The sequence below is a fragment of the Plectropomus leopardus genome, chromosome 19 (assembly GCF_026936395.1).
Source record: "Plectropomus leopardus strain MGB_pleo_1.0 chromosome 19, ASM2693639v1, whole genome shotgun sequence".
Classification (NCBI taxonomy): Eukaryota; Metazoa; Chordata; class Actinopteri; order Perciformes; family Serranidae; genus Plectropomus; species Plectropomus leopardus.
In genome coordinates, this window is record NC_142194.1 from 4,333,066 (window position 1) to 4,477,244 (window position 144,179).

Here is a 144,179-nt window from a genome sequence, read left to right on the forward strand (position 1 = left end):
TCCATATGCCAAATAAGGTAAAAATTGATGTCATAAGGTGGAAAATAGTAAAAATTACACATTCCAAGATAAAAGCCCAGAATAACACTCAGGAATAATACAGTGCATGTTTTATACTTTGATGGCTGTGGGATTGAAAATTGCAGTTTGAATGGTGCATTTTTTGCACTCAACAGTATGAATGTAACAATTTAGTTTTCACAGTGTATTTTAGACTTATTGTAGGAGCTGAGCTGGAAATTCCAAGATTAAACAAAAATACACCATCTTGTCAAAATGTATACCATATGCATGAACACAGCCAAAGTTGTCAAAAAATAAAGAATGAAAAGCACATAAAATGTGCCAAACAGTCCCTCATATTTATTATTTTCATAAAATCATAAGAATAAGAATTCATGACGATAAATATGAGGGGAAAGGAGGGGGAGTGTGAGCAGCCATCTCGTGTTACAAAGTTACATTTCACTTCAGTGACTATATTACTCTTTTTTAATTCTCACCTTGGTTATGATGTATTAGGCTGTTTTTCACGGGGTTTTCCCTCATTTAGCCTTTTTAACGTGCATGAAACAACGTGGTGAATATGCATGGGGCGAAGTAGGTGTGATTAAGATAATAATGATAACTATAATAATATTACTAAGAATTATTATAATTATTATAGTAATGATCATAATATTAATACTCAGAATTCATGACACTTTCTGAGATCCACATTATAAAGGGCTTTCAGAAGGCAGCAAATTAAGTTTTTTTTAAAGAAAACATAAATTATAGAATAACAATTAAAAACGATTTTCTTGCATAAAAGCCAGTACAGTGAGGACGTGCTTTTTGTAGTCCATTATGTGAACATTGTAGTTTCATCACAGCTGAGTCACGTCAATAACATCCGCCGTCGCATCGTTACAGAGCCCAGCAGAGGTGCACTGCGGCGTCTTTCCCTAAGTCCTAATGGATCCTCCTTCACTTCTTTCCTTGGAAAAGTGGTTAGGAAAGGAAATTATTTTAACTTTTCGATAGCCACACCCTTCGTCGGAAGGCGGGATATTTAAGGTGGAAATGCCCTGCCTACTCTGCTCCTCTGCTAACTGTGCGTGAACACCTGGAATAAGTACTCGTGCACGATGGACGGCTCGACATACTGACCATTTATTGGCTCTGCGGAGGAAATAATGAAGTTTGAGCTGCACTCCTTGTTACTACCTGGATTTAGGAGCCCTGCTGGGTCACTGTTGGACCTGTTAGCTCGAAGGCCTCAAACACTCACCTGAAGCCCGAAGCTGGAGTTTCCGGTCCTGCTGTCGGATGTTTGGGACCACAGAGACTCTTCCAGACATCACTCTTCGTAAAGCTAAGTGTTTGCTGCTTTTTTGATTTTGTGCTTTCGTGCTTTTCGTGATTTATTGTGTGTTTGTGTGCTTGGAAATGTTAGAAAGCTATGGGATGAGTTAAAGTGACTGCTGGTTGATCATTTCTGCTCTCATGCTGCAGCTGCTGCTGCTGCAATGTTAAACTTTTGCATTGGTGTTGGTTATTGATTTCCTGTTGTGGCTGAGATTTGTTTTCATTGGGTTGTTTGGCATGTGCACTGTGATGCTTTAATACTGTTATGCGGTGCTGAAATATGAATTTTAATGCTTGTGTTGCTCATTTAAGTTGTTGCCATTGTTTCATTGAAGCTTACTGGAGATGAATTACTCCTGAGATTGGTTTAAGGTCTGCCTTCTTTAAATATTTACATCATTATTTTAGTGTAACATTGGCTTTGTGGGTACACATATATTTAAACGCAAAATTATTGCATCTACAGTGATGTCCTGAGCATGAGTTACACTCATACACACAAATTTAGGTCCACATGTATATCCTTACAGTCTTATGCTGCTTATCCACACTACATTCAAGCTGTGATTTTTCTGAATTTAATGTGTTGGCAACTAATTACCTGCCGCTGTGTGGTTTTGAGGTATCTTATTTTGCTGCTGCGTATCAGGTGGGTTGTTGGGATTGTATGCATGGCAAATTGATTGAAAAGGAAGGAAGTACTTTAACTGATGCCTCCTGCAGACTTCGATTTTTGCAATCTTAAAAGTTTAGTGCAGCCACACTCTAAGACATGGATTTCATTAAACCTGGGTACAACATCAAGCTTGATGTATGCAGACTGTGCAATGACATCACCTCCTTAACTGCAGGCTGTGCCCTAAATCCATAGACGTCATCCATCTACGCTGCTGTAGTTGTAAGAGAAATATTTATCTTGAGTCAATACTCTTGCTAAATGAGTTTAACTCAATAAGTGAAACAGTAGTGTTTGGAATGTGATGCATGTACATTTGTATCTGCAGGGCTTCAGACTGGGACAATTTATTTGCATTTTGTGGCAATAAAACACCTTTGCAACTTGCAATTGGCTACTATAACTGGAGAGCTGTTAGGTTGTGTCAGGTCACATTTAATAAATCTGTACGTTTTAACGGTGCCGGGGTAACACTCCCACTTTCTGCTAATGCTAACATCTAACTGTTGACTGTAAGCTTCAAGTTCATGTGAAAAAACAAAAAACTCCAACTTCGGCCTGAGACAAGCCAGGTGCTTCAAAATAAAAGCCCCAGCGGTTCCACTTTGATTTCTTTAACTTTACCACAACAGTACTTTGTTTAACTTATTATCACCATATTTTATTTAACTTTGTTATAACATTGCTTTTTGAAATTTCATTATAACTGTCATTTAATCAAATTTACCATAACAGTACTTGTGATTATGTGATTTAAACAGTCATTTATTTAACTTTATCATCGCTGTACTTTATTAACCTTTATTATAAAAACAGCTACTTTATCTAACTTTATTGTAACTGTAGTTCATGTGATAAGTATTTTAGTCACCTGCAGTAGTTCAGAGGAGATGTTAAAATACTAAGATATATATTGTGTATTGCAATTTAGCTGAAAATTACTGCAGTATTATTTTTAAGACATACTACCCAGTCCTACTTTATCTGGTTATAGCCACAGCAGCTGCTTTGAGCCCACATGTAGCAGATTTCTTAGCTCTGTATCTGATATAGTTTTTCACAATCTGCTGATCTTGGTGTTTGTAGGGGGCCACATTATTACAACCATCATACCAAACATTCATTAGTGTATTTACCTAAATTAACTGACTCTATTTGAACTGTTTGTGAATAGTTTGACGTAAAAACAGGACCTGCTGCTCAGGCAGGACTACTAATGTGGTGGAAATCCCACCAATTTCGGCGTCAAATTTCAGTTTCAGACTTGAATTTTTTCATGTGGAACATCGATGCATAGTAATCACTCAGATGGTGAGATCTGAAGTGACATTTTGAAGTGACATTTTAGGGTACATTATGCACCATGCGCCTGGTGTTACATCTTGGTCTTCCGCTGCCTGCAAGTGCCCTTGAGCAAAGCACTGAATCTGTCAGCTGTGGGGCATGTAGGGGAATATGATCTTTGTGCCTTTAGCAAAAATTGTAAAAAGACCAAAAAAAGGGTTTCCCTGCTGTCATGAACAAAACTTTATCTTAAAAAGAAAATGAAAAAACCTAAATTAACTGCCAAATAAATTAACTTTTAATTTGGATTTTTTTCACATGTGCAGTTATCTTCATGTGCAATTCGTGCACATATTTCTTATATTTATTTATTTTTTTTTTCTACACTGTTTTTGTTGGCACATTGTAATTTTGTTTTTTTATTTTACAGTTTTTGCACTTTGTTTTTTTTAATCATACTTGGCATCTTGTTTTTATTATCTAACATTTTAATATCTTAATATTTTTATATTTGTAATTTTTTTTATATTGTATTGTTCCTTTGCTGCTTATACTTCTTCGTACCTCATAGCTGCTGTAATATAATGAATTTCCCTACTGCGGGACTAATAAAGGATTATCTTATAATTTGCAGATGAGAAACTGTCCTTTTGAAGAGTCACTGTAAAAAGTCTTAAATTGAAAATACAGTTCGCTTCACTATATTTGACGTTAATCAGTTTCCACTTTCTAACCACAACATGAAGCTCCTATGAGCATGCTGGGTGTGAAAACCACCATACCCCTTAAGACCTTTGCTCGTATTTTTTGTATGAATGTGTGAGTGTATTTTGCTGGTGATGTCAACAACAAGATGAAAGATGGCAGCAGATATTGCAGTCTTGGACATATTTGTGTTATCTTAACTTTTTAAAACTTAAGTTAGATCCGTGTTAGCTGTGTGGCTTCATAGCAATGTCAGTCTGCTCACCACACCTGAAATATCTCAACGACTGTTGGGTGGATTTCTTCCCACGAGAGAGAAGAGGATGAAGCCTACAGACTCTGGTGACTTTTCCCCTACTGCTACTGTGAGGTTGACATTTGTGGTTTTGAGTGAAATGTCTCGACAGGTGTAGGATGGATTCAGTGAAATTTGGGCAAGATATTTATGTCTCCCTGTAGATAAATTGCAATAATGAAGTTGATCCCCTGACTTTTCATTTAGCAACATCATCAGGTTAAAAATGAAACCTTGGTTTATGAAAAACCACCCCTCAGTCAACTGAGATTTTCAAGTCGAAAAAGATGTTTTTATTTTTTATGTTTGGTCAGTCAATGTGCAGTGACAACATTTCGAGATGATGTCATCTTCTGGCATAATGTACAGCTCACAGCAACTTAATTCTGGCTTTTGTTTAATATCTTATGTAGGGTTGCAAATTGTAAGCACTTAATCGATTATTGGTAAAATTAATGATCGATTAAGTTTTATTTTAAAAAAACAACTATAAACTTTGCTTATTTTAAAATACTAAATTCGTCAAAGCTCACAGATACATATTGCATATACTTTGACGACTTTATGTAGCCTATCGACGAAGTTTCACGTCCAAATACCACATAACGTAACTCTCTTCAGGCTGCTGTACTTTGTTTGTTTTTTTGTCTTAATTTATTCATTTTAGTATTTAGTAGTATTAAGTACATATAAATGTATAATAAAGATGATATCAGACTGCTGATATGTAGGCAAGGCAGCTTTATATAGGCAGAAACCTATAAGGCAGCTTTGTATAGCAAATGTCGTACGAGTAATAAAATATAAGATATGATAAAGGAAGATTTATAATAAAATAGTAATAGTAACGAGATGATATATAAAAGGTAAAATGAATTACTAATTTTACTTATTTTTTCAAAATTTTCAAATATAAATTACTGTTCAAAATGGCCTAAGTGCAGAGAAGAGTTGCAAAGATGTAGATGTGCTTTGGTCTTTATAATAATCCTACTGTATACTGTGTGTGTGTGTGTGTGTGTGTGACTGTGTGCTTTTGTGTGTTTAAAGAAGGAGGTTTTGTGTGGCCATGGGTATTTTTATGAATTTGTGTGTGTGTATTTTTATGAATCAGTGCACGTGTGAGTGCGTGCACGCCCGTGTGAGAGCCGAGCGCTGGACGGTCTGTCAGCTCAGGTTAAGCTGACGCTGAGTGGCCACACCTCGGGGCCGCGCGGGCCTGCAGGGCGGGCTCTCTCTCATCAGCAGCATTAGGCCACCGCGTGTGATGGCTGCTGACCCCCGGCGGAGCGATGGCCGTGACGGTTTGGCCGGTGTTGGGCACCAATAGTGCCAGGTTCTGGGCTCACTTCCTGCCAGGAGCAGCCCTCACTCTCCTGCTGTCAAATAGTAAGTGGCGATAGCAAAGATGGCACTTTGGGTGATTTGTGCTGGGCCTCATCAAGGACACCCTGTTAAAATGCCCCGTGTGTCTGAGTCATAGACCACGGAGGGAAAATAGTTAGAACAAACATTTCTGCACTTTTAAGAGCGTATTGGACTGTGATTTATGAAAACTTGGATCTAATTTTTGTAGATTTAGCCACTGATTCTTGAATACCATTCTACAAACCGAGTAAAGTCCTAAGATCTGGACACAGCGACATAATTTAAAAATAAAAAAAACCCAACACAATCACACAGCTTTTGAACAAAGACAAATTATTTGGTTGAAAAAATGAAGGCAAACATTCAAATTATTACCCGTTGTAAACAAAATTCACATCTTCACATTCTGTTCTGGACTTTCGGGCTTCAACAGTTCGAGTTCGAGTTCAACACGAGAGCAGTGAGACAGCACAACCAGAAATCACGAGACTTGTAAACCTGCAGTCGTGTTGAGTTTTAAATTACGATGTCTGGCTTAGTGGTCGATGTCTGACAGATGGATGGCCCAGTTTTCATTCCAACTTTTGTTCAGTTTTGAAATTATATTCATTCCACAGACTGCCAAAAACACACAGCAAAGAAACAGTGACATTACTTTATGTCGCCGTCTTAATATAGATCTAAAACAATATGGTCAAAAGTGGCCAGCTAAATGTCGCCACACCATGAAAACAACTTCAGACCAAAAGTACACAAAGTACCATGACTGTACATGTCCATATACTTTTGGCCATAAAGCGTGGTAAACTGTTAGTTTTTTTACATTGTGTACTTTCTTGCCCCTTTGAATTGCTTTTAGACTGAGAATGAGATCTCAGTAATACTTTCGTGAGTTCAATATTATCGTAACCAATGAAAAACTGATTGGCCAAAGCAGGAAAAATAAGCTTCAGGTGGTTATAAACAAGTAAATATCTGTAAAAGTAGGCTTTTTTTGGATTTGAAAGCTTTGAAATTGCACTCATTTCACAGTACTTTCTTTTTTACGACACAGGAATTTCTCATATTTTTTTATTTAAAGATAGTTTTTGGGCTTTTATTGCCTTTATTAGATAGGACAAATATAGTGTGAAAGGGGGAGAGAGAGAGGGGAGGACATGCAGCAAAGGACCGAGGCCGGACTCGAACCCGCGGCCGCTGCGGCGAGGATACAGCCTCTGTACATGGGGAATTTCTCATGTTTTTAATATTTAAAAAAAATCTAAGCAAGTACATCAAGTTATTATTCATCATTTATCTTTATTTAGACTTGAAAATCATTGAAGGCGAGCGCTCATTTACATGATGACGAGCAGATAAAAATAATGAACAAATAATTAAAAAAATTAAAAAGTCTAAAAAATATTTGAAATATAAGAGAAAATGTGATCAATTAAAATAAGCATACAAGCAATCAGTAAATTTAGCCTCAAAATCAGTTAAAACAGGTGCAATCAGAGGTAAAGACGTTAACAGTTAAAGATCTGAAAATGACCATAAGAAACCAGTTTATGGAGTTTTGAAGTGCTTTGTAGTGACTTCCAAGCAGATGTTGCAAAGAAGTGAAAAAGCAGATCTTTTAAGATCTTTTAGCAGATCTGAAGAAGGCGGATCAAGTTCAGATGTATAGTCTGTGAATGGGGACGTTTGGCTCCCTGATGTGTGACGGTCAACAGCGGCAGCAGGTGCACCACGGGGAAGAACAACAGGGAGGCAGGGCCACCACCAGGAAATGACCCCTGCCAGGAACAACAATGGAAAAGCCAGGCTTTTGGAGCCTTGAAAATATGAAGTGACAAAGGGTGCCCTTTGTGTGGGAATTGACATGGTACAAGGCTGACACCGTGCACCCTCTAGGGGTTGATCTTCCAGTCAGGATCAAATGCCAAAACTAGGTCAGTGGGAAGGGAGAAAGAGGCAGAGACAGGCAGGGGGATTCTGCATATTTAGGAAAATTGTAGCAGTTTATTTTAGCGTTAAACACCGTAAGAAGAATAAACTGCACAGTCAGTGGATTGCGCCATTATCATGTACTCATCTACCACTTTGAAACGTTTCTAGACAAGTTTTATCAGATAGACGACATCAGTGGCGAGCAGACGATGACAGACTTGTGGTTTCGTTTCAACCTTGATTTCTCTTGTATTTGTTCACTTTACTGATTTAGAAAAAACAAAATATAGCTGTCCATAATTGTCATTTTATTGAAAATAAGCCAGGGAGATTGTATCGAGGCAAAGCAGTCTGTTCTCAGATATTTCACCCTCAGATTCAGGATATGCACGTTATAATTTCAACTAACAAGGTGGAATGCCAACTTCTTTCTTCCCCCTCCAATCACCTCCTGCCTACCAGCCATGACTTGCCTGTAAAGTTCTCATCTGGGAACGCCGGTTTCACAGAGTGAGAGGAACAACAGCAGCGATAACAACAACTGGGCTGATCTCCGCCTCCAGAGGAACGGGGGTCTGGCTGGTCCGAGCACACCGGCGACCGACCCTCCCTCTGGCCCTCGTTTGTCACGAGCTGACCCTTCCATTTAATTAATTAAAATTAGCATCTGTCCCCTTGGCATTGACTTGTTACGTCAGATAGAATCAGCTTTTGTATCAGCGGGCCCCCGGGGCCGCCGGCCCTAACAAGGCCCAAGATCCTAATTAGACGATGTAAGAGGGAGGCGAATGGGTGGGGGGGTAAGAGGGAGCTGGACAAGGAGGAGAGAGGAGGGGGCGAGGTGGTCTGAGCAGGGGGGCAGAGAGGGTCCTGCTGGGCTGAGATGGCCCCGGGGGGAAGTGGGGTATTTATACACCTAAACATGATGGAGGGGGGAGGCGGAGGACAGGAGCAGCCCTGAATCTTCCTCTCTGTCTGTTGTACGTCCTCTCTCTCTGTTTACCTCCCTCTGTCTTTGTCCAGTTTGTCTCTCTATCTGTGTCCCTCTCATTGGCTCTCACCCTCATTGTCACGTTAAGAAAATACAGAATCAGACGAGGACGTACGATCACAGACTGGAGAACAGTCAACTTAATTCTTGTTTGCCGTTTTGTTCCAAATATATCCTTTATTTGGTTTCAGATACAAATCCTCACACACACACACACACACACACACACACACACACACACACACACACACACACACACACAGTCCAAAGTCCAAATCTAGTAGTCTGCAAACTGACATGCATTCAGTGCCAACTTTTGGCATGTGGCAGTTTTTGATACTCGGTGCTGCAGACACATTTCTGCACCCAGCCCCAGTTAATAAATAGAATTGCTAAATTTAAGAGTATGAAATCTCCCTCTGCCTCACGTCCTCACACACGCACACACACACTTTGACGGAAGTGTGACCCTCTGTCTCTATCTGCTGCTTGGACTGCTGCCCATCTCCGTTATGTTAAACCACAACTGTATCGCAGTTGCACTGCAGCGTTTGTCAGGCCGGGTGGATCTCTCTGCCTGGTTTCCAGGCTGGTGTCATACCCTGCATCCCCTCACTCTCCGAGGTCGGTGGAGACAGATGCTGGTGTTTGGGTGGCTGCTGGTGACGAGGGGCCAGCCAACGTGAGCAGACAGGATGTGGGCAGCGACTTGTCCCAGATAGACGCGTGTCAGTGAAACAGCGGGTGACATGGAGGGACGCCCGTGTGGTGGGAGATGTTAAAGCTTTCTGAAAGTTTTAGAAGGAGACAGTGAGATGTAGAGAAAGTGAAAGCAAGACAGAGAGTGAGACTGAAATGTATCCGTTCTAATCCACAGCGCACACACACATTAATGATTTATATATAGATGCTCACACACAGTCAAGCAGGATGACTCTTATCGAGCTCTCTATCTTTGCATTTATTCTCACTTTATTGATCTTCCTTTTCCTCTGCTCTGGTCTCTGTCTTTGCACCAATTAAACTCTGGTTATAACTAAATGTTGTTTATTATGATAAAACCAATCATAAGCCATGATAGCCAAAAATGCGGGGGATAAAGCATGTGCTGTGCATGTGCTGTGCATGTGCTGTGCTGTTGTCATGTGTAGTTAGATATGATAGAATCAAATAGGTGGCCAATTTAATTAAAAATTCTTATTATTTATGAAGCAGTCTGTCCTTGATCTTTAAACAGAAAGAGACTAACACACACACTGATCTTTTAGCAGACACTTGCAGATTTTCCATCTGAAATGACTTCAGCTATAAGTCTCCAGCTCACTTTTTAACGTTTCTAGCTGACTCATATCGACAGTATTGCTTTGTAATATGGGTATTAGTGATGCACTTGATGTCTTCATACATGACATGACTGAAGGCTAAAGCTCAAGTTACAAGTCTTGAGGAAAAAGCTTGGATCCTCACCATCTGAAATACAAAACAGCATTGTTTTTGAACTGCAGTGTAAAGCTATTTAGTCCTACATGATATAGACTGAATCACAGTGTTTATTAACAATAACTTTGCCTGCATCACGTTCAATTCAGTTGTGCACATGTGAGTGTTTATCCTTCATATGTGCAAATTCTGCACATTTTGCACAATGCTTTTTTGTGTGCATCTGTGTGTTCACACGTACTGAAGGTGACTGTTCGTGTGTGTGTGTGTGTGTGTGTGTGTGTGTGTGTGTGTGTGTGTGTGTGTGTGTGTGTGTGTGTGTGTGTGTGTGTGTGTGTGTGTGTGTAAAGCAGTTGAAGTGATGATGGGGTGGGGTGTGATGGAGGGGGTCAGTCAGTCATCACCCAGTTTGTGAGTGAGAGGACTGGGACCACATGCCCCTCTTTTAACTGTGTCAGATCGAGGTGGCCTCTCCAAATCATGTCCCTGTCACACACAAGCCGTACTGCACCGTACACACCCCCAGGATTTTTTCCTCCAAAATATATATATTTTTACAAGGACATTCTGTACTTTAAGCAATGCATAATTTAATTTTGGTATTTTTTTTTTCTGCAGCAGTTGCTGAATTGAAATAATTTGTTTATTATTTCCAAAAGAGACTAAAGTTGAAATGTTCTTGCAAAATTCAAAAGGGACAGATGTGTGTTTTCCTAATTTATGTTGAATTTAGTGCAGCTTTGCAGTATTCATGAATGAGAGTGCTCTGCAATTTGTCTTGGGACAGCAGCTATAATCGTCTAGTTATATTACAAGTTGTTAATATAAATGTAAAAACACTCATTAGAAAAAGGAGACGGCAGTCAGCTAGACTGTGGATAAACGACAGTGCAGGAAAGTGTTGATTGTGTGTGTGTGTGTGTGTGTGTGTGTGTGTGTGTGTGTGTGTGTGTAGCCCTTTGAGATCATGTGTGTGTGTCCAGCGTAGCTGTGAGGAACTCCTTCAGCGACTCCCCATGTTTGTCAGCTGGCGAGCATTCTCAATATAAGCACTCTAATTGCTCAGAAAATTATAGCTAACGATGATTGCACTTGACACGGGCTGACATTACGATGACACCACAACGCCTCATGCGGCCCAGCCCCCCACACACCCCCCACCATCCTCCCTCCCTGCCCCACACCCTCCTCAGGATGTTGTGCCAGCCCCCATTGACCGGAGCCTTGCCCCCAGTGACCGCCGCGTGCCCTCTGCTTGTTGAAGCTGTCCAAAGCAGAGATGTCCCCAAGTTCAATCTGCTCTGGCATCGCTTTCTGCCACCTCTCATCTGTCAGCCGAACTGTTTGTGAGCCATAATCTGTACTTCATGTGTGGTCTGTGCTTCATGGATGCACATGAGGGTGTTTTTAGTTTTTGGGCTTTGTGTTTGCATATTTCTGTTTGACTTTTAATGTGCGTTTAAAAAATTACACTTGATTTCTGAATCAGGACAGCAGCAATTCCGCTGCGAAGGAGAAATAAAGATTAGTGAGATGAAGAGGGAGGCGTCGGACTTCACACAGAAGACAGACAGATTGTCTATAATTCAGTTTTGAAGTGGCAGTATCACACATTTCAGTCCTGGTTGATTTGGTGACACTTGTATGTAATGTTGGTGACAGCAGATGCAGTTTAAGGGGCCGTTTACACGGCAACAGTTCTTGCATGATGAAACGTTAAACTTTTTTTTTTAAGATTTAATATTTTTTCTGTTCTGGCGCAACATAATGAGCTATTGTTGTTGTAATGTGAAAGTCAGGCAATAATTGGGGTTTTTCCAGCCCTTCCTTATTCTGAAGTTGTCTAATACTGCTGATTTTGCAGTGCTTATGGTGTAAGAGCCTGACGCCAGTTTGCGTCTAAATGACGCCTCTGGACATCGTCAGCTGAGAGCACGGCCGGACAGAACTGTTCAGTGTCGTTTTATGGCCCGATGGTAGCTGCTGTGGCAGCATGATACGCTGCTGAAGGGCATCACGAAGCTCTGCTGGTAATGATGTAATATAAGAAGCATGAGGGTCTCTGTAGGATGGGCAGGAGTGGCGGTGTGCCGGTGGATGGATTGAACAAACCTTGAACTTTCATGCAACAGTTGTTTTCGCTGCTCGTGTGAATGGGACATTTTTTTCTACGTTTAATCATGTGTCCTTTTGCCTAATCCGAATCGTTCGTGCCAGCGTGTGTTTGTTGACGTCCTGGCGATGGTTGCCACATGCTTTTTGTTTGTTTTGCAAACGTTGCCCCTGACACCCAGACCATAAAATCAAATATATAAATAAGGCACTACTGTAATTTACAGACAGATAGTAACTTAACAGACATTTTAATAAATGGAAATGTTTGAGATTATTTTCCTTTAATTTTTTTATTAGAATTTTATTTACAGGCGAATAATAGCGGACGTAACACAGATGGCAACATAATGACATAAATAAAATCTCACAAACAAAAAAAAGAAGACCAAAAAATAATTATACCAATACAGAACAAAACAGATACAGTGAAAAAGACAATAATAAATAGGATAACTTCAGTTATTAAACAACAACCCTGAAATAGCTATGACAGATAGATTATAGTTGTAGTTCTGTGTAATCCCACTTCACTCAAGCAATTTTTGTCTCATTTCATGTTGTGTGTACTGTTTTAAAATGAATTTTAGCAGTCATTTTTTTCATAATAAATTAACTTTGTGCTGTATTTTTCGGGAAACTTAGATTTGAATTTGTTTGAGATTATTTTTATAAAAAGGGCTTTTAAGTGTGCAGTATTCCTGACTCTGCCACTGCACACTGACATGTACTGTAAGTGTGTGTGCACATGTGAATGTGAGTAAATGTCTGCATGTGCATGTTCATGAACGTGTCCATAGACCCGTGCCCCTGCAGGCCAGGATGTGTCACCTCTTTGTCTTGTCAGTGTTAATGTGAGCATGGCCAGCCAGGCGTGGAGCTGTGACAGATCAGCAGACGAACCCCTGCCACCCCACCCGCCTCCATCTCCTCTCACCCTGTTTCCTCCCCTCGCCTCCACGCCTTCAGCGCATGGATTAAATATCCTTTACTGTCCAGGCGTCACCTCTGGCATATGGAATTTTTATTTAATTTCGGGTCAGAACCTGTCCGTCTCTGGTGCTCGGGCTACGATGCATCACAGTGCCAGGAGATGCCCGCTGGGTGCCGGCGGGGTGGCAGAGAGGATCAGCGGTGATAGCAGGCCCCTCACAGGCGTCGCACTCATGGCTGAGAGCCAAAGTGTCACAGCAGCACTGTGCAGCTTTTAATCTGCGGCGTAAACTCTTACAACAGCACATATTCGGTGGACGCAGATGCAGCGTGCGTACGTTTGGTTGTGACAGGCAGGTACAGTGTGCCGACGCTGTCACGCTGTGCAGCGAGCCCCTCCAATGAGCTGACCTTTTCACACAGCTATGTGCAGAGCACCACGTACACAGTAAACACCGTGGCTTTGTGGCTGAGATGGAGTCGTGATGCTGAAAGGTGAAAATGTTTTTAAGCCAGAGCAGATGCAGACCTCAGATTTTGCAATGATATTGCATTTCATAGATAGAGTTTCTGCTAATTTAATCATGGCACCATGAACGTCAGCAGTCTTGAGTGCAGTGTTCAAAGCTTCCACCTCTTGTCAGACCTCAGACCAATCAGAGTTATGACATCATATCAAATAAGTTTGTTTGTGCTGTAGTTTGAGATGATCAGTGAGGAAAATCTGATGATTGCAGAGGGATGGTCAACGAGTAAAATGTGCAATCTCACATAATGGTTAGTGTTCATTTTTTTCATAGTCAGATCATTGGTGCCCCCAAAAATAGCAATTCTGTTATGCTGTTAAAGTGTATAAAACAGAAATAAAATAAAAAGCAAAATGCGATGATTTGCAAATCTTTTTTTTTTGTTCACCTACAGTGTTTTTTCCAGTGTTTCTGGGCACACGTAGTAATATCCTTTATTTAATAATATCAGTTTTATAATGCAGTGCTGCCTTAAGGGTCAAAGGTCATGGGCATTCAGCACTGGTTATCAGCTTTGCCCCTCGTGCAGAGATTTTTGTGGATTCTCTGAATCTTTTGAAGATGGGGAAATCCTAAACTCTTTGCATTTGTGCATCGAGAAACGTTCTTAATCGGCGTCCTTGCTTGTGAACGGCTGAGCCTTTTTTGGGATTCCCCTTTCAAACCTTTAAATGATACTTTAACCAGTTAGCAATAAACTTGTTCACCTGTGGAAGGTTTTATTCGAGTATTCTGCAACTTTCCCAGTCTTTTGTTTCCCATTTTCCAACTTTTTTAGAAGGCATCAAATTCAAACTGAGTGTATATTTTCAAAACAATACAGGTGATCAGTTTAAATGTCAAATATCTTGTCTTTGCTCTAAATTCAATTGAATATAGATCAAAATTGATTCGATAATCATTATGTTTTTATCTAATATTAATAATAACTTTATTTATACATCACCTTTAAAAAGGACAAAGTGACAAACAAAGCAAAGCAGAAACCCCAGAGACAAAAACAATAACAGCCAGACAAAAATGTTGAACAAAGTCCAGACAAGAATGCAGGTCGAGATTAGAGGCAGAAACGTACAAAAAAAAAAAGAAATTAAAAAAAAAAAAAGATAATACTGATAATAAGCGGGATTAAGACAGAATAAAAAGATAAGTTAAAATAAAAGTTGAAAAGATAAATTAAGAGACAAATTAAAAAGATACAACATCACATAAAAGATTAAAATGTACATTTTACACAGTATCCTAACTTTTTTTTTAGGTATTGGGGTTGTAAAAACTTGAGTAAACCTCATAAATTACAAGCTACCTGAGCTCAAACTTAAGATTAGGTTCATTTCCTCTTACTGTAAACTATCTGCTCACCACAGAAACACAGACAATGTGGGCGGATCCCACACACACGCATGGCTGATTAGTGCGCTCGTGGTCTGCGATAAGTTAGTCAGTGGCAGCCTCATGACTCACGGCGGCGACACTATCTGCACCAACTGAGAGGCAGAGACCACTCATCATCAGATCCACATCCAGGCAGCACACTCATCAACCTGGCCGCGGTCTTCTGTGTAACGGCGTATTACCGTGACTAAACAACGGAAAATATTAGATGTTTACGTCATTAATAGCCTGCTGAGTGTTTCCTATGGTTCCTGTATGGCCATCAGTCTGTTCAGTTGCAGTTTCTGTTGATAATTCTCCTAATATATTGTTTTTCCATCATCCCACTAACAAGCGTCTCGGTTTGCTGTAGGTGTCCTCCTCTGCAGAGTTTGGTTATGAGTGATTCAGTCATGTGAGGAGGTGTGTGGTTCCATATGTCTTTTTTTTGCTGACGGTTAATTTGTCTGATAATCACATAGAACTGGCTTTTAATGTTACTGCATTTATTTATTGGAATCACTCGAGTAATAATTACATATGGTATTGGTGATTACATATGGTATTGGTGATTCAGACGTGTGGAACCAGCATGATATTTGTTGATGTGGAGTAAAAGATTTCAGTCAAAGTGGAAATTTATGACCTAAATGATTCATGCCATGAGTCCTATTTTAGTGTTAATGTTGTATATTAGTCACATTAGTGCCGGTCATCATGCCCAACACATATATAACTAACCTTTTACAGATCTGATCCTTAACAAACCTGAGAAGTGATGACTTTGGTCTGTTGCAAACTTCTATTAGCAGAGCTCACGCGAAACGTAGATAAAGCGTTCCCTGTTTGACGTGACCTCTATTGTACATTAGACATCATGTGTGGATTATTACACACCTGTGTAATGTTTCTCAAATGTAGTGATAGAATGAAGTTGAATTCGATAAATTTGCATGAAGTTTGAAGAAGCAGGAAATGCAAATACTCAAGTCTGTGTATATATATAAGAAATCAGATAAAAGAAAAGAAGAGAAAAGGAAGAAAGCTAGAAAAACAAAAACATAGTAATGACATGGTAAAAATGCTTAAAAAATTATAATAATTCATGAACACAATTTTAAATATGTAATGCTGATCATTTTTTTCTTTTTTTTCCTAGAGTTTTTCCCTTGATTTTTTTAAATGATAATTTTCTAAATCTGTCAGTCGTAAAACACTTGCTCATTGCCTTTTTTGCCATGTTTTTGAAAGAAATCGCACCAATTTCAGAAAAGTGATGTCACTCCAGGTTTTAAAGGGTTAAGTAGGAAGTAAATGGAGGCGTTGATGCACATTTTCACAAACATATCTGGTGATCTGAGCTGCAGTCCCTCATCTAAGTTCTGATCAAACATGCAATTACTAATTGAAAAAGCGCTCCACGTGAGTAAAAGTTTTTGTTTTGATTCCACCCAGCGGACCCGGGCTCTGACTGTATGGCGCCGCTGTCACTCATCCAGCCTCAGTGATGGAGGTGTGGTGGAAGAGGAGGTGGTGGCGGTTGGTTGTTGGGGATGTGTGATGTGTTGTGACAGCGGGAGCCAGGGCTGGCGGGCGGTCACCATGCGGCACCATATTGCCGGGCTCCCCGGGGATGAGGGATCAGCATGCCAGCCTTGCCAAGAAGTGCTAATAGGCGCAACACGTCTTGCTTTCACACATTAAGGCAAGCGAGGGGTGACAGATCAGAGCTGTGATACTGCCGCCTGTAAGGGAAAAAAAAGGGGGCCACGCCGCCCGTTTGCCATGCAGTGCAGGCTAATGATGAAAACTCCCCGAGTCGAGCAATATGCCCTCCAATCACTGAGCTGATATGTGTGCAGACGGACGCATCTCCATCTCTCGTCACAGAGTGGAGACCAGTGCGGCCTCACTCTTCACCGCAGTGATGCTCCACTCCATATTGTAACTGACAATAAAGCTACAAGTGTTGAAACAGGATCAACACTTTTTCGAAGAAGACATTCTCACCCAAGGCAGCCGAGGTCAAGCGGGCTGCTTCGGGCCACAACACCTTTTGTCACATCTGTTACCAGAAACCGGCAGTCTGGCTGGAGTCTGCTGAGCTCAATGTTTCTCTGTGGAGAGGAAATGAGAGCTCCTGTGCACTCACTCTTGTTACTTCCACCTCAGGGGCCATATGGTTGATTTGGCAGATTCTCAAGCACCTGCCTCCGTTTGTTTGCCTCAAAGATTATTTGAAAGTGTTTGTTTGAGTTGCAGAACGAGTGATCTGAGTCCAGATTACTGCTCCGGAGAAAAATGTTCATATGGCTCTCTGAGTTTCTGTAATTAATGGCAGTACAGAGAACACTTCTGCCAGGGATGATGGATCAATACTTCTAGATTAAGAAGCTTGGCAAGTGTCGCTAAAAACATACTTGGAACAAAATAAAATGGCTTACATACTGTATAATTTCAAGCCGTTAAAATAACCTTATTAAGCTCAGTCTAGAGCTTTAAACTCAATATGGCTGGCCAAAACTATGTGTACATGACTGTGATCGTTTTGTGTGCTTTTGGTCTTGATTGTTTTTCTTGGACTGATACCATAGATGATGAGCCAAATCTGTGACAATAGTGTGATGAAGGCCCTTCAATCGTCCCATGTGACAGTGCTCCCTTGCAGCTTCAAAAAAAAAGGTTTTCCCAGTATTTATGTGAAATAATTTGACTGGCCTGTTCAGAATCCTGACCTAAAAGCCATCCAACACCTTTGGTGTTAAAGCTGGGGTACGCAGTTTTCTGGAAGAGGCAAACAAATGAACACAAAAAAAAACAGCCGGATTTTCTCTTGCAGCCCTCCCCTCTCTGTCCGAGGCCCCTCCAGACAAGCACATGCATATGCACACACTTTATACGGTGGTACACAGCGTAGGCTGCATTCGCACAGAAACATTAGAATAGGTAATGCAAAAATGAACGTGTGTTTCCCATTCATGGATTTCTTAAGGCAGACCAACAAACAATAAACAACGGTTGTTTATAGTGTTTTTGTTTTTTTCTTCACTGTTTTAAAGAGGCTTTTAGCCAAAACTTTGGTGTTGGTTTTTTTTTTAATTGTATGGCCCCTCACTGCATTTCCACAGGGGTTAGTGTAACAAAAAACGTTTCCTGCTGGTATAAAATCGGCTGTTTTTTTTAACCCACACATTGCTGTGTTTCCTGCAGGGACAGTGCCATGAAAATCGGTTCTTTTTTACTGACTTTGCTGCCTTTCCTGTTGTAATAGTACCACCCAAAATGGTGTATTTTTTTACCAAGACATTGCTGCTTTTTGCCAGGGCAGTGCCACGAAAAACGTTTGTTTTTTTTCTACCAAAATGTTGCTGCATTTCCAGCAGGGATAGCACCGAGAGAGTGGTTGTTTTTTCTGAGACAGTGACTTGTTTATACTGAGACATTGCTGTGTTTCCTGCCCGAATAGCACCACAAAAAGCATTTATCTTTTACTGAGTCATTGCTGCACTTTGTGCCACGGTAGTGCCATTGAGAATATGAAGACATGACTGCGTTTCTGCCAGCGTTGCACCACCAAATTTTTTTTTCAAGCCCGAACATGATCCTTTTGTAATATTAATCAAGCAATTTTTGTGCCTAAATCTTACCACACAGTAACCTTAGTGTTAAGAAACAGGAGAAATCTACATTTTATTGAATCCACTTCATAATAATGTTCTAATGTAAAGTTTGCAGGTATGATAGTAACCCAAACTGCCTTCAGGGGCATTTCTTCTAGTCAGTGGGACAAAGATGAACTCGCTTTCTGTGTGTCCGGTGTCTGAGAGACATTTCATTCAGGTGGATTCTCTGCTGAAAGCCTTGTAATACGTCAGTGGCTGCCCGTTCTCGATCAAATATTAAAGTAGGAGGCTGTGCTGACAGTAGAAACTGGCACCTCCAGCCTAATGCTGACTGTAGTAACCTTCTAACATCCATAATGGATCATGTGTTATGGATTAGAACATATGAATGTTTGCACTGCATTGAGACGCCGCATGAAGCTGAATATTTCATACGGGATGCTTTAGCTTGTAGCTTTACGGTGCTAATGCAAAATTAGACAATTATACATGAGAATGATATTAATGATTAATGGAGATAGTGGCTCACCTCTCTGTCACCCCTGCTGGGAGAGGGGGACCAATCTGTGGGGTCTTGCAGAGGTCACATGACTGGGATTTTTTTCTTTTCACATGCACCGTTTGTATGTGCACCTACAAAAAGTAGTGCACCATAATTCGTATAAAACCCTTGGAAGGCTACGATCATGTCTCCATCTGCTGATGGTAGTAAAGAATTAAGTGGTGTAAACACAAAAAGTATGTAAGGAGGCAGGTTGGGTTGGTGAAGGAGTCAGGAAAATGTCCTTAAATCTTAGAAATCCAAGAAATGCCATAAAATCCTAGAAATGACCTAAAATCCTAGAAACCCCCTAAAATATGAGAAATCTTACAAAAGTGATCAAATTCTACAAATTTAGTGAAATCGTAGAAATGTCCTAAAATCTGAGAAACGTAGAATCTTAGAAATGTTTTAAAAGCTGAGAAACTTCCTTAAATCCTAGAAATGACATAAAATTCTAAAAAAACCCCCTTAAATATGAGTAGTGTCCTAAAAAGTTCAAATGTCCTAAAATCTTAGACAAGCCTTAAATCCAAGAAATGTCCTTTAAATTTGAGAAACGTCTCAAAATCTTCGAAACGTCCTCTGATCCTAGAAATAACTTAAGATCAAAGAGATGTCATTAAATCCTAGAAATTTCCTAAAATCCTACAAATGTGCTAAAATCCGGGAAACATTTTTTAAAAGCAAGTTGAGTATCTTTGCCTTAACGCGCTCATAGTCCAACATAAGAAAGAAGCAACCACCAGTTAATCCCAACGGACACAAAACTGTCCATTCAGTCCAAATGAAGCACGAACGCGCCTTCTCTTCACAAACCTCCCTCTGTCTCCTTGTTTTTCCACCATAACACCTTGACATATAAACTTGACTGGCAATATTTTTAACTTGGCTGTCAGCCTCTCCATCCCTCCATCCATGCATCCACCCACCCGCCCCTCCCCCTCCCTCCATTGACGCCTACAGTCCCCGGGGCCACGCTGTGCCTGCTGAAGCGCTGTGTTGTGAGTGAGTGCACTGCTCGCCATCAATATGGGTGAGTTACAGAGGTCGCTGGTTCAAACGCAGTTCACCGCTTCACGCCAACACCCGTGCAGACGGTGTGCTGGAGTGTCAGAGTGTGTGTGTGTCATCGTACTGTATGTATTTTTTTTTGGCTTGCGTGTTTACTCACTCAGCCACAGCAGCGAGGGGTTCGATCACTGGCCCGGGCCCTCTGCCAGCCGACATAATGAACATGTTGTCAGTGGGACATGTGGGACAACCAGCGCTGATTCTCTCTAAACCAGCAGGTGGTGAATCGGTGTGTGGGATCAGCTGTATCACTGTGTGCAGCTCAGTCACTGAAGGGAAAATGTCACGCAACAATCAATACTGCGGCATTAGTCATCCCGCTTGATCTTTCACTGAGTATCTTTGTGCACATCCATGTGACACGTCGTGCACTGCAAGACTACATCCAATAACCTGGCTAAATCTGAAAATGACATTTACGCATGGGCGGATTATGAGACGATGGGCCCCTGGGCACAGATATGCAGAAGGCCCCACCACCTCCATTACACAGAGCAAAAAACACAGACCTTGTGATGGTTTTGACTCTTTTACTGTCGTTTTAAGTGGCTTTGAGGTCATTTTGTGTCTCTTTGGGATCATTTTGCGTCTCTTTGAGGTCACTTTGTGACTCTTTGCGATCATTTTGTGTGTGTTTTTGAGGTCATTTTGTGACTCTAAAGTCATGCTGTTAGTTTGCAGTCCTTCTATTCATTTGTGGTCACTTTGTGGTCAATTTGTGACTCTTTGATGTCATTTTGTGACTCTTTGCGATCATTTTGTTTGTTTTTGAGGTCATTTTGTGTTTGTTTTTGAGGTCATTTTGTGTGTGTTTTTGAGGTCATTTTGTGTTTTTGAGGTCATTTTGTGCCTCAATGTTTTTCTGTCTACTTGGGGTCATTTCTTGTCTCTTGGAGGTCATTTTATTTTCTCCTCGAGGTCATTTTGCATCCCCTTGTTGTTTCCCCCTTTGCCCAGCTATTTTGTGTCTCTATGAGGTCATATTGTGTCTCTTTGTGGTTGTTTTGTATATTTTTGTTGTTTTGTGTCTGCTCTCTCAATTTCTTTGCATCACTTTGTGGTTATTTTGAGTCTCTTTGTGGTTGAAAATGAAATTGAATAAAAACTTGTGACACTTTTGCAAAGTGAAAACAATTTTAGACAGTACAGATCTTTTTAGAGTGTGTTTTGGTGAGAGAGAACATCTTTTTGAAAGTGGACATCTTTTAAAAGTTAGGGAGCTGTGGGTAATGAAGATGATTTTATACAGTGAGGACATTTTGGGAAGGAGAGAACATTGTTTAGACAGTGAGGTAATCTTTTCGAAAATAAAGTCACTTTTCATTTTCTGAGGACATTTTTGCAAAGTTAAAGTGGTACAGTAATGTATGCATGATTTTACAAATTGTCTTTATTGTATTAACCCTGTAGTAATATTCCTCTTCCACGCAGCCTCTGACTTTCTTTTTCATATGTGATTTCAATAGACTTTTGCTCTTGTCTTTGAGCACCCCAGAGGACGTTGAAATCTAATTTAAACAGATATTTTGCAACAAATATCAAGGCAAACATGTAAATATGACTTGGTCTGAGTCTGCTGTGGTGTGAAGTGAAGTGGGTTAAACTTCTGTGGTTTATGTGGTTTATGTGGCCATCTAGTGGGCTGCTGAAACACTTCCCACATGGAAACTAAACATGGGATGGAAAACTTTTTTTTTTTCAACTGCAAATGAGGACAACTACAAGTGTTTTTGTATTGATGATATGAAATTAATTTATATATTTTGAGAAATCAATACAAGAATGCAGTTTTCCCAACAACTACATACATTAAATAACTGCATAATTTAAACTACATTTGACTTGAGTTAGACTTACAGCTGAGTGTGGACCATGTTGTAGGCAGGTTGGGTCTGAGATCTGAGATGCAATGAAGCAGAGCAAACTTCCTCAATGGCTGTCAGCATAGTTGAGTCTTTTACGTGACTCAGGCTTTGTTTTTGTAATGCAGCTGTTATGAATGAACCCACAGCCCCGAAAATTAGAACCGTTTTAGTTGCTTTAAACTCTTTTCTTTGCTCAGTGTGTTTTATTTGCATACTGCTGTTGTAATATGAGAAATTCCCCTAATGCATTAAGAAAGTATGTAACTGTTGACCCTTGAGTGATGCCACTGCTTTCTGTTAGAATTAAATTAGTCAGTGAGAAACCTTTTTTTCCCGTTTGTGTTGCTGACGTTAGAATATGCAAAGAACGAGTCCTCAATTTTCACTTTCTTTGCCATAATTTTTTTTTTTTGCACCCCTCCTTGTCCCTCCTTGCTCTTGTGCTTGAACCTTTTCTGTTTTAGCCCACGTTTCCATCAGTTTTTCGTGGAACCGTTGTAATCAAGGATGTGCAATCGATGCAAGACGATGCACAATGCACAGTGGAACAATTTTAGGAAAATCGCAGGTTATGTTTTTCAACGGACACTTTTTTTTCCTGTTATTACAGCTATTTGTTTTTACCCAAAAAGCAACTGTGGACCCCAGTACACACTCTTTTTAACAATGATTTCTCACGTGACTTGCAGGAACTACAGCAGAACTGGTTCCATGTTGGTGGAAAAGGTTTTTCAGTGGTTTAAAATCCAAACTCTCATCCACATCACCCCTATTCACTGTCACACAGTGTCAGGGAGCTGAAAACTATGTGATTAAACCAGTAGTTAGCTGGTCGTTGCTCATATTTTCATAGTAATTCAAGCACTGAAATTAAAATACTTTTTTTGTTGCCATTTTTGTGCAGTGAACTACTGACACTACAAACTATTTGGGACCATAAACAGAAGGGAAGAAGAAGAAAAAAAACATATATATTACCATTGCCTCTCTACTGCAATTGAACCCATTTGACCACAATTAGTCAAAAGTATTGATTATTGCTATTTTTTAATTTTCTTTTTATAAACGCTCACAGAAGTTGTTGCATGTTCTTTTAAAAGTTACCTGGTAAACAGTAATCCTGCTGAGTGTAATAATACTCCTACTTGGACTCCAGTTTATGCAAAACCAAAGCTGACATTTCTTGCAGTTTACCATAAATTGTGAGATTTTTTTTTAATTAAAAGAAAATAAAAATGACCTGAACAAGTGGGAACTGTAGCAATCAACTCAACTAAGTGCTATTTTTGGTGCCATGTGAATTTTATTGTATGATATTTTGTTATATTTCCATATAACATTTACTTTTTAAGTTTTTATAAAATCTTTTTTTCTTTTTTTATTTTGCAAAGTAGTTTGAACCACTATTTCTAAGTCGTTTCACTATAGTTCAACTGTGTGGAGTAATTGTTTTCAACAATATTTTTATTGACTTTACATATTTAACTAACAGACACTGAATAAAACAATAACAATACTCGAGTTAGACATAAATTAAATAATACATAGACATACTGTACTAGACATACATAACAAAAAACAAAACGGACATATCAAAAAACATATTAATAGACATAACTAAATATAGACGGGCTCAGCAACACATTAATTTCAAAATCACTGTGCACCCTGACGGCTAAGAAATTCCATTAGAGGTTTCCACACTGTTTCGAATTCTTCTGCCTTTCCCCTTGTTATATAAGTCAGTTTCTCCATTACAATACAAGATGCCATCTCTTTCACCCATACATGTACTGAAGGTATATCCGGTTTCCTCCAATATAAGGCAATCATCCTCCTGGCCTGCAGGAGTCCAAAATCAATTAAAGTCGCCTGTTTTGAATTAATGATAAAATTTTGGGGATATATACCTAATATACACATTTTTGCTTCATAAGGGACTTTCACATTAACAATGTCAGATATGGTTCTAAGAATTATTTTCCAGTATTGTTTTAATTTGGGACAATCCCATACACAGTGAAACAAAGTGCCTCTTTCCTTTAACACTTGATGCAAGTGTCAGGGATGCCAGGGGACCACTGGTTGAGTCTGACTGGAGTAATGTAAGTTCTCATCAGCCATTTGTATTGCAATAGCTTCATTCTCGTATTTATTGATTGTTTTTGAGCTCTTAAGCATGCCTTTTCCCATTCAGTCTCTTCTATGTTCTCTTGAATATCTTGTTTCCATGCCTCTAACCTATCAGTGGTAGACTCATTATCATGTGATAATAGAGCTGTATAAAATAGAGAAATCTGTTTCCTCCCATTTTGATTGAGAACTACAAGATTTTCAATATGTGATAGCGGTGGTTCAGATGTTATCTGTGTGGAGTAATTGTTATCTTTCAAAATAACCTCCGAAACACTGCCGTCACATGTAAAACAGAACCCATGTTTCAGCTGGAAAATGTCTGCTGCGTTTAAATCAAAAATAGTTTATAAAAAAGCTGTTCGCCAACATGACACATCACCATTTAAAAAAAAAAAAAAGTTGATAACCGTGTCAGCGGTCCTGTAGTAAGCTTGCTATTAGTGTCAGCTGCGTGTTAACACTGATGGATCACAACATGGAAAGAAAATTCACGGATGTTAACCTCATGTGTGGTTTTTGTCCCATATGCAAACACAGTGTGACATTTTTGAATTACAAGCTGAGTCATTCCTGCAAACAAATACAAAAGAAAAAACACTGCAAAAGAAACACAACTGAAAACAGTTTATTACGAAATGTCTTTGATACAGATACATTTATGCTGACGACTTGTGGAAAGTTAGGTGAACAATATGTGAAAGCATGTTTCCTTTTGCATGGAAATTATGGTAATATCATACAGTCATTTAAATGTAATCTTGAATATGCACATTTTCTATAACATGAAAGAACTTCAGTTAATCACAATGTATTAACGCTCTTAAACCTAAGAAAGATTGGCTTTTTTTCAAAAACTCTGAAAGAAGGTAAGTTAAAAAAAAAAAGGAAAAAAAAATAAAAGAATGAATAAATATATAAATAAAATAGTTAACAATGATAAAAATGTAATAATAACTATCAACTATTTTTTGGACATTTTCCCCCATTTTTAAAAAATTATTATCTTGTAAATGTTAACTTCTTGCAATTTTGTGGGACATCTCTCATCAAGTTGCTTATTAGCTTTCCAGCCATTTTTTCAAAAGAAGTCAAACCAATTCAGGCACCTGAGCACAGCACCAGAAAATTGATGCTGTTCCAGGTTTCAAAGGGTTAAACAGTATTGCCAAAAGCAGCAGGTAAGAGTGTTGAAATACTGAAATGACAAAGAAATGGTGCCTTCTAAGAAGTGTGTACCGTACCTGTGCGTGTGATGCATGCATGTTGGTGTATATGTACAGTGTCTTAGCAGCATGTTGTTGTTTTTGATCAGCGCTGCTTTTCATGACTTATTGACTGACTTCGTGTGGTTTTTCTCTGTTAGTACTCACTGCGTAGCTCATGCTGCCTGTGTAGCTTCGCAGATAGAAGTTTTACCGGGGTTTGTGGTTTTGTGGCCCGGATGGGTGGGTGCATTTTTCTTTTTCCTTTGGTAGGTTCTGCATTGAGGTTAGCGGCACACAGAGAGCTGAAGATGTAGGAAACTAACTTGGTGGCTGAAGGAGGCAGGCCATGATTTGAGGTAAACAAGATGATTTTGACTTCACACAAAAGTGGGTCGGGGGATTTAGGCTTTTTTTGGTTTGCTCTTTGAAAGTTAAATATTTTAAAAAATCTTGTTATTTTCTCCGTGTTTGTGACGGGAGCTTTTGTGAAATTTTGTACAGATAATAAACAAAACATTCAATCAAACATTTGATGCAAACAGCTGTCAAATACTGTTAGAACAAAGTGTTTATGCCCATTTATAAAGACACAAGTTATTACATTTTGGGGGTTTTCAGCTCATTTAAACACATTTGAACCACATAAATTTAATTTGTCTATATTTATTTATTTGATGCCTCTATGTTGTAGAAGGTGGTGAGTGCTAGGGATGGATATACTGCCGACAATTTTTTATTTTCATTTTCTTACTATCATGTTCTGTCTTGTCATGTTCGAGACGTTTTCTTCTGTGTCATATATGTACAGTATAATAACTATATTCTTAAAATAAAGTTTAAAAGACCACATTTGAAAAAAAGGAGTGTAAAAAGTTTCGTTTATCAAAGTTTGAGTCAAGTTTCGGTTATTAATTACAGTAAGTCATTGATATAGTCGTGGGGCTTTTTGTGTTAAGCCTGCTGATATAAACATAGTGATTCATTCGAAGGAAATGAGGTGAAGCAGGTTATGAGATGGTATCTTTCATGATCAAAGCTGCAGTGTGGCTGTTCTTTTTATATCAATGTGTATGAGTGAAACACAAAAATAATATTTTGTACAATAAATGCACCACAACATCAAACAGCAAGTTACTAAGACACACCAAGGTTTTCACATCAACAGACTCGCCTAACTTTTATGTGAGCTCATGATGACAAGCTTTTATTTCACTGATGCAACTTCTATCATATCTATAAAACATGAATATTAGCTGTTAAAAATATTGATTTGTGAGCGGCAGCTGAGTATCTACGGGTGGTGTGTTCACAAACATCTCGGCTCTTTCAGCAGCAGCAGCGTTGAGCCCGGCTGACTGAAGCTAACAGCATGATTACTGCTCCTGAGGACTCTGCAACCACCACACACACACACACACACACACACACACACACACACACACACACACACACACACACACACACACACACACACATCCATCACAGTTTCTGTGTGTGTAAGTGGGGGGGTTTCTGTGCACCAAACCCAATTCAAATGCTTACCTCTTTCTATCATCTGTCAAGTGGTGAATGATGTTTGTAAAAACTGAGATGTGTGAAGAAGTCAGGCTTCAGTTTCCCTTTAGGTTGTTTTACATTAAAAAAAAAAATCCCATTAAAAATAGAGCAAGATTGCATTCTGGACCAAGTGGGTGACATGCGTAAGACCCGTACGGGCAGATTTCGAGGAGGTATAAGATACATTTCTCTGTTATGTTTTTTTTATTCCAGCAAACTTCTTTGGCTTCTATATTATTCTTTCTCCGTCTGACATATTTTTTGTTGTTCTTTTGTGCACACGTTATCTTTTCCAAAATGTAATGTAATGTAAGTTTTTAAATTTTGCAAAAAACTGAACTGCTGTCCAAAAATTTTGCATTTCAGAGAAAAATATCAAATTTGAAGCTCTTAATAGTTAAAAAAAATAAAAATGATATATTGGGAACTCATCCCCAAATGTTTATATGCTTACAATGTCCCCCGCTAATGTATTAATAAAAAATTTGGAAATAAATAATATTTTGCTATAAAAGTGTCAGTGGATGATTGAACAAACATTTTGGTGAAACTGGTTGGATTTGGGAGTGCTAATTAATCAACCAATTTGTCTCTGTTGAGCGTGTTTGAGTATTGTGAAAAGCACTCTATAAATAAATTTCATTATTATTATTATTGTTGTTGTTGTTGTTGTTGTTGTTAACCATCGCTAATATTAACTATCTTATCTCATAGCTAAGTTACCTGCAGTTAATAGCCAAACATTCACATGGTGGTAACCAACAACAGTGCTGATGTTAATGCCTTTTTTTATTGTCATTTTGAATAATATAACAGGAAATTAGTTCATAAATTAGGCTTTTTTTCTTAGCGGGGACCCTCCGGCAGGTTTGGTCATTGTTAGGTGAAGTTGTGAGATACATTAAGATATATGTCACGTCTGACAGCAACCAAGCAAAAAGTTCCTTTACCCTTTCTGTAGTAACTTTAAGGATGCAGTAAACAGACTGGATGCACTTAAATATGTAAGTATCAGCAGGATTTTTTTGTAGTTAAGGTATTCTAAGCTGCTTTTATGCTGCTGAAAGTTTCCATTCGTAGATTAAATATTTTTGCCAAAGTTTGACCCAGTTGTTTTTTTTCTTAGATTCTGTTAGAACTGTTTAAATTCATGTTATGTACAACACAACGCATAAAGTTCACATGAATAAAGAAAGAGGAAGTGAAATGCAGCCGAGAGGAAAGGACATCATCAGAAAGAAGCCACCTCGTACACTGTTTTCAGTGCATGTTCCAGTTTATTTATTAGAATATTTACAGACGGAGAGAAAGAAAAGGTGACTCCTTATAAACCTAAGTTTGCTGCTCTCTTTTTCTTCACCATGCTCATAAAAGTCCTTGAATGCCAGCAGTGTTGTTCCACCACACAAAATGTCATGGAGGTGACATTACTTCTCATTAGTGTTGTTGAGAGTTCATTAGTGCTGAGGTCTTTGTGTGCGCTTAGTGTTACCCAGGAGAAAAACCTGACTCACATAGGAGAGAGAAGCTATACAAGAATAATTTTTTTTACTGTTACTCTTTGTTGGACCTAGCTGTTTCCCTCCTGAGTAAATCCGAGGAAAATTTTGAGTGAGATTTCATGATAAAGAAACTTTAATATAATATTGTCAGATCTTTCCTTTGATGGATTTGCCTTTCTGTTGAGTTAACCAAGGAGACAGGTTTCTGTTCGGACACAACGATGAAAAAAACAAACAAACAAGTGAGATCAAAAAGAAAAGAAAAATCTTAGACCTTAACTAGTTATCATAGTTTTTATGTGGATAACCTCAGCATTGTCACTGTACGAATTAAGTGAGCACAAACTTCACTGTACATCACATAGTGAGCTTGTTCATATCAGGAGAGCAGTTTGACTCACGTAGGAGAGAGGAGCTGTAAACCAATGAAGTGTTTTTTTTTGTTTATTCAAAACTGTTACACTTTCTTGAACCTTTAAATGCTGAAAGATCTGATCGTTCCTTGTGCCTCTCTGTTTATCTCCTGAGTTAACCAAGGAGACAGATTGCTGTTAGGTCACAACAATACGAAAAACGGATGAAAAACAAAAAAAAAGGTTCAACCTGAACTCGCGATCTAAGCTTTGTGGGACAGACCTAAGCACAGCTTATGTACATGTGAATGTGTCGAGTTAAAAGTCACTGTGCATCACATCGTGAGCTCGTACGTAGTGCTACCCAAGAGAACAACCTGATTCACATAGGAGAGAACAGCTATAAACTAATGATTTTCTTTTTTTTTTTAAATTGTTTTACTTTCTTGGACCTGGCCATTTTAATGCTAAAAGATATGATTTTTCCTTGTGCCTCTCTGTTTATCTCCTGAGTTAACCTAGGAGACAGGTTGCTTTTAGGACACAACAATGCAACAAAAAAAATCTTAGACCTGAACTAGTTAACCTAATCTTGATGTGGGTAACCTCAGCATAGCCTCTGCATGAATTAATCGAGCATAAACTTCACTGTGCATCACATTGTGAGGTTGTTCATAGTGTTACCCAGGACAAATACGTGACTCACATAGGAGAGAGGAGTTATTCAAGATTGAAAAAAAAAAATCTCATAATCTTTGTGGGACCTAGCTGTTTCCTTGTGAGCAAGTCTAAGGAAAATTTTAGTTAAATTTCATGAAAAAGAAATTTTAGTTCAGTGCTAACAGACCTGATCTTTTTGCTGGATTTGCCACACTGTTTATCTCCTGAGGTAACCTAGGAGACAGTTTGCTTTTAGTATGCAACAATGAAGAAAACTGATGAGAAAGAAAAATCTTCAACTTCAACTAGCAATTCAAATCTTTATGTGACAGACCTCAGCAAAGCTTCTGTGCGTGCAAACATGTTGAGCATAAACATCAGTGTGTGCCACACTGAGCTCCTGCGAGGTGTGATCACTCTGCATCACTGCCGCTGGCCAACAAGTTTTGGTTTGCACACATGGCAGCAACACTGACCACAATGTAGCACTTTGCTACACACTGAAGTAAACAAGAAACACTAACGGTGTCCTCTGTTTTTCAAAATACAGGAAATAATTAGTTGTCTTTGGTTGTGAGCTGACATAGGTTCGTTTGATTTGGGGACGGGGAGTAGATATTGTTTTTGAAATCTTTGACCGCTGCACTTTCTTCCATGAAACAAAAGCTGCAGTCTGACTTCAAACTCAAACACTGTCATAACTTAAAGTTTCCAGATTCAGTTTAGCTACTTGTGGTTTATGATGCAACATTACATCATCATCAGCGAAGACACATTTTGATCGTTGTGCTTCCTTCTTTCTTTGCTCCGTGATAAATCAGACGAGAAAAATAGGCATTTTCTTAAAATGACTGATACCTTCAGACAAACATTCTTTTTTGATTTTTCTTTAAACCTAGTGTACTCGTAGTCAAAATCATTTTGTGTAATTTGTGACAAAGCCTGAAAGTGCACAGTCTCACATCCCACCGCTTAAAACAAACTGATTTTTATCTGCAGGCTGTAGTTGGATATTAGTTGACTAGAGGACATACCACTACGTAGTGAGTAAAAGAGGAAAGGTGTAGGGTAGTACTTGTATATAACTCGGATATAATTCATACGTAGTGTGGTGGTGGCTAGGATTATATATACTGATTTACAGACACTCCAATTTGAAGTTGTTGAATAATAGAGTACACGTTGCATTAGCCTTACACACTTGCAAAATAACCTGTCTGTACACAACTTTAAATATTTTTTTACACAGAGTGATATAGGAACATACATACAGTATAGAATAATTGGGAGTCATTAAAGCCTTCTTCGTTTAATGGTCAAGTATCTTCGTACTGCCTTGAAGTTTTTATTGTACAGGATGAAGTTCTTTAAAGGATCAGTCAAGTTTTTTTCAGCTTGGTTCTATTAGTTACAATAATCACCAAGTTAATTGCTTAAATTTCTGAGCTAAAACCGACTTTGATGGGATGAAAAACAAAGCAGTCACAGATTATAAATGAGCCTAACTGCTTATTCAGATCAAGATCCCCATAAGGGGTCATGAAACCGATTAATGAGGCAGGAAATTAAAAAATTCTGCTACATAAAATTGGGTTTGTTTTTCTGACTACTTTGAACTTCAGCTTATTTCTTGTGAATTTCTGAGCAGTTTTTAGGGTTTCCCCCAGGACGTGGTTAGTGGAGGTGGTAGGTGCATTTCCCATTTGTATCAACTCAAAGGTTTTTTTTCATCCCAACATTGCAACATGCTTTTCTGATAATTGCTGCAACGAGAAAGTGCAATGGGATCAATCAATGTCACTTGCTGAGCCGAATTAAACAACTTCTGATGCATCTCATCTTGGGTGTACTCAGTTACTAGGCTTACCTTTTAAACACGTGGCCTGTGCATGTTTGATATCTCACAAAGGTGTGATAATTTCTTGTGATGTAGGGCAAGACGCCTCTTCTGTAATACACTGCAGGAAACCCTGGTTTCACTCTTTAGGGCCTCTAAGGTGACTTAGATGAAACAGGCTAAAGGCCTCGGGCATATTCAGTCTAAAAATGGTGCGTACCGTTTTTGCTGCGGTTTCCAGGTTGGATGACATGTTTCTTTGAAACCGTGTGCAACAGGCTTTGAGGAACATTTTGTCTTGTTTGGTGGGTGTGTCAGAGGTGTTACATCATCAGCATGTCATCATACGCTGTTTTTTTGGTGTTTTTTCCAGAAGGGTTTTAGCAATATGAATGCTTTATCTGATCTCAGCAATCAACAGGGTGAGCACAGAGTTATTGTAACTAATAGAACCAGTGTCTGAACCCCCTTAAAGAAGGTCCATTTGTTAATTAACCAGTTATCCTTTACACTGATGTTCATTGACCCCCACTGGAACATTCATTTTTCGTTAAACCTTTGTAGGAAAGTCGTTGTCCGGAGCAAAGCCTCCAGAGCTTGTAGGGATTCAGCGTGTTGCTAAACTTCAATGGGGTAGGACTTAAAAACAACTGTCCTACATCATCCTGCTGCCACAATCACTGCCCTATGTGCTCTGATCTATCGCATTTCATATCTTCAGTAACTTCAAACCAGTTTAAATGCATGGCTGGGTGTGTAGGGACATCCCCTTCATTAGAAACTGCACATGGAACTGAAAGCCTCAGATTAGCTGACATCAGTGTAACTTTGTTGTATTTTTTTCCTTTTTTTTTCCAAAAAAAGTCCACACAAGCAGATCTCGAGTTAGGAGTCCACTCGTGTTAAAAATTAAACCCATGTATCAAAAGAAGAGTATTGTCATTGCTGAAACCCTGCAGAGATAACTTTGCTGATTGGAGATGAAGTTTCTGGTGTCAGATCTCCAAGATAGAAATACAGTATAAAGTCTGCCTCTTTTTCCTCTGAGCAGGTCAGAAGTCTTGATCTCATGCTGTGTGTTCTTCTTTATTTTCTGTTTTTTTGTTGGGTGGTCTGGGCCATTGTGACATCAAACTGTTTTGAAGGTCAGATCTTTAGGAAGACCGAGGAGAATCCCAGTTGAAAACGTCAAAGTCTGTACAGAAAACTTTCCCATGCGACGGGATTTTGACCTTCGACTCCTCTATATACAACAGTGGGCAAGCATGTGGGAGAAACACCAACATTAGACATGTGGTGCATTTACTTCTGCAAAAATATATCTCCAGATTTTTTGCCTTACAATATAAATAGTAAATTATACATGGAAAATATATATGGGGACTGAAAACAGATACATTGTATAGGCTATGCCAACTTAAAGTGCTAAGATACTTAGATTTCTGAACAAGCTGCAAGCATTAAGGTAAATTCTGACAAAAACTTTCCCTCCACTTGTAGAGAAGACAACACCAGTGCCCCGCCCTGCAGGGCATCATCATTACTCTGTTAAAACAGCCTTCAAACACACTTTCACATTCATATTCTCCAGCTTGATTTGTAAGCAAATGAAATGCGAAACTGGAATGTTTTACACGTTCTTAACTGCCATGGTTTCAGAGAAATGAAAGTGAACTGGCATCCTGATCAACGGACAGAATTCCTTCACAGTGTCGCCTTACTTAATCAAAAAATTAAAATCTTCACACATAATCACATATCTGTCCGATCATTTCAATAAGCCAGTGCCTATCAGGTCACCGTCCTCAGCACTTACTGCACAGAATCCAGACATTCAAGGCGGCCAGCCATGATTAAAACAATTTCTGGCCACAAATAGATTTTCTATTTTTGGAGCTGGACTGTTCATTGGGAGTGCGATTGGATTATATATACTGCTCGGTTTTTCATTGCACAACACTCTCGGAGCACAGAGCATACTCTGGGCACAGATGGAGCAGCAGAACGTCATGCACATTGAGAATAAAACAGTTTGTTCTTCTGGGTCTAAAAATTTACAGTCACTCAGAGCAGCTGGCCCTCTAATCCATTGATCTGATCAAAACATCCTCATTACAGCCTCTACATTCGGAGATTAATAGAAATTTGTATTTTTGCAGGTATGGAAAATCATACTGTCAGGATTACTAAATTCCCTGAAATGATATAATACCATAATACCACCCAAGCCCTATTAGAAGTGCTAATGGAATATGTTTACCATTCAATTATTAATTGCACCACACTCTCTGAGTGCAGAGCGCACTCTGGGCACAGATGGAGCAGTGGAACGTAAGGCCCATAGAAAATAAAACTGTTCATCCTGCTGGATCTAAAAGTTTGTATTCACTCGCAGCTGCTCCCCTCTTTTATCGATTTAATCAGCTCTGAATGGATTGACGGATCAATTATACACCCTGCGGTTCACAAACAGCTGAAAAAAAAGAACTCATGGAGAGCTTCACCTGCGCTGCGCTATGGATACTAAAAGCCTGTGGGAAACACTGGAAACCCCTGCAAAATAAACTGTAGTTTGTGTCTGCGGGATAGAAAATTTCCAAGCAGGTGTATAGAAGTTTGTGTGTGTGATGTAGAAAATTCTCAAGCATGTGTACAGTATTTAAAGCTAAGTGGTGAGAATAGACTGTCAAAAAGAAGAACAATAAAAGAAAATACGCCTCCCTGATCATTTACTGATGAACAGTGACACTTGACTTTTTGAAATGCAGAGCCCTCTGAACCTGCCAGTGTGCCTCTCATACCTCGTCTTTGGCTTACTTTGCTAAATCAAAATACACTGTGAAGCGAAAAACAACACAATACCTGAAACTGTCTGAAACCGCACAACAAGACTCATAACAAAACAGCAGCAACCGGAGCCAGTGATTATACAGGCAGCAGTCTTCAGGCCAATCAGTGAAGAGCTCTGCATGAAGCCCGAAACAGACCCATTTCTAAGTACCTCCAAAATATAACAGGACTCTCTGCGCCCATTTTGCATCCCTACATATAGATTATCACACATAGCTAACTGGTGATCCTACGTTCTGACTTTCCATCCTGGCCAGGTCTGCTGATCCTCTTGCATAATCTATAAGAGGAGATCGCAGATGTGTGCGGGCTGGTTGCCATGGCAATCAGATCTTGCTGTTCTCCAGGTGGGAGTCGATGTGCTTGATGAGGGCATCGTCAGGGTAACCGACGGGGAATATCAGCTGGCAGAGAGGGCAGCTCCGCATGTCGCTTTCCTCGGTCTCCATCCAGAGCTGCAGGGCAACACACACACACACACACACACACACACACACAATCGGACACACACAGGTACACACATAATTAGACAACAGGATAAATCACAGTCGGTCTCCGACTTCACTGGATTGCATTAGTCATTCTGTGGGCGGCAACAAAATTGCATTACTACTCAGTGAGTGATCACTTCACAGTGTTTTGCCATGAAATAGACTGACTCGTAGTAAACGCAGGTGGAAACTCTCATCCGAGCACTGATTCATTGTGTAATCCAGTTCAGTTTTGAGAAGGGACTAATTAAAGGACATCTTGGGAGATAATTTGCTTTCTTTCCAAGAATGACATGAGAAGATTGAGGTGGAATGGCTCCCAACAACACACGAGCATTTTCTAATCCATCTACAGGGCGGCAACATTAACCAATGCCTTGCAAAACAAGTTAAAACTGCTATTACGAAAAAAAATATCTTGCATTTTCTAGCACCTCTGCAACTAAAACTATTTTATTTATGAATCTTGTTTAAGACATAGTTGGTATTAGGGTTCTTCTTGTATTCCTACATCCAATACATCCCATTTTTCTGTGCGCCACCTCTGGCATAATAATAATAATAATAATAATAATAATAATAATAATAATAATAGATTTATTTTTAATGCACTTTACATTTATCAAAATCTTAAAGCACATGGGTTGCCAGAGTTGGTTGTTGAGTACAGCTTTTGGTTTTAGTCTCTGTGAAAGCACAATAGTGCTCAACCTTGTAGTCGTACTTGGAAGAAGCTGCACATTTGCAAAGAAATAGTCCCAACACTCACCTACTCATTCTTAAACCACAATAGTTGTTTTTCTGTTCATGTCCTGTACAGATTAAACAAATGTGATACCATGTCTTACTTAGTCATCTTTAGAGTTGTTAGTACTATATGTTCTCTTTGGACAGAACTATTTCCCTTTTCTGTTAAGATAAGCTAAACTCATCATGACTCTAACTCTGTACTTAACACACAGATATTAGGCAAATATCAAACTTCTCATCTCTAAGAAAGAAAGAAAGCAAATAACAGTTTTTCTGTTGCACAATTAAAGGAACTACAGAGAGACATGATAAAAACAGGGGCCTCTAGATGATTGTGACACTCAGTGTGATAAAGCTTATTTTCTGTGAACCACCTCAGTACTCCCACAGTTGTGAAAAAGTGACACTTTTTAAAAATGTTTCACAAACAACTTTGTTTCAAAATCACTCAAACGTGTATTCATACTAACTCTTTAGATGTTATCGACTTTTACACTCTATGTGAACTCACGTTGATGGAAGGCCAGGACTGAGCGTGCTCTGCTGACATGTAGCCCGGCTGCGGGTGGCAGCTGAGGGTGTTGGAGCGCTGAGGGATGGGGAAGACTGAGCAGGACGCCGGGCCTCTCATGACGCCGCTGGGCACTGCGGAGGAGAGCACGCCGAGCGTCCGCGGGGGGCTGATGGGATGCGGACAGGTCCACTCCTCCTCATCCTCAGAAGACTGTGGAGGCTGGGGTGCCGGCGTGGAAGGAGGAGGGGGCTCAAAATGCAGGTGTGCCACCTCAGAGAGCGGGAATGGCATCTCTCTTGAGTGGCGCATAGAGCTCTCCCCGTGGCCCCCGTCTCCTCCTGCACCTCCTTGATGAGGAGATGGGGAGCTTCTGTGCTGCAGTCCAGCGTGAGGAGAGCCCACATGTTGGGGCTGCTGTTTTGCGTAGCCCTCAATGTAGGGCCGAGGTTTAGGCAGGGTGGAGACAGGGTCCAGGGAGAAGCGAGGAGGGCACTGGTAAGCAGAGGGGTCAGCAACCTCGGAGTAACTGCGCCGGCCCTGGAAGCTGGCCCTCAGGTGCTGGCTGGGCGGCCGGCAGGAGTAAGAGGCCGGTCCGTCGTTGACGTCCAGCAGGGGGGAGCGGCGGTGCATGTCTGGGGAGAGGCGCTGCAGCACCGGAGAGCGTCTCTGTTGGATTGGAGAGTGGTGTTGTGGAGGCGGGACTGGGGAATGGCGCTGTGAGATGGGCGAGTGGCGCTGAGATACTGGAGAGTGGCGCTGGTGGTGGATGGGAGAGTGACGCTGGACTGAGAGAGAAAAGCAAATAAAAATATATTTTAAAACCTGTTATATAAACCACATGGACAATAATATGTGGACACACTTCTTCATATTCTTTAATAGGCATTAATTTGGGAGGGTTGCAGGAGACATGTCCCCAACAATATTAAGAATGTGCATTAATTTACATGAAATTAAGACATGTTCTCCAAAAAATGATGCAGAAATTGGTGCAGGATAATTGACTTACATTTTTCATTCAAGGCAGGAAATTGAGTCCCTGACAAAGTGTTGGACCTCCAAACTTCCCTTTTATATGTGCTTTAATGTTGAAACCAAACGTCCACCCTCGTATACATTTGTGTATGTTTGGTCTGGGGCTGCAAGCCTTACTTTCAATAAAGGTAAATCTTTCATTTGAGATGACCCAGGCCGGCACAGAGTCTGTCGCCGGTGGTGCTGCACAGTGCACACGGGTCAGAGTTGTGTCCGACTAGCTCTGATGTCATGCACACGTGGGCAATGACAACCTCACAAGATCGCGTCGCCTGCAGTTTTTAGAGCCAGGGGCTGCAGCTGCTCTTCAGCAACTGCAAGATCTAGGACGTGATGGGAAACGCGTCACTCATCAAAGAGCTGATTAGCTTTTAATTTTGACCCCAGACAACCACATTTTCATTGAAATTTCTCATTTTCTGGGTAATTGTAACATTTAACGTTAGATTGTAGGCTTTTATGCTGAAAACACACCAAACAGTGGTGCAGTGCGGGGGTGAGCTGGGGTGAGAAACCATGGAATGACGATGGAAAGCTGCCACTCTGAGCTGTGGTTGTTTGATTCTGTGGTGAAGTGCGGCCAAACCAAAAGTTGGGGATAGTTTTAACTTTTAGCAGCAAATTGCTGCCAGAGAATATCTGCAGCCAATCAGTACATAACCCTGTGACTCCTGTGACATGTTGACCTCAGGCCCTGGGAGCCGCACTGGGCTTTGAAGCCAATGTTAGGATACATTTTTTCCAGCATCACAACCCATAAAATGACCCATTTTACTATCAGGATTCAATCCAGTCAGTCCAGTAACATTTAGAAGAGAAGAGATGCAAAATTATTATCATTTGAGACTCGTTCAAGTTAACTACACTAAACCGGAAGTAGCCGACACCTGCTCTATGGTCAGCAGCAGCGCCGATTATCCAGATAATTTCCTATTGCGGAAATTTAGCTTTTTTGGCTTCATGCATCACTGAGCACGTCTCGTAGGAGTTAATAGGGTCCTGCCTCCAATGCTGTATCCAGGTGTTTAAATTCATCTATGTTTGACCTATGAGACAAAGAAATTCTTCCTGCCTGAAACACCAGAAAGCAGCAAGCCACACTTTGACTGTTCTGCACCTTTTGGGGTGAACTGGAACGGCAGTTGTAAGCCAAGGTTAGGTGCTTTTGTGGTTGAACAGGAGCAAATCCCTGCAGCTAACTCCAAAATCTTATGCAAACTGTTCCCAGAAGAGTGGAGGCTGCTACTGCTTCAGATTGTTGCCCATAGTTTTGGATTGAGATGTAGTTTTCAGGTGTCCACATACTTATGGCCATGGTGTGTAATACAAAGGGAGACCTCTACAACACTTTGGTGCCAAAACAACCAGTTACATAAATCAACTTTCTCAATACAAGCAGCAGAAAATGTCACTTTTATTCTGCTTTAATATGATATTCGCAGCACTTTGTCATACATAAAGTTTTGTACAGAGGTTGCATCAGGATGTTCAGTAATAGAAAATGTACATTATGTTCCTCTTAGCATTCATAAAAAGATTAAGATCTGTACAGTTGTACAGTTTCGTGTAATTACAAGATTCGTTGATGAGTCAGTCACCCCTGCAGTCACCACTTCAGCTTCACTTCCCATATCAAAGAGGAAACATCATTTATGGCCGGTTGGTTGAGGTGTTAAGAGGGAGGCGGTGTTTGTGCTCTGAAGCACTCTGCGAGCCTCTGAACGAGGTGGAAACAGTCAAACGGGACTCTTCAGTTCATGCTCACTCTTACAGCATGACACCCCTGAGAATTTTTTATGGCTCCACACAAATTCCCACTTCTGTGATTATTTCAACAGCTCATGAAAAATATTTGTTTTGTTGTTAAAGATAGCCAAGAGGCAATCACATCACCCGCACGACGCCGTGACTAATTAAGCAGAGGTGCCATTCAAGTCACATTTTCTACATTAACGTGACAAAATACGACATTAGGGAAGAGTCCAATGCAGTTTGGGGTTTTCTGTGTTTTCCCCACTGTTAGCTGTGTTAAAAACTACAGCTATTCATTCATTTATGCAACAAAATGTTCTAGTTTGTACTGTCGACAGCTCAGTTAAGGCGATGCATGTGGTGACTTTTGGTTTGTGACAGGTCGTAGATGCACGGCTGTGAGACATGAGCTATGCGTGTGATTCTGTGTGCAGGAAGAGAAAGGTGCTGCTACTGTTTAACACTTGTAAGTTGTACTCTACAAGGTGTCTGTTAGTTTCTATTTGCTTTTGAGTGAGAAAAACTGAAGCAACAAATCACAACCTGAAGTTTTTTTTTTTGTTTTTTTTTACGTGACGTTAGAACGTCACAGGAGAACATATTGAGACATTTAATGCATTGATAGTATTAAATGACCTTTAATTTGAAAAGAACCAGCATCTATTTTAAAAGAAATGTGTTTTGTAACATTTACAAAGCAGTATGTATAAATTTGGTTGTCAGATGAGGTTTCTCAGTGTTGGATTGTAACTTAGCAGTACTTATTTACAGACTCACAGTACTTGTACTCTACTTGCGTGCTTACGTTTGGTGCTTCTTTGTAGTATTTCCACTCCACTCATTTTGAAAGGCAAATATTGTATTTTTACTACACAACATCTATTATACCTTACTTAAAAGTAAGATTTTATAATGATCATCTTAAATATGTTGCTGCGTAGTATCTAAAGTGGTTAAAATTTCACCTACTACTGCAGTATAATTGTACTTTGACTAATAATAATTCAATCATATTATAGTACAGCATTCACTGGGACTATTTTTCTGTGTTGTGTACTTTTACTTGAAATAGGCTGTATACTTTCACTTAAGTAGGATTTTGAATGCAGCACTTCAATTCAGACAGTAGTCAGAAAAACATGTTGGCATCGTACATTTCTGTAAACAACGGATACATTTCATTTGCACGTTATCATGTAGTGGATACACTGAAACTTCAACAATGCTGTGGTCAACCACTTTTTTATCACTAATCTGGCATGAAAATGCAAAGATGTCTCAGTGAAAATGCAGAACTTTTTCCAGCTGCTGTCCTGGCAGGAAAAGCAGAAATGTCTTGGTAGAAGTAAAGACTTTTTGTGTAACTTTGCTGGCAGGAAAAGCAGCAATGTCTCGGAAAAAACAATCGCTTTTCCTGCCTCTTACCTGGCAGGAAAAGTGCAGATTCCTTGTTAAAAGACAACTTTTTTTGTGATAATACTCTGCCAGGAAATGCAGCAATGTTTTGGCAAAAGATTGCTGCATTTTGTTGCCTTTTGTGGCAGGAAAAGCAGAAATGTTTTGGTAAAAATAATCACTCTTTGTTGCACTATCTTTGCAAGAAAAACAGCAATGTTTAGTAAAAACCACTCTTTGTGTACCTATTCTGGGAGGAAAAGCAGCAATGCTTCGGTAAAAAGAGGAACTTTTTGTGTTTCTTTGTTGACAGGAAAAGCAGAACTGTCTCGGAAAAACCAACCACTTTTCATTCCACTTACCGGGCAGGAAAAGCATTGATGCGTTATTGAAAAACAACTGCTTTTTGTGATAATGTAGCGGTAGGAAATGCAGAGATGTCTGTAAAAAAAATAATAATAAAAAATTTGTGGCCTTTTGTGGCAGTAAAAAAAAGCAGTGTTTTGCTAAAAAGATTTATTCTTCATGGCACTATCTTGGCAAGAAAAGCATAGGTGTCTCTTTAAGAAACGACCACTTTTCATGCCACTATCCTAGCATGACAGAGCAGCTGTGTCGACAACAGACCTTTTCTGGCACAAAAAGCAGCAATTTTTTGGGGGTAAAAACCACCACTCTTTGTGCTACTATCAGGAAAAGCCTGATGTCTTTGGTTAAGAACAGCCACCTTTCATGCATATAAAGCCGCTGGAAACACAGAGACCGGCCGCTACAAAATATCAGCGTCTGTGTCTAAAAATCCACCGAAAAAACAGCAACAACTACATCACATCCGGTTTTGTTGTTGTTTTCTTGCAGCCCAGGTTCACGCCTTCCACCATCATGAAATGTACAAATGTAACATATTTGTGGTTTGCATGAATGTGTTATGTCAACATGTTCTTCTGGTGCCCAGGTACGACTTAAGTGTTTTTACATTGTGGTGTGTACAACTAAAGGAAACCAATACTTCCTCCTCCGCTGAGGGACGGTGAGGATAGTGACACATTTTTTAAATACAATATTTTACATGCTAACCTGGACTGGCCTGCTCCTGTGACGCTTTCCTCAGGATCTCCGTCTGCTTGGAGCTCAGCGCTTGGAGGCGTCCCAGCTCCTCTGTCAGCTCCGTGTAGGCCAGAGCCAAATTCACCCTGCAGAAAGGGAGGCAATTATGTCATTATCATAATCACGGTCATTACAGAATATCACAATGTCTGCGGAATATTAATGTATTACAACTGCAATCTCTGTTTAATCATCAAATATGTATGGAAGTTAATCAGAGTTTTAATACTGTTAATATGCATGGAACCGCATCACAGATCAGATCTCCATCTCTTTAAAGTGAACGAGCTCCGCAGCGCCGACACAGCCTCACAAATCAGGCCGGCTAATTGAGAGGCTTATAGGCTTATATTTTTAGATTGCATGTCATAGCGTATAATTTGAAGTGCATGAAATCACAACATTTCATGCGAGATGTGTCATGGCTCTGTCTCTCTCAGGGGCCTCACTGACAGAGCAACTCTATTTAGAGAACCGTAAACAACGGCGGGTGGCTTACATGCCTCTGTGTCTTTTATCCATGGCAACAGGCTGACTTTGAGTCAACTCGTTAGCTCGAAACTGATCCGAGTCCCCACAATATGCATTGCTGTGAGAGGGAAGAATCATCTCTGTACGGCTTTAAACATCTATGTAGCTTAGATGGGATAAAGAGTGACATTTACTGCATGTGGTTAAAAGCAGAGTCTTAGATCTGTAGGTTGGCTGAGGAAAAAAAGCAGCTATAGTAGTTAGTCACTGCCGGTGCTAGCTGCCCTCAAATCAGATATCGCACATCTTATCTCAAATGTCTAACCAGTTTTTTATAAACAGCCCAGTTCTGACCTGAAATTCACTCATCCCGGCACTGACAGCAGTAGATTAGAATGGTAATTGCAAGATTGGCGAGATGTGAAACCCTGAAATCTAACTTGAGATCTGTTAAGATAATCTGTTTATCCTGCCAGCATGAGTCACTTTCTTGTATCAGGAGCAGCATTTCAAAGATTTGATTGGTTTCATCACTGAGATAACAAATGTGAAGAGAACTACGGCAAACTTCAACAGGATATTAGATGTGCACCAACTTTGACATACAGAATAACGTTAGTTTTGCACTCAACCTTAAACACTTATCATGAAATCATTTTCCCTTCCTGCCCTGAAATGGCTGTGTTTTAATGTTCTCATTTTCTTTAAAAAGTTTCCATCTTTTTGAATTTGAATGTTTTTATGATTTTTATTTCGCTTTTTATATATTTTATATTTTTATATCTAATTATTATATATTATAAATATATAATATTTTATTTATATATACATTTCTAAAGGTTTTGTAATATATTATATATATTATATTAAATTTACAAAAAAATCCTGAATAATTTTTAAATTTTGTATCTGTTTATTTATTTTTTCAGTAAAATAACTAGTTCTTCATGATTCTCTTCTGCAAATTGATTGGATGCTGTCGGATTGGTTCAGACAAAGTGGATCATCTGGTCAGATTTCTGGGGATAAAGTCAGCTGATTGAGGAAAATATGGGTAAATAAACTGATTCATGGCACATTTTTTTAAATAACAGTTTTTAATCTTTGAGTTTGGAGGGTGATTAAGTATGTCCTAGTCAAACGCCCCAAGTTTAAATGAAATCACGAGTCTTTGGTGTTAAAGGCCAACTGGATTCACACGTCTTTTTTGATTCTTTTCATAACATTTGTGACTGCGGTCTTCTGGTTTGTCCTATGCAAATAAACCTGCCTCGCTATTGCATCACTTTTATCCCTTCTTATTTTTAACTATATGTCAAAGATTTAAAGAAAAAACAGAGGCTCAAATGTTGAGTCAGCTCGAACACGTCATAATGAAAGGAAACAAACACATGAAACCAGAATGTCTTGTTGCACCTGAGTGCCAGGTTGTTACAAGGCTCAGATCTGATAAAACGTCTCCAATAAACAAATTTTAACCTCTGTGCTGATGAGAATTTGAGTCATTCCTCTGCAGCGATTGTGTCAGATAGTTGTTTTTTTTTTTCATTACAAAGAAACACTTCTGCGTATCCTGGGGATTTCTTCTGCATAAATAGGAATAGATATAAACTTCCACTGCAGCACCAAAAAAAGAAAATATGAATCCTGCCTACACAGCAAATAAACACCCTGTCAAATTAAAAGTATACTCCCCGGCACACCCGCGCACTAACTTAATCGAGTCTTCCCACTTGTGTGTGTATTAGAGGAACACTACATATTTTTGTATCAGCAGATTCTTTTTTACCTCTGAGCTACAGTCTAATTCTGCACAGCTTTACTCTGAAAAACATGCTCACTGTGCTGCTTCTTCACACCGTTTTTCAACCCATGATGCACTGCTGCAAGTTCATCACCCCGAAATCATTTAAAATAAAGTCAGGGACCCTTGTTTATAGGAAGCTCACAAATAAAAGCTGAAAATAAGTCAGAACTTCCACTGGTTAGCTGGCTCCGGGTAGCCCACCTAGTTTTCCACTATCTCTGCTATGACTCAGACAGAGTGGGGTATAAAAGCCCCCTTCATGCCCCATCGCAGACCAAACAACATCCTTCTTTGTGGTAAAAGTTGGTTGCATGCTCTTAACCCTATAAAGCCCACTATTAACAACTTACATATATTACTTATCCCGATACTGGTATTTCCTTTCCAGATATCACAGATGAAGTCATTTCCCTCCACTCACCACTGGAGTTTTTCCCCAAGTGTAACGTTTATCTTCAGTTTTAAGAGAAAAAGAACCATCTTAGGGACAATCGTTGCAAATGAACATGGTTCAACACAGATAAAGAGGAAACTCAGAGTTGTAAATACAACTTTTTTTTGTTTTAATAACCCTTTGAAACCTGGATTGACGTCACTTTTGTTGTGCTGCATTCAGATGCCTGTCACGAGTATTTAAACTTTAGAGTTGGTTTGATTAAAAAAAAACCCCAAAAACAATAAAAAACGACAAAACAAAACAAAAAAATGAACGACCTGACAAGAAATATACAAATTTCAAGATATTAGTAGATTTAGAAAATGAATTTTATAAGAGCTTGGGAAAAATGTCAAGAGAACTATATTTCTAATAATCATACTTTTATTTTTAATTATTGTTTTTCTTTTTTTAATTTTATACCTGTGTCTTTTTTGCTTCATAAAAATAGAACTATGTGGTTATTGCTATTATTATTATTAGTATTATATAAACAATCAACCCTGCAAATGAACCTTTATTTTTTCTGACAATTTGCGTACAAAATCAGAATTTCTGCCCCCATCCAATGTTGCAATATAACCTTTTTTCTAAAACATATTAAAATGTAAAAAAAAACAAAACAAAAAGGGAAAACCCTTTAATTTTTGAATCAGAGACCTACATCAACATCTGAAATGTGAAAAAATGCTATTTTTTTTCTACATTTGGGCTTTACGGGGTTAAGACAGGTATGATTCTGAAAACTCCTGCAAACATACAAACACTTGTCCTGCATCAGTAGGAAATCATCAATCATTACTTACTGGCATGGTGGGTGGAGCATGTAGGAAAACCACCAAAGCACCTATAAAATGTAAATGTCTCCACTCCCTTTGCTCACGACTCTCAGGTGACTCTGAGCTCCAGCTCTGCTTCGACTTCTCTCTTTAAAAGTGTTTACTGATTTCTCTACACTTTGACATTCACGCTCCTCTTCCTTTTCACACTTTGGGTTGATATTAGAGTCTGCTGTCTCACGTTTCAGTTTGTGTTTGGATTATCTGTGTGACACCTCTCACTCATGGTCGCATGCAGTAAAGCAGAGGTGAGAACGTCATTTAACCCCTTAATACTGGGGTGGACCTTAGTTGTGCTGCATTCAGACACCTTTTACTTGCATAGAAACATCTGAAACCTGAGAAAATTAGTTTGATTAATTTCAAAGGAGGAAAAACATGATAAGCAACTCTGCAAGAAATGTCACAAACAAAAAATAAAAATCTGGAAATGAACTGGGGTTGATTGGTAGGTAGATATTGTCAAAAAACAAAGGAAATTGTCCAGAAAACTATATTTGTGATCCTCTCAATTATATATTTAAAATTATGTTACAGAAAACAGAAATTCAGCAAGTTTTTGAGGTAATTTTCTTTTATCTTATCTTGCTCACTTTTAGATAGTTTTCTTCCAGCTTTTCACTAGTTTCTTGTGGATTTTTGTTGATTTCATGTAGGGGGTTGACCAATATTGGTTTTTCAGGGCCAATACTGATTATTAGTACTTACTGAGACAGATAACTGATATTTGGAACCAATATCCATAACAATAAAAATGTAAAATGTTTCTGTCAAAACTTTGTTTAATGCCTTTAGCAAATTTTCAATCAAAACTGAAACTTTGAACACCAAATACAGCAAGTTCCCTGCAACTTTTTAGTAGAGCTTAGTGTTTAGTATAAAGTTAAGCTGCTTGTTGCCCTCTTCCTGTGTATTTTAAAGAAATTAGACCAATTTGCTTTTGGTTTCAAAGGGTTAAGAAAATCTTTCAAAGCAGGTCTCGTGTTTGTTTTTGTCTCTGTGTGTCTAAAAATACTTGTGTCTGCTCTTTTGCATTTGTTTCCTTTTGCTTGTGTGTGTAACTGTGCGTGCATACTGTAAAATGTACAGTGTGTAGGAGGGGTGTGATGATGCCGATTGATGCATTGATGAGATTCGCACCGCTGAATTGATCAGATACAGGAGTGTGTGTGTGTGTGTGTGTGTGTGTGTGTGTGTGTGTGTGTGTGTGGGTGTGTGTGTGTGTGTGTGTGTGTGTGTGTGTGTGTGTGTGTGTGTGTGTGTGTGTGTGGAGATGAAGTGAAGTGAAGAGAGTGTGGGCAGGAGTCTGACCTCTGATCCGATCAGACGTTTCAAAGAGCGAGCCGTCACTGCAGCTGCCTGCGAGGTCTGAGCTCCTCTTTTTCGACGATAAGCGTTCTCTGTCAGAGCTGCTGGAGCTCAGTCACCCTCATTAAAGACGCAGCCTCGGGGGAACAGTTGAGTGTGTGCGCTGGTCAGCGTGACGTACTGATAACACATTCTTAGAAACTTGTAACTGTGTAGTTGTGATTTTAGGAATGAGTAAGAGATTCATGGTAGTTGGAACAAAGTGAATTTTGGTCTTCGCTGCGTGTCGTGAAGGGACAGGTGTTAAACGTTGGGGGCTTTTCACACTCACACAGAGAGCTGTCAAACCGTCCTCACACCGAGTGCACCAAGCGCTCAGTGTGTTGAGCTACCTGGTAACTTTAAAGAGGACCTGTTATGCATTTTCGTAGTTTCTGTCATTTAAATAATGTAAAAAATATCAGATGTTCATGTTAACCCTTTGAAACTAGCGCAAATTGGCTTGATTTCCATCCAAACCGTGGCAACAAGACAATGAGAAAATTAAAGGAAATGTCCCAAAAATGAGCAAAAAACCAAAACAATTATAAAAAAGTAAGGAGTACAAAAAAATACCTAAAAGAAAAAGGAAAATGTGCTAAAAATAATAATTATGTAAAATAACAATAAATATTATTTTTAAACATTTTTCCCTATCTTTTTAAAAAACACTTCTCCAAAGCTACAGTTTTTTTGCAATCAGAATATCTGACCTTTTTTCACAGAAATTTGTGAGGGTTTTTTTTTTCTTTTTACCCAAATGTTTTGAACATCTGTCTCCATGCGTCTTGGAGTGTTATTGCGAGAGGAGAAGTCGCAGAGCATCACTCAGTGGAAACACAGTCGTCTCGCCATTATGTTTTATCCACATTTTGAAAATATTAAGCGCAAATCTGTAATGGAAACCTGCCTACAGTTGATGTTTAAAGGGAGAAAATGCCCCCACATAAAGTCACTCCACAGCGAGGCTACATGTCGATACACGCTCATATCAGGGAATCCAGTAATCTCGGTTGCTGATTTGTTGAATTCTCTTCTTTATTTGGGATTTTTCATGGTAGAAAGTTCTGCTAGTCTCAGTAACAGAGACGCCGATATGTGGATCTCTATAAGAACATTGAGTATATGTCTTCTTGAAGTGAGTTTTTTGGAAGGGGGGCTAATTTTGAATTAAAATGTAAAACAGTGATTTCCAAAGGTTACACTTTGTTGTTTTAAAAGCCAGACTCAGTTTCAGTCAGAATAAAACTTTTTAAACATGTCACCTTTGTTGTTTTTGTGAATTTCCAACAAGAAATAGGAGTTCAGCTCAAAATCATCACGTCGTGATTTATTGGAAACAGCTCTCACTTTCTGAAAGCTGAAGAGGGATTAGTCAGTCTCTCTGTGTACTGATAAAGAGGAGGGGGGTTGTACTGCCAGGTGGCTGCCAGCGTCTTCAGCAGTGTGGGTTGTGGTCTGTGAGGGCAGCTCATTCACGTACTACTAGTTCTGAGTGAGGCACACGAAAATCCACAAATACAGTCACGAAAGCTGTGACTGGTTGTAGAATCGGCCACAAACTGCACAGACTCTCTCAGAAAAGAGAGAAACATGACAAAAACAAGAATATTTTATGACTCATGGACAATAAAATTGTTTTTTTTTGCTTTGTAGGTGAAGTTTCAATTAAATAATCATTGAAATGCTGGTATCAGCACACTGGAGAGGCTTTAAAAGTTCACTGAAACTCATTCACTGACAAAAGTTTTGTTTTTAAATAACACTAGTTCCTCCCCAAAGACTGTCTCTGCATTTTAAAGTGCTGATGAAGGTGTTGTGTTAATATGCTCCATATCAATCTGTGCAGTTTACACTAAATGAGCCCAATTACAAGAAAAAGCACCAGGAAACAGCGTTCGTGCTTCGTAGGTTTTCAGTGGGAGTAAATGATATTGTTGAGTAAAACCAAAAGGTGACCAAGGTCTGGAAAAAAGCAGTAGGCTTCCACCACACACTTGGTACATCCTCTCTTCACTGTCATGTCGTTTACTTTCAGTTTGCTCCCCATCGAAACACTTCTGGGGTTTCACTGTGTGGGAGTCATCTGCCCAACCTGCTGTGGTTTTTGCTCCTTTTTTTTTAACCTGTAACCCCTTTATAAACAGTCGTGCATGCCTGGGGCAATTTGACGAAGACATGAGGACTTTCTGTCTTCTTATTGCAAGTTTCTCTTTTTGGCTGTAAGTGACAGAGATGAGTGGAAAAAACAGCAGCTTTGACTCTCACTGCTGCTCTTTTTGTGCGGTTTCAGGTAGAAAAAAGAGCACAGATAGACTGGACTTGCCTCACTAGAAATGAGGAAATGCACAGGAAGGTTTTCTGCGCTGTACATACACTGCCCCCTGCTGCTTAAAAACAGAAACAATGGAGCTATGGTTGCATGCACATATGCTGGAATATAAAGCTTTTGTGCAGAAAGAATAACACTCCTTTATTAATGCTGCATTTGAACCCAGTTAGCCAGCGATGGAGAGCTCGTCTGGTTCCTAATGAGGCCCCTGGCGGTCGGCTTGAGCACATCACAGCAGGAGAATAAAGATACAGATGAGCAGCGGCTTTTTGTGAAACATTCCTCCTTTTGCTGTAGATGATGCTCCTCACTAACTACCTTCACTCCAATGCTTCTGTATCTCCCCTCCCTCCCTTCTCCCTCCGCCCAGAGATCGGCTGTGGTCACTTACTGCTCGTCTCCCACCTTCTTTATCCACTCCACATCGCACTGCTTGCACGGGGAAGTCATTTCCTGCCGAAGTAGAGCGTGAAATTAGATTAGCATGCAGGTGCTGGTGGAATATTGGACAAAAATCTGACAGCAACAGTCGAGTCGAGGCAACATGTGTGAAGGTAACGTCGTCAGAAAGACACTGATAGTCACTGTCACTGATAATTATTTTTCTCACACTGTATGTGTGCAGCCGTGGACCTTTTGTGGGTTCATGTGTGTTGGTGAAGTCTTCCAAAACCAAAATGTTTAACTATAGTGCTCCAACAAAGAGAGAGATAACTGGAAATCTGAAAACTTGTTGTTTTATTGTCTCTTTAGAGACTAATACGATGTGTTGTGATGTGGCTGTAGAACGAGGTCTTAAGAAGTAGTGTTGAGTTTATCTTTTCTGCTCAGGGTGAGATGAAAAGATCGATGCCTCTCTCATGTCTGCACGGTAAATATATACCCACCCCCAGAAGCAAAAAAAATTGCCACAGAGGGAAACCGCGAACATGGCTCTGTCTAAAGGTCAAACTCCTTTCATGTTTATCTTGTTTGTTTCATCTGTGCAAAAACATAAAGGAAGTAATGTGCTTTAAAATACATTTAGTTAAATCTCTAGTTTAAGCTATATTTTGTAGTAGTAAGGTGGGATTTTAATCACATTCAAATTTCAGTAGCACTTTCTGTAGTTTATGTTATGTAGTTTATGACTTTGGGTCATGTGGTTTATGTAGTTAAATACAAATTTAATATTTTTTGTATTCTCATGACATTTATTGCCATACAACATGGTATAATGCCACAACCAGGGGCGCAGCACTGAATTCTGTGGGTCCTATGCACATGCTCTCTCTGTGGGCCCCCGTCCTTCCTCTCCCGATCCATGGCTCTGAATTTGGAATAAATAAAACATAAAAATCTAACCATGCATAACAGTTTACCTTTTTTCACTTTTTTCTATTATTTTCAGTTTTGGAACCATAATTCTTATTTAATTAAGGCACTGATTACTTAGAAATAAAAAAAATGCAAACAAAACCAAACTTTTTATTCTGGGCTTTTGAAGGACCCCTCTCTCAGTCCTGCTTTTTCACCCTCTACGATGCCCCTGGACAACATTTTTTTCTTGCTACTGGGCTTGAATTTCCCTTGGAGTTCCCTCCCTCAAACACATTTACTCACAGTTAGCTCATTTTAACTTCCTTGTAACAGTGAAAGATTCCAGACTTAGATGTGACTGTTTTGCATGATGTTGTTTGGATGTATTTGAAGCACTTTTTGAAACTAAGGCTAATTTTTTGAGAGTAATAAAGGTATAGTTTAGGTACTTTTCATTGAAATATAGCCAGCAGATAAGCTACTCTTTGAATGTAGTTTGTGCTCGCTTGGAACCAGGCTCGCAGTTTCCCACTGTTTCCAGTCTTGGTGCTAAGCTCAGCTAATGAGGACTCTTTCCAAAATTGGGAACTATTCCTTTAAATACAATGCAGCATAATGAGAAAACTGCAGATACATATGCTGTCCTCTGTCATGTCCTGGTTAGAGCCGGACTCTGACACTGCTGTGTTGGGATCTTTAGTCCCTGCACAGCTCACTGCCTCCAGCCTGACACTAAACTGGCAAGGTCAGGTTTTTCTGTCCCACTGGAGCCAGAAATACGTGTCCCCTGTGGTGCTTTAAAGCTGTTCATCATCTCGGATATGTTTTGTTATACGATGACCACGACTGTAAGTGTGTGCAGCCCAAAGACCCTAAGAAATTTGCTTATATTGGATGATTCTGCAGCACACATTTTCCACCAATAACAACATTCAATGTCAATGTTGAGTTTGAACGTAATCTGGAGTTTTGCAGAATCAGTGTTCTTGAGATAGATTTACATTTCTCTTAATACAATTTAGGGAGTGCATCATAAGAAATGTTGCTTCTGAAATGTTGAAACTGTTTCCCAGTGTCCTTTACATAATTTAAAGGGATAGTTTGGTTTTTTTTAAGTGGGTTTGTATGAGATACTTTCTGACTTTTTAAAAAAAGTCCACTCCAAAACAATTAATTTCAGGTAAGTGAATGCAACATTGAGAATACTTTCACCACTTTACCTTTGCATCAGACGGTGATTTCTGAAGGGGCTTCAAAGCCAGGGTCCATTGAAAAAGACAGTGATCTAACATCGCTGAACACAGGAGCTGCTGGTCTATTACTGCGTCTATCAGTTATTTTGTTTGTATTATTGTGTGTTAGTTTGGATTCAGCAAAGTCACATAATGACAAACTATCAATGATCAAAGCAGCTATAGAGCAGAAGCCCCTGTGTTCAGCAGGCTAAAATTACTGTTTTTCTCAATGGAGTCTGGTGGCTTTGACGAGATCAGAGATGGGGAACTAAAGTCGTTTAATGCTTCCCCATCCAAACAGGCTGTCTGGCTGAAAGGTAACGAAAATACTCTCAGTAAAGTATAGCACACACTTAAATTGATACTGATTTCTTTTAGGTGGGACTTTCTTTATAAGCTAAAATTTGTTTTACTGTGGACCCCATCCACAGCAGTACATTGCTCAGCTTCTATGTCAGTACTCCAGCCTGCTTCTCCAAACTGTGGCCATGCTGACTGACATCTTCTATTGGCCAACCAATGGATAAGTACCTAATTTTACCCAAATTTTTAAAAAATCTGAACCATCCCTTTAAAATGTCCAGACGCATTAAACTCCACCCTTGTTGCTCCCAAAGTAGACTAAAACAAACCAGCACTGACCCTGTCCCTCTGGCTATTCTGCAGCATCCTCATCTCCTCCTTCAGCCTCTCACACTCCCCCTTCAGCTCCTCTTCCCGCTGACATGCCCCCTGGGCCTCGTGCCGCGCCCCCTCCAGCTCGGCCTCCAGCCGCTGCAGCTTCAGGTCGGACAGAGCGTCCAGGCTGCGGGAGCTCTGCAGGGTTAACGCCGGACAATCCAGCACTAGAAGGAAAAAAAAGAGAGAGAGAAAATGAAAATACAAGAGTCAAAACACTTAATTTTCATCGCTCTCGCCCTGACTAATGGAGCGTGTGTCCACGGTTGTTGTACAATAGATGAGTGTGAAAGAGCAGAAGAGCTGACTCCTTCCAAGGGCAGCATCTTTCAGTTTGCACCTGACATGATCTGCGTGGGCATGTTAGTGATTCAGCTCCGCTCACTCAGTCCTTGAGCCAGAAGACACTGTAACATCGTCTTTTATATCCCAGCTCCTCCTGCCTCCTCACCCGGCCGCTCACATGTGCAGGTTCACGCATACTGTACGCAGATCGTTTCTCACATTAATCAACAATACAACATGCAGATTCTGACTCCTTGCATGCAAATTCATGCAGAAAAAAATATTTTTCCAATAAATAAGAGACTTTGATGCCTTTGCAAAATTACACCGCCTCTTCACAAAGGTGTACCATCAGTAGAGGCATCTGCTGAGGTGGTGGTGACAAATTTCTTCCATGTTTCCATCAGCCGCCCACGTCACTGAAGAGGGCAGAGTTTAGCATCTACTGACTCTAAAGTTTAACACTTTCTCTTCCAAAGCCGTTAGAAATTGCATATTTTATTTTGAATTCTTTGCTGCAGTCTTAAAATGGGGGAATCTCCTGACTTTTTGGCCTCATAATCCAAACTCAAAGGTGATTTTAAGGTTTTATTTGCATGCTTTTCTCTTGCAAATGCAGCAGTGCGAGTGACCCGCCATGTGTGAAGCATCTTTCAAACTTTTACACATTTCTGAAACAGGAATTAATTTGCATCGCAACGTCGTATTATCTCACAGCTTTTCCAGCATTTGGTGATGTAGCAGTAATCACAACAGAGAGTACGTGGTGGTACAGATGGAAGCAACAGGCTGAATAATACAGAGAAATCCTCAAATTTGCAGAACCAGACCCTTCAAATGTTTTCGATTTCAGTCACAAGCACCCGCATTGATTTGGAGGTCTCTTTTTCTGCGACTGTGAGGGGGAATTTGGAACAAAATGTCCAAGCTGGCTCTCTCCGACAGGCCGAGGATTAACATGACCTCGTTTAAAATGTTTCTCTGGCCAGATTGTTGGATTTGATTAAAGATACAGAGAAAAATGATTAACATAGAAAACTGGTGTCCAGGCTGGTTAATATAGAGATGTATTTTATTACTTTACAGTGACTAATAAAATAGCTATCAGAGTTGAGTACCAAAATACTGACCTGAATAGTCCTCTGAAATCTGTATTTTACGCTCACATTCTATATATTTATGTATAAATAGATGGATTAATAAGGGATGTGCTGTGATGTCAGATTTCCATACTGCTGTTATTGTGGCCAAACGTGGTTAATGGCATTATCACCTTACTGTAATTGTCTAAGTTTAGTGATAAACTATGAAAGCTTATTGCTGCCACACCAGTAATAAATAAATAAATTAAAATAAAAAAACATCATATTATTTTGTTTGGGAAATGGGAAAAGTTTATTGTTATAATAGGGTGTTTTTCATGTTTTAAGAGGATATTTTCATGTCATTGCGACATACAAACTTATATGTACCATTTGTTTTGTTATTTGTCATTTACATGAGACATTTTATGTTAAAAAATTATTATTATTATTTAGTATTCTAACTTAAAGTTATAATGTCATAATGTAAAACGTTCAAGTTATAACGTGATAAAATTGTTAACGTGAAACTTGATGGAGGAAACTGTGGAGGAAAATAGCTCATTTATATCTTTTTAAATAATTACTTAAAACATTAGAATCATCTTGTGCAAACGCAATTAAGCAAAATTAAAGGCACAAAAACAACATACACAAAAGTAAATGCTCTGCTTCAAGTTCAAGACAGTTGACTGGAAAATGCGAAATGGAAATTACGTTAAATGCATTTGTCTGTCTTTCTAAGATTTGGCTGATTTCTGCTCATTTTTACTATTATTTATCTAACTGAGTAGGTAAAAATTGGTTTCAGTGGCTATCATGAACATTTTCTTTGATTTAGGAGGTTCCCACCCATAAATAATTACCTATCAATATAATCAATAAGATCTAAGGAACATCTTTTTTTTTCCATATTCAAATTACATTTTGATCACAGCTCCGTGATAAAATATTTAGAAAAGTTCGAAAGAGCTAAGAACTTTAACATTTAATGTAACATTCACATTGGTGAGATGCACAGTAATGATGGGACTAAAAACTGAGTAAATCCAGTATACCGGCACTATAGATGAACAGCGTTACTGCGAGTTGGCGGTCACTCACTGTGTGTGTCGGGGCCGGCGTGCAGCTGCAGGTACTGCATGTCTTTGCTGTGCAGCTGCATGTTGAGTTTCTGCAGGGAGTTTTCTCTCTGCCGCAGAGCTGACTCCAGACCCAGGATACGCTCCACGTGCTTCTCCACCAGGCTGGTCTGAAAACACACATTTAATTTATTTTAATCCACCGTGGACATTAAAAGTATACATGTTTAACCCTCAGGGCCCGCTTTATGGCTCTTCACACAAAATGCACTTTCCAAAATCAAGCTTTAAACATTATTATACATTAATATTATTTTCTGCTTTGATTGAGTTCATTTTTACACCAACATCCTAATCATAAACATCAAATATTAATTAATTTTCAGAATTTTAACCCTTTATATGCCAGGTTTTTATCATGATGTCACTATGTTTTTAGAAACCCACAAAAAAAAGACTTTTTTCCCCAAAAATTGCAAAAAATTGTTTTATGTGACAGCAAAGAGACCTGCTTTTTTTTTTTTTTTTTAAAAAAAAAGGGCATTCAAAAGAAAGAAAAATATTCATAAAACTATATTCATATTTATATATTTAAAATTATGTTACAGGATTTTTTTTTCAATGTTGAGCACTTTTTTGGGTTGTTTCTTGCTGGGTTTTGTTTTTTTTAAAATCTTTCTTGTATTTCTTGCGTATTTTCTAGTAACTTTTTACATTAATTTGTTGTACTAATTTGTTGCTTATTTTGGGGCCATGTGTTATTGAATTACTCATTGCCTTCCCTGCATGTTTTTACTAGATATGAAAGCAGTTTGTTTAGGTTTTAAAGGGTTAAACATCCCTGCGTCTCATGGGAATGTCTATAACATACTGTAATATTTGTACCAACACACAGTAATTTACATGGTGGTTTAAGCAGAGCAGTAAGTCTTTTCTTGTCATTGTGCAAAACACACAAACTCAGTCACCTATTCTATGTATATATTATGCAGATTAGTTAGTGAGCGCGCTGCTGGTAGGTTAAAGGTCAATGAGGCTCAGTGGGTAGTTGGCGCCGTATTAAGCGTCGCCGTCACAGACTTCAGGTGACATTGACACTGTGTCAGTCCTCGGCAGGTGGCACTTCCAACATCCTTGGCGAGCCTCATTCTGTAATCACTGTGCCCACATAAAACTGCTGAGGCTGCTCGGCGTGAGCTGCTCAATGGACTTCACTCTCATATGAGAGGGTTTATTATCACAGAGGGGATCTGGGAGAGAACAGCCAGCCAATCTGTTCAGTTGGACGCGTCTACCTGGTCTGGATCGACTTTGATTTGTTACCAGTTACAGAAATGTGTTCCAAAAAAGAAAAATTCTCACAGTTGCACATGTATTAACAAAAGAAAACAGAGGATGAAGCGAAAGATTAAGTTTAGTGTGTTTGAAAATGGGGACGACAGATTATCGGCGTGGCTGATTATTTGGGCCAGTATTTGGCATTTTGCTGATTATCTGTATCTGCGTTTTATTTTAATGATCGCTGATAAAATGAATAAATTAAAAAAGAAAAGAAAGTATCAGCATGGGAGGAACTTTTACTTTGTAAAACCTCAGGGATCTATTTTTATTTATTTTTCTATTTTTCACTTGTTTTTATAAACAAAAGTTGGTGGGAACTTGCTGTATATGACGATGAAAGTTTCAGTTTTGATTAAACATTTGGCATTTGAAGGAAGTTTTGCGTTGTAGATTGTTATATTACAAATTCTAAATATAGACAGAAATATTTTTATTAATACTGTAAATGTGAAATGGTTCCAAATATTGATTATAGGTCTCGATAAATTATAATGGGTATTGATATTTGCCCTGAAAAATCAGTATCGACACTTTAAAAGATATGAACTTGCAGCAGCTTTAAAAGATATTAACTTGCAGCACAAAACAATAATTTGCCAAATTAAAATATTAATGTAATTTACAGTAAAGAAGTGTATTTTTCGTGTCGGAGGGGAAGCTTCACTGACTCTAAAAGGACTCGTCTGTCTGAAGGACGTTGACTCAGTGTAAGAAGTAATGAAAAAGTTTGCTCAGAGGCCAATTACTTTAAATTGATCGCTGGACTTTAAAGTGCTCGGTCAAAGTGATCCAGTGAAGTGTCTGTTTTTCTTGGCTGTACAATCAGAGTGACAAATGTAAAAGTAATATTAGGAGAGAGGAAAAGTACAGTCTTACACTGTTCCATCCATTTAGCATTTACATAGAGGAGTGATACACAGACTACAATTAAAGATTGCCTTTAAATTGTGACGGACTTTAAAGGGAGAGTTCACCCCGAAATCCAAAATACATATGTTTCCTGTTACCTGTAGTGCTTTATATCAGTCTATATTGTTTTTGTGTGCGGTCTGCCTCCTCTCTGATATAATGGAGCTAAATGGCACTCGGCTTGTGGCGCTCAAAGTGCCAAAAAAGTACATTTGAAAATGTCAACAGCAATGTCTCTTCAGAAATCATGACCTTTTTACTCAAGATAATCCACGGACCTCGCTGTGAGCAGCTTCACGTAGGAACCACAATAATGGCATCCGACTCATGTTTTGTTTGGGTCTTTTGGGGGTAATTTTGTGTGTAATTGTGGCAATTTTGTGTCTTTTATGGCCATTTTGTGTGTCTTTGTAGTTGTTTGAACCTCTTTAAGGTTATTTTGTGTCATATCGATCGCCTCGTTAAGGCATTTTTGTGTCTAAGTGATGTAATTTGAGTCTCTCTGAGGTCATTTTCTGTCATTTTTGGTCATTTTGAGTCACTTTGTGGCCTTTTTTTTGTCTCCTTATGGTTGTTTTTTTATGTGTAGGTAATTTTGTGTGTAAGTGAGGTAATTTTATGCCTTTTTAGTCATTTAGAGTCTTCTTGTGGTTGTTTTGTGTCTCTTTGTATTAGTTTTATGTTCTTTTATAGTAATTTAGGTCTCTTTAAGTAATTCTGTGCGTTTTTTAGGTAATTTTGTTTCTTTTTTGGTCATTTGGTGTTGCTTTGTTGTCATTTTGAGTCTCCTTGTGATTATTTTGTGTGTTTTTGTTGTTGTTTGGGTCTCTTTGGGGTAATTTTGCATCTAACAGAGACAATTTTGTGTCTTTTATGGTCGTCATTTTGCCATATTGCATCTCTTCATGTTCCTTTCCATCACTTTGTGGTTGTTGTGAGGTCTTTTTGAGTCTCTTCCTGGTCGTTACATGTTAATTTGAGTGACATTTTGCAAACGAAGGCCAGTGGGCTACATGACACTCTGCTTGTGCCCATTGGGCTTACCCAGTAATCCAGTCATGGGTGTCCACATACTTTTGGCCCTTTCAGTGTATTTGGTGACTTAAATATAATCATGTCTTCTGCTCACTGCCAGTTCATGATGTCAGTCATGTCGACTTTTACATTTCATATTCAGCAGAATGTGAAACTGTAAGAATTTATTAATGAGCCATATGGCTCCTGCGTGAGGCTGCAGTGAAATGAGGAATGCACAGAGCAGTGAACTGAATAATGTCTCTGACCATCTTGTCCAGATCCCTCTGGAGGTTGCTCTTCTCCATGTGAATCTTCTCGTAGGCCTGGATCACATCCTCCAGCTGCTCCTCTCTCTCCTTCCTCTTCTGGAGCTGAAAGCGAGGATACAGAAGAACAAAAAAAAGGGTTGACATACATTTTTCCTCTTCTTTGTCAGTTTTCAAACTTCCTCTTGAAGAGAGAGAAAGAGAGAGAGAGAAAGAGAGGGGGAAACACCAAAAACTTCCTCTGTGAGAGTCGTCAAATGTGTCTCTTAAGAAATTGTTGTGTAACCAAGCAAATTTAGGACACTGAAATCCTGACACTTCAGCACGCACGCCTCCCCAACTCGACAAAATCATCATTTCAACTAACATCTTTAACACTTCTAAAATACAAATTTCTCGCTGATGTATTCTCCACACATTGGCATAATAAGAGCCGCAATAACACACTTTTTGACAGATCTGCGGGCAGTGACATCCGCCGAATTGAGTGAAACGGAGAGGATTTTCAAGCAGGGGAGGGATAGTTGAAGAATATGGTCACTTTAGACCACACGGAGAACGCGAGTGGGAGCAGCCGCAGCAAAGGAGTGAGATAAACAGAGAGCCGGCGAGGACAAAGAGGTGTATCACTGCTGTGTGCCGGAGCGGTGACGCCTATTCAGTGTGTCTATGGTAACATATGCTGGGTGGTGAGGTGAGGATGGCTTGTCAACAGCGTCGTGACTGAGGAGACACACAGAGACGAGATTTAAAAAAAAAAAAAAAAAATGCATTAAGATGCTTTCATTATCACCTCTTTGCTTCTCCACCGCAGTCTTGGTTCTGTATGTGGGATTGTTGTTTTAAATGGCTCCTTAGATTCAAAGATGTCTGGTTTTGTTGTGTTTTTTTGGGGGGGGGGAATTATTTTTAGTTTAATTAGTTGGTATAAAACAGTTGCAGTGTGGAATATGGGCTTTCCACGTCCTCTGTAAGCTGATGAATTCAGGGTGCCAGTTTTAATGCTGCACATCAGAGAGAAGGAAAAACATGGGGAGGGTGTTATTGTTATTTTAGATGTTTCTATTTGCACTCTTTATATTTGCAACTGCAGCACAGCTATTTCTTTCAGGATAAAGGATGTTCTGTCTCATCTTTTTTTCATTTCTGCTATTCAACCGCAATCTTATTTTCATAATTCTGACCACCATCTCTATCAGTTATCATAATGTCGTCTGTACTTTTCAAAGAAAACCAGAACATGGTGGCATTAGCCAAGTTTCCATGCAAATGTAGTGCAAAATTGTAACCCAATTTCCAGATAATCAGCGAAAGAAAAAGCAAATTAGTTCTCTCACCCATTATTGTTAGATGTCCATTTACCATGCGTTAAAGAGAAGACTCATTGTTGTAATAACGGCCGGATTAATCTGCTAGAAGGCCATTAAAGGAATATTACATTTGCAACATGATAATTTGTATGTTAAGTATTCACCCTGTTTTATGTTGAATTTTTATGCTTGTCTCACGTGCCTCCACAGTGAAGGAGGAATACAAAAAACGTAAATGCTCTTTCTAATTTGGACTAAAAGGGGTCCACATTAAGCAGCAGCAGAACTATATAAAAACGTTTGTTTACAAACTCTCACACAACATGTGCAGTATAATCCAAGTCTCATCCATCCATCCAGCCGTGTGCTCAGCAACCAACTTACCAAACACACACAAAAACTCAAAATTTAGGAATTTAAAACTGAACTTAAGTTATCTTTGTTTTCTTCAGACTCCGTTGACAAAAACAGTAATTTTACCTCTCTGAACACAGGAGCTGCTGATTTTTTTAATGGCGTTAATAATGGCCGACAATGTGGTGTTTCAGAGGCTGTACTGGGCTGAGTTTTAAAGCTACAGTGATGATTCTGGTATCATCTGAAAGTACAAAAAACTCCAGTGATACCAACCATGTCATGCTAGCTTCTCAATAAGGAACAACACTCCAAAGTAATAGGCTTAATTTTGGCGATGGAAAATTGGCTTTTTCCTTTTACAGGGATCCCTTGACCTCAAGATACCTGAATGAAAATGATCTCTGTGAGTGAAACACCCCTTTACAGACATTTATGCACCTTATCAACATGGACTTAAAAACAGTTTTTAAATGCAAAATAATGAACTGAAAACATGCAATTTAAAAAAATGTAATTAATCACGTTTAACTATTAAAATTTCGAAATTCATCACAATTTTGCAGAAATTAAACGTATGACAGCCCTAATTTTAACACAGTGAAATTATGCAAAACAAGGCTTTCAGACGTTATGTCAGCTGATATTGTGCAGTGTGTGAAGGAGAAGTTTTTACAATTTTATCTATTTTGACTTTTTTTTTGGCTTTGAGATCTTTGAATTTCTCTAATGCCACCCTGACGGGAAATATGTCGCTTTTCTCTAGTTCTCCTTGATAACTGCAAGTCACCACTTTACCAAAAGAAAGACAGTTTTTTGTGTGTGTGGATGTGTGTGCGTGTGTGTGTGATGGTGAGGGGGGTCCTATCCCAACAGAGCATGCTCAGTGAGCTGTGGCACATTTCATCACTGTAAACGCCTGGTGTCAGAGCCGTGTGACCTTGTGTGTCCCACGCTAATCGCCTCTGCTGCTCCCATAAACCATTTCCTTCCTCTTCACGTGCTCTCTAGCTCTTTTTTTTTTTAACCAGTTTTACCGTTGCCTTCCTGTGTCAGTCTCTCTCATTTCTATTTCCCCACGCTCTCGTTTACACAGTCATAGAAAATAGTACAGTTGAGAGCGAGGGGAATGAGTAATCCAAGCACATTTTGGGTGCAGCCTTTCTCACTCTGCTCTCCCATTTTTGGAATGGAGTACTAGAAAAGTAGTAAAAATGGATTCTTTTGAAATCTCTGTCTGTGTGTAGCAGAAATATTACATACATATTTTTTTATTTTTTAACTCTTTGAAACCAGAGCAAAGTGGATGGATTTCTCTCAAAAACATGGCAAGAAGGCAGTGAATAACTTAAGAAATGGCCTAAAAAATAAGCAAGATATTTTATAAAAGTTAGAAGCAAATTACTTAAAAATTAGCAAAAATAAATAAATAATCAAAAATTTTAAAAGAATGAAAAAAAAGAAGAAAAAAGTGAGAAAAAAACAAACAGGACAACGTCATCAAAACGACATCAAAAAAGTGCTAAAAAAATTAACAAATAAACATATGTTTACTGTAACATAATTTTAAATTAAAAAAATGATTAAAATACAAATTTCTTGACATTTTGTCAATGCAAAAAAAATCAGATAATCTTTCTCCCACCTTTTACCATTTTTTTCGAATTTGTAGAACATATTTTGCCAACACATGTATTCCCTCTTTCTCCCTTTTTCCATAGAAATCAGGCCAGTTTGTTCATTTTTCTTAGGATTAAATGCTTGTGAAAGGTGTCTGAATGCTGTACAGGAAAACTTATGTCGATGAAGGTCTAAAAGCTGAAATCAGGCTGTATTTGTATTAAAAAGCACCCGTTAATTTCAAGATCCCACGTCTGCTTTCTTGTTTCTCAAGGCGTACACATTCAGCAGAAATCTTGGCCAGGTTTGTTCCCAATTATAGCGCGTCTCAAAAATAGAGCACCAGTGTGGAAATCCCATGTCACAGTGCTCCTTGGACGGTTTCTTAAAAAACACCCTGATCTCAGTCATTTTTTGCTTGGACAGCAGCTTTAGTGCTTAATTAGTTCTGGACATCTTTCGGCATATGTCCACCAGGGTTGGCCTGGATTTTTCTTTTTAATTCAATTAATATGCATGCAGGGAGGGATTTCTGCAGAATTCAAGCGCTGAGGAAAACCTTTGGTGTGATAAGGGACTTTTATTCTGTCCACTTTATTTTAATGAATATATAGTAAAACAGATTTTCTTCTTTTCTCTGCCGTCTCTTATATTTCCTCTCCGACCTCTTGCCTCCTTCCCCGTCTGTCTGACTGTCTCCCCGTCTCCCCCTCTCGTCCTCATCTGTCCTCTTACCTCGTGGGTCAGGACGTTGACTCTCTGCTGCAGGTTGCCATTTTCCGAGTGCAGCAGCGCCGTCTCCTTGCTCTCGAAGGAGCAGTAGGAGTTGGTGTCCTCCCCAAACTCATTGATCATAGGAAACTGTAGAAAAAAAAAACATATATAAATTAAAGCTGTAAGCAACGATGAAAAGGCCCTCACACCCCCACGTATGTTGGGGTACTGATGGGACACCAACTAAAGCGGTTGTTCATGAATGTGAAAGTTGGATAATGCACGCAGAACGGTTGGACCCTGGAGTGAGCTATTTCACATGGTGTAGTACTTCCAGTGGCAGTTAGGTGGCAGTGGAGAGGACACAACTTCCACGTCGTCTTCGTGTACATAATTTGTAGATCAAACCGTGTAAATCCAATGATAATTGTCCCTCAATGCTTACTTGCTCTTGCCAGTATGTGGCATTATTACGACTGGTAGATATTGTCATACAGATGTGTTCATACCCTAATCAAACGTATGAAATTCCCGGCGGATCGGACAATGTACACCAAAGTTATAACAATTTCCTGTTTTGTGGCAAGATATCAAAATTGTACCCCGGCCGCCGGAAAACTGTAAACCGTAGTTAGGTTTATTTATGTTATGGACCACACCCCTCTAGAGTTTATTATTCAGTATCTTAAAAACCTGATGAGACATCTACAAGATTTTTATAGCTTTTGATAAGTTTTGTCCAGTAATGATCCACAGAAAATTTGGTGCAGAAGTCAAGTCAAAAAATTAAAAAATGTTTTTTGAAATTTTAATTTTTTTTTTTCAAATTGTGGAAAAATTACAGAGCACATGGAGCTGGATTTGTGTGTCAAATTTCAAGTCAATCAGACTCTCGGTGTGAGAGGCACTGTCTTTAAAAACTAGGAACTTTTAGGTCTTAATTATAGCGCCCACATCTGTTCGACTGTCATATTTCTTTAGCAGCATTTGCAACTTTCAGTGATTGCTTAAAGTTTTATATCTCTACGATGTAAAATCTCAGAGGAATTAGTGAAAACATTTTTGAAACAAAATAAAGAAGAAGCAAAAACAATAATGTTTCAGCCATTCAGACTTGAACCCCGAAACATGACTGAGAGTACAGAACAAGATCAGTGAAAGAACCCTTTGCTTATTTATACTTTTTGTTTGTTTGTGTGCTTATACTTCTTTTTTTCCTGCTGTTTTCTGCAATTTTTGATGATTTCACACTGTGGTCATTAAATATTCATCTTGTATCAACTGCAGCTTCAGTTTGGCCCAGATATCACTCGGGGGATCAGGGTGTTTTAACTAATGTCATGTTTTTTTCTGTTCCTCGTGAACTAGATTTTCCAGTTTCTCCTAAACTGCTCTGAATTTACAGCAAGTTTCAAATTCAGTCCCACACAATGCAATCTTGAGTGGATGTGTGTGTGTGACTCAGCTGCTGTCCGTCCATCCGTCGGTTAGTTTGTCCATCTGCTCATATTTTGACAAAACTCTGGAGCATGATTAATACTTTTTCAAATTTGGGTGCTACAATGTTCATTTTGGTGTTTTTTTTTAAGCCAATCACACTATCTCAAACACTGTGTGTCAGATTTTCTCACTTCGAAGGCGAGTGCCACATCTCATCGCTCCGCTGTGGCATTTTCAAAATTACACGGATTAGGCAAAAGGCCAAAGCTGGTGATATTTTCTATTTTGTTATTGTCAGCATCTCCCATGACAAAACCACAACCAACAATGTGTCAGTCTCTTGATACGTTTTGGCCTTGTTTACGCCTGGTACAAAAATGTGTCTGAGTGTTTGGATAATAAGTGACAAACTCTAAATACATATGTAAATACACCAAATACATAACTCTTAACGACCATTGAATTTATTATGCAAAAATAAGGTCTTGATTGGTAATAAAATGTCTTAAATATATTTTTCAAAAGTCTCAAAAATCTTTAAAATAATCATATGACTGGAAACTGGATTTTTTAAATCTTTTTTTTCTGAAGTTGCATTATAAAATATAATGATGTAATATAATAATTCACTGCATACAATATAATTAACCAAATTGTTGTACAGATCAGGATAGTTGAACCAACAACAGTCATTATTTTCAATTCTTTTTGACATGCAAAGTGAGAAAAAAAACAATCGCCAAGTCATGTTATATATTACAATTCACATTGGGGTCAAAATTGTCCCTAACCCTAAATAATTTGTAGTCATTCATGTTTTTTAATTAACTTTTTAATTCAGCTCATAAAATCTTAGATTTAGAGGGAATTTAAAAAGTCTTGAAAAGTCTTAAATCTAACTTGCTTTAAGCTGTAGGAACCCTTGGTTTCGGGATCCCCCACCAGAAAATTTTGAGCATCAAACACTGAATTTCCTGCATTCTGGTAAAAAATGTTTTTGTTGTATTTGATATTAAAACATATACTTATAAATGACAATGAAAAGCAGAAAATTGTCAGAATTGAGAACGTTGGAACCGGGGAATATTTGCCTTTTTTCTCCTTGAAAAATGACTGAAAAGATAAATGGCTTGTCAAAATAGTTGCACATAAAACAATGAATCGACCAGCTGTTGCAGCTCTAGTTATTATGTGTCAAACAAAGTGATTGTTGGATTGGCAAACAGCGTCTGAATTCCCCCCACACACATTTTCACAGCATTGGAGACGCAGGTGAGAAAGCCTCATACAACGTCAAACATGTCATATAAACTGGTTTGTCTCAAACATACTTTTTTTTCTTGACTTTTTCGCTTGTATTAGATAGGGAAGGTTTTGAGTAAAAGGGGGAGTGAAAGGATGACAGACAGTTTTTGTCCATGGGGCACCTGCACTACCAGGTGAGCCACTCAAACTCTGTAAAAATACTCACTTTGTATTAGGGCTGGACGATAAAATGATAACGATGTCAACCATGAAATAACTTTTTACTCGACTGAAATATGAGGTGTAGTCGATAGAATATCGATTGAATGCATTCCAGCCATGTTTGACAGACAACACAAACAGCCAATGATAATAAGAATCGCGCTGTGACGAACCAAATGCAGTGAACGACTTTGACTCAGAACAGCTGAGTGTTTGACAGCCACAGCGCTGAAACAGACACTGCAGACATTTGCAGAGGTGGAAAGTAACTTCTTTAGACTTCTACTGACTGCTTTGTGCAGGGCCACAAGCACATGACCTTATTTTCAGGTCTTTCTTTCTCTAACTGGGAATGTTGGCAGGCTGTTGGCAGCTATAGGAGAAGTAGACCTATTCAAAAGTGTTTAATTCCCGAGTAAAATGATGAATAGCACAGAAGTTTCACGGAAGTTTAGGTAAGAGTCCTGCAGTCAGAGGAGTTGGCCTATTATCAGCACAGTGTGCTTAAATGTACCTGAAGTTTGTCTAAAATGGAGTTTTAATTTTTATATAATGCTGGAAAGTTTAATAAATAATGATAATAATTAGTTGAGTACCCCTGCTATAAACCATCTTCAAGGTGATACCACAATTATCATCGTAGATCATCAGACCGTATTTGATGATTAATTAACAGCTCACACATTCACATTCAAACAGACTTTTCAAACTACTGCACAATTCAGGATTATGATATTACATGTCTGACAGCCCGCTCCCGCGCACAAACATGTTCGACAGCCCGCTCCTGCGCGCCGGCATGTCTGACATGGTACATATACGGTTGATATAAGTTGAGAAAATCAGAATCTGTCTCTTCTGCATGATAGGACAGAATGTTTTTCATAACTTGGAGATACTTAGTCAATATTTTTGACAAAGTTTCTCTTTAGTTCGAGAAACTAAATAATCATTTTGAGATACTAAGTCATTAATTTGAGAAAGTAAAGCATTAGTTTAAGATACCAAATCATTATTTTCAGAGTCAACATTTTGAGACAGTTCCTCATTATAGCAACTTACAGGATCTTTTTTTTCATCACACCGGCAGACATGGGTGCACATACTCTTGTCCTTTAGGTGATATTTGTTGGTGCATTTTATTTTATAAGATGTGGTTAAACCATTCAGACTGCATTCACACCTGTGATATGGTCGAAATGCATTAAACCTGCACTGGCGTGTTTCTTTATCTAGAAATAAAAAGTTTAAACAGAGCCATGTCAGACAAATGTTACTGATCCTATAGTCAGTTCAAAGTGAAGATAATTAGGTGATGTGAAAGTAAGTCCACAACTGCATGACCTTACGTTTTGTAAATATACTTCTGCATTGATTAATTGTGTGAATGTACATTAGGATTATTGGTGAAATCGATCTAAAGTCAGCAGGGAAATAGCCACTGTACATGAAGAATGGTCACGTCAAAGAGCTGCACTCAGAGTTCAGGAGGGCTCATCCAGAGGGTCATAATATTGGAAGTCTTCAGTGATCGCAAAGAAAACGAGCTGCACATCTTTTTTTCTGGTCAAAATGCGGCTGAACTCCTTTGTCACCGTAAACATTTCTGTATAGCCGGGCCTGTTTGCATGTTGGTGGAGCAGAAATCCACCTCCTAGCAGTAGCCTTCGGACATATATAGAGAAGGAGAGAAGGTAGCTTTAGGGAATAGTGTGGGAGGACAGAAAGTGAGGTAAAGTGGAAAAAAAATAAGTGTAAGGAAAGAGTTAAATGGGCGGAAGGATGCGGTGTAAGACACACAAAGGGGACGAGGAACCACGGAGTAAAAGGAGATAATGATGCAAAGAGCAAGGGAGAGATAAATTGCTGAAATTAAGAACAAAGGAGGATTAAAAAAATCCTGGATGTTCTCATTATTATCTCGAGTGTCTGGTGTTCTACTTATTCTAGGAATTCCATGGCAAAATGTACCCTCTTTCCCCTTAAATTTTACTTGAGGTGCTGGAGGACTTTCAGCAAGCCGTGCTGTTTACAATGCAGGAGAGAAAGAGAGTAGTTTTATGTCTGACGGTAGAGGGAGAAAGAAATGCTTCAAATGACAAGAAGTTATCAAAGAGGCGGCTGTACTTGAAATGCTGAGGAAGACAATTCCAGAAAGATGCAAGCTGTTGCTGCATTGTGGCCTACTAAGGATACTGTCGGAAGGGAGATTTAAACTCTTCTGTCATGTTCGAGCTGAATATCGGTGCACACTACTGTAGCTCCAGAAAGCTTTGATATGCTCTTTGCATCAAGAGCAGATTATTACAGTTGATGTTACACACTGAACAAAAATTTAAATGCAACACTTCTATTTTTGCTTCCATTTTTCTCAGGTTTATGTTAAAGAGCGTTAACTTTTTTCATGCACAAAATAGATACATTTGTCTCAAATTTTGGTTGCAAATTTGTTAAAATCTTTTCTTTTGCAATATAATCCATCCACATGACAGGTGTGCCATATCAAGATGTGGATTACAAAAACTTTATTGTCCACAAATTTTAAAATTTGCCTTTAATGTCACCATAAAACACTTAAAAGAAATGCCCTAAGAACATTAAAAAATATAGAATAAAAACAACAGCAATAACTTCCATGTCTAATTGTCTAATCCTAACCATCTGTGCCAGCATGTGCGTCTGTTGACATCACAGCGTTTGTTGCCTGAACGTAACCACGTGCAGCGTAATCCCACAATGTGCTTGTGTTGACGTCAGAGTAGCGGCATCCTGGAAAGTCAGTAGCGAATGCAGAAGGTGCAGAAGTCCACTGCAAAGTGGCAACATGTGACGACTTCGGACAAGAACATATTGGCTTGTTGGATATACTGTCAAATTCGGGGAAACGACATTGATGATGTCTGATGGTAGTGAAATTAACATTAAGTTAACAGAAAACAGCTCTGGTGGACATTTCTGCGCTCAGAAGCCAATGACATGCTCCATCTGTGGCACTGTGTTGTGTGACATAACTGAATATTTGAAAGTGGCCTCAAATTATGACCATCCCAAAGTGTGTTGTAATGATTGTTTTTAATTAGCAGCTTGATGGGGGACCTGGAGGGATTATTTTGGAAAAGAATAATCCCTCCATTTGTCAAATAGTGTGCATGGAAAAAAAATCTTTGATAATTAACTTAAACCTTATAAAATGGGAGTGAAACAAAATGTGTTAAGGTTAAATTTTTGAGTATATTTGCTCAGATATTTCATGGCTGATTTTTTAAAGAAATTGACGGAAATGCAGTTTGACTTTGTCTTTCCTCTTTCGACATATGTGTCGTGCAGAAATCCTGCATCCTTTTAGGGAGCAGCTGTTACTGAAGGCTGCAGGCTGCCGCATCGCTGTTGACTTACTCACAAGCGGCAGTTTGTTCAGGGCCCATTCCCAGAGAGACAGGTGTTGATTTTGGGGAGAGCAGGTGCAGATGTTGGCTGTTTGGAGTCAGAGCTGTCTCGCTGTAAATACAGCATGAGTCTTTTATTTTATGTTATTTTTCAGATTTGAATAATCAATTGAAACAATGATGACAACATTGACTCCAGAAATCCCCACGTGAAATGACTTTTCACTCAACTGCAAAAATTCTGGATAGTTTTCCATTATTTTAAGCCTCTTTTTTTAGGAGAGATGAGTGTTGTTGCTGCAAGCTTTCTCTAAACACAAGATGCCAGAGTACAGCCGCTGTAATGATGCAGATGGAAGTGCTTCCTGCTTCTTTGAACATGGGTTGAAGTGAGGTTGTTCTCCCGTTTAGAGCTCCCGATGCTCGGCGGTATGAGGATTCTCGGGCCCCCTGGGGGGTTCTGCCCTTGTTGCGAACATTTACTGTTAAACTGAGCAGAGAGAGGTGTTCCTGCTAAATGGAAAAGGGTTGTTTGCTCCTCAAATAGACATTGCATCAGCGGCAATGACTTCACACAGAAAATGAAAAGCCCTCCCTGCTTACGGTAGGCACTCTAAATGTAAATGTGTTCATTTAGGTTGAACCACATGCAGTTATGTAACTTCTCTTGCGTGTTTCCAGCACAGGAGTCTGAACCAGACAACAGTTTAGCACGATAACAAGACAAACTGCTTACTTCACAAGTTAAACAACAGTAAACGCATATTCTACAATGTTATGATTATATAATGGGACATTTTTTGCATATCCACGGCTGTATATAATGCAATTATTTCTGCATAATTTAAATGTTTATATGTACTGCTGTTGCATCACATTTCCACCTCATATCATGCTCAGCAGTAAATATGTTTTCCCCCATGAATCATGACTTGTGAACTTGCAATAAGATCATACCTCTTTTTCTCTTAGTAGATGAGGTCAGCAATATTATATATTATATATAAGTGTCAACAAATACCATAAAAAGACCAAAGCCAGTAGTATAGTAAAAGGTTTTATGTGTATTAAAGCCTGATATATCATCATCTGTGCCATAAAGCTCCATTGTTTTCCAGAAACTAATAAAAAAAACATCAATGATCTACAATGTTTATAGCGACACTTTTGACATTTTTCATTAGTGTTATTGTAGTTATCAACAGTTGCTTTTTGACTAATTAGAATTCCAAGCCAACATCTTCATAATGTTATTTTGACTACAACCAAGTCTAATTAAATATATTTTCAATTCATTTTTCACTAGCCAAAATGTTAATTTTAATTTTAATTTTGATATTAACTTTGATATTAACAATTAGTTTATTGGAAATGTTCATTATAGATATCTGTAACATGTCACCTTTTACCATTGACTTAATTTCAAACTCAGTAGCAAATATCTATAATTTAATTTTGATTCTGATTCCCAGTCACCACTTTTATAATGTAACTTTGACAAGTTGCCATTTTTCTAAATGACAGCCACTCAATTTTCACTAGTGGATATTAAAGATATCCCATTGCAGTTTTCAAAAAATGGAATTTGCATTGATATCTAAACTTTAATTCTGACAGGTTAAAGTCAAATTAATGTTGGCTTGGCATGGTAACAAAGTAAGAGGGGATTTTTCAGATATCAAGACTTGCATTTCACATGCCTGAAATACGGTTGTATCTTGTGGAAATTATTTTCATAAAATTACTGTTTATTTAAATGTAGTCTGGTGAGTTTGCATTATATGCTGCCAGACGTTGTCAGGTTGAAATGCTGCCGTTTGCAACATAAAATAAGGAGTATGAAGGTCCATATAGGGCAGGTGGTAGGGGCGGTTGATGCGTCCAACAAACCCTGGACTTTCACCAAGGAAGTCTGTGTTCGCTTCCTGTCTAGATGTAATATTTTTGTTCTACATCTAACCATTTGCCCCTTTTGCCTCATCATAACCTGCTTTTGTTCCCTAAAACCACATGCTTTTGTAGCATAATCCCACCATGTGCTTTTGTTGACTTGACGTTATCTTGGAACGTCAAGAGCAGACACAGGAGGATACCCAGAGCGTAATATGTAGATGCAGTAGTCTGCAATATGTGATGATTTGGTGTTTTTCTGTGGCTGGCTGCATCCCTCTTGCTCTATATATATATATATATATATATATATATATATATATATATATATATATATATATATATATATATATATATCCAATTTAAAAAATGTTGTTCCCATTACCCACTTTGTCATAAAATAATGGGAAAATCGAGTCTAGGTTGAAAAATGCCAAACTTATCCTTTAATGCCAGTGTAGATGGTACTTTAAAGGACTATGTTTACTCAGTGACATTAGCTCCTGTGAGCTATTAATTCAGTTTCAACAAGAGGTTATGTGTGCAAAACCTCTTTCATAGCCCCGCAGTTTGCTCTGCTGCTCCCAGGGCTCCTCAAGGTTGTTTCTCAACATATTTTTTACTTAAACATGAGCTGAAACTTCAGTAGCCTCCTGCCTCGACATAGTAAAATGATTTCAGCTGTTTATTCCCCGCTGGTCCAGGATCAAAGCCCACCAAAGCTTTTTCCTTTTATCTTTGTGCACAATCTCACTGCTGAATAATACTGAGGGTGAGTGGACGGCTCAGTCCCCTTTTGAAAGGCTAATAAATCAAAACACAAACCGGCCTTATGCCTGTCAGTGCTAGAGACCTTCTGTCTGATCCCAACAAGGACAATAAAAATAATTAGTTTCCATATTTGACTTTGAAGTGCAAACTCTTCACCTTGATCTCATAGATCTTGAGCTTCCTCTTGATGCTGGTGTTCTCACGCTCCAGGCAAGCCAGCCGCGTCTTGATGTCCTGATAGGCGGTGATGAGGGCAAAGTGGGAGGCCGAGTAGACGTCGTCGGGGGGCAGCTGCGAGGAGTGCCACGCCACGCTGCCGCAGCCATCCTCCTTCAGGCCCCCTGCGTCGCCGCCTCCTCCCAGCAGCCCCAGCTCTCCTCCGCCGAACAGAGACTGCATTACTCAGAGCCTCAACCTGAGGACAGAAAGTTATTTTTACAATTAATTATTAAATCTCCAGATTGTTTCCATACAATTAAATGTACCCCTCCCCCCACCGAAAAAAAAGGACCATTTCATAATCCTGGCAGGGGTTGACTATCAGTGCCACAGCAGCAGTGCGAAAAACATCAAGCAGGCAACAAACACAAAAAAAGAACAAAGCCGCGTTCAACTGCGAGCGGTCGGATTTCTGGCACACACGATGTAAAATATTCAAAAGCAAAGTGGGAACAGAGAGAGACAGGAGGCAGCATGAGGGACATGTGAAATTTAGAGATGACTCAGTGGATACATACATCAGACAAAGCACTGACTCACATTATTGTGTATGTTTATTTGCACATCCTGGTTTTGATCATATTTTTGAAGTTTACATTGAGAAAAGAAAAAAACAATTATTCGTGATTATAAAGTTTTGTTCAGACAGAAGGCGAAGTGTAGAGGCAGCGTGATTGCACAGAAAGTCGGTGCAATGATGCAATGCAGTGGATGCCAATAGATGGAAATTTGTCCAAAATGTGAGTGAGGACACAGTTTGATTTTTTTTTTACTGGAGCAAAGAATTGGCCTTCAACCAAAGGCTTTACGACTCCGCACAGTTGGTGCATATGTTGCTATCTAGCCACGGCTAATGTTGGTACAGTTATTGTTGCCAATAAACAGAGACTGCACAACAGTCTAGCAGTGGTTCCCAAATATTTTTAAACTGCACACCCCTCCATACAGATTCCTATTTTTTCTCGGCACTTAGCTTTCAGAGTACACTTCTGTGTCTCTTGAGGACTGAGATGTATCAGCGTCTCCTTGAGTTTATTTACAGTGGCAGATCTTTCCATCACTTCCATCTGGTGATGGCTGATTCTTGTTATGTTACTAGGAAAGACATACTGCTGAGCAGGTAGCGTACAGTGGGATTTTGGAGCTTTTTCGTGGAAAATGATGCTATGAGAGCAGTGAGCGTGAACCCAAACAGCTGGACAGCTAAATAGTGAGATGAAAGTCGCTGTTAAGCCGAGAGGAGCTGAAGATTTGTGAGATTATCTCAGGTTCATCACTATGAGTAACCCCTTATACATTGTCACATATCATTTAGTACATTTTTAGTATAAAAATAATGATTATCGCTGGTTTGAAGTATATTTCATTGTTTTTTTTGTATGTTGTGAATCTAAATAAAGCTTACAATGTACGCTTAATTAGAACAAATCTTGCAGTATCTTTGACCTGTCCCTTGTTGTCAATGCAGGGGCTTGCACAACTTAGAAATGTGTTGAATTTTATAAATGTGGGAATACAGAACTCATAGAAGCAGGCAGCCCTGCAAGAACGCTGTAGCCACAACGCTGCTAATGTGAACATTGCGAGCGTGAAACACCCTGCAGTTTGGTGAGGTTGCTGTCATGTGCATCTCATGCATGCAGCGTGTTCCCGGCGTAAGATTTTGACACAGCAGAGTCAGGTTTTTAGGTTTATGAAACCAGGACATGATGTTTACATGGGCAAACCACAATACATGTATTACGGAAAATGTCTTCTCAACCTTATATTGTCTGAAGACTTTCTGTGCCTTTTGCATCCCTCTTTTCCATTAACTACATATCATGTTTGCTGCGAGCTGCCCTACAGGTGGATGAGTAACTACTGCATGTATGGTGGCTGATATGTTAATCAGACTCTGATTCACGTATGAGTCTGGTTCGTGCACTTGTTCCATTCCACAGTACTTAAAAAAACATGAGCTGTGACAGCCTACGCTCCTTGAGTGGCATGATGAATGAGCTGGGTAGTTAGCTGACCATGCTACATCAGAGCCAACCAGCTCCAGCCTCCCTCCCTCCCCCCGGCCCCAAAGACTCCGGGCGACGCTGTCAAAATGATAAATGGCACCTGTGATGTCACCGCCCTCTTTTTATGCAGCCACAGAGGGGACATGTGCACAAAAGTCATACTAGATGTAGAATGGCGCACCGATAACGGTTTGATTTACGGGTACTGAGGGAGTTACACAACAGCCAGTTGATTTGATGTATACTGGAATGGATGCCTTCCTGACTCCCAGCATTGCCTTGTGAGTCAGCGATTGCCTACTGAGCTATTTTCATCTGCTCCCTTCCTCCACGGTTGCTATTTTCCTTGTGTTTTAAGAGAGAGGGGGATAAAGCCTCAGCCAATCTACGGCTCTTTTCCTCGCTGGTCTAACAGGATGATCCAAAAGCACTCCCACATGCACACAAACACACGTCTGTGCACATGCTGCCAAAAAAACACACAAAAAATATATACACCGAGGAAAAGTCGCACAATGAGAAAATGCATGTGTGGACAAAAAAATGCCTGTTTGATCAAAGAGATGACACACACACACACACACACACACACACACACACACACACACACACACACACACACACAGACGGACTGTACAGTCACCTGCCAGCTGACTGCAGACTGGTGTTTACACTGGGAAGATATTGGGGTCTGACATCATGCTGTTGAGGCTGGTGCACTTTTCTCTGGTAAACGCGCTGTCACTATCATGGCCTGATTCCATTTTTTAGTGCCCCCTTGCCCCTCTGACTAGAGTTACAGGGGATAGTGGTTGTAACTCAGTCACCAGAAGAAAATATTGGAATTATAGTTTCTGCAAATGAGGAGTATGTTACATTTGCATGTTCCTACAGTGACGTAGTATACAAGCTGACTTTGTTACTGGGAGCTGGTGGGGACAGTGGACGGCGAGACGGCCTGAAGCTGCAGAGAACTGTTTGAGACCAACAAATAAGAGCGGCTGTGTTTTAGTAAGTTATTGCCATCTTTCCATCTGCTTTTTGGCTCCATCCGTTGGTGTTTTGTAGCAACCGATTGGACTGTTACCATTGGTTTTTAGGCCTCAAACATTGTTTTTTTGTAGTGACCTGTCAGTGTGTTTCTACTGGATTTTTAGGCTCCCATAGTGGGTGTTTTGTAGTGACCTGTTGTTTTTTTCCATCGGCTTTTTAGGCTCCAGTCATGGGTGTCTTGTAGCGACCCATCGGTATGTTGCCATTAGCATTTTAGGCTCCATTTGTGGTTGTTTTGTAGCGACGTGTCCATGTGATTCCATCTGCTTTTTAGGATCCAAACATGAGTCTTTAGTAGTGTCCTGTTGGCGGGGATAGTGCCATAAAAAGTGATTGCGTTTTACATAGAAGTCACTACTTTTCCTGACAGGACTGCACCCTCTGAATGGGGTATTTTAAGTCAAAACATGTTTTCCTAATCGTGACCAAGTAGTTTTTGTGTCAAACCTCACCGCACCTAAACCACAGTGCTGCTGAAGCATGGAAAATATTTGTTTAATATGTGGTACTATCATGCACAAATCAGTAATGTCAATGTTGCATTTGCTACTTAGCTAGTTGGCTACTGAGATGTAAGCATAGGATACTACTCGTGATTTTTTTTGTTAAGCTTGTTCAGGAGGCAACAAAAGGAGTGTATTGGGACTGAGCCAATATCATGTGGATTCTCACTGTGTATCATATATTAACTCAGTAGATCTCAAACTTTTTAAAAAACAACAGAAAATGAGAAATAAATCAAAGTATGGAAATATGTGTTGAGGTGAGAAAATGTCAGCAGTAGAGCATGTGTATTAAATGGTTAAGCTTTCACCTTGTTCTGTGTAGTGACCGCATTTCCATAAAAATCCTACGAAAGCAGCACACACACCATCCACCTACATTCAGGCTCGAGGACATAATTATCCATAGACCAAAAAATCTGATAAAATTGCCAAGTGGATGTTGTGATTCAATTGTGCATGGAGTACCTATTCACCGGCTGCATCCCTACATGGCTAATAAACGACTAATTTCCATCCACATCTCTAGTACATCGACTGGTCCACATGCTCCGGTAGAGGCGGTGCAGGGGCCGCTGATAGATGGCCTCAGACTGGATAAAATAAAGGACAGGGACACGGGAACATCCATTTTGTGTGTGCTCCTCTCATTGGCAGCACAGAAATGAGGCATTTATCACACACACTCGCAGAGCTCCGACTAAGCTCCCCTTCCCTGATCCCTCTCTTGCACTCTGCTCCTCTACCCAAAATATCCCTCATCCAGCTTCATCCGACTCCCCTCCTCCTTCCCAATAACACACTATCCACTCTATCTCCTGGACCTCTGGGCTCATTTGCAGAGGCTCTCGGGGCCCCACCGGACTGTAGGAGTGAAAGTGTACGCTTCGCTCCCAACCAGCTCCCTGCTTCATTACAGCGATTACCACAGGAAGTCATACATTACCCGGGGCCCACATGGCACACACTGTTCCACCGAGACTCCCATCCTCGTCCTCCGTCTCTGCTCCCTTTCCCCTTTCCTTCTTTTTCTCTCTAGAGATTAAAGCCTGCCTCCCCTCCCTCTACAGCATGCCACCGTATACTGAAGGGGCCGCGCTCTGCTGCCGTCATCAGTGGACCTGCAAAGGCTCCAGCCATGAACTGAGTGGGTGACTCTGACAAGCGGTTTTTGTCATTATCTACATGTGGTGGCAATTTTGCATGTAGGTCTCCTCTTTGAATCCGTTATTTTTTTCTGAGAAGTCGCAACAACAATCGGACAGGGTCGAACCTGCTGGCATTTTCTTTCAAACGCGTCACATTAACGTCAAGGCTGCAGCAACGAGAGATTCAATAAAGAAAGCAATTAGATGGGCTTATATTTGTGGAAGAGAAATTGGGGCCCAGCACAAAGGGAAAAAGAGAGGAGCGAGATATTTTTAAGTTTGCGTCATGAGCATAAAGTCCAAATGAGGTCTAGATAATGTGTAAAAACTAAAAATGCCGAGAATAAACTCAAGATGTTGGGAATAAATATATAAAATATGACAATTTGGATGCAGTCATCTCAATAACTATTAAATAAATTGACGTAAAGTTTGATATGCTTTCACGTCCCTCTCAGGATGAATTTACTCCCTTTGGTAAAAAAAGAGTTTATAAACAGGTATTTTGAAATAGTTTTGCTGTTGTTAAATGTGGACCCCAAAGACTTTCAGGCATCAAGAATATTCCCCGTTTTCCAATTGATAGTTCACAATGGAGGCATGTCAGAAAAACTAAATTTATAAGTTGAATTGTTGATATACATATGGTCATTTGGGGTATGAAGTAGTCCTTTAAATAGCTTTAATTAACTTGAGTTTGCCAGGATTTTTATTAATCGTTGTGGTTCCTTGAGTTTGTTTATTAACCTGCATCTCCTGTTTCACTTTTTAATTGAAAGTAAGATTTAAAGTTAATTAATAAGGAGTTTTGTCTCACTGAGGCACTGAGTTGGTGTCCCATATTATGGTTCTGTTTACAGTTCAGCTGGGTATTTTTTAAGAAATAGTTACTAAAAAAGATTCTCCTTTAAAAAAAAAAAAAATACAACAGCACATTTGTCATGCAAAACACAAGCAAGGTCAAACACGGCATGCTCTCCAGGCTTCATAGATTTATCTAAAGTGAGTACTAGCAAATTAATCAATAGTTTGTTCTACATATGCATTAATTAGAAGCAGGAGCTCGCTGACGTTGTTATTAATTATTATAAAATAAAATTACAGAACAGGTTGTCTTAGAAAATTAAATAACACACAAATGATAATTTATTTACAAATATTTTTCAGTTGTTTAAATGGCTCTGACATGAAAACTTTTTCACCAAACTGACTAAAGAATATTAATTATTAGCAAACTGACAAACTTAATATACAAAACGGCTTTCTTTCATCCTGTTTATGCTCACATCTCTAATTATTTAGCGCCACGACAGAGCTGCGAGGCTCTGAAATATTATGCTTTGACTTCAAAAGAGAAATTGTAATATTGCAAACACTTCATGTATCCTCGATTTATGTGACGTGCAGCAGCTAGGGTATTAAGCCGGAGTATTCCTCGAAGAGTTGAAAAGAACAAGCTTCATCCATTTACAAACATTCATAACCCAATCAAATCCCAGAGCTGGAGCTCTCTGTAAATACTGCAAATCATATTTTTGGGATCCTTTGAGGACTGAAGCAACAGATGATTATTCTCTCAGTGTGTGCCAGCTAATCGCCGCTCGCTGTAGAGTATAATGGTGCAAATCTCCTCTTACAGATGTTAATATCGATGCATTCTTCTTGTTCCTGCTTTGTGGCACGACCCGTTCTTTGGTAACAAGCTGTATCATCACAAGCTATTTATGTCTTCTCCATAAAGCCTGTTTATATAGGAGGTTCAGCGTGTGTGTGTCTCTGTTGTATCCCAGGGCGTAAATATATGAGCGCGGTAGAAACCGTGCCAGCTGGGTCAGGGCTGGGTTTTCTGGTGATAACAGAACCAGGATCAAAGAGGAAACTGGGGGAGAGAGTCCCTGCAGTGTGAGATTTTAATGTTGGATCTTGTATGAGGGGGATGCAGCAACTTTCCTCTCTATTTCCCCCTTTTCCTTCCCTTCAGCTGTATTTCAAACAAGCTGCAATCTCCAGGGCTGAAAAATGAAGCCAATGCTGAGGAGCCAAAAACTGCAGTTCTTCTGATGGCCACTTGAGGCTGGCGCCAAAAACGAGTCAATCCCCATAGATGTTCCCCATGTTAAAATGCCAAGTTTCATAGAAGTGCAGGAAAAATTAGGACAGCACTCCAATTATATAACTTTTTTTATTGCCACATGGACGTTTCGGGCCAGATGCACTTGTGCAGTGTGTAGATTTGGCAATATTACCAAGAAAGCCCGACGTTCATTCTGCATGATGCACATATCGGCTGCATTTAAATACAATTTGTTTATTGAAAAATGTGATTAACGATTTCAAATGGCTCTTATAGTATACATTATATTTTTGGACAGTCTTAACCTTCTAGTTTAAACTGTGCTCAATTTTGACTTTTTTCTTTATTTTGGACTAGTTGGCATTAAGTCTCAGTTTAAACGTTGGTTTGAATCTCAAGGAAATTGGTCATTAGGAACTTCCGTAAACATGGACACAAAGCAATGAGTGACGTCATGGTGATTGTGTCCGTTATTTATACAGTCTATGATTTTAAAGTGTCCCTCTCTCTCTTTCATGTCCCCCTCTCCTCTCCCTTGTCTCTGTCCCCTCATTATTTTCTGTCTGGCACCGTAAAACAGTCCAGCTCTTCTCAATGCCACCTCGTGATCCCTGCAGGCTGTACGTTTGGCACCTCTGACTCAGACAGTATGTCTGTGAATGAAGAGTCCAGGGCAAAGAGGAGGTGTGCCTTTCTGTCCCGTGCTCACCCGCCAAATGCTCCCATAATGCCTAGCTTCGCTCCACTGCATCTGTTCCCTCTGCTGAAGTCTCCCTTTCACAGAGCTGGACGCTGCAACACACACTGAGATCCTATTAACATACCGGCAGGTAGCGTTTGATTGTGTGTGAATGAGTGGGCATGTGAGCACGTGCACATCAATGTGTGTGAAAATGAGTCCGTGCAGAGACAGTGTGTTTAATGTGTGTCAGTGCAAGGACATGGAGGCAGCAGTGCAAGCAGGAAAAGAGCACTGTAAGTGTGTGTGTCAAAAAAAACCCTGGAAATGTCCTAAAATCCAAGAAACGTCCTAAAATCCTAAAAATGTCCAAAAATCCTAAAAATGTCCTAGATTTCTAGAAATGTCCTAAAAACCTACAAATGCCCTAAAATCCTAGAAATGTCCTAAAATCCAAGAAACATCCTGAAGTCCTAGCAATGTAATAAAATCCTTAAAATGTCTTAACATCTGAGAAATGTCCTAAATCCTAGAAATGTCATAAAATCCTAGAAATATCCTAAAACATCCTAATATCTGAATAACACCCTAAAATCTTAAAAATGTCCTAAAATTCGAGAAACATCCTAAAATCTGAGAAACGGCCGAAAATCCTGGAAATATCCACAAATCCTGGAAATGTTCAAAAATCCCAGAAATGTCCTAAAACCCTACAAATGTCCTAAAAACCTAGAAACGTCCTAAAATCCTAGAAACCTACTGAAGACCTAGCAATGTCATCAAATCCTTAAAATGTCATGAAATCTGAGAAACACACTAAAATCATAGAAATGTCATAAAATCCAGGAATTTTTTTAATCTGAATAATACCCTCAAATCTTTGAAATGTCCTAAAGTCTGAGAAACATCCTAAAATCGTAGGAAAATGTAAAAGGCTGCTGCAACTGGTCCCTGGCCTTGTTTCATTTTGCAAAACTGGCCCACAAGTACAGTAAGTTGAGTATCTGTGCTCTCTATCTACATATATTAATAGTGCATACATCTCATATACAATATATGAGAGGGGGAGCAACTGTCGGGCACTTAAATAGATAAACAACAGCTGGTACAGTTTCTATTTACATATCAGATTGTTATTGTATACAGTACACACACACACACACACACACACACACACAGTTGCAATCTGTTTTGTTTTTTTTAGTGCTGTATAATTAGTGCGTTGTTTATTAAAGGCTTTCCACAGTGGTTAATAGCAGAGGTGGGCCCCTTTGGCTAAACAGAAAGCAACCTCTGCTAACATCCTGAAAACAAGTTCCTTTCTATAAATGATGAGATTGAAGTCCCCCTCTAGACACATTTTAAAGTATGTAAAGTACTCCGCCATGATTAATATTTTGTTTGACATGGTGTTCTCACATAACAAGGAAAACTGAAAAAAAAATCTAAAAAAGGGCTGGAAGTACATCCACTTTTTCTCCATCCCTTTCTCCGCAGAAATAGAGAACCCCAGGAATGAGTCCTAAAATGCAGAGATGAGTCAGCATTTTGGCACTCTTGGTTCTTTGTGTCAAAGTCAGTGAGTTTTTTGAATGGGTTAAAAGTGGTGTTCATTTGTGAAGGTTATCTTGAAAAAAAAAAACACTGAAGTATCATAGGCTTTTGTTTACCACAGAGCTTATTTTCTGCAGTAACCCAAAATCCAATGGAAAATCCCATAGGCTTTTTGACGAGGGCAGCAGGGTGATGCTAACTTCCACATCGGCTTAAGAGCACTCTATATTAAAGACAACCTCTGTCTAAAGCAAACACACTGTGACGTGACAGGCAGTTGTCCAACCGACAGACATTATGTTTTAATATTTTATGTTACTTTTATCATTATACACTTATATTTACACATTTTTTGGTTTTTATTTTATTAAGTTTTTTGTTTTTGTCTTGATCTGGGGACTAATTTGATTTGTAGTATTTGTCTTGTCTTAGTCCTGTCTTGGTTTTGTTTAATTTCTACTGGATCGACCAGTTATTTTGGTCCTTTTTAAACTGTTCTATTTGAAGAAAATTCAATAGACAGATTGGGAGAAAAATAATTATTTCCTTGCAGAAACCTGCCATGCCAGACTGTCCATCACTGGTGCTGATGGACAGTGGAGTGTCCTTGGGATATTATTGTGGGTAAACACCTCTGATAGCTGTCAGACCTGGGTCAAATGGTGATAACGGCGTTTGTTTCTGAAGTAGGGTATAGGTGCCTTTTAGGACAGTAAACTGGTTGTCTTATATTGTGATTTAACCCTTGGAAACCTGGATCGACATCAGTTTTCTTGTGCTGTGTTCAGACATGTTACGCAAGTATTTAAACATTTGAACTGTGAATTAATTGATTTGATTTTTTTTTAAAAGGCAATCAGCAACTGGACATAAAATATCTTGCAAGAATTGCAAGAAATTATTTAAAAATGTCAATAAAATTATTAATTGAAAATTAGCTTAGAAAACCGAGAGAGAGAGAGAATTATTAGAAAATTATTTTAAACAAATAGGCAAAAAATATCCCCAAAATTACATTTAGAATTTTTATAATTTTATGTTTTTGTTGCAGGGAAAAGAGGTTATTCAATGTTATTAATTTTGCTTTTATTATTATTATTATTTTTGTGCTGATTTTTATGTTCTTTCTTTGTTCTTTTTTTGTTAGTTTGTTTTGTATTTTGTTTTTTACTAATATCCTCTTAATATTTGGGTCATTGCCCATTCAGTCACCTTCTTCCCATATTTTTGAAAGAAATCAAGCCAGTTTCCTCAAGTTTCAAAGGGTTAATACCAGTTAAACGTCACAGAAAAGAAAACATTTTTGATTGTGCAAAAAGGTAATTTTGTGTCTAATAATATATGAAAGTTTGCCTAAACAAATGAAGCTGCAGTTTGTAATTCTGGACAAACAAAATAAATACAGATGGCCTTTGGCTGGTAGATGCATAATACCATCATCAGTATTTGAAACCCTGCGAATTAGACAAAAAAAAGAAAAGTATTTTTTTGTTTTTAAAAGTGGGCAGTGTAAAATAAAAAAAGATACAACATAGTAAAAGTTTAGACTACAGAAAATGATTTCTGTGCACACCCACTGAGCCATATCCTTTTTGGTAACTAGCCTAATAATTCTAACTCCGACCTGATGTGATAAAAACCCGACCATCTGGTCCTCCAGACTGGTTCAAACAAATGCCAAGATATATTAGAAAATACTATTTGAGTCATGTACCTTGAGAAATTGTCATTCTCACCTGCCTGCATGTGTCAAGTATGCAGAGTAACCACCTACAATGCTTGAATTAGCATAGAGCGCTGGCATATTTGCTTTGTGCAATTATTATTATTCACTACAGCCATTTTTCTAATAAAGGTATGGTGCAGTTATGATAAGCAGTTTGAAAAAAAGGCCTATTTCCTTCTCAAACAAGCTGTGCAGCTGTGTGACGTGCAATATGTGATCCTCCTTAGTCGGACGCAATATATTCTAATAACTGACAGAACATTTAACTCTTGAATATTGATGTTTCTGGTACTGAAAGTCTGTATTGAATCCTTGCTCAGATTCCTAGGTTTGCTCATACATAATACGCAGATATTTCCAAATTTAAACAGGAAAACTTCTTTTACCTCTCTGTACTATATTTTACGAGGCAAAGATTTATTATTATGACTTAACAATGGCGCGCAGTTTGATATATTTACATAAAACAGAGTAGAAATTGTCCACATTTACCCAAAATATAATATTGTATGGATTCCAATATCTCCTAGTCCTTTAATAATAATTTATCATGTTTAGATGCTTCTTCTTCTTTGCCATTGCTGGCACATTGCTGCATTTCTTGGCACATTATCGCCACCTGTAAATCACTGGATCAATGTGGAATCATTGCATCACTTGCTCCACCTGCATGTGTGTGTACGAGACCAGCAAAATGATGTTAAATCGCCCTTAGGGTAAAGATTCCTTCAACTACGCTGGTTAGGTAATGTCGACATGATGTACACTTTTATTTTCACATGAAATGTACAGTTTGTGCTCAATAGTGCTTTTACAAATAAACTTATAATGTCAATAAAGCATCTTGTAATTTACATTCATTTCCTTGTGCAGCACAGGTACGTGGGTGGGTTTAGAAATAGAATTAGGGTTATCTCCCCGTCTCATCTAAATATGGCCACTTCTGACTCCAGAAAACCAAGACAGAATGTCCAAAATGCCAAATTTGAGATTTCAAAATGGGAGTCCACAAAGCAATGGGTGACATCACAGTTCATTATTTTTATACCGTCTGTAGTTTAGACAACTGGCACTTTGTTTTTTTTAATCCCACTCAAGTGCTGACTCTATTTCCTTTTACCATTTGATGAAATTAGGGTTTTTTATGGCACCAGGAGCAGCTGAAATGTACATTGGGTCCTTGGCAAAATAAACCGAACTAATTTAATTAAAAGAAATGAATCATATTACATAATGTGATTTATATGAATGTGATTACAGAACATCTAATCAATTCACAACATTTCTGTTTGGTTTCATGATGTAAAGGCTGCAGCTTCACTCTGTTCAGTAAAGATGTTGCTGTGAGGCGTCACCTGGAAGACACTACGTCCTCTTAAAACACCTGTATACTGTACTTAACTGTACGCACAGCTCAGCCCAGCACCCACGCCACGTGCCACTACTGTCAAAACACACACACACCTATGTGCACGCACACACACACAGCACTTATACAAAGCCTGTCAGTACAGGAGAAAAACACCACCTCTAACAAATGCCGTGCTGTGCCATGCCATACCGCGCCATGATTCATCACTCGGGGAATCAGCCATGTAGGCAGGCAGGCAGAGTGTGTATGTGTGTGTGCATGAGTCTCTCTCTCTCTCTCCCTGTGTGTGTGTGTGTGTGTGTGTGTGTGTGTGTGTGTGTGTGTGTGTGTGAGTAAAGCAGGCAGTTGACGTTCAGGAGATTGATGGCAGGGGCAGGATGGAGACAATGAGCTGTGTTGCTGTATTTTTTTTTCTCAACTCTGTTTTCTGTCTGCTTCATCGCTCTTTTCCCTCCTCCTCCCTCATCTCTCTTTCCACCGGAGCTGTATCGAACCGTCAATCCCTTCCCCTGCCGTTTTTTTCCCCCCCTCTTCCCCTCCTCTCTTGCTCTTTCTCTACGTCATTCATCCATCTTGGTATTCAGCTGCAAAGTTCATCACAGCCCCCCTGAGCGGAGAGAAAAAAAAAGGAAACCTCAATCTTGACTTTGAATGAGAACTTTCCCAACAAAAGACATTAATCTCCTCATTATTACTACGACCAATCCAATACTTGGATTCCCTCGCTCTGAAATTTGAGTCAAAGTCGAGCTAAGCTGCAGCCCAGAAGCAAAGAGCAGAGAGGAATAGACGGAGAGGACAAGATAAAAAGCCCGCCCTCTTTCTACTAACTTCGTTTAGCCTCTCAAATTAGTGGCAACAGGATGGAGTGAAAGATGACTGCTCTGGATGAATGAGATGCACAATGTGGTGAAAAGAGAAAGTGGATGTAGAGCTGTACTCGGTCCAGCACCAAACAGCAGACAGAGTTAACTGGTGAAAATAATGGAACATTTAGCAGCTAAAGAGCTAGATATTTCCTTCAGGAGTTGGTGGAGACCAAAAACAGAGCTAAAAGAGAAAAAATACTGGGCATATTCATCAGGTTGACACAAACATGACCGGCACCCAAAGATACATAAAATGTGTTTTTTGCAGTCAGTGGAAATCAACCTATGCTGTTAGTTATGTATAATAGAGTGTAGAAAACGGCTACATGGAGCAAGGGTGTGTTTCTTAGGCTTAGGAATTCATTATTTGAAAGATAAATAATGAGTTATTTATTTAAACTTTAAAAAGTAAGTGTCACTTTAGATAATTTATCAAGCAAATATGCCAAACACTCACTGTTTCCAGCTTCTAAAATGTGAAGATATTTTGCTTTTACCAATTGATAATAAAAATATGATTTAGAGTCAATATTTTATGTGGCCTGCTGTGCAACGGGCTTAACTGAAGAGTGCAAAGCGAAGGTCCGAACCTGTGGGATGTGATGAGTCTTATGGTTTATTTATCAATGGCTCGCAATTAATATTCTTAGAGCAGTGTGGATCTGGTTTTGTGGTTCTTGTTTAGTGACGCTGCAGCTGAGTTTGCACAGCCTGCTGCGAGGGAGGATCAGGTGGTGAGGAGGATGTTGTAATGCAAAACGGTGCAGCATGCTACGACTTCACAGCCTTAACGTGGAAAAGCGGTATCAGTCAGATCCCATCACGCGCACACACCTCTGTGAGCCTCCGCCTCACGGTAAATTCATACATTAATGCCAGCCAGAGACCTTGACAGCTGGAGCAGCTCGAATCATTCCAGCGCCAGTGGCCCCGACTCGTACTTGGCTCTCACTCTTGTCTTGTTCCCCCGGCATCTAAAGGCTTGTGTGCTTCACAGAACATCACATCCTCCTCCAATGTGTCTGTTCTGCTGTCATGCACTGACTAAAAGACAGACTGATAGTGAGACGCACAATCTTTGACACACACACACACACACACACACACACACACACACACACACACACACACGCATTCACATAGCTAAAATGGCTAAAAGTAAATATTATTGTATGCATGAAATAAAAAATTATGCATATAGAGCATGTAGAAACACGTATTACACTATTAAAATAAAAAAAAACATTCATTGGGAATGTGTGCTACGTGAATGTTTGTTTGTTTCAGTTTCATTCCTATTCAGTGCAAATCATTTGCTCTTGAGAAAATTTCCTGAGATGCATGCAAAATGTACAGAAGAAAAGCCTACGTAACAAACAAACCCACACATGCTTCACAAAATGCAAAACACAACATGCTGTCATGCAGACAAGACGTTATCCAAAGAGAGCTGGAGAGAAACGATCTAAAACTAAAATGACAGCCTCGTGGTTGTGAGCCTCTGTAAATCAGTCAGGTTGAAGTTTGCATCCATGTCTGTACAGACTCACATGTAGCTATGTAGCTAGTTGACAATGCTTCAAATGCTGATTGTTGGCTGAGAAAAAAAAGCTACAAATTCTGAAACGTGGATGTTTCACACACATCTTATTGCCGGTAGCACAGGAGATTTACACAATCATTATATTTTCAAGGTGGGCACTACGGTGCAAACAGGGTTCTTGAGTCCAGCTGGACGTTTGTGGCAAATTGTTTCGAGGAATTCTTGAGATGTTGCATTCACAAGCATTAGACAGACGCAAGGTTACCATGACCTTGACCTTTGACCACCAAAAGTGGATGTTTGTACTAAATTTGAAAATATTCCCTCAAGGTGTTCTTCAGATATTGCGTTCACAAGAATTATATGGATAAAAGGTCACAGTGATCCTGACCTTTGACCTATGACCACCAAAATTTAGCCAGTTCATCATTGAGTCCAAATAGACGTTTGTGCCATATTTGAAGATATTACCTCAAGGTATTCTTCATATATCGTGTTTACACGAATGAGACGGATGAGAAGTCACAGTGACCTTGACCTTTGACTACCAAAATCTGATCAGTTTGTTGCTGTAGCAAAGTTCATTACGAATTTTAAGAAATTCCCTTCATATGTTCTTGAGGTATCATATCAGAAGAATGAAAAAAATGTTAAGTCACAGTGAAGCTGACCTTTGACCTATGACCACCAAAATCTATAAGTTCATCTTTGAGTCTAAGTGGACCTTCGTGCCAATCTTGAAGAAATTCCCACAAGGTGTTCTTGAGATACCAAGCCCACGACATTGCGATGGATGAGGTCACCTTGACCCTTAACCACTTAATTCTGTTCATGTGATCCTTGCATCAAAGTGAGCAGTTGTGCCATATTTGAAGAAATTCCTACAAGACATTCTTGAGATATCACTTTCATTATTTATTCATTTTTAGACTTCAGTTTCGTCCCTATGCAATGCAAATGAATTGCTCTTGATTGGGAATTTCTTCCTACTCCAGATGCACATGCCAGAAAAGCAGATGTAACAGACAAATCCAGACAGATGCATCATAAAATGCAAAGCACAACATGCTTTTATGCAGACAAGAGCTTATCCACAGAGACCCAGAGCCTAAAATTAGACAAAGACATGTTTATAACAAATCGAATCATATCTAATAAAATAATCCAAACTACTGTAAAAGGAGCTGCTAAAACGGAGGTTAATTCTAACTCTGGCCTCTATTATAATAAGAAATAAAGATCTACGAGAACCTGCTTAAGAGAGAAAATATAACTGAGTGTTTAATTGGCTCCCAGCGCTGATATGACAATCTGTGTCTGCTGATTAATTAATGCTGCTGCTGCCGCTGCTGCTGCTTGTTGGATGAGTCCAGAGACAAGATGATGTGTGAGGGGAAAAAAGAGAGCACTGGCTTGGATCAGAAAGAATGTATGATAAACATGAGCAGTGCATTGTGGGGGCCGAGCGATGGTGCTCGCTGTGTTTGCACGTGTGTGTGACATCATCTATTTGCAATGGATATAACCTCTGCTCGTTCAGGTGTTATGAGGAAAAACAATACAGAGTGTGTGTGTGTGTGTGTGTGTGTGTGTGTGTGTGTGTGTGTGTGTGTGTGTGTGTGTGTGTGTGTGTGTCCTATGATTGAGCGTGTGTGCTTCAGTTGCACGTGCTTTGTCGAGCTGTTAGCACATTACTTTAATGAAAGTCAGTGTCCTTGGCAAAGGACGCAACCGCTCAGCCACTGAAGGCCGTTCTCCTTTCCTCAGTCCACACACACACACACACACACACACACACACACACACACACACACACACACACACACACACACACACATTAAACCCTCCCCCTCGGCTGCCCTCAGATGCTCATCTTCTCACACAGACTGGAGTGTTAAGGGAAGGAGACAGCATGTGGTGTGTATGTGGATGTATGTGAAAATGTGTGTATGTGTTGGGGCAATCAAAAGACAGTGAGGGGGTGGAGGATGGAGAATGGAGGGTGGAGGATGGGGCGTAGAAAATGTAGTCGACTACTGTGTAGTAGTCTGGGGGGAAGAGGTGGTGGTGATGGTGGTGGGGGTCCTGGTAAAGAGACTGGAGTAAATCTGAATGTCACAGACAGGCAGAAACACAAAAACACGCATAATAACTGAGAGGGAGTGTGTCAAAACACAGTTTAGACACAGACACACTGTAGACACACACACACACACACACACACACACACACACACACACACACACACACACACACACAAACACTGATATTGTACCATGGACTAGTGCTGGTTATCATATAGAGTTTTTAATAGTAGTTTATTGCAGATGTCAACATATTTTTTCAAATATAACTGTCACAGGAATAATATACCTGTGGGCACACCTGATCATTTCATTTTTAAATGGTTTTATTTGAAAGTAATATAATCCAATTTTATCTGGATGTCAGAGACACTGGTGGAGAATGATAGCACAGTGGACACCAGTGGAGTCACCGGCGGAGAATAAGAGCGGAGCGGACACCGGCGGAGACACCAGTGGAGAATAAGAGCAGATTGTTTATACTCACCGCTCTTTAGAAGTACGCCTTTTTGTGCAGGTGTGTGTTGTTCTTCTGTGGTGTGTTATTACAAAGTTACACCACCAACTACTGGTGGGGCATGCATGCTACAGTATTTTTGGTTGTTTTTGCAGATCCGTGTACATAAGGATCTTTTCACAATGTTATCATATGCATGTATATTTTTTTTAAAAACTGCAAAGGAAAGACTTTTTCAGTTTTAAGTGGGGCCGTTCTCATCTAAACGTGGCCTCAATATTTCCTCCACCAGCAGTCACCACACACTCTGTGATTGCTAAGAACATTCATATGCATTTGCCAGCAGAGTGAGAGAGAGAAACAGAAGAATGGCAGCGGAGTGAGAGAAGCACGCAACACTTCTGAAGAATAAAGCAAACAACTACAGTAGATTACAGCACAGCTGACAGGATGAACAAAGATAGAAGAGAAGGGAGGGATGAGGGGATGAAAGAGAAGGAGGGATGAATGAGGCTGGGGTTTCTGTTAATAGGAACATGTAGAAGGGGCTGCGTTCGACAGCCAATTATCACACAGAGACACAGGCGCAACAGTAGACTTGTTAGGGCATTGAACCCATATGTTCCAGTTCACATGTCTCTGCACACTTCACACGTTTAGACCCTGTGTGCTCATCATTAACTGAAGAAACGCTCACACAGAGAAAAGGCTCCCAGCTTGTTCTTTGTCTGTACATAGTACGCTCCTGCACACATGTAACACCTCTCTGTCTTCCATCGTCTGGCGTGAAATAAAAGATGCACGGGGAGGTGTTGAAAAGAGGTCTTTGACTGTAGCATCAAGCACACAATAAAAAGAAGGTGATACATGAGAGCAGTTTTTGAAATCGAGTGTGAACCCTGGTGGTGTAATATTATTTGTGTTCAGCTCATTTCTAACCTGCAGTCCTGAGTTTTATAGTAGCAACAGTAGTGATGGCAGTTCGAGTCAGGGATGTGAGACATTGTTCTTGAGGAGTGTTACATAAGACGTTTTGTCCCAGTGTGGGAAAATGATGAGGAGAGTATGGAAATAGATACTCCTGAATTATCGATATCATCCTATTGATTTGCTCTGGGAACCGTGAAGACATTGTCTCTGTCCTTTGTGTGAGGTTGATCTGGTTATTGGCTTTCAGCACCATGGACAGCAGCCCACACAAGCAGCAACACTACTAAGACTTTTCCTGCAGGACACACAGCGTGCTCGTGCATTTTCTGGACCCTGAATAGACGTGATGTTGTTTCAGTGAGACTATTGAGTCTGTTAGTCTGGACTGTAGATCGGTCCCTTTGGGATTTGATCATCACAACAATTAACCCTTTGAAACATGAGTGAAATGGCTTAATTTCTTTCAAAACCATGGGAAGCAGGCAATGAGAGATTTGTAAAAAGTTAAAATTACATAATTTTGTAACATAATTCTAAATATGTGATTATTTAATTATATAATTATATATCATATTATATGTAATTATTTTAATTCTGCAGAAAACACTAATTTCTCATATTAATCAATTCTGTGACAGTAGTATAACTATTTTTGCAATTTTTATTTTCCCCCACTAATTCATTGCAAAATCAAACAAATAAAAATGTTTAAACAGCATTGCAACTGTTCTGGAAAAGCTTTCATGAAATCAGGCATTTCGGGCTTAACCAACAACTAAAACAGCCCATGAAAATCCTGGATCTGGGTCTGAGTTAAGTTGCATTTCTTAGCAAATATAAAACCATGGCTCAAAAATTCAGGATAGAGAGATTCATAATTGACCTTGTTTCCAGTTCGAGAAGTCCTGTCAACAGGGGATTTTTTCACTGCAATACTGCGAGTGGCCACTGTGTATTAAATGTTTGAAAGAGAAACTTCAGACAATGTCCAGACCTGATTCTCAGGGCACTTTCCAGAGTTTATTTAAGACAAAGGCTGAAGATACAAACTAACCAGGGACCCACATAGTGCCACCAGCACCAAATATCTCACAGGGCATCTTTAAAGATTGCTGCAGTTAAATTTAATCCTCATATCCTCCTGACCTGCACTGGCAGGCTAACAAGCACTGTTTGTCTGCTAACAACAAGCGAGTCCTCTGTGTTTGGCCTCCGAAAACACACCATCAAAGACGACCAGGTTGTAAACACAAAGCAGCTGGTCCTTTTTAGTCACTGAAGTAAAGACCTACATACGTCCACCTCTGCTCTGCTCTGCTGTGCAAAATGAAATGATGCAGCACACATGGTACACACACATACCTCCTCTCAGTTGTTGTCACTCTCGCTCTGTATTTCAGCTGCATATTTATTGGAAATCTATGCGCTGTGGCAAGGCCCTGCTGCAAACACAAAGATTATCTCACATCAAATTATTCTTTGTGCTCTCTGAGTCAATTTGACGGCAGTTTTGTTCGTTAGGTTTGATTCCAGAGAGGAGGGATGTCACAGCGTAGTCGATATGTCTGAGACGCTTTTTGTTTCTTTGTTTGTGTATTTCCTTTAATAAAAGAAGAAGAAATGTCACAGAATTAAAATAGTTTCTTTGGGGCATTCTCAGAGTGTGAGCGGATATTTTTAGGCGCGGCAGAGAGAGTTTAAGCAGTCCAGTTAGGAGTGACATGCAAGTGGGTAACCTGGTTTTTCTGAGACACAAAAAGACTCGTGTGAATCCCCAGCGAGCTCCAAGACTCCAGGCCCAAACGGACTGCCTTCTGGAACCAGGATATCACACACACACACACACACACACACACACACACACACACACACACACACACAAAGTCCTTTTGAGTGTCTGTTTTCTCTGTGAAGGTACTGGAGAGTTCCTCTGTCAGTTTTAGCTGCTCTGGTCTCACACACACACTCTCACACACACAGACGTACTGTGCATATTACTCTACATTGTGCCTCCACGGTCGGCACAGCGCCTTGCGTGGGCCGAGAGAGTGAGTGGTCACATTACTCCGCAGTTACATCACATTCCTTCAGTCTCCCAAGCAACCAGGTGTCCTCCAACAACAAAAGCAGCACAACTACAACCCTGTTATGTCATCCTCCAGTTGTCACACAATGTTCAAGGCTACACATTAAACAAATTAGGAGAAAAAAACACGTCATCACGATACATTTGTACCGCTGTGCAAAAGACGTGTTGGTGTTTGGTGCAGTCAGTGGGGTTGCTCTGGAACAATGAACACAGCCGGGACAGGGAGGAGGTGTGAGTTTGTTGCTTTCTGAGAGCAGCAAAGCAGAGTTTGGAAAGAGGTGAGGCTTTCTTCCCCCTGAAAGACTACGGCAAAGTGACTCATCTGAAGCCAAAAACTCTGATAGAGAGGAGAGCCTTGATGCAGGTGGGCCGCCCATGGCTTTTTCAGAAGCAGGAGAAAAAGAATCAGTGGTCACTGCCTTGGCCCACAGATATTACACCACCGTTACGTAAAAAATATGGAGAGAAAAGAAGGTAGAGAGAGAAGACAAACCAAGTGTAGACAAACCAAGTGAAGCCAAAGTGGGGTGACGGTTATAAAGTGAGAGCATGATGGAAAAATTTAGCTCCTCAAAAGAGTAATTGTCCACATTTTAATATCCTCCTGAGACCAGAAGAACAAAATCTTTCTATTATTTACTTTTCTTTTTTTTAAACATAATTTAAGCAATTTAGGTGTTAAAAAAAAATCACAAAGATTTTTTTTGTTTTATAACTTGTCCGTTTTAGTGGACATCGGGTCAATCATGTCTAAAACTAACAGTACATTTCTGCAGCATATTAACATTATAAAATTCAATTCACCTTTAGAAATGCAGCATTAAAGTTATTGTGCATGCTGTGTGTGTGCTTATGCATGTGTGTGTTTACGCTTCTTTAACATTAAAACATTAACATTATAACGGTCAAATGCAACGTATCTCTGATTAACACAAACAGTGGGCCCTTTGGGCATGACAAGACACACAGACTTTGTGATGGTTTTGCATTTGTTTGTAGTCTTTAGCAATCTCTTTGTGGTCATTTTGTGACGCTAAAAAGGTAATTTTCTGTCTTTTTTAGGTAGCTTTGTGCCTCTTTGTAGTTATTTTTTTGCTTTTTTATGGTTGCTTTGCCCATATTTATAGTTATTTGGATTATTTTTTCATTTCCTTTGCATCTCTTTATGGTCATTTTGAGTCTCTTTCAGGAGTGTACGTATTATTTGAGTCACATTTTGCAGGTGAAAGCCAGTTCAGTAATCCATCTATGGGTGCATAGATGGATTAACTAATCCATCAACTAACATCCAAAGCCTAGGTGTTATTATGGAGACCGATGAAGTCAGACGATGTAGCCCTAGTTATAACTTTTCGAGCACTACAGTATGTTATTGCCTCCAAGAATGATGACCAAAACTACAGATATATTTTTTTTTAATAAAATCATGTAAACTCAAGCTGCAGGATTCACACAGAATGGCAGCAACTTCAAAGAGGAGAGGACATAATTAAAGCAAAAAATAGAAGGAATGAAAGGAGACGAGGGGGCATAGGAGGTGTGTGTGTGTGTGTGTGTGTGTGTGTGTGTGTGTGTGTGTGTGTGTGTGTGTGTGTGTGTGTGTGTGTGTGTGCGTGCGTGCGTGCGTGCGTGCGTGCGTGCGTGCGTGCGTGCGTGCATGCGTGTGTGTGTCGACCTTGCTATCTCCTGAAGGTAAAGGGGGAGGATCCCTGAGCGGCGTTGTTTCCCAGCATTATCAAAGCTTTGATTTGGCACAGAAATGTCCTTCAGGTGTCACCGGCCTGGCAGCGTTTCGTATTGTGCCATAAACCTGATTAGTGAAATCTGGCTCGAGCTGGGCGGACGTTACTGTGTGTCTGTCACTGGCTACACTTTGGCTCCTGTTTGCTCCTTTTTTATTTTGTTTGGATTAAAGATGAAAGCAGATTGACACTGTGTGCTCTGGAACACTTTTATCAACTGAACTTCAAAAAGAGCTTCTCATCTCTGTTTATGTGCCAGTGAGCCTGAGGACAAAGTATTGTTAATTGGATTTTGGTACTTGCTGTATTGAAAATAATTAACACTTAGTCACCAGTTGTGATTGGTTAGCATCTTTTGGAAATGGTCATTATGTCCAGTTTTAGCCTACGATTATGATTATGTGCGAAATTCTAATTTCATAAAGCCCGCTGCTTTAAAGACATAGTGGTGTTTTATGGGGTACTTATCCACGAACAGTGTATTTTATACAATACATGTCAGTCGGCATGACCCCACTCTGGTAAAGCAGGCAGTAGCCTGACATGAAAACTAAGTAATCTTTTGTTGAGGGGTCAGCAACAAAATCTATTTCAGTCAGGACCATTTTAGTCAAAGAAAACTTTATTGCTATTTGCAGTATGACATTTTGGCGGTGTGGCTCCCTTTCTGGGACCTCTCTGCCCTTTCACGTGCTTACGTGGAGAGAGCACACCTCTCTGTCCTCTACGCTCATACATTCAAGCCTGATGCAGAAAGAGCAGAGAGCAGCTGCAAAGACCCCTCCGGATACGGAACAGAGCGAGCATCAATGACAAACAGTCTTGATATTGATAAGTCAGACACAGCATGAAAAGTAGGACCCGGGGCGGAGGCGAGTTGCAAAGAGGCTCGCCAACACATTCTCATCCCAAATGATCAAATGTTGCCCCTTTGCAGCGGACCTCCATGTCTACATATTACGTTCTTCTGCATGTGCTCTTTATCTTACGGGATGATGCTTCTGTGATGTCAACAAATGCACATGTTGGGATTAGGCTGCATGTGATTATGTTTAGGCAACAAGTGCACATGGCAACCAATGCCGTGATGTCAACAAACGGACATGCTACCACAAATGGTGAGGTTAAGGGAAGGGTGTAGAAAAAAACATCACAGTCAGACAGGATGCAAACACCGGACTCCCACATGAAAGTCTGGGGTTTGTTCGATAGATCCAGCACCCCTGCAAATGCAACAGATTGTGTCCGGTCGTGCGATCCAGCTGACTGACACGCGTTATTAACACTTGACCGATGACCAATATTTGGAGCCAATATGCATTTGCAATAAAAATGAAAATCTTTCTGTCAGTGATTCGAATTTGGAATATAACAAACTCCAATGCAAAACTTTGTTTTAATGCCTTTAGCAAATGTTTAATCAAATCTGAAACTTGCAACATCATAAACAGCAAGTTCCCAGCAAGTTTTCTTATACATTTAAATAAAAATGAATGAATAAAAATAGCTTCCTGATGTTTTACAAAGTAAAAGTTCCTCCCATGCTGACACTTTCTTTGCACTTTTTAATTAATTAATTTTATCATAAAATCATTAAAATAAAACGCCAATACATAAAATCTACAAAATGCCAAGGCCGATAGTCTGTTGACCCTTAATTAACACCACAAATGGATGGCTGACGCCGTCTAGTGACGTATTATGTGGATGCGAAAGCTTTTGGTGTCAGGATCTTAGGCCAAAATCACTGCAAAAGCTGCAGTATTTGATTACTTCAGAATGAAAATGGTCTATGAATACACTGACTATGGATAAGTGCCCCGTACAACCCCGCTTCAAAAAATTCGAACTATCCCTTTAACTTATGCAACAAATCATGTCTCACGTTGTAATTTTTTGACTTATTCAAGAGCCGGGTCTAAATTGAAACATCTGATATATAATGAAGACGGGAGCACAGCGGTTCAGCATCACTCCCTCTTTGTTCTCGCCGTCTCCCCCTTCCCTTACCCCCGCTGACCCTTGAAAGCCTTCTATGAATATTCCATCAGCCAGCAGGGCCTCTGCTCCCCCTCTTCATTTAGTCATGCAGTCTGTGAGTAGCTTACATAAAAGTCCATATTTATGTATATGAACATAATCATACCATAAGTGTGTAGATTGCCAGGCAGCACAGGAAACATTGAAAATGAGTTTGAAAAAGGGGCAAAGCCATCGCAGGAAATGGAATGGGTTTTGCATAAATTAGCACTCTGCAAATTATGTCAGCGCTGTTTCTAGGCAGGACACTTCCTCAGTGTGTGTGTGTGTGTGTGTGTGTGTGTGTGTGTGTGTGTGTGTGTGTGTGTGTGTGTGTGTGTGTGTGTCGGGTCTAATATATGCTGCCCACCGGTGATGATACTGCAGAGTGAGATAAATGACCTCATATTCTCATGTCTGAGCTCGGCTCTCAGGTGCTTCATGGAAACTACAGCATCATCAAGCTGTGGGGTTATTAATGCAACTTCAGAGTGCAATATTTACTGTAAATGTACTGGAAATTGTGTTAACTTTGTTGTGATGCTACAATCAAATTTTTATTACGGGATAATGTAATAACTTGAACCACAAAGAAAGCTTAACAAGCAGCCTGCTGGTGGGTTAGTCATTACAAACTTGTGCTGTGCAGCCAAACTTTCTTCAAACACACAGACGTTTATTTCTGGTGGAGGATCCCGAGAATTATTAGTAATAATCAGGAGGTGAAAATGAATGCCTGCAACATTTTTCATGGCAGTATGTCCAATAGTTGCGGAGATATTTCACTAAATCCACAGATGTCAGCTTCATATTGATGCTGGAGGAGAAGTCCACAGATTGATTCTATAGGATTAATCACCTGGGGAGCATGAATGTCTGTGCAGAATTTCTTTGATTTCTTGATTTCTTTCAAAAATTATATGCAACGAGCTGCTTAACAGCAAATGGACAAAAACAGCATGGTATTACTAAAAAGATACAAGAAAAAAACCTAAAAAATAAGCAACAAAAAAAGAAAAGGAAAAAAAAAGCAACAAAACAAAGACCTGAAAAAAAGTTCTTTAAAATAGAGTAAAACATTTTTTTGTATTTTCTTCTGTAATGATTATTTTCTATTAATCCAACTATTTTTAACCTTTTTTTAAGGCTTTTTTTTCACCATCTCCTACTAATTTGTTGCAATTTCCCAAGTTAACATTTCTTGTTAACTTACCCCTTCAAATCAAATCTGCTCAGGTTTGAAAGGGTTAAATGCTTGTTAAAGGTGTCTGAAAGCAGCAAACTGATTTCAGAGGATTAAACACTGTTTTCATTCTCTCACCAACAGGCCAAAATCCCCAATTTGATCAGTTTTACATAATGTAATGTAATTTATTTGAGGTTTATTCGTTTATGCCAAACCTGCCCCTCAGTGACACAGGTGAGAGCGATCGTTAACGCTATCGATGAAGCTGCCAAAACATCTGATTCCAGATCTGATACCAGACTCCTCAAACCATCAGGATCAAAGAAACAGACAAGCACTTGCTGTCTGTGTCGTTCTGACGCAGCTGATGTGCAGCAAACCCTCAGCAGAGAGAGGAAATAAAGCTCGCAGTATCTGTGGCATTTCAATCCTGCTCTGAAGGCCAGTTTGAAAAACACAACCCTCAACTCAAGCAGCTCTCCACTAATAGAGCTGAAAAGCTGAGGCAAAGGTTTCGCAAAAATCCAACTGATCCAGGTGGTTAAAGCCGAGTAGGCTGTTTAATTTTGGGCAAAAATCCCATAATAAACTTCATGCATATTGCAATTTAAGTGGACTGAGAGAAAACTAGACTTCTGCATCTCCTCTTGGCTCTGTTTTCTGGCTTCAGAACACGGATCCTCAACTTGCATTGCCCGAGGGCCACTTTTGCTTTACCCTTTGAAACCTCAGCAAACTGGCTTCATTTCTCTCAAAAACCTGCGAAGAAGGCAATAAGCAATCAAGGAAGGGATGACCCAAAAATGAGCAAGAAATAAGTAAAAAGTACAAGAAAATCACCTGAAAAACGGTTTAGAAAAGAAAAACAAAACAAAATAAATACATGTAAAAAAAATTAAATTACCTGAAAAATCTTAAAATGTCTAATAATTCTGACATAATCTTTCACAATTAAATTATAATAAATATAAATGTAGTTTACCCTTAGCTTTTTGCTTTTTTCCCCTGTACATTTTCCCCTAGGCATTTAAACTTTTTAAAACTTTTAAAATTAATTTTTAGGTAATTTTCCTGTACTTTTTAAAAATTTCTTGCTATTTTTTAGCGTCAACTCATAATTTCAAATGCCGCTGTCTGGGAGGACATTCAAGGTCTCACTTGCCACACAAAAAAAATGTGTGCAAGAAGTAATTTGTGCCCTGAGTGTTGAAAATGTCTTCAATGTATTTTAGCTGCCCTTAACTGTCCTTGTGTTGCCAAGATGCTGAAAGCAAATTTCCATTTTATTCAATGTAATGGACAACAAAGTTTTCTTCTCCACCTTTTTTTGACAGAAAGCGACAAATCTGTTTTCTGTTGTTATGGTCTGTCCTTTGTTTGGCTGACTGGCTTCAGTCTCGCTGAGGATTTTGAGATGTTTCAATGTGTTATTATGTCAGAGCTGCCTCCAAAAGGACTTTGTTACTGCAAGAAGATGAATAGAATTATGTTTTGCTGTTGTTTGGTGCTGTTCTCAACAAGCTGACAGCTCTAATTCTCCGATTCTGTCAAAGAGGACGGTCAGATTCAGGGAAGAAAACAGCACAGTGTGCGTGTCCAGATCATAATGAAACATTAAGCTGACTCGCTAGACTCTCCACATAACAAAATTACAGTATTATGACCTTTCTCCACCAAATTTAGCACATATTTGCAGGGTGTTTATGAATATAGATAGATGTGTATGCTCTGTTTTTTTCTCTCTGGTGTGTCATTTTCAATGTCTCAGACATACCGGAAAACCTTTTAGCAAAAAGTAAAGCAGCACGGAGGACACAAAATGTCACAGTGGTTACTTCTTTTTTGGTGGTTGCACTCAATTTTTTTGTCTGTTCTATCAGGTTTATGTATTTCCTTTAGATAAAAAAACCCCCCTCCAATTGAGTTAAGTAATTCTAACATCAACATCAACATATCTGAAAGAAATAGTATTTAATAACAGTAATTACATGAAATTTATTACAGTAAATTATTATTATTATTAAAAATATTTGAAGTGTAAATTTTTTTTAACGGTAATAAAATAAACTTGTTAGTAAATTATGTGAATTCTTAGGGATTTGTGCACTCAGTCTCACGATTTGCTGCAATAAATTGTATTAATACAATCATCTCAGTTTTACTTGATTTAATGACATAAATGGTACTTTTTGGGTTATTTTATAATGACTTAACTCAACTGAATGGAAATTTGATATGACAACCTGACAAAACAGTCATAATAATAATAGTAGTAGTAATAATGCTAATTAATAATAGGTGTAGTAGTAGGCCTAGTAGTGTTATTTTTTTTTTAAAAAAGAGTCCATAGCCACTACTAGCATAACACAGAATCATGAGTTGCATTGTGGGTAATGTAGGCACCATGTTTTGACAAGCAGGCAAAATGAGTGGAATAAGAAAGATGACATTTGTGGTTCTGCTGCATCAGTTTCTTTTCCTTTGTCTTTTTAAAAACACTGTCAAGTCTTTGTTTTGGATAAAAAACAGCCATGTGGATCAGGTGTAATGTTTCTTGAAGGCATTGACAGACATCGTAAGTTGTTTTGTTTGGAGGACTTATATATGACTCACAGCTGCAGGGTCAGTCTTATTGGCTCGTCAGTCCTGAGAGATGACGGGCTGGTCACCTCTTACATGTAGCTTTTATATAATGCAGTATTAAATATAAAAAAACATCCAATAAAGTTTTGCATTTGTGTATATGCATTTATATATTCATGAGATGGAGATATGGAAAGTAACAAAAAACTGAGCCTTGCACCAGATGCAGATTTAATGAATGTCATTGTCATTGAATACTGCTTATGATGATATCTGAAAAACAGATTCATATTTACAAGCTTGTCAGAATTTGCAGAAAGACTCTTTCAGAGATCTGCAGGGTTCAAAGTGTGCCGCCAAAAAAAAAAAAGAAAAAAGAAATCGACTTCATCATCCACTGCTTTTCTTGACTTTGCAATTCTGAGGCAACACTTTGCAAATGCTTCCTTTTTATACAAGAGTTGACAAGTTGTTAGGTAGATGGTTTTGATTTGAATGAGGCCTTGTCATGTGTTTCCGTGAGTGCTGTTTCGTTCTACGTTAGGGTATGATTTCCCAGATTGAGCAGCATTATCCAGAACGTTGAACACGTCGTGCTAACGGCCACTGTCTCAGCTGTGATTTGCTTCTGCGAGTTAATTCATTCAACAGAGAAAAACACTTCCTCTGTTCAATCGAAGGTGCCAATTTTCTCAGTCTGATTGCGTCAGCACACAACCCCCTCCCGTCCCCAACACAAGCATATACACACATAAACGCACCCTCGTTCTACACATATCACCCCAGAGTAACCCTCCTCAAGGTCAGCTGGAACAATGCAGCTTCAAAAACCACACATAAAAGGGACAACACGTCCAAAATCATCCACAATGACAGTCACACCCAACCTGTTGTGGTATGTTCTCCTGTAAAGTGTCTTGGTAATGTCCAACAAAATAAATTAAAATAGAAGGTGTATTGTATTGGACTTGGACACTGTCCTTGGTCGTAATCCAATAATTTTCCAAACAAAATCGGACTGAAAGGCCGTTTCCTCGTGAGAATGAAATCACTGGCGCACTCTCACCTCACTTCACAGCGCATCATGTTTCCAAAAAAACAGCATCAACAGCACTCATCAGCACATAACAAAGTACATTATACAACAGCTTCAAGCATGGGGGAGCTCGCTGGGATCCAATTTAAAAGTGCAAGGGGGAAAAAAAACATGATTAACGAGGGCAAAAATGCAGAAAAACAAGCCCAGACCCGCCAGAGAATATACAGCAGCACAGCGGCTATGTGATTGGTGATTAGCAGGTAGGCTAAAGCCATGATTCACTTCCTTAAATTAGCTCTTTTGGACGTGACACCATGGGAACTGACAAGAAGGGAGGGCTGAATACTTCAAATGAAGTGGTGCTAATCAAGTAGAAGAGAGACAACCAGTAAGATCAGGCTCCGCAGATGGATGGGAAGTGAAAAATAAGGAGTTGTTAATGTAACCTACTGACCCCTCTCACAGGCCGCTGCAGAGACACACACAGCTGACAGACTTTGGCATGGAGCTAATTATCATCAGGCCCGTATGAGCATGTGAAATAATGACTTGATCTGAATGCAAACAGCATGAGTAAGCATAGGCGCCCCTGTTTGATACGAGTTATCAGCCCGACATGTTTCACCCGCTGAGGATAAACCCTGCTGCATTTCAGCACCACGTCGCTGTCCGCTCTTAATCCACTCCAGGCTTTCTTTGAGAACAAAAACAGGCCGCCTTAAAGCCGCACTTCATACAAAAGAAAAAAAACGTGTTTGCTGAAAAGGCGGAACTCACCTCTGCAACATAATATGAAACATCTTTATCGTGATACGCAGAGCAGAATCCACGTGCAAGCTCTTCCGATAAAAGGAGCTTGAATTTGTGAATGTTTGGTCTGTTTGTGGCTCTGATTTTATGGTTTTAAACCATGCTAGTGATGTGGAGGAGAAATTATCAGTCAATGTGGTGCAGACTGAAATATCTCGACTACTGGATGGATGGAAATGCATGCTCCCCAGAGGATAAACTGTAACAAATTATCCTTTAGTTTTTTCCTGCAGTGCCACAAGAAGGCTGACAATTTTTTGATTTCATCCAAGTGACATGTCTTGACAACTTTTGGATGGACTGCCATGTAATTTGGTGTTTAATTTTGAGGATAAATTCTACTGAATTAATGATCCCTTGACTTAATCTAGTGCCACCAGCAGGTCAGATTCTTCATGTTGGTGTTATAGCAGCCTGGCTTTTTTGCCACCATAAACAGTTGTTTTTTAACAAGACATGCAACAAGACTTCATTTACACCGGAAATTCTGCCACTAAATGTGGTTCTTTTTTAACGAGACATTGCTGCATTTACACCAGACGTTTTGGCACCAGCAGCTGTTCTTTTTTACGAAGATACACTAAAAATTTACTGGTGGATAGTGCCACCAAAAGCCATTGTTTTTTCCTGAGACATTGCAGCGTTTTCACCGTGGGTTGTGGAACTAAAAGCAGTTGTTTTTTAAAGAGAGAGTGCTGTGTTTCAGCAGGGATTGTGGCAGTAAAGTGGTTGTTTTTTCTTAGCAAGACATTGCTGCTTTCTATAAGGATTGTGCAACCAAATGTGGTTGTTTTTACCAAGACATCACTGCATTTTCATTGGAGACTGTGCCAACCAAAATTGTTGTTTTTCACTGAGACATCACTGCATTTCCACAGGGGACAGTGGCACTAAAAGTGGTTGTTTTATACCAAGACATTACTGTGTTTCTACCATGATTTGTGCCAACAGCAGTCATTGTTTATTACCAAAACATGGCTATTTCTATTGAGAATTGTGGCACCAAAAGCTGTTGTTTTTTACCGAGACATTGCTGACTGATAATTTGCCATGTTTCCACTGAGGACCATGCAGCCAAAAATGATTGTGATTAACCAACAAATAGCTGCATTTCCAACAGGGAATATAGCACCTAAAGCAGACATTTTAAGATGAAACAAGATTAATTCCTATGAATAAAATATCTCACCATTCGCTGGATGATTTGGCACAAAATGTGGTGATCTGTTTACTTTTCAGAGCACCAACCAGGTTGACATTTGACCTCACAACTTTTGATGTGAGTTTGTCACATTCTATTTTTGTTGTGATTGTTATTATTATTTCATTGAAATCATATTTAAAAGGGCTGATATTCAGTTTAAAATAAGCTGCGATGTCTACATATAAAGCTTTTCTGAGATATTTAGAGTCAGACTGTTTTTGTTACGATCACTTCAACCCTTTGAAACCTGGATTGACATCAGTTTTCTACATTCAGAAGCCTTTCATAAGCTATTTGACCCTTTGAAACCTGAGCGAAGGTGTTCAGTTTCTTTCTAAGCGCAGCAGAGTAGTTGTGTGTACATCCGACCTTTTTATGAGGCCAGGCACCAGATTAAACTACATATTAACGTTACAAAGAGAAGAAATATCCACACACTGGAGTACAGCTCCCAGTATTTAATTAACTACAACAGATGCAATATTTCAACCCAACGGGGTCTTCATGACGTCAATCAAAATAGTCAATTAAATATTAGGAGCTGTAGTCCCGTGTGCAGATATTTATTCTCTTTATTCTTTGTTCAGTTTCTTTCTCAGACATGGGGAAGGAAGGTAATAATCAATTTGGCAAGAAATGTACCACAAATTGCAAGTAATTAGAAAAAGGTGACAAGAAAATTGCCTAAAATTTAGCTTAATGAAAGAGAGGAGGCTTATTTGAAAACTATTTAAAATAATGTCCAGAAAACTATACTTATAGTATTATTATTATTATTATTATTATTATTATTATTATTGTTATTGTTATTATTATTATTATTATTATTATTATTATTATTATTATTATTATTATTATTATTATTATATTCAAAATTATGTTACCAAAAATGTAAAGAAAACAAATTTTATAAATATTTTCAGAACTTTTTTGTTTTTACTTTTTTGTGCATATTTCCAAATAATTTTCTTGCAGTTTTTTTTGGGTAATGTCATATTACATTGTTGATTGCCTTCTCCTGTTTTTTCAAGAAATAAAACCAATTTGCCCATGTTTTAAAGGGTTAAACAAAAATGAAAATCATCCAGATGTTTAGTACAGCTCCATCCACATGCAAGCTTTTCTTTTAAGGGGCTGGAGAGTTAGGCTGAGCGGGCGGGTGGCCGACGTCTGTCCCCTGGAGGACGCCCAGGGCTGGTTGGTCACTTAGGGGCACTGGAAGAAGCTATGGGGGCTGTGGGAGCCTGGAGCATGATAGATGGCTCCAGTCCCGCTCAGAAAAGGGCAAGCATTGCCTTTCTTTTTTTCACCTCTAGTTTTTTATCCATATTTAGCCAGTGTTTCTAAGCCAGAAATACTCATCGGAGTATCCAAGAAGCGTGTTTTAGATGAAATATTGACACATTTTCAGATTAAATAACTGCTGGCTTAAGATTCTTAAATATCCTCTCTGGGTGTAAGTTTTTGCACAGAAAATAGTGTTGATATCATCAGCCGTACTATTACTACAGCCTAATGATGATAAGAGGGAGTGATGTGCACTGCACGTTCAGCTGTGATGTCTTTATAAAAAAGCTATCCGGAGAGCTGTTACCGAAACAATAATGGAAAACATTCAGATGTGCAAGCGTTTCTATTACAAGGAGAAGAGATGAGCAATGTATGCTCCTATATTTAGCCTGATGAGCAGTGTTTGTATTTCAAAGACAAAATGTTCCAACAGCCCCACCAGCAGCCTTTTTTTCCTTCCTCTATTTTTGTTTTGCAACAGAAATTAGTCACAAGTTTTACTAAAAATAAAGAGAGAATTATTCCAATCTTGACATAAACTGACAGTCCTTTGGCTATTCTGAGATTGTCATATTTCTCTCTTGGATATGATGATGCATGGATGAAACCAGGCCAGAGAGCAAACTACCCGACAGATGTAGGCTACTTTTGCTGACCGCTTTCCATCAGCACTGAGCTGAAGTTGAAGGTTGCCTGCGGCCATGGCATCGCTCTGTGTGTGATGCTGATGTTGCCAAAGCGCCCGAGCACCACGCGTCTCCTTTAAGGAGATGTATGCATCAGCTGTGGCCACTGCAAATAAATGCGCGTACGATAAATAAACACAGCAGATTATTCTTCTTATTAATATGATTTTAAAATCTTGCATCCTTGTGGCGCGTTTCAAAGCCTCTTGGTGCGATGACCAAAACATGGCTGTTATCAGACATGCAGTTCATTGTATCCGTCATGAAAGACATTGATTGTATAAGGAGGATAACTCACGCGCTCCCGTTGATCGATCCGTAAATGCCATCGCTTGGGAGTGTGGGAGGCGGGAGGTAGAGCTCCCCCCCAAAAATGCGCTCTGTTCCTCGGTGTGTCCAATGCCCGGTTAATAGGCTGCTGCTCCTCCGGTGCTCCTCCGGTGCTCCTGTGGCAGGGACAAGCACGCCTCCTGTAGATGCAACTGTGCAGGACTGAGCATCACATCGCACACCGTGGAGCCCCACTAGTGTGGGATGATGATGTCGCGGGAATAGGAGCGTCAGTCTCTCCTTCTAACGAGAACATCTCCTGCTTGAGTCACTCTGCATGTGAGAGGGAGAGCCAAGGCAACGCAGCGCTCAGCAACCTGCACAAAAGATTCATGTTCTCATTTGGATCTTTTTTCCTCCAAGGAATTTAACCCTTTGAAACCTTGGAGCCAGATCATTTTTTTATGTGCTGCTTTCAGACGCCTTTCACAATATGCAAACCTTTGAACCGTGAGCAAATTGCTTGATTGGTGATTTCTTTCAGAAACACTGGAAAACACCCAAAAAGCAACTTGGCAACATTTTCCACAAATTGCAAGATTTTTTTTTTTTTAATGCTGGGGAAATATGTCTAGGGAGAAAAAAATATTAAAAAGCTAGAGACGGGCTGGATTTGAAATTATTTTACAGAATTATTCTATTTTTTTAATTAAAGTCTTATTTGCCTTATTTATTTATTTATTTTTAACTAATTTTCGCTTTTTAAAAACATGGGAAAACAGCCAGTGAGAAAAAAAGTAAGAAATCTGATTTTTTTTTTTTAAATGCTGGGGGAAATATGTCTACGGAAAAAAGAAAAAAAAAAGATAGGGAAAAGTGTTAATGGAAAAAAAAGAAAAGATTTTAGTAGATTTAGAAAATTAGGCTATAGTTTTAAAAAGCTAGGGGGAAAAAAAGGCAATAAGGCAATAAGTAACTTGTCAAGAAATGTTTCACAAATCGCAAGAAATTTGTAGATTTAGATTTTTTTAAGGGAAAAATGTCTAGTGAAAAAAAAGGAAAAAAGCCGTTTATAATTATCATAATTACCATTATAGTTATTATTTTTGTTTTTTGTTGTTTTTTTAAAAAACTTATTTTCAGGTACATTTCTTGTACTTTTCACTGATATCTTGCGGTCGTCACTCAGCATGTTCATCCCATGTTTTTGAAATGTATCGGGCCAAATTTGTTTTAATGTATGTATATATATGTTTTTCTGTAGTTGTCATCACACCTGCTCAAGGACCACAGCTGATAATTAGCCAAGCTGGCACATTTACAGAAATCCCCATTAATGTACACGGTCTCTGTAATCTTAAACAGTGTAAATAAAACAAAAAAATAATAATAACTAACTAAACAGATTTGCTTTGGTTTCAAAAGGTGAAATTATAGCCAGAGAACAAGAGTCCAAGGAAATAAGATAAAAGCACCACATACAGAGTCGGTGTATTCATAGCTCAATGCACACAGTCCAACAGCTTACATTTAAAGCCACATGGCTCCACCAATGCACATTTCCTCTATACATGAACACTCTTCACACCTTCTGTTTTCCAGACTGTGAAGAAAAAGTGTCTGTATGTGTCCAGAGCTGGCAAAGTGTCAGGGACTGGAGACACAATTTAAAATGCTCTATATTTGTCTCCTTCATCTTTTGCAGCATTGAGCTTAATTTGGGTCGATGCCCCACTTTTGTGGTGCACATAATCTGTGCCAAGGATGAGAAATGTTGTTTCGTTTACACGTCTTTATTAAATGTTTAATGAACCCTTTAGTTCATTTGCTTTTGATGTTCACAAATCTTTTATCTTTACTTAGTCCTTTCAGGTTAGTTCTAAAACAATCCTTTTTTTTTTCACCGATATTTAAAATTATATTGCACATGCTGAGTTGTCTCTGCTATACGTTTCATTGTTAGCATCATATGCTTATTTCCTGCATATTCTTGAATTGTTATGCACCAATTGCGGCCTTTTCTTTTTTATTATTATTATTATTTTTATTCTTTTTTTAACAGATAACATATACACAACAATCAACCCCCCACCCCACAACCTATTGTGGTTACAATAAAAAAAAAGAAAGAAAAAAAGATATACAGTATACACACGCATACACACACACACACACACACACACACACACACACACACACACACACACATATATATATATATATAGAAGGCCCTTTCTGTATCAATTTATGGCCTCTTTTCAAAAAAAAGTACTTCTCTTTTTTCCTGGAGGGGGCAAATGCACCTGTTATAAATAATGAAGGAGACGTACCCGCTGCATCCTCCCTGAAATCTACAACCGTCTGCAAACTTGGAAATAATCACACATATTCAACATAGAATTTTCCCTTCTGGGACTTGACCTCAAATTTTATACTCATGGCACCTTCTTATGGTTTACACGATCTGGGCATTAAAAAGTATATTTGCAGTCTTGGGGCTGGTCATGTTGTTTTGGAGGTCAGTGAAAACTGGCCTATTCTGTAGTTATGAGATAGCGTTAAAAAAATGTCCATGCTGCCACAGGCAACCATGTACCGCCACACAAAATAATCATTAGCAAATTTTATTCTAATCATAAGTAAACTTAACAATAGCCAGTATTATCACTGTCCGCTGTAATATTACAGTGTGCTGCAGTTCTGAGTGTGGTTTGTCTGTGTGGTGTTGCTGTCCCCCAGCAGAAGACATTATGCCACTGCTGCGGGTACAATCAGTGTCAAATATTTTACTCTCTCTTAATTTAAATACTTCCAAAAAACCCCAACAAACTAGAATGTAACATGATCATGGATTGTCAATTATGAGTTTTATAAAGTGTTAGGAGTATGTCATAAAAAATTCAAAAATGTCTTAGTATAATATTCATACAACGTAATAAAAAAGTCACAGTGTGGGCAGTTTTCCTCTACAGTCCTCAGTCATATGCTGGCTCCCTAATATAGCACTTATTTATCAAAATTTTGAGAGCCTCTGATTTAAGATTTCTCTTTCAAAATGCTTTAAAAGCATTTTGAAAGAAAACTGGTTCCCTGCAATGTGAGATTCGTAATTATGGCCCTGCTACCAGCTCAAGCGAAAAATATGTTTTCTTCTGTTGGCCTAATATTCAGTTTAGAGTATAAAGACCACGTTCACTCGTCATTGTTTGGGATCCTTGATTTGCATTCAGAGCAGCCTGGATTATTATGGCATGGACCCAAATGTAGCAGATTTATCAGATAAACATTCATTCTGTGAACTCCTCTCCAGCATAGTATAACAAAAATAGGTTTCAAGATTACTAATGCTGTTTACGCCTAATTTCTGCCTTACCTTTGTTACGTAACTCTAAAATAGTAACATGAGACAATTTCCGCCTCCTCTTAGGTGGCAGGAGTGAAAATTAGTCATCCTCAGCATTTGTTGTGTTGTGGTTTCAGAATGATGAGGACATTTGGAGAACAATTAGATACAAAATAGGATGCAGGCACTGGAGGAGGATTTTTTTTTTTCATTTGGCAACTATCAAGGTTTCCCCAAATGAAGCACGGATTTATAGGCATTTTTATTATCTCAGTAGGCATGAAAAAATGTGCATATAGCTGCTGAAAATTGGTGAAAAAAAATTCCCAGAGGCAGATCTCGAATATTTACAACGTCTGGCTCTGGTCCTGGTGTAAGTGATAAAAGACTCTCTAACTATAGACACGGTGCATGGCCAAAAATATGTGGACACACAAACAAAGAATGTGCACAGCCATATGGGATTGTTTAAAGTCTCATTCCAAAACAACGTGCCTTTATCTGCTGCTGCAGCAGACGCCACTCTTCAGGTTTCAAACTTTCCACCACACGCAGAACCTGGTTTCAGGGATTTCAGTTCAGTTTGACTTTAAGCTCAATATTACAAGTCACAGTTTGCCTCAGAGAGCTTTACGATACGTGACACCCTCTGTCCTTAGACCCTTACAACAAATCCTGCCGCCCAAAAATTTCTGAACAGGTAAAATAATTGAAAATACACTTATAAAATTGTCTGGACTAGTGATACTCAACCTACAGCCCATTGGTCAAACCTGGACCTCTATAGGGTACAGGTGAGAATCAGGGAAATGTCTTAAAATCCTGGAAATGTCCTAAAATTCTAGAAATGTCCAAAAATCCAAGAAACATACTAAAATGTGAGAAATTACCTGAAATCCTAGAAATGTCCAAAAATCCAAGAAACATACTAAAATACATGAAACATCCTAAAAATGCAAAAAACATCCTAAAATCCAAGAAGTTTCCTGAAACAAAGAAACATCCTAGAATGCAAGACATGTCCTAAAATCCTAGAAATGCCCTGAAATCCACGAAACATCATTAAATCCTTAAAACATCCTAAAATCCAAGAAATGCCCTGAAATTCCAAGAAATGTCCTAAAATGTAAGACATGTTCTAAAATCTGAGAAATGTCCTAAAATACAAGAAACATCCTAAAATTCTAGAAATGACCTTAAATCAAAATGTCCTAAAATCCAAGAATTGTCTGCTGCAACTGGCCCCCGGCCTTCTGTCATTTTGCAAAAGTGGCCCAAAGGTAAAGCAATGTGAGTATTCCTGTTTAAACTGTTAGTTTAAAATGTTAGATTTAGATTTTTGACTGCAGCAAAAGGTCTCTAACCTGTACTGAAAACCTGAATCTTGAGATACCTGTCAGGGATACGCAGGTGTTTAGACCCTCCTTGTTTAAGAAATGCAAAAGCAAAATCACTTAATGTAAACTCGAGGTTTCCTGCAGGAGCAGATGTGAGTGACAGAGTCATGATGGATAGACTTTTACCTTTGAGAGATGCTTCTTATCACACCATTTCACAATCCCTCCTTATTCTGATTTGGAGCTATTCTCGTGCATTAAGCCTAAGATAGCTGCGTCTTCAGAGAATTTGATGACACAATTATCAGGGTTCATGCTTCTGCAGTCGTGTATATGTAACTCAAGCAGAACAAGAGCGCAAACGCTGACAACAGACGCCTCCAGATCACATGCAGGATGTGGATTTATTTTAAAGAGAAAAGAGTCTTTAGAGATTCATCAGTGCTGTAGCTCGCATAACTGTAGGTTTTTACATGCACAAGAGTTCAGTCATAAATACATGCTACACAAATTATACTACAGGAACAGCAGTACGGGAAGCAAAAAATATCTATAACAGTTGTATATTGCATGATATAAGTTAAGTTAAGTAATATTTGTACGAGTATTTTTTATTATAATGCCTTCATATTATGCACAGTATTCTCCTGTAGTTCTATTAAATATACCTCATAATATTCTATCATTACCATATAATCCATATATTAAATGTAGCATGATTTACAGTGAGTGCAGAATTATTAGGCAAATGAGTATTTTGACCACATCATCCTCTTTATGCATGTTGTCTTACTCCAAGCTGTATAGGCTCGAAAGCCCACTACCAATTAAGCATATCAGGTGATGTGCATCTCTGTAATGAGAAGGGGTGTGGTCTAATGACATCAACACCCTATATCAGGTGTGCATAATTATTAGGCAACTTCCTTTCCTTTGGCAAAATGGGTCAGAAGAGGGACTTGACAGGCTCCGAAAAGTCAAAAATAGTGAGATATCTTGCAGAGGGATGCAGCACTCTTAAAATTGCCAAGCTTCTGAAGCGTGATCATCGAACAATCAAGCGTTTCATTCAAAATAGTCAACAGGATCGCAAGTAGCGTGTGGAAAAACCAAGGCGCAAAATAACTGCCCATGAACTGAGAAAAGTCAAGCGTGCAGCTGCCAAGATGCCACTTGCCACCAGTTTTGCCATATTTCAGAGCTGCAACATCACTGGAGTGCCCAAAAGCACAAGGTGTGCAATACTCAGAGACATGGCCAAGGTAAGAAAGGCTGAAAAATGACCACCTCTGAACAAGACACACAAGCTGAAACGTCAAGACTGGGCCAAGAAATATCTCAAGACTGATTTTCCTAAGGTTTTATGGACTGATGAAATGAGAGTGAGTCTTGATGGGCCAGATGGATGGGCCCGTGGCTGGATCGGTAAAGGGCAGAGAGCTCCAGTCCGACTCAGACGCCAGCAAGGTGGAGGTGGGGTACTGGTATGGGCTGGTATCATCAAAGATGAGCTTGTGGGGCCTTTTCGGGTTGAGAATGGAGTCAAGCTCAACTCCCAGTCCTACTGCCAGTTTCTGGAAGACACCTTCTTCAAGCAGTGGTACAGGAAGAAGTCCGCATCCATGATTTTCATGCAGGACAATGCTCCATCACACACATCCAAGTACTCCACAGCGTGGCTGGCAAGAAAGGGTCTAAAAGAAGAAAAACTAATGACATGGCCTCCTTGTTCACCTGATCTGAACCCCATAGAGAACCTGTGGTCCCTCATCAAATGTGAGATTTACAAGGAGGGAAAACAGTACACCTCTCTGAACAGTGTCTGGGAGGCTGTGGTTGCTGCTGCACGCAATGTTGATCGTGAACAGATCAAAACACTGACAGAATCCATGGATGGCAGGCTTTTGAGTGTCCTTGCAAAGAAAGGTGGCTATATTGGTCACTGATTTGTTTTTGAATGTCAGAAATGTATATTTGTGAATGTTGAGCTGTTATATTGGTTTCCCTGGTGAAAATAAATAATTGAAATGGGTATATATTTGTTTTTTGTTAAGTTGCCTAATAATTATGCACAGTAATAATCACCTGCACACACAGATATCCTCCTAAAATAGCTAAAACTAAAAAAGCCCCACTCCAACTTCCAAAAATATTCAGCTTTGATATTAATGAGTCTTTTGGGTTCATTAAGAACATGGTTGTTGTTCAATAATAAAATTAATCCTCAAAAATACAACTTGCCTAATAATTCTGCACTCCCTGTATTCTATTAGTATGTATATTATACTTATCAGTCAAACGTAGTATATACTTGTATCATATGTTAGTTTCAGATATATATAAAGAAAGTTATTAGGTTTTTCCCATTTAAAAAATATAAGCACTCGTATGCTGTTTTGCAAAACCCCAGACATTAAATTTTAAGGAGTAGATATTTAGGAATTACTTTTTGGCAGAACGTCAAGCTGCAGATAGGCAGAAAAAAAAAGAAACAAATCCTTCAAAGAAAATGAATCTGGACCTTTCAGTGTCTGTGCTGCTCATCGTCTTCTTCATCCTGAGCGCACACTTCATCAAATCAATAACATATTTGTGGGTGTTTCTTATATAACATAACCTACCTATAAACACAGTTTTTTTCATGTTGTGATGATTTTACTGATTCATTCATTCTCTTCACTGCAGCTTATTCACTTCATCTCAGGGGGGACTGAAAGGGATCCAGCACGCAGTGGGCAGAAAACACAGAAAACAGTTGTTTTAAACGTTGCCGTTGAGCCTGTATGGGCGAGAAATGATGTGTAAGACATTTAGCAAAAATCCAGAATTAATAATAATAGTTCTGTTAGTGAAAGTGGCTGGTATTCAGAAAATGAAAACAGCAAATTCCATTAAAATCCAGCATTTCATTTAAAGACAACAACTCAAATGTCATGTTTCTACCAGGTCAAAGGTTAGGAGAGGTTACATCTTAACGAGTAAATCAATAATCCTTTAATACCGCAATCAGTTTTCTTGTGCTGCATTTAGTTGCATTTTGTAAGCTTTTAAACCTCTGAAAACGGAGAAAATTGGTTTGATTTCTTTCAAAAACGCTGGAAGAAAAACATAATGTATGTTCAGTTCATCGGGAACTTCTTCCAACTCGCAGTTAATCTGCGTTACTGCATAAAAAGATTTGGATAGATCTCCGTCTCTAGTAAATAATTGGCGTCTTCTTTCAGATGTTTGTTCACCTTTAAATAATAATTCATCCTGATGTCAAATCCTTCACATCATCATGACGTCCTCTGCGACTCTCTGGTGTCACTGTCACTCCTGTCTGTGCAGCCCTGTCCGCTGGAATATTTGTTTTTCAGTAACTCTGCAGTAGTTGCTGTCTGGATTATGGATGATAAGTGAACAAAACTCAGGACTTTGACACCAGAGAGCTGGATTTGCGTCATGAGTCCTGTGTCGTCTGGCTTTAGCAGCAAACACACGTTGGTTAAGCTTTGGGAAAGCTTGTGATTTTGGTTAAATGTTAATAAACATGTTTTATGATGATATTTAGATCAGCGTTAACACAAACCCAAGAACTGGAGAGAACAAACAGAAAACAAGTTGTTAGAAGAACTTCAGCAGGCTAGAAATTAAAGAATACTTTAAAAAAAAATTAAAAAGTAAATGTGACTTTACAGAGCGTCACAGGAAAATTTAAACCCAGCATCAGTAAAACATTTGTGATGCCGTAAATGTCGTTTCAGTAGTGGAACTATTCAGATCCTTTACTTTTAAGTAAAAGTTCTAAAACCATTTTGTAAAATGACTAAATACTAGTAGAAATGTTACTTTACTAAAAGCAAGTACTGTCAAGAAAATGTATAAAGTTTTTAAAGTAAAAGTACACATGCAGAAAAATTTAACTCATGCATCAGTATAAAATAAAATAAAATAATTAAAAGGAACATGAGAACATGTTCCTTTTAATTATTTTATTTTATTTTATTAACTGAAGTTATCAAAATTATAGTAGTGGAGTGAAGAGTACAATATTTCCCTCTGGAGATGTAGAAAGTGGCATGAGATTAACTGCACAAGCTCCTACTCTCTGGCCGGCCTCCCTCAGTGGGACGAAGTATTTTAATAGATTAACAGAGCATTTTAAAGTCCGACGGACATGTTTACGTGACTGAATAGCTCGACTTCCAGTCGAATTATCTGGGTGTGTTTGTCTGATTTTGAGAAATGAAATTTAGTGCAGTTTCAGTTGCAGTAATATGTTTACATTTAACTACTGACACAATAATTCGACTTTTTCTAAAATGTGAACATACTGAGCCAAAAGTAGGTTACTCTCCTCAAAGAAAAACACTTTTACATTTGATTCTTCACTAGATTACATTTGGGTGAGCAGTTTCATTCAGAGCACAGATTATACAGATTATTTAATGTTGAAAAGTTTGTATCTGGATCAGATGCTGCTTTGAAAAAACTGCACAAAGCTAAGATTGATCAGCTGATCCTCGACAGCAAAACATGGGATTTTAAAATCCACATCACTCACATTAAATAGTTTGAATAACTGGGTGCTGAAGCTCGACACGATCGGGCGTCTGATTCAGACGGCGTAACCTTTGAGATATTGTTCTCTCCCGGCCCATGATTAAGTTTTCTCTCTTTCTTTTATACTTTTTAAAATTTCTTTTTATTGTTCACTGTTGCCACTTCCTTTCAAAATGTTCACAATGAGCATCTAAAAGCTCAATTCACACGCCTGATTAGAGTAATCTGCATGTATTATCAGTGGTTTCATGAATAGGAGCTAAACACGCTGTGAATGTTGTAATGATTACACCGACCAGGCAGATTGTAGAGAACGCAACGGGCGTGATTATTATTAAAAGTTCTGCTCTTTTCAGCGCAGACTGTGAGCAGGAACACGTCATAAGTGAGAGTAAACTTTAATTTGAGGGATTCTTTTGTTAGGGCTAAGGCGCTGGTATAAAAGTGACCCCGGTGGTGCTTAATGGGCCATCAGCAGCCCCCTCTGGCCCCCAGCGAGAGGAAATTTCCACTGGAGTTGTTGTGCAGCTCTTCAACTAGTGACAGAATGCCCAAACATTTATCCCCGATATGCCCGGCTGTTTGTTGACAGTGGGGAATAGGAGCTGACTACTGGCAGGAATGCAGGTTGATGGAGAGCGGAAAAGTACTGGGGCCGGCCAACAACCCCCCCATCCCCCCTGACCAGTTAAGCACTCTCCACTAGATGTGTCTCCAGGGCCGCTTTTAAACGCCGGCAGCCGGCAGTTCAATTCACACCGCAATAACATCAAACTTACAGAGGCCTAATATGTCATAGATTCATATAAAAAAGTGCTGCTCTTTAATAGCAGCTGATAATAATGAGGAAAAATATTTCCAGTAGTTTTCTGCAAAATGGAATTAACCATTTGAAATCTGCAGCATGATCACTTTTCTTGTGCTTTCAGAGACCTTTGACAAGTATTTAAGCCTTTGATTTCTGAGGAAACTGGTGCAGTTTCTTTCAAAAACTCAGACAACAAAGGCAATCAGAGACATAGTAAAAATAAAGACGTACAAATAAATGAATAAATAACCTGCACTGAGAAAGAGGACCCTCTAAGCAAATATGACATGAACCGGCCGGCATAAAAAATAATATCTTTACTCGACTGCGCTCAGGTTCCTGTGATCAAACACATCTCCACAGGTAAGAAATACACTGCTGACTCTCTTTTAAAGGACACATCTGACTGAAGGACGACATATTTCACCCTGACAGGCAGATTTAACCCTTTGAAACCTGGATTGACATGACTTTTCTTGTGATGCATTCAGGACCCTTTAAACCCTGTGTAAATTGGCTTGCTTTAAAAAAAAATACAGAAAAAGGCAACGAATACTCTGCAAATTGCAAGAAATTCCTAGATTTAGAAAATATTTTTTGAAAAAGCCAAAGAGCAATGTCCAAAAAAAACCTACATTCATAATTATTTAATTTAGCAGGTTATAATAATTATTATTAGCCTAATTTTTTCAGGTTATTTCCTTCTTTTTATTGTTTTTCTTCTTTTCCTTTTTACTTTTTTTTTTCAATTTTTTTTGGTATATGTCTTGTACTTTTTACTCTTTTTTTGCATTTTTTGGGCCATTTCTAATTAAGTTACCTCATTTTCCTCTTCTCGTGTTTTTGTAAGAAATCAAGTCGATTTGCTCAAGCTTTGAAAGGTTATATGTGACATTTAAATTCAGGCTATTCTGCAAGCGCAACATAAAAACACCTCGACATAAAAGATGCTGATGCTTTGTTTTCATCAGCTTAAATCACAGGTGTCCTGCACAAATACCTTGAGCCCCAACAAGATTAACTCCTGTAAGAGCTTAGCTGTAGCTGATACAGTAGCATTAAAAAGCCAAATAACTGACATTTTAAAAAAACAATATGACTAATACTTGTTTTGATATTGTCTAGCAGGGATCAGCGTATTATCCTCTGTGAGCTGGCAAAGCTGTGACATTTTGTTGTGCATATTTCTGACATCACTCCAGTATTACTTTCAGTTTTTTTTATTGCCTTCCACATGCACGTACAAAAGGTGTAAACTAGTGTTTTGACGGAGCGGCGGGACAGACTGGCTTTATAAGGACAATCCCGACTGTACTGACACAGCCGCCCGACGCTTATGTAATGGGAGATTTGACCAGGACACTGTGTTCCCTGACAAAGGCATTTCTATTCAAAACCATGGGTGGCAAGCTTCCAGCGAATCATTCACAGAGGGTGAACTTGTGCCCATCAGGAGGGCAGGAAGTAAACAAGGAGCAGAGGGCATCTGACTGTTATCATCCCGATGAGGATGGAGCCGCAGCGAGGTCCCCAGAGTTTTTAGGCAACTTCAAACTAAAGATTTGTTTGCAAAAATTACCCCCGATCAAGTCCATCACCTCTTTATTGACAATTTCCCTGAGCAATATCTCGGTTTATGTTCACTATTATTTAGGGGCGTAAATACAGACAGTTCAGGCAGTTGCACAGGGGCCCATGGGGTGAGGGGGCCAATACAGCTCCAACAAAACAGGCTATTGTGATAATTTAGGTTGCCTGTTAGGTAATATACCTGAAAAATTAACGAGAAATCAAAAATACATTTGCTATATGTTCATTTGAAGAAGCAAAGCCATCTTTATCATGGTTTTCTTTCTTTTTTTGATAAAATAGTCAATCATCAGTACAAAAGCCCTTTGTTATAAAATAGGTGCTCATTCTCCATAAACCATAAATAAGCAATAAAAACTGTATATATATATATATATATATATATATATATATATATATATATATATATATATATATATATATATATATATATATATATTTCTGTCATACACATATATTCAGTGGTGATTCTGGGGTATTACCAGCCATGATTGTGGTACTAAAACCAGTTATTTTCTAGAGAAACATCTGAGCATTTTCAGCCTAGATTAGGGAACCAAAACTGGGCTTTTTTTTTTTTTAACTAGACATCGAGGCATTTCCACTTGTGATTGAAGCCCTAAAACTGGGTGTTTTGTAATGAGAAACTCCCAAACCAGTGTTTTTTGTGCCTAAACATATTCACACATTGACCACAGTGTTGTTAAAATGTAAACAAATGTCAATTTTCATAATATCAGGTACATATTACATATCAGTAGTGTGCAGAAACTTACAATGCAAACATTTTTTTCTGCCCAATGGCTTGTCCAAACATCAGCGTTGGACCTCATTGAAGCTCTTTGTGTCTGAATGGGAGCAAATCCCTGCAGCCATCCGGATCAATGCACATGGTGTTTTGGCCATGTGGTGTTGATCCATTAGCAAACACACGTTTTCAATCTATAGCTGCAAAGTTACTAAAGCCATCAAAAAAATGTATTGGAGTATAAAGTACTATAATGTACTGTACACTTGAATGTGTATCCATATGTTTGGCTGTGGGAAGCACTTTCATGCAAAACCAAACTCACAATCTCACGCCCCTCTCAGATGATGCCATGCCCCCCATGCCAGATCAGGGCCAAAACTCCGAAACTGAAAAAATATGATCATCAAAGTGAAAAAAAATAAAAAATCTTTAACAAAAAATGCAAAATAAATAAATAAATAAGATATGAATCTGAAAACATGAAATCTGCACCCAAAAAGAAAATGATCTCAAATATGAAATTATTAAAAATAAATAATGTATCCAAAAGTAATAAGAATTGGAATTAATTCAAAATTATATTTAAGTTGAAATTAACCTTTTTTGTTACTTATTTTATTTTGAAAATGTTTTTGATTTTTTCAAATTAATTTAAGATCAAAACTTTCAGCTTTTACTTTTTATTCCACCACTTTTGTAATTTGTAATTTCTATCATTTTTTTAAAAAAAACATATATATATTTGTTTTAAGCATTTATACATTTAAACGTGCTATATGATGTACCAACATCAGCACTTTCCCCAAAGGAAATATATGGCAGTGTTGAAATAAATATTATGAATTGTAGTACTAGTAATAAAAACAATAAAACAAAAGAACAAAACAGAAAAAGGAATGTAAACACAAACTAGACATACAAAAGACAGTTAATAAATGTTTTTTTTTTGTTCTTTATTTCAGTACAATTAAATTAAAATGAAAATTAAAAAGAACATTAATACAGCATCAATCAGGGTTTATACATTACATATTTCTCACAGTAAATTGACATATTCAGTGTTCAAATTCAAATAACCTACTCCAAATGTTGTCAAACTCATAAGCTTTCTCTCTAATTTTCTTGAGACAAACTTGATGTGAAGTTTTTTGGGCAAGAGAGGGACGTCTGATATTTTCCCTGCACATTGCAGGAGGCAGAGGTCAATTTCTATGGTAATTTGTTTTAGTATTGATCAGTTAATCACTCATTTATATAATCAAATTCCTGTCTGAAGGAGATTCCAGTCTAAGCAGCCAAACAAACTTAATCCCGCCTCCCGGCTCTTCCTATTGGCCAGTGTGGAACGTAAATAATCAAATCCCGTCCTCTGATTGGCTGGATCTCCTACGTTCCCGCGGCCGTCGCCTCCCTGTGTGCGATAACAGGTCCGGTCAGCTGCAGACAGCTAGCTTAGCATCGGGCTCTGTGGTCAGTCAGATCCTGGATCCAGGACTTTTCACAGCGACAATGAAGTTCGTCAGGTTTATCATGAAAAACGCCGCGTTGGCGAGCGTGCCCAAACACATCGAGCATTTCTCCAAATTTTCTCCCTCGCCGCTCTCCATGAAGCAGTTTCTCGATTTCGGTGAGTATTGATCCGCCTTCACCTGGGTCATTTTTCTTATAAGTGACTGAAGCAGCTGTGTGTAAAGGGACTGTCCGGGCTCTCTGACTCTGATCACAGATATATCGTGATTCAGTGGCGGGATGTTCAGTGCATGTGTGTGAACTGAGCTGCAGTGTGGAGGGTTTGCCTGTGGCCGCCTGCGTTCACAGTGCAGAGTGTTGCATCAGATTTCAAGCAGGCTGCACTGTTTGGGCCCTGTTTAGGACAGAGTAGTGCTCCTACATTGTAATTTCTATAAACTTATAATAAAATTATTTCAGTAGCGTGCAAAACATCATGCAAAGTTTGCAGAGAATTCAGGAAAACTGACAAACACTGTTTTTTTTTTTTAAAGGAATGTCACTTTTTGCAACATTCAATACATAAACATCCAATTTATTATTATTATTATTATTATTATTATTATGTCTGTAACAATGGTTTATGGTTATTCTATTATTTTTTAATCATAGTTACTTTCTATTATTTATTTATCCGATATCCTTTTCCAAGTTCAATTAATCATTTGGTTGAAATAAGGGCTGCATGTAATTTCTAATAATTTATCATAAGTTCATTCATCAGCAGCGTGCAAAATATTATGCAAAGTATGCTGAGGAATTCAGTTTAACTTTCACAAACACACGTTTTTAAAGAAAATGTTAGTTTGCAGAACAAAATGCTCAAAAACAATGCAAACATCCAGTTCGTTGTTGTTGTTGTTGTTGTTGTTGTTGTTGTTGTTGTTGTTGTTGTTATGGCTGTAACTAATAATTGTTTTAATGGTTAAAGGTTATTTTCAATTATTTTTCATCATGGTTGCTTTCTATTATTTATGTTTCAGATTACTATTCTGAATTCAGTTGATGATTTGGATGAAATTAGGGCTGCAACTTACAATCATTTTTATTATTGATTAATCTGCAGTTTGGTTTAACGATCAATTGATAAATCGTTTAGTCATATTTCAAAAACTCTGGCTAATTGTTTTGGTCTTTTATTTATTATTTGATTTTTATCCCCCAGTTGTTCATTTAATCCTTTTGTCAAAATTAGGGCTGCAGTTAACAATTATTTTCATTTTTGATTAATCTGCTCATTGTTTTCACGATTTATCAATTTGTCGTTTAGGTTATAGGATGTCAAAACTTGTAGTGGTTATTTTCTATTTCTTATTAATCTTTTTTTTCCACCAATTTTTTAGTTAATCATTTGTTTAAAATTAGGGCTGCAACTAACTATTTTCATTCGCAAATAAGCTGCAGATTATTTTTGACGAATAATTGTTTAGTCTATAAAATGTCAAAAAACTGTGAAAAATGCTGATAACAATGTCACAGAGCCCAAAATGATGTCTTCAAATTACGGCTTTTGTCCTCCCAATGGTTTTTAAACCCAAAGACTGTCATGAACTCGCTATCTTTACTGCATGATACATTGTTTTCAATCATAAATTGAAACATTTCTGTTTGAAAAAATGACTTAAATTAATGATTTTCTTTCGATCAACTAATTAATCAATCTACTTATTGTTGCAGCTGTAGCCTAAATGTCAGAAAATATTAAAATGCCGTCTTTAAATTTCTTGTGTTGTCCAACCAACAGTCCCAAACTCACTGTTTCATTTTAGAGCTGAAACTTAGATGATTGTTTTCGCTATTGATTGATTTTCAGTTTCTTAAAGAACATATTATTTTTAACTGTAAGAATATTGTGAAAATGCCAAACCAACAGTCCAAAAGCCAAATATATTATATTTAATGTCATTTAATTTAAAGAAAAGTAGAAAATAGAAGCTAAAATCAGTCATTCTTTGTCATTTTTTGGGTGTAAATTATTAAAATAGTAACCAAATTTGCTTCATTCTTATTTCCTCTGTGTTGATTCAGGTTCCATAAACGCCTGTGAGAAGACGTCCTTTGTCTTTCTGAGACAGGAGCTCCCTGTAAGACTCTCAAACATCATGAAAGAAATTAACCTGTTGCCCGACAAACTGCTCACAACCCCGTCTGTGAAAATAGTGCAGAGCTGGTGAGTCAAACCGGGCGAAAAAGATCAATGTGCCGAGTTACACAAAGTCTGCACTGTAGCTTTGACGTCATCCAGAAACAAAAGAAGGAAATCTGTGAACGTGGTTATTCATTAAATCGAGGTTCGATCCCTCTGACTGGTGAGACGTTTACAGCCACAGCTGTTGACTTGTTTATGTGTAATGTAGTAGGACGGTCCGCCAAGTTGAACTCCTTCCAGCGAGCTCTGAGCATCGGGGGGGCGGGGGGCATCAGCTCTGAACTTTCCCCTAGTTTCCTCGTCACACGTCACGTGACCTTGTTTTCACTCTGCTTCTCTTTCCTTTGTGAAGACTGAACTACACTCACAATATTCTTGGAAAGCATGAAAAACTGCACTTTCACCAATAAAACTCCAGCAGGATGACTCAGCTGTTTACATGTGTACATTGTGTGTATGAGCATCTTTTATTTCTGATTTTTTTTTTGTTTTTGTCAGGTACATCCAGAGTTTAATGGAGATCCTTGAATTCCTCGACAAGAATCCTGACGACCACAAAGTCCTTGGAGAGTGAGTCCCAAATTTTCCTCGACAGTCTCACATGAAACCTGAAGTTGCCTCCGGCTGCGTATTTAGGTCACATTCTTAGAAATGGAAGGTGTAACAGATCATTTTTTTAATTTCTTAAAGGGACAGTTCACCCCAAAATTAGGATTACTTATTTTACCTCCAGATAGTTTTGGTGCGAGTTGCAGAGTGTTGGAGATATCAGTTGTAAAAAATGCCCAAAAAATGCGTCAGAATGCTTAGACAGGTTTGGGCTTGTTACAAAAGGGTCCAGTATTTACTAAAGTGACTATGGGATTTAGGGAACAGTCCTAATCTGAAATCTTGTTCACTTTTCCGAGTGAACTGATTCTGGCGGGTCAGTGGTGAAACTCACCTGAAACAAATACAAGAAATGAATCTGAAGTGGGTTAAAGTCTCAGTTTACCAATGACCTCTGGCTCTGTGGGTCAGGTTTAGGGTTAGAAAATAGTTCCTACGTGAAACTGCTTACAACAAGGTCTGTGGATTATCTTGAGAAATGATTTTCTGGAAAGACAAATAGCTTTTGAGTTTGTCAAATGTGTTTTTTTAGCACTTTGAGCACCAAAAGCCGAGTGCCATCTAGTTCCATTATATCAGAGAGGAGGCAGACGTCTCTACGGCCGATATCTCTAACAATCGGCAACTCATACCAAAACTGTCTCGATAAATAAACATCACTACAGGTATGAGGCAAAACATATATTTTTGATTTTCGGATGAACTTTCCCTTTATCATTATTATTATTATTGAAAATAATAATAATAGTAATAATAGTAATAGTTTTATGATTATAATACTAGTACTAATCTCTTTCAGTTTGCAGGACATTTCTCGCCAAGTTGCTCAAAATGTCAAAGGTTAACTTATATTTACTTTACATATTTATATATACATTTACATAATACTTGTCATACTTGTAGGCGTGTGAACGTAGCATAAGAAAAGCGATCCAGGTTTCAGAGGGTTAAGACAGTTCTTTCCCACACATGTCCACATCTGTTTTCCCAGCCCCTCTATCCCATGAGTGTGATATAACACAACTGATGACGCCATCCTCTTCCTCCTCAGGTTTGTTGACGCCTTAGTTACAATCAGAAACAGACACAACGATGTCGTGCCGACCATGGCCCAGGGCATCATCGAGTACAAAGAGGCCTTCCCCCAGGACCTGGTAACCAACCAGAACATCCAGTACTTTCTGGACCGCTTTTACATGAGCCGCATCTCCATTCGGATGCTCATCAACCAGCACAGTGAGTGACAGTCAGTCTCAGTTTCATTTCCCAGCGTGCCTAAAAACACGTCTAAGTTTTGTTGTTATACCTCGACACAAATCTGACACATATACACAGACAAATTAGTGTTTTTATTCTGTTCTCCACATAGTGTCAGGCTGTGTTACGTTATTATTATACTCTCTCTGCTCGCTGTCACTTGCTCGACAGCCGGAGGGAAAACGAAGTCTCAACCCTGAAATAATCTTTCAAAACAAGTCGTCTCACAAACTTTTATTGTCACATCCATTATAGATTTTGATGTGGGATGTTTTTGTTTTTGCCTGGGGAGCAGTTAGGGCTTCACATCAGAAAATTTTTGCTTGAATATGCAACTTAAATTACAGAATTATAGACAGGAGCAAATGTGATATAAACTCTGAGGTATTTTTATTCATTTTTTTGATAGTCCTTCTTCTGTTAGTCAGCACTAATTTATTTTAGATAGATGTCCTGTCCTCATGTCAGTGTTTTGTGTATGAGACTTAAACCCAAATTGCTCCTGCAATATTTGCGAAACAATAATGTAAGCTGGTTTCGACAAATTAATCTTTTTTTTTTCTTTTTTTATTCCATTTTTTTATTCCTATCATATCATCACATGCTTGAATATCAGATTGGCTTCTCCAAGCTGATATCTGTGTATCATTATCAGTCGTGTAGAACAAAGATTGTTGATTCATATCGTGGTGAGACGGTGTAATCTTTCAAAGCTAGCATTGCAGGAAAGCAGCATCGTTATGTTCAGAGACAGAAGCTCATATCTGTTTATGGTCCAATAATTAGATGTTTTTTGTTCCCTGCAGCTCTTATTTTTGAAGGTACTCTGAACCCGGTTCACCCAAACACTATTGGGAGCATTGACCCTCACTGTCAAGTCGGAGATGTAGTTCAAGGTAAATATGAATTGTGCTTGGAGTTAAATGGGTTAAATAAACTATCAAATTTGACTTAAAATGGAAACAAAAGTTTTGGTCTTTGATGTGGGGGCAGTTTTCTTTTAATGAACTTCTTTGACACCAGAATTGTACTGTGTTTTTGTTTTTTTGACATTATTATCCCCCTTTTTTGTCGCTCAGATGCCTTCCACAGTGCCAAGATGCTGTGTGACCAGTACTACCTCCGCTCCCCTGATCTGATCCTGCAGGAGATGTGCAGTAAGCTTACATTAATTTAATCCGCCAGGTTAAGCACAAACCCAATTTTACCCTTAATGCCTGCACCCCACGGTCCAGAGGTCCTTGTTGTTTGTTCGAGAGATTTAAATGAAGAGCAAATGGAGCCAAATCCTCTGTGTGCACATACAGTATGAGTGTTTGTATACAGATTAACGCTCAGCCAGGTGGACCTGAGAGGCCTCTAATTATAGCACTGAAGCTCAAGTAAAGGCTAAATGAGCGCGGCTCACTGCATCAGACAATATTGACACACAGAGCCTTTCCCCTCCATCCTCTCAAACCGTGAAGCTCTGCAGAATAATTGGAAAACAACCACGAGTGGTGAGGATAATGAATTTTAAATGTTTTTTTGTGCAGGCAAGAAGAAGAAGAACCTTCCAATGACCATCGTATACGTGCCCTCTCACCTTTATCACATGCTGTTTGAGCTCTTCAAGGTTTGACATCCTTTGATTTTGAATTAAAGACTGATAAATACAATTTATAAATTACTTTAATAAGGCTTTATTTTTATTTTCATAGAATGCAATGAGGGCCACCATTGAGACACACGACAATAGCAACAGCCTTCCACCCATTCAAGTCCTGGTGTCACTTGGAGACGAGGACTTGTCAATCAAGGTGGGTTGCTAATTACAGTGCAGCTTCTTGAAATTGTCATAATCTTGTTGTTATTTTGGTGAATATGTAATTTGCATATTCAGACTCTTTTCACGCATACATTTTCTCTCATAATGAGGGTTCCCACAGTCATGGAAAACCTGGAAAAGCCATAGAAATTAGGCTAAATTAGTGAAAACTTTGAAGAAGCCCTGAAATTTTGCTGTGTTTAATGACATTTTGACAGTAATCTTTCCTTGATAACCTTCCTCTAGGCTTGGGCAGTATGTAATATTTAATACTTTAAGATTTTCAGACTAATAAATACACAACAGAAACCCACAAAATGTTATGAAAAGTAATATTTTCACACCTATTTTCCTTATCAAACAGATAAATACAACCGTACACCTTTTGAATTCAGCTTTCCCTCCATCACAGAAGACTGACGAGACTTAAATGCCTCGTTAACTAATCAAACACCCTTATTTTAAACTTGACAGAAACAAGTCAAGTCTGTCACCAACAGAGACCGGAGACTGAGCTCTGATGGTGGATGCTGTGCACTACATACAATAAGTTTAACAGACAGAGAAGTGCCTGTATTTATGATGGCACTTAAGAACATACTTTTGGGATTTCTAAATATCCTGGTGTACTGTAGTACCATGATACCACCCAAGCCTACCTTTTACATAATGTTTTTCAAAAAACACTGCACAAGGGAGGCAAGACTTAATTATGGGTCCTCGAAAAGTCGTGGAAAAGTTTGGAAATTTTGTCAATGAAAATGTGTTGCAACCTTGCAGATCGTTCAGTTACTTGCTTAAAGCAGTCGGAGTATAGTGTTGAAATTGTGCGTGGGAGTGATTAGGAATGTGTTTTTATGTGTGTAAGCTCTGTGTGAACCGACACATTTTTTTAAACAAGTTTAATGAAGCCTGTAAAGATGAAACGCTTCCACTAAGCTAATCTTTCACCCTGTTGTCATTGCACAACTTCATATCAGTTTAAAATAAATGAATTGTATAGCACTATTGAGCACAACATGTGGTATGTCTTTGCTCTCAGAGCCAACCTCCTTTTGTTGTTGCCATCCAAATCCTTCTCTGAACCTGTTATGTAAGGACTCCACCCCTCAATTAATCACAGTGCCAACAGAATAGTAAAGCTACTAAACTCAGATAAGATTAGCCACATGGGCTGCGTGCTTTCTTTAACAATGTCGTAATGCCCTTGTTGTTATTAGGACGTGTTACTACTTGTTCTGATGGATACATGCACAGCCGGTGATTCAGCACACAATAAAGAAAGCACTGCTAAAAGTGAAGTAGTTTAAGGTATGGTTGCTAATTTTCAAGCGTCTTTTTTTATCTGATATTACACAAAATGACAGATAAAGCTGGTATTTTTCAATCTCTTTTCAATGCATCTGCACTTAATAAAGTGGTGCTGTATTCCCCTTATTATATCTTCTCTCTGAATCTGCAACTTAACCTCTTGCACATTTATCATGATGAACAGAAGGCCACTGAACTTGAGTCCATGTGTTGATGACGGGCAGGCACTCGTCAGCTGGCATCATCTCTACCTTTTTATAGCTCAGCACTGTTCAAGGACCACTCTGTATCTGCCTCTGTCTGCAGGTGAGCGACAAGGGCGGCGGTGTCCCCTTTCGAAGAATCGATAACCTTTTCAGCTACATGTACTCCACCGCTCCAGCTCCACAGATAGGAGAGCACACGCGGCCTCCACTGGTGAGTAGAAATACAGGCGATGGGATGCTAGGATTTCTTTTTTCTTTTAGTAACTCACTTTCTACACACACATATATATATATATATATATATATATATATATATATATATATATATATATATATATATATATATATATATATATATATATATATATATATATATATATATATATATATATGAATAGATAGATAGATAGATAGATAGATAGATAGATAGATAGAGGAGTGAAAGAGTGTTAACTGCACCATATGCCATTTGGTTGTATTTCTGTACAGCTTCAACAGTGATACTTAACTTAAGGGCATCAAATCCTAGAAGTGTCTTGAATCCTTGAAATGTTGCAAAATTCTCTGAACATCCTAAAATCCTAGAAATCCTTTTCATTTTGTAAAAGTGGCCCCCAAGCAAAGCAAGTTGAATATCTCAGACATAAAAGCGTCAGAATGCTCATGTAGACTCTTTCTTATTTAGAGATTGAAATCGTGGCATCGTTTTTTTCTCCAACAAACAAGTGACCTACAATCCACAAAGCAACTTGACAAAAGACCCGTTTGCTCCTTGGAAGAGCGCTGCTGCTTGCAGTGTGACGGAGAACAAAGCCTTCTTAAAGCCTTGATCCTCTCTCTGTGTGCAGGCTGGCTTCGGCTACGGTCTGCCCATCTCACGTCTGTACGCCAAGTACTTCCAGGGGGACCTGCAGCTCTACTCCATGGAGGGCCACGGCACAGACGCTGTCATCTACTTGAAGGTGAGCCAGACGTGGTGATGGTGCATGAAACTGTGACAAGAGTTTGAAGAGAGAAAACTGCTATGTGGCATGCTTTTGCTAAACACTAAACTCTGCAGACCTGTAGGGCCAGTGCAGGTATGACGGTGTTTGTAACTGCATCTTGTTTTCTTGACCCTCCAGGCGCTGTCGACAGACTCCATCGAGAGGCTGCCAGTGTACAATAAAACCGCTCTGAGGAACTACAAAGTGAGCCAAGAGGCCGACGACTGGTGTATACCCAGCAAAGAACCCCTAGATCTCAGCGTCTATAAGGTTCCCAAGTGAAAATGTTTTCAAGGCCTCCAGGTGCTTCAAGTCTTCAAATTTCTGTGTTCATATTCCCATGTCACCATCTGTCAAGGCAGATGTGGGCGTCAAACCTTTTTCTACCGAGAGGTTTCATCTCCAGACTAAAGCCCTCTTCTATTTTAGTTTGGTTTTAGCAGTAGCATGTTGCTTTCAGTCCCCGCGGCCTTTGGGGTTCTTCATAGGAAAATAGAAAACGGCTGCTAACAGAGAAGACTGTGGAAGTGCAGCTCCAAATGTTGCGTCATGAGTCGTGCAGGTAGAGATGGAGGAAGCACCCAGCATGTCATGGGTGTTGGGTTTAAAAAGTGTGTGGTGTTATAAAAAGTGGGAAAAGTAAACAAGGGCTTAAATTAGGGCTGTCAGTGCTGACGCGTTAGTCACAGTGCAATTAAAGTTCGTTCATAATGTGCTATTTATTGTTAATTACCGGCAATCTCAGCTGACAGTCCTGTCTTCAAGAGGCTGTAATGGGCTGAGTTTTTAAGCTAGAGCAATGATACTCGTATGAGTGAAACTAGAAGACATACTGAATCCAGCGGTACCAACCATGTCATTCTAGCATCTGCAGGGGGTGAGAAATAATGCTCCAAATTTTGGCCAAATTGTGACGATGGAAAAACAGCATGGCCTCTTCTAGATATATCTGAATGAAAATGTTTACTGTGGGTATCCATGAGCTGCCACTTTTCAGACATGCCCACTTTATGCCCGCCCCATGCAGTTTGGGCAAAAACCATGCAGTTTTTTGCATGTAGTATAAATGTGTAATTTTCGCCTGTTGTATTTGAATATTGCTAAAGACAAGACTAAACAGTCTTGAAATTGCTGCCACCTACGAGCTAAGCTCACAGGTGCAGCTCATCAGACTGATGGCAACCACGTCACCGAAGACAGCAAAGCACTTTTTTGGAGCGTACGAATTGCCAAAGACCTGGTTGGCAACTCACTGCAGACCAGTCGTCCTCAGGTTGGCATCTTGTGACATCTTGTCACATGACTCGCATACAGGACCTGTATGATTTAGAGAAAACAACTAAACTGGAACTCCTGAAAAGTGCAAAGCAAATTTCTTTGCATTCATTAGATTTCCACTCAAGACAATCTAGTAAGAATTACTTTATCTTGTCAATATGGACTTAAAACTGTTTTCAAATGCAAAGCAATGGAATTGTAAACATGCGATATTGCAGTTTTTTAAAATTCATCATTTGACAGCCCTAGTTTAGATATTCCAGTTTAAGTCACCACACATGCAGTGAGGTAACCAGTGCAGATGTTTGAGGAAGTATTCAGTTGAACAATTGTTGAACAATTGTAGAACGTGTCACCCAAGCCTTACAGTAGCAACTTCACCCAAAGGCTCATTTCATCGAAATACTTGAAGTATCTGAAAAAAAAAAATGTTGCACCTTGTTAAATTTTAAAGTACTGTAAAGCTGTCGGATGTGTAGATTTGAACAAACGTATGATTTTTAAATTGGTTGTTGTGTTTTCTGCATGGATGTCCGTTTTGATATTTCAGCCCTTAAAGGTTTAATCACAGTATTCATGTCGACTAATAAGATACGGTGTTATCTTAACATCAGTCGTCTGGACCAGGCTGAATGTAATCCACTCGCTTCTGTGAATTAATTACAGAGACAAAGAGCGTTACATGAAAGAACCTACAGCACTATAGGGCCCAAGTTCTCTCTGATACACCAGGTTTCAAGGCCAGCCAACAAGGGATCCGCATCGCTTTTTATTGGAGGTTTAATGCTTTTAGAGTTCAATAGAGGCTCGTGTTATTAAACTCTACAGAGCCGTGCATCTCATGTCTTTGATCCAGTAAAACAAGGCCAGTCTCAGATTGTTCATCACACTGTGCCATATGAGGAAAAAATGTACCAGGTCCATATGTGTTTAAAAATGCACAGTTTTCTTTTGTATTAAATCGATCTAAATCATGTAGTGAGTTAGAGGTTATTTTTATAGCTACATTTTTTTGCGACTTAAATGATTGTACATAGTGTGAATACGATCCAAATAATAAAGAACAACTTAAGTACAAAATGCTTCTCTGTAGTAATACATCCTGCATGCTGTGTGAGAGAAGATTACGGTTGATTAGGTGAACTGAGGGGATTGATTATATCAATCAGAGGAGGATTCCTGAGGTGGAGTCTTTTCTTCAGCTGTGTGGGGGAAAAAAGGGAGACACGGGGGCAGTAATTATAATATATACATGGTTTCTACTGTCGTGACAAACCTTAAAAAAGTGATGGGATGTCACAAACCCAGAATCAGTAGAAATCATTGAAAATGTTTGAAAAGGCTTGGAAGTTTGTTGTGTGTAATGAAGCTTCCATGTAATTTAACATAATAGCAAATGCGTTTCCAGTTGCTGTGTTGATGTGTGACAACATTTTGTTGACTGTTACATGCTTTATATTTTCCCAACTAACTGAAATTATGTTTGAATAGAGTTTGAATCTGTGTTGAAATGTTGTCCATGAAAATGTGCAGAAACCTTGTGTGTGTGTGTGTGTGTGTATATATATATATATTTACATACACACACACACACACACACACACACACACACACACACACATATTTACATATATATATATATATATATATATATATATATATATATATATATATATATATATATATATATATATATATATATATACATATATACACACCTGTAGGGAACAGCCCCATAAGATATAAATATATTAAAAAATTGCTATGCCCTTTATTCTTTTTCAAAGGCCCCACTGTCCAAAATAATCAATGGCAAATGTAATCAGTATCATAAATTAACCAAACAAATTGCCCATGTTATTACCACTGCATTTCTGCATGTGGTTTTTCAAAGTGGTGTTTGCGTGTCCCAGCAGACGCTGCTGCTCGACCGCTGTGGGTCGGGCAGGCCCTCAGGGACACTGCGTGGTCCCCTCCGATGCTGACTCCATGGCTACGGCCCTGAAAGAAACAACGCGTGGTGGTTTTTACCTCTATGTCCTTGGATCTAATCTGAAACTGGTTTATGGCATCAACTTCAGCCACTTCAGTCTGCAGCCATTCCAGCACCAGACCCTCAGGCACACAAACAAACTCTCTCTGTGTACGTGACGAATTTATTCATGTTGAAATTTCTGTCCTGCTTGTGTTCCTCTGCCTGTGGGTACAAGGAGTGACACTACGGGTCACACTTCTAAAACTTTTTGGCCCTGAGCCCAGTAAGGCCGGGGTCATTGAGGGGAAACGGACGGGTCACGATGTTGTGGTTGTTTGACATCAGGGACATGTGAGAGTCACACTGCTAAAAGGTAGGAGCCTGAAGGGAGCTCTAATAATAGATTATAAGCTCCCGCTGGCTTTTTGTGTCACAAATGTGCAGAATATGAAAAGAGAGAGAGGCAGCAAATATTTGAGGTTCATAATGGCAGTGAAAAGTATAACGGCACATTGGGATAGTGCTTGAATTAAGGTATTTGTACTTAATTTCCTTCACCATATGTCACATTTCTGTGTTTATACTCACTTGGCAGCCCTTTGTGTGTGTGTGTGTGTGTGTGTGTGTGTGTGTGTGTGTGTGTGTGTGTGCGTGCGTGCGTGCGTGCGTGTGCGTGTGCGTGTGTGTGTGTGTGCGTGTGTGCGTGCGTGCGTGCGTGCGTGCATGTGTGTGCATGTCTGACTGTTGTGTTCTGTAATTTATTATGTGCTCTGCTTTATTGTTTGTTTATTTAAAAGTTCTTATATTTTTAAAAACTACACTACAGTATTGTAATGAGCTAAAACTAAACCAGCAATGTTAAAATGTGGCTTGATTAACTGATAATTCATATTATGTAGACTATTATATATAATTTTTGAACGTAGGTTACCTGAAATTTTAAGTGCAGGATTATTAATAATATTTTTCATTGTGCATTGCTTTTTTAAACTTCAAGTGTTACTACTGAGCAATGACATGGTGTTCTGTAAGCAAATACTCTTAAGGGAATTATCAAAAAGATCAATGAAATATTGAATTGGGTTTAAACTAATATTTTTATCTCTTAAACCCAGTGCCACTTTGTACAGAAGCATATTGCTACCACACTTGAAAAAAAAAGATGTATCATGTTATAATGTGAAAAGTTTGTTATACAAATATATTTTCATATTATTACAAAATACTTGTGACAAGATGTTTTCATGTTACTACAAACATGCGATAATCACATAACAAGATAACAAAATGAAAATATCTTTTTATAACTTGAAAATATCTTGTTAATATCATAGAAAATAAAAAAAATATCCTATTATAAAATGAATTTACTTTGTCTAAACATGAAAAAATCTTGTTTAAATAAAATATTGTTAGAACTTGAAAAACAAAAAACATTTCAAGTTCTAACATGATATTGACCCATTTTATTTTTCTGGTGTGGCAGCAATATGTAGCTGTACCTGTCCCTCTTTAAATTTGACAGCTGTATTGTGCTGTATATATTATTTGCAAGTTTTGACTGAGCGTCCAGGTGCTATATTTACTTTGGCACATCTTCTCCGGGGGATCCCCTCCTGTTTTTGTGATGAATGAAAGGTCCTGCGGGTGGCAGATGTCAAGTGCGGCTCAGTTTACAGTCAGTCTCATGTTTATTCGGGCCAGCAGGCCAACAGTTGCTGATCTAAATACGGCCAGAGAACCAGGATGTTTACCCCGAGCCCACCGCGGCTCTATCGAGGAGTGGAAAAAATCCAACTAGTGCCCTTCTCCTTATCTCACACCAACAAAAGACTGATAAACTCTCCATGGCAACAACATTCATACTGCAACTACAGTGACAGGAACATTATGTACATGTGCCGTAGTTCTTAGTAGCATCTTCTGTGCAAAAGACAGCCAATATGTACAACTAAAGATAAAACAATGGAAGAAAGGTTCATGACAAATCATTCACATTCATGTAACATAAAAAATAGTATCTCCAAACCAAGGAAAACTAACCAGCATTCTTGCAGAAAAGTTGACAAAGTCAAGTCTAAAAATAATGGATACAAATAGGTTAAAGCAGGATAAATGGTTAACACAGATAAAATAATGGATAATAATACTTGTATATGCTATAAGTAATGGGAAAATATATCTTAAAGTGATGGAAACAGTAGGCTTAATGAAACATTTGTTGATATAGGCCTAGTTATAGCTAATTTTAGCTAAATGCAATGAGCATTACCTTTGGCTAAAAATAAATGGTTAATATAGGTGAAATAATGGATAAATGGTGTGATAATGTTAGCGAATGATGCATGGCGGACGTTATCCTTAAAGTTAGCTAAAAGTTGGCTAATGGGGAGATTTAAATCATTAAATAGTTGCTAAAAGTACGCTAATAGGAAAAAAAACTAAAATATAGCTTAAAATAATAAACTACTTGTATGGTTAGCTATAAGTTATAAGTAATGGCTGACATAGATAAATTAACGTAAGGCGCACAACAAAACATCAACACATCAAGGACAACTCAACTGACAATACAAGGCACATAAAGTACACTATAAAACACAATAAACACTATAAGTAAATATATCGACTCAATGCAAAGTGTAAAAGTCATCTAAAACATACAATAAATACATTTTTAAATTGATCAGTTACAGGTGCTAAGGAATAAATAAATAGGAAAAACACGGTAAACAATATATTACATTAGTTACAATAGGGAATATGTAATGGTTATTTATTTCATGAAATGACCGTGATAGAGTCGCAGCATTATGAAGTGACAAAAATAAATATGATAAATACGATACTTCCGAGGAGTACGTGAAGGCAGCATCGCATCCAGTTTGAAATCTTTAACTCTTGTGACAGTTGATGTCATCTTTAGGGGTCCGTGTGGGATGTTTGACAAAAAAATATTTGGAAACCCAATAATAAATACACAACACAGAATGCATGTAGCCACTGACAGGCTATATGACGACAAACAACCATCCTTCAAATCCCTCAGTGACCTGTGGCCTACTGCCCTGCTCCTGATACCAGCCATTACAACCTGCCAACGCAGTAGCTGCCAGCACACAGCGCCGCCATGCCGAGTGTTTTCATGAAGAGTTTGGTGTCGAGTAGAAACTCTGTCATCGGAGTGGTTTTTTGTCTGAAATGAAGTGTGTGTTGTACCGTTGCCGGTTTCCTCTGCTCCAATTTCTGTCAGTCCTCCTGTCATGAAATCCACAGAAAAACCCAAAATAAATGCCATATTCTCCTTCTGAGTAAAGAAAACTGCCAAGTCATCATAATGATGGGGTAGTCGTGCTCAGGTTTGGTCACTGCTGTTCCCTCGAGGGGTTTGTTTAGTGGAAACATCCACTTTTCGGTTGGATTATTTTGCACACATGTTAGCAGTATAAGCAGTTATGTAAACTCTTAAATAAATAGTATTTTTTTAGTCCACTTGAGCTGTTTGTGAGGGAAAGAAAGGTTGTTAAATGCCATTAAATATCCATTTATATCACTTGCTGGAACTCAAATTTCTCTCTTGTTTTCTCTATTTTTTTATGTTGAGCAGCTGATTTCCTCTGCACTTGTTTGTTAAATATTATAGCAGTTATAATATTCTTGATAATAGATTCTGTTCAGCATGAGCTGCAGCTCTGTCATAAGTGCTGCTTTGACCGTTTTCACACCTCATCCATCTGCGGACAGTTTGTAGTAATTGCACTGACAAAAGAACAAATTTAACACTTTCACCACTCCGCGCTGACCATACAGACTGAAACGGCCAACGCATGTCTACATTTGCAACAAGTGTGTGAAAAGTGGCACCTAAGCTGAGAGGGAACAATGCTGTTGAACTGTAATCTGTAAGATCCTCCTTTGTTTCTGCTTTTACTGTGTCGCCTGCTGATGAGTGTGTAAGGTCAATTTCGGACAGCGGTTTAGTTGATTCATTGTGCAGATATGAAGAGGTAATAGTAACTTTTGTTATGAGTGTGATTGCATATTTATATGGGGATATCTTTGGAAGATTTCCAGTATTTGAAAAGGCTTGTCAGACATATTAAATATGAATTTTTATGTTGATTTCTTATTCTCTCAGCACTTGGTGTGGCCTTGATCCTGTGGACTGATTTATTCATGCACAGCAGGATGTTGACTGCAAAGTTCAAGGTACATTTACATTTATTATACTATGTCAATATAACCGACTCCACTGGTATTTTCTGTTTGTTGTAAAAATTGTATATTTAACTATATTTCCAATATAATTTGCATCTAATATTGTTGGTCTTGCAGTGATTCATTACTCTTAGGCTGATTTAACTCATTAAATATAAATCAAAACTGTCAAAATATGGTGCAGATGTTCCAAATAATTGTGTTTAATTCTTTAGTTTGTTATTCTATATTTTGTAGTGTAGGCCTAATGCACTTTTTTATATAGTTTTACATATTTCTTATTTTCTAATGTATTATAATGTTTTGTGCTTACATTTAATTGCACCAAGTTACACATTTTATGCAAAGCAGAAGAAAACGTAATTAAATTGTTATTAGAATCATTATTATTACAATTAGTAGTGGGAGCAGTAGCAGTAGTACTATAAGTATTATTAGTAATAGTAGTATTATTTTGTGTTTCAGATTTTGCTTTCTTCTTTTTAGTTACACTTATTAATATGATATTGTTCTAATAAATACATTTAACTAGTATCTACTTTCTCAAAACAGTAAAAGTGTGGACTTCTTTGCTGAAGTTATTCATGCCCAGTTATTATGATCATTTTGCATCTGTACAAAAATTGCATGTTTCTCAAAAAAAAAAAACGCAGCTATTAATGCAGTGATTCCATGTGATTATGCAATGACTAAGCGAGAAACCATTTTTTACATAACTATTGTGCAACTGTTGCTGTCCCCAGATGGTCGTCTTCGCCGTGTGTTTGTGAGCGTTGTCATCATGTGCAGTTGGAGCTCAGTTTCTGTGAGCGCGAGCTTTGTTCGCGGATGTTGTGAGGCTAGAAGGCAGATGGAACTTAAAATTCATCCATTATGCAACAAAAGTTTTCCCAGATGTTGTTTAGCACAGACAGAACTGTGCTGAGCTTTTGTCACACTGAACTTATAAAGAGAATAGAACATTACGTTTTTATTAAAGCCAATTACTTACAAGGCTGTGTGACAGGCTGAAGTTTTGTCTGACATGAAGTCAGGCTGAGCTGAAAGCTTTGGAGCGTGGAAGATCAATCTGTGGATGTGACACCAGCTGCTGTGTTCAAGGTGATATGACTGTACCTGTTATCTGATCAGTTTTATCATCGATTGGTCATATAACAGAAAATGAATCAGCTATTCTGATAGTCGGTTAACCGTTTCAGGTCATTTAAATATATTATAACGTATTATAAACATTCCTTGGCCCCCACTGCAGAGGATTTGAGGCTTTTCAGTATTTCACGATTCGATTAGATTCAATTTAGATTCTTGGGGTCACAATTTGATTCAGAATCAATTCTCAATTCAAAATGATTTCCGATCCAAAATCAATGACCAATTCAAAATATAGGAGGTGTAATGTCAGTATCTACTCCAGTCTGTTTTGCTGGTGGCATATTATGTTATGAAAGCAAAGTGTGTATGAAATTATGGAGGTTTTATTATGTACAAGCTTTTTTGCTGTAGAAAACCTTTCTCCCAAGTGTTGGGAATCAGAAAGTAAAAAAATAAACATTGTAATTATTATAGTTAAAAAAATTGCCACACTTTCCTAAAAAAAAATCCCATCGTTTTTTTTTGCAGTTGTTTGTGTGTCCCATTATATGTGCCATTCTGCAAAGCAGCTCCTCTCTGTGATGCTGCAGAGGGCCACAACACACTCCTGACACTTCAGAGAGGGCCCTGACTCCTGCCTGATCTGCCTGCAGTCAACACAGTTTACATCCATATGAGGCCCTGCTGCCTGTTACACTCTCTTTATTTACCCTTGTCTCATTATTATTATTATTATTATTATTATTATTATTATTATTATTATTATTATTATTATTATTATTATTATTATTATTATTATTATTATTATTATTATTATTACTATTATAGGGGTTACCAGCGTTCATTCTAATGCAGGAGGCGCTGCCAATAACACAGAGCGATAGATACAGCAGGATTAGACCAATCACAGTGCAGTTTGCTTCAGATGACGTGTGACATACGTAGGCGGATACAAATCGTCGGATCGTCTTCTGATTGGACGTCAAGACCAAAACAAACCTCTGACCTCTCCAAAGGAACTATGGGAAACCAATATGGCGTTTAGCATCGATGCTAATGTACTTTTATCACCGAAATGTGGATAAAATATGGACGGAAGACACCCAGTATTGGATCTATCATGGATTTATTGAACAAGGTCCCGTAAAAACACCTGGATATCCAGGCTCGATCCTGAGGATACCGGAGTTTCCCTCTGAGCGGCTCAGCCGGCAGCTTTCACCGCCGAAAAAAGTAAGACGATCCGACAAACGCTCTCAAAATTATTAAGACTTTTCTAAATGATAAACTTTTTAAAGGGTTAAGAATAGACTATATTTAGTAAATGTACTCTATAAACGATGTTTATTTTTGAATCGATTTTGGATCATTAAAAACGAGAATTGAGTCTTGTGTGAATCGATTTTCCCCCCGCTCTTACTTTTTTGTCTTCTGTGGTCAAAAACTTTATTATTGGAGAGACAGATTAAACAATAATAAAAATAGTTATCTGCAACCATATCTGTAGAATAACATGCATATTAGCCAAGATTTTAGTAGTCAACGACCAAGAGTTCAGTGAAACCCCACCAGCTAAAAAAATGTTTGACCTGTTACAAATAAATAAATTAAAATTAAACTTTTCATTTGACTTATTCTTTTAAGCTTTAAATTATATTTTATCAGTTCATCTAACTACATAGTAGTCTGAAAGGGATAGTTCAGAACTTTTTAAATGGGTTTGTATGAGGTACTTATTCATAGTCAGTATATTAAATACTTATTATATTATATATTTAATCATTTATCCCAGTGATTTTCAACCCTTTCTTTTTCTCACGGACTCCTAAACTGATACACATTAGGTCACAGACCCCTGTCTGATAAGATTTTGCTCAAAGGACCTCCATTTAAAAAAACATCTTAGCCTTTTGCCCTAAAAACAGTCCAATATTAACATATTTAGTCTCATTATTTTGTCAATGACCTCCCTAATTTTCCAGAAAAAAACCTGTCTGCTCTGGACTTGGCATAAGCTGCAACATCCAAATCAGTCATTATTATGTTAATTCTTGAGTTGCATGAATGTGCAATAATTTGGTGGAGTTTTTAAATGAGGTTTCATTTCAGTCTTTACTAAAATGCACTCTGCTGTATTGCAGAAGCTGGAGAATCAGAGGTGAGAACAAACAACACTTCAGCAGCAGCAGAACGCTCTGACTCAGGTGTGCCGATTACTTACAGTCTGTCTCCAAACTGCACGTCAGTCGCTGAATGTGTAATTTACTTCATTCACAGGTTCATATCAATCCATCAGAAAAGCGCTCAGAAGGAAATTCAGTAAAGTAATGTTTTTTTTTGTTGTTGTTGTTTTGGTTTTTTTTTTTTTTACATGAAGTAAAATGATTTACAACATTCACTCTCAATTCTTAATGTGCTGCAGCCTGCTGTTCTCTGCAGAGCAAACTATGGCTGAGTTACGGTCGATAAAAACCCAAGCTGGTGGAAATAGTCTCTCTCTCTCTTTATATATATATATATATATATATATATATATATATATATATATATATATATATATATATATATATATATATATGAGATTTTTCATTTCTATCTTATCATCTGTAATACTTTGAAAAGGAACTTCCCCGTGTTGTCCACACGGTGGCGCACTAATATTCGTGTCAGCTCCAGACTGTATATAAACAATTCTTTTTGAAAACCAAAAATGAATTACACATTTTTACATCAAAGTTGGCATTGCTCCACACTTTAACCCCAACAATAGAAATGCAACTCCTTTTTTTTTAGTTTTTTAGTTTCTTTCCTTTTAGAAATGTATTCATTAATTAGTAAACACTTAAATAAAAGAAATAAAGAAAAAGAATAAATAAATAAATAAATAAAATTAAAAATGGTGTGGGGTGGGCCTTATAGTATTATTATTATTATTCCATGTTAATTTATTGAAATGAATTTAGTTTTCTCAATATTGAGGGACAGTTTATTGACATCAGTAGACTGATGACTGACTAACTGATTAGTCAGTTAACATAAAATCAAAACCAAATGATTCTAACAATAATATAATCAATTAAGTAATTTTTCATGGAAAACTTCTAGCCCTATTTCCATCTGTCATCTATATACAACTCTGTTACACCTGGGCCTTCATCAGTTTTGTTTTGCTGTGTTCAGACGCCTTTTACAAGCATTAAAACCTCTGAAACCTGAAAAATTATTGGTTTCTATTACAAAAAAATATTTAAAAAGAAAGGCAATGAGCAACTTGGCATAAGGTGCCCTGCAAAGTGCAAGAAATTAGGAAAAACTGACAGAAATAGGGGAAATTTTCAGAAAATATAATGTTAATATTTACATGTATTAAATCAAGTCATGGAAATATGTACACGTTTGTATAGAAGCACTTTTTTCAAGTTGTTTTTTTATCTTTTTGTGCAAATTCTCAGGCAGTTTTCTTTCTTTCTTTCTTTCTTTCTTTCTTTCTTTCTTTCTTTCTTTCTTTCTTTTTTTAAATTTTTTTACAAATTTTATGTTAATTTTGAGTAATTTCTTGTTAAGTTGCTCATTGCCTTCACCCAATGTTTTCTCAAAACAAACGAACAAAACACAACAAAATGCATTTCCCGGTGTTGTCCACACGGTGGCGCACTAACACCAGTGTAAGCTTTGATGGATCGCTGGTCCCAGTCTGTTCTTGTGTTCAGGGGCCTCAAACAGGAGGCCTCCTCATCCAGAGTCAGCGAAGGCAGATCAAAGGAGCTGACACAGAGCTGATAGTTCAGTCATAGCAGCTGAGAGCCAGCAGGATGATGTGAGGGGCTGCAGGCTCCCAATAATAAACATTATGTATCCATAACTTTTATTCACATCCCACTGAGAAAATTATGACGAGCCCTAATGTTTCCTTTTATGGTAAAAGAGGGCATCATAAAAGTCTTTTTCTGCGAGTGTTTTACAACTTAGAGGTGGCCCCGTCATCGCGGAAATATGTATCAGAAACAGTGGGAGCTGTGGTCTTCAGAAGTATTTGACCAGTCTGACCAACACCTCTCCACTGGGCGGGGGGCGGGGCCCGGAGAGGCGGCTGCAACCTGATTGGTGCACGGTCGGTCAGGACGACAGGAGAGAAACTCCAGGAAAACTGACGGGGCTCGCGCACGATGTAACGGGAAGGTTGCGTTTTTTTTTTGGGAAACTTTGCATGGACATGAGGATATTTCGGGACAACTTGCTACTTCTAACAGAAAAGCTGGACTTGTGAGGGAAAAACGCCATCATTTACCTTCACAATTTACAGCCGCGGCGTGTTCATTTAACCGTTTTTCGACTTTAATTAAACATGAAATTACAGTTTGACGGATGAAAATGCGAAAAGCTGTCTGCTGAGGAGAGGAGGTGCTCACAGAAGCCCGCCAATGTTCACCTTTTGTCGGCACTTCAAAGCAACTTGTTGAGACGTTTATCCACGCGCTTCATTAGGAGAAGAGAAAGGTAGCAGCATGGCTGAGCACGAGAGCCTGGAGTTTGGGAAAGCAGATTTTGTGCTTTTGGACAATGTGTCTATGGAGGAGTTCATGTCGAACCTAAAACTCAGGTAAGCGGTCATTCACCTTTTGCTCACAAATTTAGGAGAAAAGGAGAAAACATGTGTCATTATGCCAAACTTCGTGCTTTTGTTACGTCAATTTAGCCGGAAATGCGTCTAATTGGACATTTTTAGTACCTCAACAGGTGTTGCCAGCATCAATGAGGGTGTAATAAGCTCCTTTAGTGTTCGGCATTGGTTCCCATTGAAAATATATGAATGAACTCAAGTTGCCAAACAAACCAGCAAATCATTTTTGGTATTTGTCACTGCACCTGCAAGATACTGTCAGTCATTTGTATCAAAGTTGTAGCACCAGTGCATTCATTTGATGCTTGCTTTCGATCAAACCGGTAATTCCCATTGAAAAAAAATGCTGTATGAGACTCCACCCAAGGCGCGCGCGCGCACACACACACACACACACACACACACACACACACACACACACTGTATACTGCACTAACTCTCGCGCAGACCGGTTTCTATCAGCTGTGTTGTCAGTGGCTCAGTGTCAAGCATGATGTCAAGCTTGTTTTGTGAATGAATAGTTGTGGGTTTCAGCACGTCTTAGAGTGTATATTAGAGTCAGTTTTACCTTTTCTTTTCTCTACCTCTTCACCATGCAGCAGTAAAGATGGTAGTAACATGAGTTTTTGTGGTAGACATGACAGTCTACAAATATGTAAATTCTGTATTTTTTGATTCTTTGTATTGTGTGAGTTAGATATGATTCACCTGCATTTGTAATGTACTGCTCAGGTTTCAAAGGGTTAAGTACATTTTTAAGCCAGTCCCAGAAAAGTATTGTCAATACATTTCCAGCAGTGCCTTCTAGAATAAATATTTGGAGGACTTTAAGGATGCTGCTTTCTCTTGGTGGTGTGTAGGCTGCACGGTTTCCCTTCTTTGGCCAAGTGAGCTACAGCTAGTTATATTTACAAGACGGATTATCCTCCACTGCTCCACATCAAAATATTTGATTCTTTTTCTGCCATCATGTTGATCATTTTAAACAATACTGATCTGCTTGTTGTAGGCAAATGTAATGCTCTCTGCCCTGTGTGCAACTGTTGATACCTTTCAAGTGAAATCCTCTGTTTTTCTACTGCCTCTGAGGCTACAGTTTGTGTCAGCATTTCCAATATTTTCATTCTTTATTCTGCTTCGCGCATGTTTATCAAAGTCTGTTTGCCAATGTTTAATTTATGTTTGGAAATGTAGAACATTTAGGAGAGGTCATGAACATTTTGAAGAGACGAACAATGTGTTGTATTATGTCGCAGCACAAAGGAGGGCTATGCATGAGGTATAGTTTGCGTTGTCAGAGCAGATATCTCTTTGTTGACAGACTCTGAAGTAGAGTTAACAAAGTCATGACTTTTCAAGTGATGCTTTTTAGATGGATTTTTTGAATCCATTTTGACACTAATCATTCATTGCAGCCTAAAACGTCAATGTACATATATATTTAACTGCTGAAAATGTTTAAAAGAAGACAGCTCCAGGTGTACAAGTGTGCATGTTTCATAGAGGACATGGCAGTTGTGGTCAATAGTGTCTTTGCAGTTATATCTTCTAAATTCGATAAGTTGCAGTGGTGTGTACAGAAGCTCTGGCAAGAAGACCTGAGAGCCTCCAGACAGCAGCAGGCCTCATTTTCCCAACTTCTCTGCCGGTTTGTTTTCCCTCCAACGAGACAGCTCGGTCCGGAGATGGCGTGTGCAGATTGTTATTTGTAGAGGGTGTGACCAGCCAGCAGTGCTTCCTTTTTGCTCCTTTTCCCTTTAGTCTGAGAGTGTGCGCGTGCACGCATGTGCAAGTGCCTGGGTGGGAGTGGACCGCTTGAGGGAGGGATCCAGAGGGCATGAGGCATCTAATGGTCTCCGTTTGTCCCGGTACAGTTATCCAAAACATGCAGGGCTGGAGCACGTCGGCACAGCTCTCTTGGGTGTATTTTACGCTACAGTGCATGTGGGAACTGAGCCTCACAGTTAAATGCCTGGCTTTGCTGCACACTAAAGCTCAGCACTTAACAAAATGAAGGTATTTGAATTTTTATTGCAAGTACTGAAAGAGCAAATAAACTATTCTGTGTGTATGTGTGCTTCATCAGCCTCACTTATTGAAAAGCAGCACTTGTGAAACATTTTTATTTGAAGTGGGTCAAAAGCTGAGCTCTGGTGTGCAGCCAGCCGTCATTTAGCTACTCTCCTGTTGCCTGAGTTTGACTAGCAACCAGCTGAATTACACTGCGGTGTAGGGGATTTCTACTTGTGCCATTAAACGCTGGCCACACTGAGTAGGTAATCAAGTCCCCAGGTGACTGCATGTGAGGCAAGATTTGGATAAGATTGCTTGTTTCCCTGCAGCGTGGCCAGAAATGGTTGTTCAAGTTGACATTTACTTTGTTTGACTTGAGGTTGAACTGTGTGGCCTGTTCCAGAGAGCCTCCCAGCCTCTAAATAGGGCCCAGCAGATGCCCAGTCTCTTTATAGAGATGTCTGGCAGGATAAAAGTTCAAGCCAAATTCCTGTAGGGTCTTGGGAATTTGCCTGAATAGACCAGTCAGCAGATAAGATTTCTTGGGCTGAAACTGTGCGGCACAGCCCATTGCACCAACGTGTGTTTATGTAAGAGAATCAACTGATTAAAAATGACTCACAGCAGGAAAATAAAGCAGGTTTACAGGCTGGGAATTATAATATCAGTTCTCTAAATTGATTTTTAATTGATGCCCGCAGGGATGCAACAAGTCGGGTGTAGCTGCAGAGAAGTTTCCCTACAAATAACAGAGATTTTTCTCATGAGCTCTTCAGTGGGATGGATGCCATGAGGGCTTCATCCTAGATCTCCTAATACTATCTACAGTAAAGCTCGAGTTGGCAGTTTGGTTTTGACCAAGAATCCCATAATGACCTTTGAGCATATTGTAATTCAAGTGAACAACAACAAATGAACAAATAAAGAGAGAAATAATCATAAACTCAGCGCCCCTGTTGTTTCTCGTCATTGACCTGTTGACCAGCCTGCACCGTGAGACCTGACAGCTCTGCGGACTGGAAGAGAAAGTCGGGGATGAGTTACTGATGCTGACTGACCTGCTCCCAAAAAAATATTGTTATTGTTGTTATAAGTTTTGCTCAGATGGAAACCCCACCTAGTAGTCACATTTTCTTAAAAAAGATCTGTAGCTTTAACCTGTCTTAATTAAATACAGACGAAACAATGATTGCAGGAAGCTATTTTAAACAAACAGCGGTGATGAAGGCTCTTTGCACACTGCAGGTCTGGTGGTCCTGTAAACTCAGACTGTGTGCCAGGCACTTTACTGCAGCTAAATGTCTTTATAAGGCAGCGTTGTTTTGTCTGTCCCCTGGAATCCAGGAAAAAAACTTTCCTGCCAAACTGCCAAGTGTTTCCCAAATAATTACTGGAGTATTTTTTCAGTTCTTCTTTCAAATGCATGTTTGATTTTCCAGATTGAAAGACGAACAAACACGACAAAACTTCTGTGTCTGTGTTTGTGTAGATGAGTGAGGATTGGTCAAGGAGAACCTGACGGGGTCTGAGTTCACAGGACTGGATGTTTGTTTTAATCTTGTTGGAGTACATGACGGGTGGGGCTTTTATATCCCGTAGCAAAACACAGTGAGAGCCCAAAATATGTGCACTATTTGAAAGCCAGTTTAGGACACAGTCTGAATTGCCCAGATGTGGTATGCTCCTCTGTGTGCTGCAAATATGTTCAACAGAGGTGAAGAATTCTTAGCTCAGGACTGCAACTTATTTGTGTTTTAAAAGTGTTCAAGATCAAGAGAACATCATGTCTGAAGAAGTGCCAATATATTCTCAGGGCTCCTGTTTGTTTGACTGTATGAGCCGCTCCGAGTGATTTGACCTTTGAACCCATCTATGTGGACTTAAAGGGGACTTTGAACAGGAAGTCTCCAATAATATGGAGCATGCCACGAAGCAGGAAAGCTGGCATTTCCCCTTGCCGTTGCTCCTCACATTTCATTGTTTCCTGCAGCTCCTCTCCAGAGCTTGGTCAGGAGCCCTGTGTGCAGACAGAAAGACAGACAGGCACAAGAATTTGAGATCAAAATTGTGGGGATTTAATTCTTAGGTAGCACTGACACATGCTATGAAGAGTTACAAAACTCACCATGTTTAAGTTGCCACTCTATTTTTGGTGTTTCCTGGATTTCACAGTGAAATTACAGGCAAATCACACTCATCTGCTGTTTTAAGGAACAATGGCTCTCCTGTTTTAAACTGGTCGGTAGAGGAGCAGAGGTGTGGTGCAGAGAGGACTCGTTCCTTCTCCTGCAGGATAATCGGAGGGATCAAAGCACCTGTGTGGCTCAGGTAGAGTGAGGGTTGCCATATAGAGAAACTTGAGGTCAAAGGTCAGTGTTTGTACTGCTCCTGTGAGACATGGTTTGGTAAATTTTCAGTCAAAGCCCAGGTGACACTGAAAGCATTATGTCGTAGGATTCTGAAAGGTCCACTGTGTAGGATTTTAGGGAAATATATTGGCAGAGATGAAATGCAACAATTATTGTCGTAGTCTGATGTTTGAGATCATATTTAACATATAATCACCTTAAAATAAGCATTGTAGTGTGATACCTTAGAATGAGCTGTCTATATCTACATGTCTTCATCCACAGAGATCGACATGCTCAAGATAGCCACCAAAGTTAGTGGTCCCCTTCGCAACAAATGTGTCCGAAAAAGTTGCATAAACTACTTTTATAATAAGATTTAATAAAATACTGTTATGAAGAGAAAAAAGTAATGTATAAAGTTAAATGAAGCACTGGTACAGTAAAGTTAAAGTATTGTTGTAATTAAATAAATCAAAGCAGAAGCCATGGTGCTTTAATTTTGAACGACCTGGCTCATCTTGGGCTGGAAGTTTCAATGTTTTTGCTGTGTACTTGAAGCATCTATACAATGGTTGGACGTTAGCGAGAGCAGACAGTTGATCTGTAACCATCATATGAGGATTCATCCACTGCAAGCTGAAAAAAAACTAACAGCTCTCCAGTTCATATGTTG

The 144,179-nt window shown here is 38.9% G+C and overlaps 3 protein-coding genes and 1 long non-coding RNA gene across 6 annotated transcripts in view; 3 read left to right on the forward strand and 1 right to left on the reverse strand.

Annotated features, from left to right (window-relative positions):
* Positions 1-28,245: 28,245 nt before the first annotated feature.
* Positions 28,246-104,096, reverse strand: tbkbp1 (TBK1 binding protein 1). The gene is made up of 10 exons (XM_042508352.2): positions 103,779-104,096; positions 70,769-71,027; positions 61,680-61,805; positions 57,661-57,765; positions 54,150-54,297; positions 51,643-51,845; positions 48,858-48,919; positions 41,205-41,320; positions 35,943-36,730; positions 28,246-34,645 (listed from the first exon to the last, which is right to left on the reverse strand). Exons 2-10 carry the CDS (start codon positions 71,009-71,011, stop codon positions 34,517-34,519), a joined length of 1,920 nt encoding a protein of 639 aa, XP_042364286.1. The 5' UTR covers positions 71,012-71,027; positions 103,779-104,096; the 3' UTR covers positions 28,246-34,516.
* A 13,433-nt stretch (positions 104,097-117,529) lies between these two features.
* On the forward strand, positions 117,530-128,316 carry pdk2a (pyruvate dehydrogenase kinase 2a). Its single transcript, XM_088070100.1, has 11 exons — positions 117,530-117,751; positions 119,662-119,803; positions 120,281-120,352; positions 121,443-121,627; positions 122,455-122,544; positions 122,728-122,805; positions 123,184-123,263; positions 123,349-123,447; positions 125,073-125,183; positions 125,821-125,934; positions 126,097-128,316. The coding sequence occupies exons 1-11, from the start codon at positions 117,634-117,636 to the stop codon at positions 126,238-126,240; spliced, it is 1,233 nt and encodes a 410-aa protein (XP_087926226.1). The 5' UTR covers positions 117,530-117,633; the 3' UTR covers positions 126,241-128,316.
* A 683-nt stretch (positions 128,317-128,999) lies between these two features.
* Positions 129,000-135,305, forward strand: LOC148186282 (uncharacterized). Of its 3 annotated transcripts, none has more exons than XR_015775062.1 (4): positions 129,000-129,745; positions 133,350-133,420; positions 134,464-134,530; positions 135,050-135,305. It is a non-coding gene; the product is annotated as an uncharacterized LOC148186282 (long non-coding RNA). The 3 variants fall into 3 exon arrangements; XR_015775063.1 differs by having other exon boundaries at positions 129,000-129,584; XR_015775064.1 differs by having other exon boundaries at positions 129,001-129,379.
* A 3,331-nt stretch (positions 135,306-138,636) lies between these two features.
* The window catches only part of myo1d (myosin 1D), a 115,557-nt gene continuing 110,014 nt past the window's right edge, over positions 138,637-144,179 (forward strand). The window contains exon 1 of the mRNA XM_088069905.1: positions 138,637-139,121. Within this exon, the coding sequence (XP_087926031.1) occupies positions 139,027-139,121 (95 nt within the window). The 5' untranslated portion in view covers positions 138,637-139,026. The remainder of the gene's footprint in view (positions 139,122-144,179) is intronic.

What these genes read in the sequence shown, in the direction of transcription:
- tbkbp1 (XM_042508352.2), bottom strand. Translation starts at nt 71,011, where the DNA reads ATGCAGTCTCTGTTCGGCGGAGGAGAGCTGGGGCTGCTGGGAGGAGGC. An exon ending in TCAACGTCCTGACCCACGAG is followed by an intron (nt 57,766 to 61,679) that starts GTAAGAGGACAG and finishes CCTCGCTTTCAG; the next exon opens with CTCCAGAAGAGGAAGGAGAG. An exon ending in ACAGGAGCAGGCCAGTCCAG is followed by an intron (nt 36,731 to 41,204) that starts GTTAGCATGTAA and finishes TTTCTCTCTCAG; the next exon opens with TCCAGCGTCACTCTCCCATC.
- pdk2a (XM_088070100.1), top strand. Translation starts at nt 117,634, where the DNA reads ATGAAGTTCGTCAGGTTTATCATGAAAAACGCCGCGTTGGCGAGCGTG. An exon ending in GACCACAAAGTCCTTGGAGA is followed by an intron (nt 120,353 to 121,442) that starts GTGAGTCCCAAA and finishes CTTCCTCCTCAG; the next exon opens with GTTTGTTGACGCCTTAGTTA. An exon ending in ACGAGGACTTGTCAATCAAG is followed by an intron (nt 123,448 to 125,072) that starts GTGGGTTGCTAA and finishes CTCTGTCTGCAG; the next exon opens with GTGAGCGACAAGGGCGGCGG.